General features: G+C 42.1%; 1 protein-coding gene across 1 annotated transcript; it reads left to right on the top strand.

Annotated features, from left to right (window-relative positions):
- Positions 1 to 42368: 42368 nt before the first annotated feature.
- Positions 42369 to 142200, top strand: SDC2 (syndecan 2). The gene is made up of 5 exons (XM_075582673.1): positions 42369 to 43095; positions 130683 to 130794; positions 135409 to 135551; positions 136954 to 137083; positions 140185 to 142200. The coding sequence occupies exons 1-5, from the start codon at positions 43036 to 43038 to the stop codon at positions 140346 to 140348; spliced, it is 609 nt and encodes a 202-aa protein (XP_075438788.1). The 5' UTR covers positions 42369 to 43035; the 3' UTR covers positions 140349 to 142200.
- Positions 142201 to 144179: the final 1979 nt, after the last annotated feature.

Here is a 144179-nt window from a genome sequence, read left to right as displayed (position 1 = left end):
GAAGTAGGATTGGATTTGAAGATTTTTGTGGTATTGGAACACATTACATCAGAGATTACCTCCTGACTGTGGAGTGGGTCTTTAGTTACATAAAGTTATACTTATTAAAGAGGAACCAATACTCACAACAGAAGATCTTGTTATATATAGCATTTTGACTGAGGCCGGATCTCTGTTTAAATACATTACAAAACACAGCTAATTCAAGAATCTATCAAAGTGCAAGGTTTCTATCTTCAAATTTTGCAATGGGACCAAAATAAGCCCCACCCCCCTCCTTGGCGAGTCCTATTTTCCCCATTCATCCCTCTATGGTGACATTTATGGCTGGGAGAGAAAATGAATCTGAGTATGAAATATCCTAAAACCTTCTCCCTGTAACCCCTGAATAATGATACCTGCATTAATGTGTTTGTATGATTGTCCCGAAGGTGTAGATACCATTTTTCCAACGCAATTTCTACTTTTGTATGAGTAAACAGGTATCAGAGATATCCTCATAGATACCCTGTCATGTTTGGTATCAAGACAAAGTGATTGGTGAAACCTGGCGCTAATTAATTACTAGTGATCACTTAGAATACAGTGAATATATAACACACATATAGTGGTGTGAAAGAATATAGTGACTAAAAATAGTGCAATAGTGAAAAAATAATATAAGTTGTAACCCCCTGCTCTGACCCTCTGGAAGGGACTGTCTTGACTGGTCCCAGATGATCAATACGTGTTTTCTGAACCCAGGGGGAGCATGTGGGAAAAAAACAACAAAGAAAAAACACACTAAGTGCCGACAATAATGTTCAATGGTGGAATAATGTGATGCTTGGCTCCTATGTGCTGCCTACTCACAGAATGTCAGTAGGATAAATACAGTGGCGGGATATGTGGAATCTGGTGGGTCTCTCTGGACATGAACAGGAAGCAGCTAGGACTGGGATATCAGGTGCAGATGTACATGGAAAGATAAAGACAGACCTCCATGGTGCAGATCAATGGTACAAGGATAATCTTTATGTAATAATAAAAATGTGCACTCACAATGTTAAAAATCAATACAAGCGTTTTGTCACTATATAAGTGATAAGGAGTGTAAGGATGGTTGCCGCAGCTCACCGCACCGCCGACGTCCCGGAAGGGCTTTTCCACAGGCTCTCCGTGGCTCCCTCTGCACCATACAGTGTGGGGATCTCCTCCAGCTGTGTCTCCGGCGCGACACGTCACTTCCGGTGGGCACGATCAGCTCCGTCGCGTCACTTCCGGTACGGCATCAGATTGACAGCTCGCAGCACCAATCCTCTCACTTCCTGGGCGGGTCCACTCTACGCGTTTCGCCAATGAAATGGCTGGCTTCGTCAACCATCCTTACACTCCTTATCACTTATATAGTGACAAAACGCTTGTATTGATTTTTAACATTGTGAGTGCACATTTTTATTATTACATAAAGATTATCCTTGTACCATTGATCTGCACCATGGAGGTCTGTCTTTATCTTTCCATGTACATCTGCACCTGATATCCCAGTCCTAGCTGCTTCCTGTTCATGTCCAGAGAGACCCACCAGATTCCACATATCCCGCCACTGTATTTATCATACTGACATTCTGTGAGTAGGCAGCACATAGGAGCCAAGCATCACATTATTCCACCATTGAACATTATTGTCTGCACTTAGTGTGTTTTTCTTTGTTGTTTTTTTCCCACATGCTCCCCCTGGGTTGAGAAAACATGTTTGGTATTAATGCATATGCCTTTGTTTGCCCGCTATCCTTCCATATTTTTCATCCTTGTGATGTAAGGGATCGGGGGACACGCGCCTCTCAGCGGGTCCCCATCACCTCAACTCCCAGTGAGGCTGTCAGCTCGGGTTCCTCGCTCCCTCGGCTCCTTACCTCTCCTGCCCCCACGCCATGCCGCTCCTCCGCGGCGCACACCACATCCTCCCGCACGCGGCCGGGGCGCGCGCACGGCAAGCTTACAGAGTGTGCGCGCACCTGATCCTCTTACTCGTCCTCCCGTGCCGCTGGCTCCGCCCCCCATTGGCTGCAGGCGATTTCAATTACTCACCTCTTTGACTCCCTCCCTGCTCACCTGGACCTATCCCTGGGATCGCTCAGACAGGCCTCCGCTCCACCCCTTGCTACCACTGGTCCTCCTGCATTTATAACCCCAGTCTGCCCTCTCATTCCTTGCTCTGCATAGTTCTTCTGTGACTCCTGTGTGCAGCTGTCTATGCCAAGCTCTGTTCTCTGTTACAGCTCTTGTTCCTGTCCCTGCCCCTGTTGGATACCTTTGGATTTGATCTCGGCTCTTGTTTGACTACGTGTACCTCGCAACCCGTGGACTCGGCTTTGGACCTCACTACGCTGCTTTCTCCTGCCCCTGACCCACAGCTCTTGGATATTGACCCTCGGACTTCTGGAACCCCGGACTCAGCAAGTATCACGTTAACCCTTTCTCACCAGGCCCGGCAACGCCCCTTACCACACTCCAGGCACGCCCTCACTGCTGTGGGTGCGTGTTATACCCTTACCCACCTCAGTACTGGGGACTGGCCAGGTCTGCGGGCATACAGGCATTACATGTGAATTCTCTTAGATTTTGATTAGCTTACATTCTGGAAATCTGTGGGTAAATAAATATTGAACTTTTGATCATCTCTGGCTCTGGCTAAGGAGTACATAACGTTTTACGATCAGCCTTTGAAGATACATTGTCATGTGTGGACAATCTCTGACTCATCTGCACACTCTCTGCTTGTCAACTCACTATAACTATGGTAATTGTTCGGGTGTATTTTTACCCCACAAACGCCAGACCAGGCCACTGTTGATAACCTTCCCAGCAATACAGCAAAATAAGTATTTTAAAATGTCCCATTAACCTTTTTGTTGCTGTATTTATTAATTCAGCTGCATAGTAAAAGGCATTAGAGTGACAGGAGAGTGTTAAGAGGTAGTCTGTCATATCCAACACATAATAATAATAATAACAACATGTTCTTGTATAGCGCTGCTAGTTTTACGCAGCGCTTTAAGAGACATTTTGCAGGTACAGGTCCCTATCTATGTTTTTGGTGCCTGGGGTACAGGGAGATAAAGTGACTTGCCTAAGGTCACATGGAGCCGACACTGGTAATTGAACCAGGTTTCCCCTCAAACTCAGTGCCAGTCAGTGTTTTTACTCACTGAGCCGCTCCTGCTCTCTATGAATTGTGACACTTTACAATGCAACCCTTTGGGCTGTTTTTCGATGCCGGGATACGTTATTCATCGCTCACTGCCACTGATTAACTTGGGACTCACTTTACAATGGTTTCCCTATCCAACGCTACTTCCGGAACAGATTCTGTTGGATAACCGAGGACTGCCTGTTCGCAGTTTTTTAGAGCTGGTGGTGATTGTTACCCTTTTGTTATCTGTGGTTCTTTGCACAAACACCCTGTGTGTCAACATTATTAGGCAATGACTACTACTGTGTCGCTAAAAGCAATGAGTTCCCAAACCAATAACGACTAATTAATCACACATCAGTCTCCCCTCCTCCACAAAAACATACAGGCACAGTATTAGTGATCCACAGAAAAGTTTTTAAGATCTTTACTTTGAGAATGTAAATGATCATGGGTATTTTGGGATACAATGATGGAAAAAGAAAAAAGTATAAAGTAAAAAATTTAATTGTATGCTGACACGCATGCGCACAAAACTGTTAAACCAACCGTGACAAGCGCACTCTGCCAGGGCAGTACTTGCAGTACGGAAACTAGTTTCACATTTCCCTAGAACACACAGCAATTAAAGATATTCGCAGTGCCATCTGTTGGTCAGATACAGAAATTGACATAAAAAGAAAAAATACCACCTAACCGCGGGATAACATTTAATTTCCTTCCAGCAGCTTCCTGTGGCTGGACCGCGGTACACACAGCGTTCCCACGTGTGGAATCTCACATGTTGAAATCTTACCAGGAACAGTATGTCTTGCTACATCTGTAGTTCCGAGAATCATTTGTTCTCCACAGTTGCAATGGTTTCATTTTTCAATGTGTTATGTCATCCAGATGTTACTAATGATATGGATATACTTGTGACACAAATGTTATTGGGATGTTAATAATTAGAGTAATTATTTGTTGGAGGATATATGTGTTAGTTAGCATATAAAAACAAGCTATGTATCTGCCAGCATTGCCAAGAAACTGAAAAAAGGAATGTTATGGCCTTCCAAGTCCATGTACACATACAATATGAGGCATATTCATGTTGTTTCAATAAAAAGTACCAATACTGTTATGCGATCCACATTTCTTCAAGACGAGTATGGCTTTTAGAAATCTGCTGTACAGAATTTACCTACGTAACTTTGCAGCAAGCCATACAGATGCAGTACATTGTAATTAATACCGATTTTTTTTATGTAAAGATAAGATGTTCCAAGCTGCAATTTTTTTTTAACATAGGAGTTATGTAGTAACATAGTAACTTTGTTTCAAGTGCATTAGTCAGACAGATCTACGGTAGTCCCTGGTAAACGTAGAAATGTAGGAATAAGAAAAACAAATAAAATGCCATTGGGTATAGTTATTAAGCTGCTATTTCCTTTCTCAGAAATTTTATATTGTACTCGCAACTTTTCAGAAAAATGGATGACAAAAATAAACTGTAGCTGGAGGGAAACTGTGTTTTTCTAAACAAGAAAATGTGAAATATGTCTTTCATGTTTCCATCCTATAACGTAAAAAGCAATAAATTGGTTATATTGCATAACGGGTAAACATAATGTGTTAATCTCTTCCTACAGTATTTTGGGGGCCTGCAATCCAATGACTGACATGCAGCTGGCCCCTCTGTTACTGACCGGGTTGGATTCTTAAAGGTTAAGATAATTTCTTGAAGATTAGAAATAGCTTTCAATGGCAAAGGGCATTTTATTTGTATGTTGCCAATGTAGGCACCTGCTGTGACTTACCACCTCTAGTACTAAAGAGCATCTATACCACATTTTCTGCAATATCTTAGAGAAGCCATAGAGTTCTATGCAAAAAAACACATGATTATTTAACTTTTCTATGCTTGTGGGGTTTTTTTGAGGGGGTGGGGGGGGGTGTACAGTAAGTACATTGCATACTGTACATAAGCTACATTGGTGCAAGTTTTTAGACAGACTACACTTGTAAAACCTAAAATGTCAATCCGTAAAGGTATTTTTTGCAAGTAAAAAAAAATCCAATGTACTGTATCAAAAAGTATGCATTTTAAATGTAGCCGGGTTCCCCTGGTTCCCCCTTACCTAAGCTATGTTGCGGGGACCCCCGCGGCATGTTGGGGAGCTGCAGGGGCGAGCGCTTCACCGGGGGCTCCAAACGGCATCAGCTACAGGGCGCCGCCATGTTTGCTAGGCTCGCGCGTGCGCAGAAAAGCTGCGGTGGGCCATGTTGGGGTTGGTGTGACAGTTCACGCATGCGCAGGAGATCGCGCGACGTGGCGGCCATTACAAGGTTGCGCATGTGAAGAGAAGACTAGAGGCGGCCATTACAGGATCGCGCATGTGCGGTAGAGATCGCGCACACAGTCCCAATAGTAAAGAGGTCCCACAGGGACTACATTACCCAGGAGCCTCTGGGGACTGCCCTTTCACCCCTATCACCTGCTGCCTTACAGCCAATAGGGCTTACAGATTCTCCTGCTGCAAAGGAGTTACATTGTTGCGCGCTGAGTCAGGAAGTCAGTAGGAGCTGGGACACAGACAGGGGAGGGTGTAGGTGCAGGGAGGCAAGTAGCCTCTGCACTAGGCCAGAGATCTCCCCTAGGCCCCAGGTAGGCTCCTACTCATATTATGTTGTGGCTGCTTTAGGGAAGGCCCTTCAGTTAGGGACTTTGCCCCTTTAGCAGTGGGTTAGTTCAGGGACACAGCTGCAGTGCTGCGCGGCCCTGACAAGTGAGGTTTGGGATCACACCTATTTCACTACAGATTAGAGAGTATCTGAATGGTGAGATCATTCAGAGGGAGACCATCCTATTTGGAGGAGGATGCCATCGCTGATGCTTCGGCACTGGACGCAGACAGATCCTTTTCCTGTTGTTCTGCTGTACCCGGGTGCAGGAGCCCCGGGCAGGTATCAGTCACCAAATGCACCAACTTTACACTTCATCTAGTATGGCGCTGATCACGCCAAAGGGGTGGGGTTTTGGGACTCTTGGACACTTGGGTATCTGGTATGGTGTTATGGCCCTAGGAGGTCAGTGTTACAGGGTGTGTAAGGGATCGGGGGACACGCGCCTTACAGTGGGTCCCCGTCACCCCGGCTCCCAGTACTGCCGCTCGTCCCAACCCCCTCCCCTTCAGCTCCTTACCCGCTCTGGTCAGACGCCACACCGCTTCTCCGCGGCACACGTCGCTCCTCCGCGGCACACGCTGCTCCTCCGTGGCACACGCCGCCTCCGCCCACACGCTGCAGGGGCGCGCGCGCACCCGTCCTCTTCTACACTCCTCCTACAGCCTTGCTCCACCTCCCAGCAGCTGGAGGCTATTCCCACTAGGGAACACCACACCTATCCCTGGGATCGCTCAGTCAAGCCCCCGCTCCGCCTCTTGCTCCCATTGGTTCTCCGGCATTTATAGTTCCTGTCTGCCCTCTCCTTCCTCGCTCTGCATAGTTTTCCTGTGGCTCTTGTTGTACGGAGGTCTATGCCTGGCTCTCTTTTGTGTTACAGCTCTCGCTCCAGTCCCTGCCCTCGTTTGATACCCTTGGATTTGATCTCGGCTCTCGTTAGACTTCGTGTACCTCGCTACTCCCTGGACTCGGCTTTGGACCTCACTACGTTGCTCTCTCCTGCCCCTGACCTACGGCTTACGTATCTTTACCCTCGGACCTCTGCCACCTGGACGCGGCAAGTATCAGGCTAACCCTTTCTCACCAGGCCCGGCAATGCATCATACCACACTCCGGGCACGCCCTCACTGCTGTGGGTGCGTGTTATACCCCTACCCACCTCAGTATTGGGGACTGGTCAGGTCTGCGGGCAGTCAAGCGTTACATTATGCAGAGCCCACCAAATGCTGACCCCCCTGAGGTGGGCCAAGGTGTGTCCATGGATCCCTTGCAATTCCTGAGCGATCAAGTAACGGCCGTGGCACAGCAACTTTCAAACCTTTCCCTGCGGGACCGGCCAGTTGCACCGTCCCCTCCTGCCCCAGTTCCTATGGGCGTCTCGGAGCCACGTATTCCACCACCCAACCGGTATGCCGGAGATCCCCTTACTTGCCGGGGATTCTTGAACCAATGTGACGTCCAGTTCAAGATGTCCCTGTCTCGTTTCCCACAGATCGCTCTAAGGTGGCCTATATCTACGCCCTGCTGACGGGCGACACTCTCGCTTGGGCTTCGCCTCTCTGGGATCACAGATCTGAGATAACGCAGGATTACCCCAGATTTCGGCGAGAATTCCAGCAGGTCTTTGAAACGCCAGCGCATAGGGAAACTGCCGCTTCTTCCTTGTTTCATCTCTCCCAGGGTTGCAGGTCGGCTGCAAGATATGCGGTGGAGTTCCGCACAATCGCTGGGGAGACTCAGTGGAATGATGAAGTCCTTTCCACGGCATACTTGCGACGAGATCGTTCTCGGAAGGGTGTCGTATCGCTAAGCCGAATGGTATGCTGGGCACTGTGGCTGCACCCCACATCCATATCACAGATGGAGAATACTCCGCGTCTGTTTTCCAGCTTGGTCTGTAACCTTTTTTTCCAATCCGCCGTCAAGGGGGAATCTCCGAAATCAAACGCCAATTTAGGAGCAGCGGTGGAGGCGGTAGCAGCCGGCAACCTAAACTCCGTCTTCCCTTCTGGAGTAACAGGATATATTCGGCCCAGCTGCTGCCTGTGATCAATGGGCATGGGATAGGGAGAAAGGTTCCTCACGTAGACCTGTACTCTATTTGGAATTCTAAACGGCCACTCTTGCACCGAGGCCAACAGCTTGTATCCACACTGCTGGTCATCGTCTGCAGTACTCTCCAATGAGAATAATCGATCCTCCTTGCGTCTTTCTGGGTAGCAACAAGCTGCTGTCATCATCCTTCCTCCCCCTGGGGTAATCTCAGTCAATCCATGCTCAATGTTGTACAAAACCCCATGCTCTTCTTCGGCAGCTATCCTACAGCATGCCTCTTGTAACGCAGGGTATGCTGCTAGCGCCATCAACGGTAGTTCACCCGCCTCCTGCAAGTACATACGGATCACGGCTTGTACTATGTCAGTATTGGTCCCCATGATTATAGGGGCACTAGGATGATCTTGGGGTCCAGGGCACACTAACGCTTCCACTTCCATGGGATGATGCTAGCCGATATTCAACTGTGGAATGCCCAAATGTATTCTCACCACTCCATCGATAGGGTAGTCTTCATGGCTCAGTCCCCTTAATCTCATAGTGTCTGTGGACAATAGGGGTAAACGGTGAAGGTGCTGATCATAGAAGGGTCGATATGCAATGGTTACTTGAGAACCAGTATCCAGTAGAGCAGACGCATAGATGCCTTCGATAACGACCTTGACGATAGCCGGCGGCCCGATGCGGCTGCTCATCTGTGGTGGGGCCGGCACTTCATTAGCCTCCGTAGTCATACCCTCATCGGACACAAGGGCGGTTTCAGCAGTCCGGGGGGTGCACAGCATGGATTTCGCAGGCCTGGGCACCATCTTCCTCTTTATGGGACAGTAGGAAGAGATATGCCCCATCTTGCCTCAGCTGTAACACTGGATATTACTCCTTGTGGAATTGTTCCTGAAAGCAGGGGAGGATCTTCCCGAGGCGGAGTCTCCGCGGTCAACCTCATGTTCATCAGGCTCCTCCTTTTCTTGACTCACTTCACTAGTGTAAGGAATCCGCTCCACAGTTTACTGGTTGCCTTACCTTGCAGACCGGTGCAGTCCTGGAGCACCTCTCCTGATGTTTGCTGCAGCCTGGATTCACTCACCAAAGCAATACACACTCCCTCTGGTATCTATTGCAGCTGTGCAGCCTATCACTGCAACCTAGACTTGCATTCACTCATTGGAGCAGTACCTTCACACCCCCTTCCGGGGATTGGCCCGCTGGCCTTTAAGTACTGTCTTCCCATAATGCTCCCTGCCGAGCATAGTCCTTACTGGATGTCACTATCGTTCTGCCACAAGCCCTCGCTTGTTCTCCTATGCTGATACCAGGTCCTTCAGCTTCCTTCAAGCCGCTTGTTCTCCTATGCTGATACCAGGTTCCGCCCTGCGTCCTTCAGCTCCCTTCAAGCTCGCTTGTTCTCCTATGCTGATACGGAGGTTTGCCCTGCGTCCTTCAGCTTCCTTCAAGCTCCCGCTTGTTCTTCTGTGCTGAAGCGGAGGTTCCGTCCTGCGTCCTTCAGCTTCCTGTTCTCCTGTGCTGAAGCAGAGGTTTCGTCCCTGCGTCCTTCAGCCTCCTGGATTCCTGCACTGAAGCGGAGGTTTCGCCCCTGCGTCCTTCAGTCTCCTGGATTCCTGCACTGAAGCGGAGGTTTCCCTGTGTATCTACAGCTTCCTGGTTCCTGGGGCCTACTCTTTCCCTAATCTAGAGAGGCCGTGTCCTGGTTCCTGCGCTGCTACAGAGGATTCCCTAGCCCGCTCAGGACTCTTGCGTTGTAGCACTGGTTTAACCGTGCAGCTAGGCGGTGTGTAAATCTGGTCTGTCTTCCACCTCCTGAGACCAGTACCATGGGCCATGGTCGCCGCACGTGCAGAGGCCAACCCCGCGCTCCTAAGCTGAAGCGGGGCTCTCCTGACTACATATTGCCGAACTATTGCTTGAACAATGTTTATCCTGATGTCTCCTGTCCTGACCCTGGCTTGTACAACGACAACGCTGTCTTCTCCTATCCTGATCCTGCGATATATGACAACGAACTGCGCAATCCGGATCAGCCTGCGCGGTCTAAGGTCGGTGCTTTTACAACCCCACCTCAGCCTCGCGGTCCGACCCAGGTTTGTGGCGAGCCCAACCGTGACAACTAGCTGGCCTCGATCTAGCCTCTCCTTTCTTGGCTTCCTAGGGGGGAACCCCAGTTTTCTTGGTCATAGTCAAATCCCGACCCAACAGCACGGTTTCGTGAGCCTGTACTCGGTCCATAAGTTTGTCAAAAGACAAGGCTTGACCCGGAACGAGGCATCCGCTGACTCTGGCGGATACCGGGTGTAACGAGAGGAGTCCCCTCAAGAGTTGCGTGGTTCAAAGCCCATCTGCATCAGCCTTCTACACTACTTTCCTCCTCACTAGAGTCCAGAGATCCAAATGCAGATGCCTAAGAAAGTCAGATACCATTTCTCCGTCTTTCTGGGCCAGCGCATGGAATTCGGCCATCAATGCGAATGAGTCCATGGTGTCCCATAGGCTTTGGTGAGTGCATGTAGTACCCTGTGGGTGTCGGCATCCGGATGGTCATCTCTGTAGCAATGCACCATATGGGAGGCAGGCAGTCGTATGCATTCAATAATTCGCTGCCTCCTCACTGCGTCAGTGCAGGACCATTCGGGTAGTACTTGTTCAGCGTGGTCCAACCATTCTTCAAACCCCACCTCTCCCAAGGGCGTCGGCTTATCTCCGGAGAACGCCTTCAGCTTCCGGTACTGATGCGACTGGGTGGATTGATGTATGGCCTCCGCTAGCACAGGTATGGTTAGATCGTTAGGTGTAATATTTCCTACAGAAGGGCTATTTGTATCAAGTCTGGACATACTGCTCCTACTCAGGGATTTCCAGATAATGGAGGGGGCAAAAGACACTCCTAGGCCCATAGCTGCGGGCCACATGGGGGTCATACTGCTCTCGGGGGTACGGAATGGGGTATACGTTACGGCACTTGACGGACCTGGGTAATCTCTTTTGGGTGTGGACATAGCCAGTGGTTCGGCTACACCCACCTGCACCAGTGAACAATGGATTCCCGGGGCCTCAGGTAGGATTAATATAGAGGGTACTGCTTCCGGACATATATCCCGTTCTGTGGCCAGTAGTACTTTACGCCAGGTGTGATCTGCATCATACTTATGATCTATAACTCGGGCCGTGGCCAGGAAGGGAAGTTTCCTCACTTGATCGCCTACGGTGCCCAAGGATGTAGCTGCCGGGACATGCCCAACAGCAATGGCGCATTTCAGAGGTATATGGTTTTGTTGGGCCCACTTGCACACCTCGGTCTGAAAGGGCACAAACATGGCTTAACTGGATAGCACAATTTAATTACTGCTTGGGGCACCCCAGGTCTGAGCTCTCAGCAGCGCCTCCAAATGTAGCCCTCTTTCCTGCTGATATAGAGAGACTACTAGTGCTGTATGTACCTGCTGGCTCAGCGAGATCTGGGCCTCCGCTAACTGGAAGCCTGGGGTAACAATATGTTCTTGGCAGCGCTTCCCTTTACCCAGGATCCCCAATAAGTAAGATTCCCCTAAGTAAGAATAATGATAACAAGCCACAACGTTGTAACCTTTTACTATTAAGTGATTGCAAAACCTTAGCTTACAACTATCAAGAATAACACACATATATCACAGTACATGAATAGCTGATACTCAGTAGTTATACACCAGGCCACTCTCCTCGTTCGAGTAATGTCACTTCCCACCACCACGTGTACCCCACACCGTGTCCAATGTATAGACTCAGTCCCTTGGTCACTCAACCCAGTGTCCCCAAAGAACCCTCCCCCAAGGCGGGATCAGCGCCTGAAGGTACCGGTGTTGGTGCACTTATTAAATACCTTCCGGCCACTCCAGCAGCCGGTAACAGACTTCAAAAAGGATCCGCCGATCCAGCATAGTCTCTTACGAGTTTGGTAATGTCCAGCAGCTTGAGCTCAAACCACTGAACACACAGCAGCGCAAGAAGAACACTGTGTCTCTGTCTGCTATTACAGTAAGGGAAAAGGATGTCTCTCTCTAGGGCGGTTCCCTGCAGTACCACAAGCTAGTGGTGACTCAGGGTCTGCACTGGGGCCTGAGGGGAAATCTGGCCTACGCAGGTGGGTCACTGACCCCCTGCACACACACAACCTCTCCCCTTGCTCCTCCGGTGCCCTCTGCTAGCGTGGTCTCTCCCCCACGCTTCCCTGTCCTCCTGCCAGCCACATTCTTCACTCCTATTCGCTCCCTGGCATCATGTGGCTCTGCTGAGGCTCATGGGCATTGTAGTTTTACTTCAGAGCCTCCTGGTTATTGGCCAGCCGTTCGCGCGCGCTTACACTGTGCATGCGCGAACTCTCTCCGTGTCTCCTGTTGCGCATGAGTATTGCGCAATGCCAATTACAACATGGCGGCGCCCTGTGCTATCGGGCCGCCGCGGAACCTCCGGACGCTGCCTAGACAGCACCCCCCGTGATTGCGCCCTGAAGCGGAGGTACAGAGGGAAACCAGAACACCCCTACATAAGATTCTTATCCCATTTGAACGAATATGTTTTCTACAGCTTTTGCCTGCCACTTTGCACACTTTGTACAGCAAAGCCTGGATTTAAGTGCAGACTCAGCTGGAGCATGGATACTTAAATATGAAACGGGTAGTGGTTGCAAACCAGACACAATAAAGTTTAATGGTGTTTGAAACAGGTGACAAAAACGCTCCAACATACGAGATACAATAGAGATTTGGCTGTCTCCAAAACCTGCTTCAACCTATTAACATGTCATAAAACAGTTAAACTGCAGACAGGAATTTAGCGTTTAATTGCATGTAAATTGTCACAGTGTCACTTTCCAGCTCCCTATACAGTTTAAACATAGTTGTTAGAGATGTTGCCTGCAATACAGCAGCATTACACAAGAGTACACTTAAAGAAGAGACCTCTGAGGTTTTGAAAGCTCTGGTCACTATAATGTTATCAATAAAAAAAATCTCAGATTGATCAAAGGGTATCAAAGGGTATCAAGATCTGCAGTGAATCTGTTAGAAAAAGAGGTAAGAAAAAATAGAACATACTGTAGGAGAGGAAGGTGGATTTCTGATCAATACACAGTAGTTTAGGGAAGTGTAATGACTTTCAAGTTTCGTGTCGTCATGGCACAAAAGATGTTTATACTGTACTTACATTACAGTTTTTAAAACATTATTGATTACTGGATAACATTAATCCTATGAAAGATTTGGTTCATTTTGGTACTAGGTAATTGCAGCTAAATTGCAGCTTTAAAATCTCAATCCCAAATTTGACAATGAAAAAGATTTTTTTTTTTTTCTACAAATCGCCCTTCCCTTTTTAATTACAATTCAAAACGTAAATCTTGCACCCAACAGCTCTTTATTTGGAGAAAAGTCTTCTTATAAAATACGGTTTTGGGACATTAAAATTTTGAGTGCCGGATGGGACGCAAGGCCAAAGGTCAGTATTGAAGGGGAGGCGTCGCCCGCTTTCTGTTCTTGATCACTGCAGATCCCCCCTAGCAAAACAAGTATTATTATTTAATAACATAATTACTGTGTCATAGGGACATAGTAGCTACATCTCGGGGGCACTCAAAAGGGTTAAACACCATTGGGGATTTTCCATGAAATATCTTTCCCAGCCAGAATCATTGCAACCAATAAATCACTGCAACATGTCCAGTAAACAAACTATGAACAGTAACGCAATTGGATTCTGAATATAATGATTCTTGAACCCCAAATGTCACTTGGTGATGTAATGTTTGATTAGAAAGGCAAGCATCACCAAGATTTCACTCTTAAATATGTCACTAACATTGGTTCATTTTTGGATGGACACAATGTTTAGGGGGAGATGTATCAACATAAAGAATGTGTGTGTAGAGGTTTTTTGCTCGTATTTGCCTCACATGTGAGAAACGGTTTCTTACATTTAATGCAAATTGTTGGCTAAAAAGGTTTTTGCGCCACCTCTGACCTGGCAAATGTTTGGAACGCAATAAAAGTTACAAAGGCGCCGCACAAAGACGCAGACTTTGGTACATCTCATTACAATCTGTACATCGTAAAACTCTGGTCTAACTCCTACTGTCATCGTGCTAGAGTTAAAAATAAATAAATAGAATGGGTTGTTTTTAAGTGCAGGAAGTCTTTCTTCCCCACAACATGTGTTTAGCACATCAATTTTTTTTTTTTCTTGTTTTCAGTTTCCTAGTGCAATGAAATAAACACAATAAACAGAATATTTCAGGATTCCACGTGCGCTCCTCTTCTTCTCCTCCACATGCTCCCTCCTCCTCATCTTCTCCTCCACATACCTTTTCACCAGCTTCTCTGCTACATGCTCCCCTCCTCACCAATTGATCATTATATAGGTGTTATCTCTTCCCTTATGTCTGTAACATGGTTTCCCTCCCTCCCCAACCTCACTTAGGGACCAGTGTTTGGGAGTATGCGTGTTGCCACGTGTGTATGGTGCTCTACCTGTAGGTTTGCAGGAGGTCTGAGTGGTCTGCCAGATGGTAAGGAGACAGGAACAGGACTGGCTCGAACAGGTCTCTGGTTTCTTCTGGGTTGGTGTCAGCGCCTCCAGCGGTGATGGAACCCACGGGGTGTAGGTGTCAGCCCCATCACTGCACAATCATATCCGTCCTGCCCAGGAACTGACACCAGAGGCATCTTTGAATGGACTTTATTGCAGGGCATGCTGCATCAGCTCTTCTTTACTGCAAATCTCACTCTCCACTCGCCCCAACTTTCTAGACGGTACATACCCGTCAGTAGGGCTCTGATCCTGATGGTCTCTAAGCCAGCCGGCCTAAAGTGAGCATGCTTGCCCCGCCATGGGGAAGGCTTACAGCTCCATCCTGTCACGGAGGAGCAGAGGACAAGGACTTCTCTCCCTCCTCACTCCCCGCGGAGCTTAGAGGAAAACACTCCCTCACTCCCTGAGGAGCTGAGAGGAAGAACCTTCCTCACTCCCTGAGGAGCTGAGAGGAAGAACTACTAACTTTTGGCTACTCCCATAGAAAACTATGGAAGGGGTGGGCTCATGGACTGTACCCACCTACAAGGGGCTGTACACAGGCCATGAGGCACCACCTACCTTCCTTCACTTTCAAGGGAAACAGAAGGGGGGTCACTGGCCCATAGATTAACCTGCTAATGCCTGGATCTTAACAGGACTTACATAGCAGATACACTATGTGGAGAGAAACAGGTACTTATGGAACATACCCTCTTAGATGTCTTTTAGCGCTTGCCTTGTGGAATGATCACCTGGTGTATGAATATATACTGTATATTTTTATAATACACCACGCAGAGTAGGTGAATGCATTTATTACATGCATAGTGGTGAGAGTTTATACGCTGTTTAAACTTTACTTGACTTCACACCTCCCTTTTAAGACAATAACATACTTATAGTTGTGGTCAAGTAGTATCCATAGTATGGTGTTTATTAATACACCCAACTGACCAAATTATAATCTGCGCTTATACCAACTTCTTTGAGCAGCTGTCTTTAGTACTGTGACCTAGCAGTGTAAAGGTGGTCTGATTTCACCTTTCATTAGCCCTTCTAATGTCGGCACCAATTAGTGCTCAGATTTAGAGTATATTATTTAATAGTTTTTTTTAATGATTTTTGTCATTAGTTTCGTGATCACTCGTTATATGTGCTGTCCACCATGTGTTTTTGTCCAACTTTATTTTTTACCCAATCAACCATTAAAGGTTACGTTTTAATACTGTACATACAGTACATTATACATTCATTTAGGCGAGTGCTGTTACTGAAGGGGTATTTTTTGTACTTGCTTCAGCAAGTATATGTTTGTCCGGTAACCAGTAACACAGCACTCCCTATGCGAGTTAGGTCATACTTTCAACTGTGGATCTGGACATCACTCATACGGGAGATCTTTTTACTTGGTTGTGCAAATCAAACATTGAGGTGAGGGCGGGGACTCATCACACTGCGACCACGTGTCACAGAGGTTCTTGGAACTGCATGGATGTCCTCCATGAAGCCTCCGCCTCTATATTAGGTGGATCCCGTGTGGAGTGTACCACCATATGCAATATCTCTTTAGTAGCAGGCGTCTGGTCCCAGAGCACCCGAGGTCAGGATGCAGCTGAATCCTGGCTTTATCCCTACGCTTAGATACTACAAGGGCAGTGTCCCATCTATGGGCCTGTCTCTGCAGCAACCACAACTTGCACAGGGGAGCCGGGACCTAGCTGGGGCCTAAGGCTAAGGTCCCAGTGCCTCCACTGCACGCGCGCCCCCGAGGCTGGCAGCGCGTGCAGCCGATTCCCCGGTCTGCAGGGAGCTGCAGACCAAAAGACAGGGGGGGGCGTGACGGGGGAGGGACAGGGGCGCGGCCGTGACATCACCCGGCAAGTTTGCCCTCATTGGCTGAACCGCCGGGGGGCGTGGCTTCGCGCTCCGTCACGACTCCTGATCACAATTCTCTTGCGAGCAGGAGTCACTGTCGGCAGAGCGAAGCACCCCCCCCTCGCAGCGGGCCCGGTCCCATTGTGCAGCGGCTATTGTCCCTGCAGTGTCCCCAACAGCGGGCGCTGCAGTAGCCAGCGGGGACCTGGCCTAATAGGGGGTATCTGGCCTAGTGCAGGTGCCACAGACACCTGCACACATAACCGACCCCTTCCTTGTCCCAGCTCCGACTGGAGTGGCTGCAGCGCGAAATGTATTTATATTCCTCTTGCAGGAGAAGCTGCAGCCCTATTGGCTGATATGCACCATGTGACCTATCTTCTCCCAGGGCATGATGAGAATTGTAGTCCCCGCGGAGCAGCTTTCCTATTGGCCACCTCGCGCACCTATTGTACTGCGCATGTGCCAGTTTGTAATGGCCGCCGGGCTCCCTCTGCACATGTTCGAACCTCCGCGCGTGCGCACGCATGAGCAACATGGGGGCGCCCTTTACCGGGAGCCGTCGGAGCCTACGGCGAGCACATCGCCAGCACACACCTCCCCGCAATGTTGCCTGCTGTAGCAGAGGTAAGGGGGGCCAAGGGGGAACTCCGCTATAAATATAAACTGTATATTTTTATTTATGTATACAGCGCTTTCCAAAGATAATAATAGAACACAGGGGATTTTAAATAAGTGGAACAAATAAAGTCAGACAATAAGAAAAAAAATCCCTGTCCTGGAAAGCTGGAAACCTACGTGCTCTCCTCCAAACGTAACTGCTCCCCTCCTCACGAGCTTCTTACCAGCATTGCTCCCTCCTCACAGCATCTCCCCCACATGCCCCACTCCTCACAAGCTTCTCCCACACATGCTCCCCTCACCAGCTTATCTCCCACATGTCCCCCTTCTCACCACCTTCTCCCCCACATGCTCCTCTCCTCACCAGCTTCTCCCACATGCTCACCTCCTCACCAACTTCTCCCCCATATGCTCCCCTCCTCACCAGCTTCTCCCCTACATGCCCCATTTTCTCTCTCCCCTTTTCTTTGGTCCCTTCTCATTCTCTTCCTTTCTCTCACTCAACCCCCCTTCACTCTCACATGCTTTCCCCCTTTCTTACTCACCCCTCTCTCTTTTAATCTCTCCCCTCCTTCCTCTTACCACCTCCCTCCTCTTACTCTCATCCCTCCCTCCTCTTTTACTCACCCCTTTTACTCTCACCTTTTACTTTCTCCCCCCTCTTTTACTTTCTATCATGTCCACCTTCCTTCCTCTTTTACACTCTTCCCCTCCCTCCTCTTTTACTCTCTCCCCCTCCCTTCCCTCTCTCTGAGGCTGCGATTATAGTGGCCGCACGCGCAACGGAGCGCGTAACATCACGCGTATCTGTTGCTCGAGCGAAACTTGCACTGAGGTCCAAGGCGATGAGGAGGCGTGGCCGTGATGTCACGTGAGCGGTTCGTCCTCATTGGCTGAACCGTGCACGTGACCCGGCCGTCACGCAACAAACACAACAAATTGTTTGTCTTCTGGAGAATTACTTGCGCGCTCTTTGGGCAGCCTCATACAGAAGAGGTCTGTAGTTCGCTCAGCGCCGTCACTGCCACTATAATCGCGGCCTTACTCTCTCACCGCCCTCTCTCACTCTCTCCCCCTCCCTCCTCTTTCACTCTGTTCGTTCCTGCTCCACTCTATCCTCGATTGTCACACCCCAAAATCGCAAGGTGGCGCAAACTTGGAGCAAAGACCTTGATGCATTAATGTTAAGACACAAAATAAAAATGACACAATTTGTGTCAATTTTGCTCCTAATTTGCCTTGATACCCCCATTATATGCCCCTAAAAAACAGTATGCATTCAGTGGCCACATTGTGATGTAACTTTATCTTTTTTATATAGGAAAGGTGTATATTTCAGAATGGACGCCATGCTGTTTTTGTACCATAAATCTATGCTTTCTAACAAATGATGCCTAAAGAGCTTTGCTCTCTTGTTTAACAGTGACCTTTACTTTCTGCCACTGTATGTTTGGTTTAGACCATGGTATTTACGATTGTGCTGGTTGGAGCTAGGACTACATTTAAAAAGCTATAAAATGCAACATAAACAAAAAAGTATTTTCCCTCGCATGTCTGAATGTTACCACGTTATTTCAAATTCCATAAACGCTGGTAAATTGGAATGGGAGGATGGGGCTGGTCTTTAAATGTATGCTGCTGGAGATGCCTGCAAAGCACTGCAGATTAACATGCGACATGTCACACTATTAAGTGCAACCAATTGTATTCATTAATTATTAACAGTGAATAGAGTTCTATTTTTTCCAAATAGTAAGGTAAAAATACATATGTTATATTACCTACGTCAACAAAGAGAATACATTTGCGCTATAGTAGGTATCTTATGCCACAGCCAAAAGTAAAAAAAATAAAGTTCAGAAAAAAATTCAAGATAACAAAGAAGTAAAAAACAAACAAAAAACTATAAATCCCATTCACTATGGTCTTCAGCGTAGACCGTGTAGGGGAGTTCAAAAGGTAAGGGGCAGTGAGGGGAAAAGGTTTAAGGCGAGAATGAGCAGTAGATGGGGAAAGTTTAAAGGAGACTGTTTTGAGCATAGTGCCAGAGACAGGCAGGAGCATAACAAGAAATCAAGGTTGATATGTAGGGAAGAGTCAATGAGTGGAGAACATTGAAGTTAATGGAGTGCTGCTTCTGCCTTTCCCCCCTCCCCCCCCTTCCGTTCTGGGAGATTGGTTGGCTACCAGGTGTGGTTTGCATGGTGCCTGTAGCTGCAGGAGATCTGTGGGTCTGTGATGTTGTGGGGATAACAGGACAGGCTTTTGGATATCTCAGGCTTCATTCCTCTCTTAGTGCAAGAGCCTCCATCCACTGTAGGCTCCAGCGTGGCTGGAGACAGTTCCCACAGTGGAACTCATCATTCATACTCTCCCCCCAATGGACAGACCGGGAGCATATGTAAAACAGGGCCTTCTTTATTCCCATCCACTGCGAATGCATTCTTCAGTCACAGGCCCTTCTGGATGGTACCTAGGCCAGATATCAACCTTGAGGACTGGGGATTCTCTTCAGCCCCCTGAGTGGCTGAGGGCACGTCTCAATCCCAAGAGGGAGACACGCAGACTGACTATAATTTAGAACTGCCTCTTCCTTAGTGCAGAAGTGGAAGGCACAAGGTCTGCACTCAGATTGGGCAACACACAGACCCTTTCACACCTCCACTCCTGACACTCAAGGAAGCTGCAAGAGGAGGTGTAAACCCAAGATGGGAGGCCTGACACAGCCTGCATCTATTAGGACTTACGTGACAGGGAGGGCAGACTGGTAGCCACCAGGCATGGCTACATTCTCCCCCTGGTGAAAGAATCCAATGTCCTCACTGGAAACCGAATTTGTGGTACCATCCATCCGCGTGGAACCTGAAATACAATACAGATGTTAAACAACACATCACACACTACAATACAAGGCAGACATTTATAGTGCAAGTTTATCCACTGTTCACAGCGATGAGAAAAACACTTGTACCACTTCCTACGGGAAGGAGTCTATACTTTCTACTTATAAAACTTGCTCAGGCTTCTTAAGCACCCACCCATCAAAATCTTTGGTCCACACAAAGTATATATTCGTGGGCCCAGACACCTGGCGGAGTTCTACCCGATCTTTAAAGATACTCCTGCCCACACTCCACTCTCTCATAATAGTGCAGACCCTGGACTCATTAATCAACTCCAGTTGGGTAGTTTTGGACCGTAAGTACTCCAATATCACTTGTTTTAGCAATTCGGACCTATTGTTCTTGATCTCGTCCATAATGGGTTCCGGCACGTATGTGAACTCGTACCCATGGGACTGTTTTAACAGTTTAGGGGTACCAGCCTGGCCGGGCAAAACCCAAAATGTAGGCTCCTTAGGGGCCACTTCTTGGTATAATATGGCAGGTCCCTTAGGTGTAACAACCCCCAAGCGAATCTCCTCCACCCTTTTATGAAGGGCCTCTGCTGTTTCTTCTGAGGAGAATTGGCCTTCTCCCCACCAATGGTCTACAGCAGGCCTGCACAACATACGGCCCGCGGGCCGCATACGGCCCGCCTTGCCTCTCTATGCGGCCCGCGATGACTCCGGTGCCGGTCAGGCGCCAGTTAATTAATGAAATTAAAAAAAAAGTTTAAAAAATGGTGGCGATTCCCCTCCCGGTGCGCATGCGCAGGGCCCGTTCCCCCCCTGCTCCCTCCCCCCCCCCCCCCGCTCGCAACGTGGGACGGAGGTGGAAGAAACAGCCAGCTCCTCTGCGGCAGAGGATTGGATGACTGTGGTGGAGCGTGCTGTGCGCGCGCACGAGCGCTCTCAAGTGCCCCCAACTCGCAAGTCAAGTCACTACTGCAGCCAGGTACATGTCACTGCCTCTCCTGGTGCTGTCCTGTCCTCCATTGCGGTGCCACGCTGCTCACTGAGTCTCAGAGTGTGTGTGTGTGTCCTAGGAATTATACATTCTTTTGATTTGAGGTGCAGGGGAGGGTGATTGGAGTTTAAGGGGAGTGTGATTGGAGGTGCAGGGGAGGGTCATTGGAGGTGCAAGGGGGTAGAGTGATGTGAGGTGCAAGGGGGTAGAGTGATGTGAGGTGCAGGGGGGAAGAGTGATGTGAGGTGCAGGGGGGGGGGGGAGTGATGTGAGGAGCAGGGGGGGTGGGATGTGTGTGGTGTGCAGGGGGGTATTATGTGTTTGATGTGGAGGGGGAGTATTATGTGTGTGGGTGAGGGGGAGAGATGGGGGTATGAGAGATAGATGGGGAGTATCGCAAAGGTTGATAGTGAGGGGTTCTGGGGGAGATATATGAGGATGATGATGATGATGATTGGATGATGATGATGATGATAATGATTGGATGATGATGATGATGATAATGATTGGATGATGATGATGATGATAATGATTGGATGATGATGATGATGATGATAATGATTGGATGATGATGATGATGATAATGATTGGATGATGATGATGATGATGATGATGATGATGATGATGATGATAATGATTGGATGATGATGATGATGATAATGATTGGATGATGATGATGATGATGATAATGATTGGATGATGATGATGATGATGATGATGATGATGATGATGATGATAATGATAATGATATGATGATGATGATGATAATGATTGGATGATGATGATGATGATAATGATTGGATGATGATGATGATGATGATGATTGGATGATGATGATGATGATAATGATTGGATGATGATGATGATAATGATTGGATGATAATGATTGGATGATGATGATGATGATAATGATTGGATGATGATGATGATGATGATAATGATTGGATGATGATGATGATGATGATAATGATTGGATGATGATGATGATGATGATAATGATTGGATGATGATGATGATGATGATAATGATTGGATGATGATGATGATGATGATAATGATTGGATGATGATAATGATTGGATGATTGGATGATGATAATGATTGGATGATGATGATAATGATTGGATGATTGGATGATGATAATGATTGGATGATGATGATAATGATTGGATGATGATGATAATGATTGGATGATGATGATAATGATTGGATGATGATGATGATGATAATGATTGGATGATGATGATGATGATAATGATATGATGATGATGATAATGATTGGATGATGATGATGATGATAATGATTGGATGATGATGATGATGATAATGATTGGATGATGATGATGATGATAATGATTGGATGATGATGATAATGATTGGATGATGATGATAATGATTGGATGATGATGATAATGATTGGATGATGATGATGATGATAATGATTGGATGATTGGATGATGATAATGATTGGATGATGATGATAATGATTGGATGATGATGATAATGATTGGATGATGATGATAATGATTGGATGATGATGATGATGATAATGATTGGATGATGATGATGATGATAATGATATGATGATGATGATAATGATTGGATGATGATGATGATGATAATGATTGGATGATGATGATGATGATAATGATTGGATGATGATGATGATGATAATGATTGGATGATGATGATAATGATTGGATGATGATGATAATGATTGGATGATGATGATGATGATAATGATTGGATGATGATGATAATGATTGGATGATGATGATAATGATTGGATGATGATGATAATGATTGGATGATGATGATAATGATTGGATGATGATGATAATGATTGGATGATGATGATAATGATTGGATGATGATGATAATGATTGGATGATGATGATGATGATAATGATGATGATGATAATGATTGGATGATGATGATGATAATGATTGGATGATGATGATGATGATGGGATGATGATGATGATGATGATGATGATGATGATGGGATGATGATGATGATGGGATGATGATGATGATGGGATGATGATGATGATGGGATGATGATGATGATGATGATGATGATGATGATGATGATGGGATGATGATGATGATGATGATGATGATGATGATGGGATGATGATGATGATGGGATGATGGGATGATGATGATGATGATGGGATGATGATGATGGGATGATGATGATGATGATGAAAAATAAAAAAAATAAAAAGAACATGATTTTATAACAACTCAGAATCCAAGAACACGGTCTTCTATTACCTGCCAAAGATGCATAAATCTTTAACAAACCCCCCAGGAAGACCCATAATATCTGGGATCGGCTCCTTAACCCAGAACTTCTCTGCCTATATAGATACCATCCTGCAACCTGCAGTTAAAAAGTTGCCTTCACACATTAAAGATACAACACAGGTGATACAATCACTAGAGAAGATTCAATGGCAGTCTGACTATATACTTGCTACCTGTGACGTCACATCACTCTACACATGCATAGATCATGTGCAGGGGTGTGATGCCACGAGGTATTGTCTAGATAAATACTTAGAACTGGAAGATACACAGAAAAGTTTTTTATCAGAGGGGATTGGCTTCATTTTACATCATAACGTTTTTTGGTTTGAGGGGGAATACTTTTTGCAGAAACGAGGGACCGCAATGGGCACCAGGTTTGCCCCCAGCTATGCTAATTTGTTTCTTGGATGGTGGGAAGATCAAGTAATCTGGCCCAACAAGACATGGGAGGCAAACCTGGTGCTCTACAAACGCTACTGCTGCGGCCAAGTTTATTCGAGCATTTGCCCGTTTTTGGCCGCAGCAGTAGCCTGGCGCGCGCCCGAGAGTGACGGGCGCGCGCCGAAGCAGCGGAAGAGCGCCCTCCGATCGGGGCGCTCTCCCTACCGCTGCCGGGTCCGCCGGGTCCCCCGGAACCCCCTGCCGCTGTCCCGCGATCGCGGGACACCAGGGCTCCCTCGGGGAGCCCCTGGACGCGCGTCTATGACGCGCGGCATGCCGAGGGGCGGCCACTAGCAAGCCGGGAAATCTCCCGGCTTGCGGTACCGGCCACACTTTAATAAAGTGTGTCGGTAGTGTATATAGATGATATTATCATCATATGGAAAGGCGACCTCGAATCAATACAAACCTTTTTTACCACTATAAATATCAACAATTTGAATTTGATTTTTACTTATGATTCAAGCATATCCAAAGTGATATTTTTGGACTTAGAAATTTTTATAGAAGACGGAGCAATTAACACAAGAACACATTTTAAAACAGTCAACTGCAATAATTTTATCAAAGCCAATAGTTGCCATAAGCTGATGATGATGATTGGATGATGATTGGATGATGATGATAATGATTGGATGATGATAATGATTGGATGATGATTGGATGATGATGATAATGATTGAATGATGATTGGATGATGATGATGATTGGATGATGATAATGATTGAATGATGATTGGATGATGATAATGATTGAATGATGGTTGGATGATGATAATGATTGAATGATGATTGGATGATGATAATGATTGAATGATGATTGGATGATGATTGGATGATGATGATGATTGGATGATGATGGAATGATGATGGGATGATGATGATTGGATGATGATGATGGGATGATGATGATTGGATGATGATGATTGGATGATGATGATTGGATGATGATGATGATGATGATTTTATCCGTGTGGCCCAAATTTTTTTTTCCTTGGAGCAGTTCGGCCCTTCTCGCTTTACGAGTTGTGCAGGCCTGGTCTACAGTGAGACCATCCACTAAGAGGACCCAGGTCCTCTGCATGGTAGGAGCATAACCACTAAACATGGGGTCCCACCACTTAAGGGTCTCCCCGAACGTATTTTCTGGCATAGGGCTACTGACCTAGTGCCCATTTGAGATGACATCCAGACTTTTTGGATTGCTGTGACAATGAGGACTCTCTAAATTACGTAAAGGAACAAGGGGATTTAGCCACAGGTATCCTGCTAGAGGCAGGTATTTCCCCTTCAGTCATCGGACCAACCCAAATTGTCCCCAAAGTCCAAGTCTCTGAGATCAGTGGAGAACGTCGGTGAGACACTATAGCTCCTGTGTCTTGAATAGGCACTCTTTGGTTCAACAACCAGGGATGTATCTCCATCATCACGGCCTGATGATATGGATACAAGGGCAAAGTCCTGAACAGGGTATACTTTACTAGGGGCACCAATGATGGTGGCTGGTGATCGGGGCCTAATGGTGTCTTGGGCAAGCCCCAGTGGCTTGGGCCTACCCCAGTCCAGTGGTGTAACTACAGGGGCAGAGTCAATGGCTGCAGAGGTACAGCGACCACTTCCTCTGGGTCGGGACAAATATCTCAGGGTGGCAACAGGGGATGAGGAGGTACTCACAACAACTGACTTGGTGCAGCCTCCATCAGCCCCCTGAGGCGCCATGATGGTGACGTCATCACCGGTGGCTGCTCTCGCTAGATGTAGTAATAGGTGCGAGTCCCGCACCGGAAGTGACATCACATATGGTGCCACCGGATGCGCCTCATCGCTCTTTGCACCGCCCGAGGCACCGCCCAGCACCTCGTCAGCATAGGTCGCATCTGGAGCCTGGATGGGGTAAGCAGATGGTACCTCACCGCGCCTCTGGTCGTTACTGGCCGCAAGTTCCACCGGAGTCCCCGGTTGTACGTCCTTCTTCTTGTCTGAGTCCTCCGCAGGCGTGGGACTCTGCAATGGCTCTGGACACACCATGGCCTACCGAAGGGACATCTCAGGATCTGGACTCCGCCGCAGGCAGGTGATGTTCCCTCCGCAGGTGGGCTGGATCAGAAGGCAGTCGGATGGTGACCCACAGACACTTGACTGCGTGTGGCATCTTCTGAGGAGGGCAGGGACACTACCTCAGAGGAACGGCGTCGAGGCGCCCCACGTTCCCTGGCAGCAATTGGCGGGGAGCTCTCCCGCTCCCGCGCCACCAGGGGAAGCACACCCAACTCTCCCTGTGCTGTCCACTTACACTGGAGATCGGCTGGTAAGGGTTCCAGTCCTGGAACCGGCAGGGCATCGCGGCTGGCATCGGCTCTGGTACATGACCACTTGGGCCTTCCGGCATGCTGGGTAGGGCACACAGGCCCACGATATCGTCAGCGAATGGAAGGGCAGCAGAGGTTGCACCGATTGGTGTAGCGGCTTGGTCTTCCTCTTTAATAGAGGCCGCTGGTATTAGGCCGGCCAGCTGCATGTAATAGGACCCGCAGTTTGGACACATAGCGGTGGGACTGGCTTCACCTCCAGGGAGCTGGCATTGAGGACAGATGACCACCAGGTAGCCTCCTGGTAGATGGAAAGTGGATATCTCCAATTTTGACATTTTCTGCTTGCAGCACTTTGAGGTAGCGGATTCAGAGCAGCAGTATTAGAGTAGCTTCTCTCACCAGCTCAGCTCCGTGGAACGGAGGATTGAGAATCCTGTTCCTCCCAACACAGGAACAATCTCTGATTGGCTCTCAATTTGTGCCTCCTCCCTCTGGTGGAATTTGGATCATGAAAGAGCAGGGCGTGACTTAGCTCCGGCTGAGCCAGTCACAGTGGTGGGTGTGGTTTCGGTTTGGCGCCAAAAACTTGCAACTTTTTGCAGGACAAATTGCTTGCACTTTGCAGCAAGCCCATGCGGTCCAGTTTTGAGGGCGGGAACACCATTTTAGATGATCCGCTCCATGTGGTGTGCTCCCTTGTCCAGGAACCAGCATTTTGAATGAATAGACAGGTGCAGCAACGGTACACAGGGTCCCTGGTGTTACCTCAGGGGCCCGTCCCTAGTGTTAACTGAATTAAAGATTGAGGGTAACCACACTCCCTGGGCAAAGACCCAGTGTACGCCACAGCAATTGCAGCCTGGTCGCTCACCACCCCGCCTCCGTTAATCAGCCCTCTGAGGTCGAGCGTCCACCAGCTGATGGTGGCCACTGTCTCTGTCCAGTCGCGTCTCCGGGGCGATGACGTCACACTCGATCCGGCTTCTGTGTTGTACATGCGGCTCAACGCGTCTCCAGTGTGCTCGATACAGTGCTGTTGGCTCTGAAGTGAAGGGTCCTCCCACTCAACGCGTTTCACTCAATTAGATCAAAGCTTCATCAGGAGTATTTTTTGGGACCAGTGGAAACGGGCCCCACCGGAGAGTTTGAGCAGGAAGTTACAACTTTACATTTGTATTTACACTTTTTATATATATTTTATATTCTTTTTTTATCACTGTATTTCACAGAAACTTTTATTCGCTTTAAGAATAGTGATCACCTTTTGTTTTGTTTGCGCCTCATTTAATCACCTTTATCTGTCAATGGAGAAAGAAGTTACATGAAGCTACTCCTGATGAATTCGCTATAGTGACAAAGCGCGCTGGGTTAAGCGCTGACGTCATCACGTAATGGGAAGCAGAACGACAAGGAACATTATGGGAAAAACTCGGCTATAGATCCAGGCCATGAGACTGACATCAGTCTCTACCCCCAGTATATATAGACAGACAAGCGTGTTTTTTATGAACCATTCGTGAGTGAGATTCTTCTTTTTATTCCTGTACATTAAATGAAAGACTGTCTCTGTACGTTCTCCCTACCTACCAATTAGACTGTAAGCTCCTTGGGGCAGGGACTCCTCTTCCGAAATGTTACTTTTATGTCTAAAGCACTTATTCCCATGATCTGTTATTTATATTATCTGTTATTTATTTGATTACCACATGTATTACTACTGTGAAGCGCTATGTACACTAATGGCGCTATATAAATAAAGACATACAATACAATACTATGGAGCCCCACGCGCCTCTTTTTCTTTTAAGTTTAAGCCATGGTATGAATGTGAATGGAGAAGGAGGAGTCAAATGTCACACCTTGGCAATGCGCTTTGGCGTGACATTTGACTCCTGACTCTCTATTTCCATTCACATTCATGTTCTGTGATGTAAACATAATTTAGAACAACATGAGAACTTGCTAGTGATGAGGAACTAAAGAAAGTTCATTGAAAGATACACTCATAACGTATCTGCTCTGTTTTCCAAAGCTTCCAAGCATAAGCAAGAGATGGCAGTCTGTATGTTACCAGTTAAGCAATATGTGGTGTTCTGGAATATAAGTATTCAAATATTTCTCATTGCTGCCTGGAATGGAAAATAAAACTTCAGGACTTCTCCAATAGGAGTTGGAGATTTTCTTTACCATCATCACTCTCACAGGACCCCAAGTAGAAAGGAGATGTTGGAGGGTTGAATAAGTTGTAAGGACCTGCAGATGTTGATTTACCTGAAGGGGATGAGAGAGAAGCAGGGAAAATGTTGCTCCTCTGTACCTTTTCTTTCAGATACTTCTGACAATTTGCTTGTGGGTTAAAGAGAGAGATAATAAAATACTTCTCAAGAAACGACTGGTCCCTCAGCATTTATGTAAGACAGCATTAAGTGACAGCAGATGTTTGGCTGATTTCCATGTTTCGTGCTGAACTCTAGACGAATAAAGAAATAATAATAGTAGGAGATATTAAATAATCAAGTAAAATGCAAATGGTCTAAAATGGTGGGCTACAACAATGTTCAAACCATAATACAGGTTCATCAGTTCAGGCAGAAAAGTTTGCAGAGCCATATTATACAGCTACAATATAATATAACCTTATAGCTTCTCCTGACAGGGGATGCCAGTCTTAAGCTGAGATTTGGGACCTAGACGCCCTGATTGTTCTGGCTTCCTGTAACTCGCCTCTTGCTGCTGTAACTAATTTCAAGATGACCTGCCAACTCAATGGGTAGCTGTTCTAGGAGCTCAGGAAACCTCATGTTATCTTTGCTCATTTTCTAGGATAAGATGACATTCATATTGTAGTGGATTCCCCTCCACTTGCATTCAAATCTTCAGGGGCCTGCCCGCAACAACATCATCATACGCACAAGTGATCGCGAGTCTGGAATATCGGTAGCACTTGGGTTCTGCAGGCTTTCCAGCAGCGACAGGGTTACACGTCATGCTATTTCACAACGCAATTTTTACTACACCTTCTACATATACTCACTGTAATATAACTATTTCCACTTTTAGAGCAATTTACACTGCTCTAGCAAGGGACTTTCTTGTGGAAAGGATTTACATTTCCAGTAAGCCTAAAAAGGATGAAAAATACAAGATAGATAGATAGATCGATCATAAAACACATAAGTTGTTTGGAGTTCTTTTCCTCTCCTCTGAACTTTGTGTCCTTTGTCCTTTAGAGCACGGTATCTATTCATCTTAGCATGGGCTTACATTGTCAATATCACTTGGGACAGGGTGTCCAATATTGTTAAGACAAAAATTGGCCAGGTTTCAGTGCAAAACATACCTCAGCAAATTACATTAGTCATAATTAGATCTAAGTTAGGGGGGGTAGTTACAGAAATTGTAAAAAACGGGCCTCTTGGTCAACTACGGTCAAACTTGGGCAACCCTCACTTGAGAGATTCTGCAATCCCAATCGAATACTGATCACTGCTGCAAAAATATTAACCTTTTTTTGGAACTGTTGCACAACGTGATTCTCTTTTCTTTCCTTGAAACATGATTTGCTGTGGATTTAATTTGTTTGAACTTTGGAAATACTTTTTTCTTCTTCTGTCCATCTGTGGAGATTTTATATATTTTACTTGAAGAGGAGCAGTTTCTCTGAAGCAGAGCTGTTGCTTTCTTATCACCTGGTTCAGTAAATATTTAGCATCACATTTCCAGTGAACAGGGAAATCAAAATATCCACCAGCAATGTCATTGCCATCAGGTCAGAGAATGTAGGAATGTCAAAATGATGTGTAAGATACCACTCATTAATTGAAGCTCATTTTTTTCACCAGAATTTTTGTAGATGTGTATGATGTCTACATAACGTTGCAGTATCTTGTGTCCCATATTAAGACAAACGCTGTACTTCTTTAAACAGGGTTTATTTACAGGGGTTAAATAATACAATAACAGGCCCACCACCCCTTGAGTGCAAAACAAATCATAAAGGAAACACCTACTCCTATTCAGGAGTCTCTGGAGCAGCTCCAGTCCTCTCTAACTGGTAGCCACCAGCTGGTTATCAGACTAAAACGTATACTACTATATGTAAACCATATGAACAGTCTTAAGCTAAGGCCCCTCTCCCAGAGTCAGCGCGCCCGCACTGCAGACAGGCGGGGCGCTGACATACACAGACCGCGATATGCGGTCTGTAGGGAGCGGGAGCCGGAGCGGGAGGTGGGCGGGAGTGGGAGGTTTGAGCGGGAGGGGGGGCGTGGCTTGAGCAGAGGGACCCGCTACTCTCCCCCCCCCTCCCTCCACGGCTCGGGTAAGTAAATCAACACACACACACACACACACACACATGCAGGCACTCATACACAGACAGAGGCAGGCACTCACGCACTCAGGCACACACATACACACACAGGCACGCACGCACTCAGACACACACACAGACAGGCACTCAAACACACACATACACAAACACAGATAGGCACTCAGACACACACAGGCACTCACGCTGCTTTCATTCCACACTCCTCCCCGCTCCCCAAAGCCTCTCCTCCCCTCCCCTCCCCATTGGCTCACAGCCACACCACGTGACGCGTCAACGCTAGGGAACACCATTCTCTTGTATCCCATAGCGGCTGACGCGCCACAGCGTGTAGTAAGCTGTGCAGCCAGGGGGGACCGGGACCGGTTCCGCAGGATTCCCCTGCTGGTGGGGAACTAGCGTGTGGCCGCCCACGCCACCGAGCGCAGCGGGACCGAGGCCTTATATATTACTTAGCTCTTATCTGTTGATGGGGCTCGGCCCCATGAGAGTTCAGATAATCCCTCTTCTCTGTAGTTCCAATGTACTGTAACGTTCATTCTTCTTCCTGAGGTTAAAACCCAGGTAGTCCCAGCAGGCTCCACGAGCACCATCCAGTGAGACTAGGGGACTGTGCCAGCCTCTTCCTGGATGGGCAGAAATCTCTCCCCCCTTCTCTGGGGAAAAGCAGTCTCTCAGAAGGCAGCTCTCTGTGTCTGCCTTTTACACTGCCAGTTCAATTAGGAGTGCTGCAGATGCAACAAGTCTCTCCAAGGGAGGTTAACTGCTTGCATGCTGGAAAGCATACTTGCTGCATCAAGCCTATACAGAGACAGTGATTGTAAATAATAATAATAATAATAATAATAATAATAAAAAGATATAGATAGATAAAACAAAAGACAGGGGAGCCCAATGCTACATCCAATTGACAAAACATATATGGTAATATGTATAAAGTTTAAATACTTCAATAATAATATTTTTTTGGTTATTTAGTTAAACCCTTTGGCCAAAGTGTCATAAGCCTGCATACCGACGCCAAGGTATAACCAAATTTGCAGGTCCGAACACTACACTGTGAACCTTTCCTTTTACCTCTGAGGGGAAATAATAATAGTAGATGCTGTTCATACAACAAAATGAGAAATCCTCCCAAGTTAAAAAGGTGGGGAGGGGTGAGCTCTGGGAGGAGAGGCCACCTACCTCCAAACAACTGTTACCAGTCAGAAATTGATTAACACACACATTCCCAGTAAGCTCATACCCCGATACCCACCATGTGATGACGTTTGGAGTAGTCAGCATATATGTGTGTTTATATGTATTCATACTTACGCACATAATGCATGCTGATATATTATCAGCATGTTCATCATCTGTCTTATGTTTATGTTCTTTGCACTGTTTACCATTTGCTATATATTTAATAAAACATACATATCTAGTCACATCATAGATTGGTTTCAGCTGTATACATCTAATTAAGTTACTTAGTACATGCTATATATACCAGCCTCCTCAGTGCAACCCTCTATCCTTGAGAAAGTCACTGTGACGAAACGCGTAGGACGTCATCACGTTGTGACGCGCGGACGACAGGTGGGGCTAGCCCAGGACTGAGGTCTGAGACGCAAGCACTAGGAAATACCACACTTCCCTGCTACCCTTTCTCCCTCGTGGCGCCACCATTACCTGCGGCTGGCTGGTTTCAGTACATGCTGTTTGGATACCTTGTGGAGAGCCTGACCGAAGAGGAAACCTTGCAGCAGGGGCATACCGCTAAGTGCACCACACAGCTATTAGGAGCAGCGCTGCGGTACAGCTGGGATTGGTTCTATTGAAAGGTATTTTGGTGACTGTGAGAGGCTGATCCATGACCTTATATCATCCCTAATACCTGATGCAATTGATCTCTTACCTTGGGCTACCTGTTCATCTGTCATATGGCGTCTACCTGCAATTACAGATTGTCTCAACTGATTGTGTTTTTTATCCACCATGTGAGTATAGGTCCTGATGACTACTCCATGTTTGAATAAAGTTTCCTGATTTTACAGTATTATGCTATGGAGCTGGCGCTTCTCTTCTTTTGTAGGTATCTGTGATCAGGCAGGATCACGAATAGAAGCCAGACCTCCTCCATACAGACTCTGAAGTGGACTATTCATCTGTTTTATTACATATTGGTTTGATTTTTAAGTATTATTGTTGTTTTTATATTGCGCGCGTCTCTGTCATATATACACATACACATATATATGCAGCGGCTGTTATTTTAACATCACGCAGTGTATACCTCGGAATACCCATGTCATGGCGCGGGATTTCTTCCAACCGTACCGCCTGAAGACGCGAGTGCAGAAAATTGCATTTTAGTGTTCTGGCTTTTAAACACCTGAAATTGACACAGTAGCACAGTACTGTACACATTACAATTCATTAATTTCATTGCATTTATATGCACACAATCCATGAAATTCAAACAAAGCAACCGCGATAAACACGCGTGCCTGGGGCGATTGGCCGCGTTCATGCCGCGTGGAGTACAGCCGCGCACACGAAAACGGCACCGTGATTTGTTAAAATAATGGCCGCTGCATCTGTATATATACACACACTAATCATCTGACAATAGAGAAAAATCATATAATACATGAACATATACAAAAAGATCTACAAATAGAACATCTCAAAAAGTAATATACAAAGACAGTAAAAAAAACAATATAGAAATATACCAGGCTGACACCAAGGCAAAAGAGACTTGATGTTTCGGGCTAAAAATGGTCCTTTATCAAGAGTCTGTTGCACAGGGTAAAACATTTATTGTTTCCTTGTTTAGATTTGATAACATGTAACTTTGTTTGACAGTGAACGCAAAAGGAAAAATCAGAATAAATAAAACAATTTGTTGAGGCTACTTGAATTACATGGGGTCTAGTTACATGCATGCTTAGAGTCTCACCCACCACTGTTTGCTGCACTGTCCACTGTAATTGTATTCCCAGCAACATTTATCAAACTTCCAATGTTTACTAGAGGTTAATATGAAAATGTAATCAAATATTGTCCTCTAACGTAAGGCCTGAAAGTCTAGGGTAGCTTGATGTTGCAAGGTGCTGTGGGTATTTATTTATCCTTATATACCGCTGGCATAGTACACAGCGCTGTAGCTAAAATGGAGTAGCCATTATCAGCTAACAATTTAATTTGAGTGTATCAGAGAGAGATAAAGTGACTGACCCAAGGACACAAGGAGAGGTGACACCAGAATTTGAATAAAGTTTACCTGGTTCAAATGCAGTGACATTACCACTTGACTTCTCCTTAAATCCTGGTATGGTTTTAGAGCATACAAGAAATCAAAGGTGGCGCTCAAAAGAAAGTGCAATATTACTAATTATGTGATGATACTTATTAACAGGACCCACATGCAAAACAAATATCGTTTTTCTCCAATGAGTGACAGAGCCTTGCATGAAACACAATGTGTATAGAGTGAATAGTGATATCTAGTGATACAAGAAGTGTAAATGATATGTATGTAACACTGTTCCCCCCCCCCCACTCTCCCTCCCCAATCTCATATAGGGACCATTACTGGGAACTCTACCTGTGTTACGTGTGTGTGTGTGTGTGTGTGTGTGTGTGTGTGTGTGTGTGTGTGTGTATGGTGCTGAGGCATACCTGCTGGTTCAGGAGAGCTGAGTATAGCCGCGATGGTAAGGGGCAACAGGACAGACTTTTGTGGTTCTCTGGTTCTTTTGATTGTCAGTGCTTCAGCGCCTCCGGCTGTGATGGGCTCCTGGGATGCAGGATGTCAGCTCCCACCACAACACTCCTTACCCCTCCTGCCCAGGGACTGACACCCAGGCAGAGGTATAGTGAACAGATAGCTTTATTGTGCATCATTGCAGCTTAGGTGTTGATGTCCATGTCCCAGGCCTTCTGGATGGTGCTTACCCCGGTAGTATGGGGCCTTGAGTCTTGATGGCATGCTTTCCCCCGATGGGGAAGACTGACAGCCCCTGTGCTCTCTTCTCCTCCCAGCACAAAACTGACTAATTTTGTTACTCTCACTTGGAAGTCTCTGGAAGGGGCAGGCACATGGACTGTACCCATCTCCGATGTGTCACCACAGGCCATGTGTCACCACCTTACTATCTTCACTTACAAGTGAAGCTCAAGGGGGTTCACTGGCCCATAGATTAACCTGTTACTGCCTGGAGTTAACAGGACTTACATAACAGATACACTATGTAGGGAAAGAAGGTTATTATGGGACATACCCTGTTACATTTACAACAGTAAACACAATACAATAGTGAATAAAAAATAAATTCCTCCACTCAGACCCTGAACCAGATATGTTCCAATATCCAAATCATCTCGAATCCACAAACCAGGGGAGCGGGGGACATGTACCGAGAAAAGAAGAAGTAGAAATTCACATAGGGTAGTATATCACAGTAAAATGGCCAATAAGGACTGAAAAAAAACACCAATGGTTATACTCACAAACCAGCAGAGTAAGAAGGCATTTCCAAAACTGTGGCAGATGTCACTCATACCAGAGATCCAAAAAAGAAAGGGCAATAATAGTGCAGATGGTACTTAAAGATTTTATGAACGTTACATAGCCAACAAATAACCCTCCAGATTTGAGGCTTACATCAATAAAAAAAAAACATAAAAACAATAATGGTGATCAATTAGTGAGTCCCGCAAGCAAGGTGAGTAGCGTTCTCACCACCCTCTGTGGCGCTCCGTCTGTCGATGACTTCACTTCCTGGATACGGTACGGTTACGGTCGCTCGGTAACCAGGATGATGCTCTCCTCTGCTTCTCCTGAGTCTCCGATGGAGCCGTTGCAAACTCGTAAACTCAACGCGTTTCTCTGTCAAGCAAGGGAGACTCCTGACGAAGCTGCTTGATAGAAAAACGCGTTAAGTTTGCGAGTGTACAATGCCATGATGTAAGCCTCGAATCTAGAGGGTTATTTGATGGCTACGTGCTGTTCATAAAATCTTTTAGTACCATCTGCACTATCATTGCCCTTTCTTTTCTGGGTCTCCAGTACGAGTGATTTTACAGTAAATCTACATATGTCACAGTTTTGGAAATGCCTTCTTACTCTGCTGGTTTGGGAGTATAACCATTGGAGTTTTTTCAGTCCTTATTGGTCATTTTACTGTGATATACTACCCTATGTGAATGTCGCTTTCTTTCCTCGGTACATGTCCCCCGCTCCCCTGGTTTGTGGATTTCGAGATGGTTTTAGAGCAACCAGACTTTATTTCTCCACATGCTGGTTGATACCAGAGTAGAGTTAGGCAGCTCCACACCAATGTGGATAAACACTCAGGACACTTTTCATATATAAAAAGTAGAACATATTCTATATTTTAGTATGGGAATAACAACTGGAATAAGTTCACAAAAATTTCTCATGGTGGGATGGACAATTTCTTCCATACGAGGAGTAGATGTCTTTGCGGGTTATTCATTAAACGATTAAACTGGCGATCGGGGTACTATCTCACAGAAACTCCTACTGAACTCAATGTGAGCTTCCGTGCGATAGTGGCCTGATTGCCACTATTGCAATGTAATATACTGTATAACCCCCTATGAATCTTGGCTCAAGAATATGCTAGTTAAAGTACTGTAGTTGCAAGACAATAAAGGCACATAACTTGCTGGTCTTTGCTACCAACTAACCTGTGCAATAGTGCAAAACCCGCCTTTCTTTTAACATTGATCAATTCCTTTATCCCCAGTGATACTAAAACACAGCCCATAATATCTTATTTATTACAATCCACCTCTACCTATCAGACCTGCATTCCAACCATATCTAAATCAATTACAATACCATTAAACAGAAATTAAGATGTGGAGCCATTAAAAATACTTTCAATCAGCATATTAAATAGGTTAACTGTCACTATATCCCTTTTAATTTTAATCTAGATGATATAGTCCAGGTTAGTCATCTAGCTTCACTGTATATAATACATCATCATCACAGTTATTGTCTGCTCAACCCTTGATGGCTTTACCTTGTAGGGAAAGTGGTAATTAATCCTAAAATAATATATTAGAGGCCCCCCATTTCTTAACCATGCTGTAGTAAAAACAAAATTCCAGCAAGCTCTAACACCAGAACCCACTACATACATACGTGCATGGCCAAATGTATACAAAAAAAGACAAAGATACCCAATGTGACAAAATAGATAGTTAAATTCTTCAATGTTGTATTCTCATGAATAAGGCCTTGCCCCCGCTGCCTGCTGCAGCGTCCGCTGTGGCGGACGCTGCGCTCACGAGAGCCCTCCCCGCAATGGCGCCGGGCTCGCTGCGAGGGGGGGCCGCAGCGCTCGCGCGAGAGCTACTCCTGCTCTCAATAGAATTGAGAGCAGGAACTCGCGTCGAGCGGCTAGGCACGCCCCCCGGCGGTTCAGCCAATGAGGGCGAACCTGCCGGGTGACATCATGGCCGCGCCCCCGTCTCTCCTCCGCCACGCTTCCCCCCCCCCGGTCTCTGCTCCTGCAGTGAGCTGCAGACCGGGGAATCGCAGGAAGGTGCAGCCAAAAGCGCGGGCGCGCATTACAGCGCCGTGACCGGGGCCTTAGCCTAAGGGTCATTTAATTAAACCCTTTGGGCAAAGCGTTATAAGCCTGCAGCCACTTCACGGCATGACCATTTTCACAGGTATTGTTAGGACCGGCATACTGGTCATGCCGTGAAGTGGCTGCAGGCTTATAATGCTTTGACACACATACATACACATGTATGTATGTATGTATGTATGTATGTATGTATGTATGTATGTGTGTGTGTGTGTGATGGGTTCTGGTGTTAGAGCATGCTGGAATTGTTTATTAATTTTCAACTAGTATCAGTTCTTTGGAGGTTAGTGGCCCCTCCTCCCAGGGTTTAAGCTCACTCCATCCCACTTTTTAAGTAGCAGGTTTTTCCATGTACCTGTGCAGGACAGGTCCACTGAGACCATTCTCACTCCACTGCAGAGGTAAATGAGAATTTTCACAGGTAGTGTTAAGGACCTGCATACTGGTCATGCCGTGACATGGCATCAGGCTTATAATGCGTTGGCCAAAGTATTTAACTAAATTACCCTTATTCATGAGAATACTAACATTGAAGCATTTAACTAGATATTTTGTCACATTGAATATCTTTGTCTTTTGTTGTATGCTGTAGCAAAGACACAAGTTAAATATGTATTGCAGCTTTGTTTCATGAGGCCAACAGGAAAATCAGAAAAGAAAAAAAATTGAGGCTACTTTTGGCCTCAATGAGACACAATCAGCAATAGAATTTCTGGTGATAAGAATTCAGTTCTGAAAGTCTAATCCAATGCAATAATAAAGTAAATGTATAGGTGTATGGTTTGTTGTTAGGAGGCAGGGGGCAGAAATGTCAGCTCTTTTAAAAATACAAATCTTCAACTTTCTAATGATACATATTATTTCTAGCTCCCAACTATCATAACAGTTTCTGCTTGGAGACAATATAATATACTGTATGAAATTGAAATGTTACTGCCATTGAACCAAGTGAGTGCTACAAGGCTGAAGTTAGCTTCTTATTTGTGAAAAAGTTATTTCTTGTGTGAGTGCTGTACAAATCCTAGTGACAGCTTCTTCTGTCCTTAGGCAAATCGCATTATCTCTCTGTGCCTCAGGCACAAAAGTTAGACTGTCAGCTCTGCAGTGCCTAAAAACTTTGATGTACATTAAATTGTACAATATGTCTCACAGATATTATTGTAACATAGCTGCAACATAATGACCGCTGCCAGTTCTGCCACAAGGGATGCAGGGGAGGAGTTCAATTTAGCAGTATCTCCAGTTTTATTTATATATTCCCTCAAAATTCCCTCCATATAAACTAAGGGAGGGCATGTGCTCAAAAAGGAGCACACCTGATGTACCCTGGGAGATATGCTAATGGCTATACATAGTATATTTAAATGAGTCACATCCCACACTTCCTTAAAGGCTGTCTATAACAACTGTACTGAGTTGACAAGCCTAAGGGCTGGGACCCACTGCGCCCGGTGGCGCGGGCGGCCGCAACTCACTATTGCTGTTTAGCCTCACGATCCGGTCCCAGTCCCTCCTCACTGCCAACTGACTACGTACTGTGACGCATCAGCCAGCAGGGGATACCAGAGAATTGTGTTCCCGTGCGGCGACGCGTCACATGGTACGCGAGTCAGCCAATGGGGAGGAGGGGAGGGAAGGAGCTAGATGGGAGGCGCCTTGGGCGGGGAGCAGGGAAGGAGCTGCAGGTTAAAGTGTGTGTGTGTGTGTGTGTGTGTATGTGTGTGTGTGTGTATGTGTGTGTGTGTATGTGTGTGGGGGGGGGTGGGGGGCCCCACGATCAGATCCCGCCCCCCTCCCTCCCACTCTCGCCCACTTTCTCCCTCCCACTCTCGCCCCCCTCCCACTCTCGCCCCCCTCCCTCCCACTCTCGCCCCCCTCCCGGCTCCCTACAGACCGCATATCGCAGTCTGTGTCTGTCAGCGCCCCGTCCGTCTGCAGTGCGGGCGCGCTGACTGAGGGAGCGGGGCCTTAGCCTTAGGCACCTGGTGACTGGAATGGTGTACTGGTGTCAGGCCCAACTGGATTAGAATCCACAACTTCTGTACTGTGGACACCAGCTCTAGTAATGTAAGATAAACCAGTTGATGGGCAGCAGGATCACTTGCACATCATACTTTTGAGCTGCTCACTGCTCACACATGTACAGTAGCTAATCCAGCTATTAGCAAATCTCACAGGTATCTCAGGGATGCTCCACAATGAACATTAAACTGTCAGCCAGGAAATGGGACTGGTCTGCTTTTAAAGGAAGCCATGGGAAGGGAGCTACCACAGGTATGAGCACTAGAGCTCAAAACTTTAGTTTGTGATGAGTGACAGTGGTGCTACGGATATGAACAAAGGTGGCTACAGTGTAACAGAATTGTAATTTATCTTAAGAAAAGTTGCATGATGTTACAGTTAACCCTATGACAGACAAACAACATGACAAAAATGTGTGTGTAAAAACATTATTTGTACTGTTAAGTTCTTGAGCCTTTTAATAGCCACACCATGTCCACGGACAACAATCTTCACAGTGCCATCTGTCAGAGTGCCCGACACATATTAAAGTGAAGTTGAAATAGATAAAACTAAACAAACCACGGGAAGTTATTCTGCTGGCTTCCCGCAGCACACAAAGTGTTATTGGGTTGACAAATCCAAGGCAATTTATACGGAACAGGGTATGGTGTCAGATCCAACAGGTTCAGAACGCACACAACCTCTATTATTCAGGACAAGAACTCTAGCAGTGTTAGCTAAACCAGCTGATGGCTAACACATTTGCCCCACAGCATATTGTTGAGCTTTACTTCTCACTGGGTGCCAATAACTGTACAAAGCACCTCACTTTCTTCTTTGATAGACAACCATATCTAATAAGCAGTCTTCTACCAGGAGACACCTTCTGACATGGCTGTAATGTATTCCAGCATCGAAGGTGCCTTATGGCAGAACATTGCTTAGTAAATATGTCCCAGTTTTAATCCTTTATAAGATTAGAAATACTAACTCAAGTCACCAGGTCACATTGTTATATTACTTTCTCTCTGCAGCTGCTTTCTTTCCTGTGCTTCACCTTGTTTTTATTTCTGTGTCAGAAAACCTGTATTTTATTTAATCTCAGATAAACCAAAAAGGGGTCTGCCGCTCACCTAATAGTGTATAGATGTCATCTATGATAGTGAAGGAAGTAGGTGGTACATCAGGGAATGTACTGAACTCCAATGTAAATAAAATCCCCTTGGTTAAAAAGTCCAAGCAATGTCCAAAGGGTTCCAGAAATCAGCGTAATAAAGTTCAAAGCAAGGGTCAAATCTAGGGAAGTCAGCAAAGGTTCTAGGGACAGGAGCAGCACTGAAACGACAAGCGAGCCCAGGCAACAGCAGACAGCACCAAGGTACAGAAGCTATGCAGAGCAAAGAGGAAATGGAGAAGAGGGATTATATAGGGGTCTTGGACCAATCAGAGAAAGGGGAGTGACGGAGAAGCGGCCCAAAGAGGAACCTAATAGGAGAGCAGAGTGAGGAAGTTTGAGACCAATGGGAGTGAGGGGAGGAACAAGTGAGGAGTGAGCAAGATAAGGCCCAGATAGAGGAGAGTTACTAGAGGCAAAGGGAGTGGTCAGAGTAAGGGGAGGAACAGAGGGACAGACAAGGGAAGGGACAGGAAGGGAAGGAGGACCTGAGAGGCAAGACAGATGGGGTGGGGGCGTGCCGAGCATGTGCGTGACGTCCGAGGAGGCGGAGCATGGGGAAGGTGCACTGGAGGATCCAGGAGCAGAGAGAAGAAGGGGAGGAGCAGAGGGATGGACAGGGGAAGGGTCAGGCAAGGAGGGAGAAGCGGGGAGGCGGAGTTGACGGGACCCGAGCGGCGACACGCAAGGAGCGTGTGCCGCATCAGCGGAGTCAGGTGCCTGGCGCCAACCAATGGCGGCTTGGGTGCGCACCCGTAGGGCTGACGCGCATGGGCAGGGAAAGCAGCCAGCAGCGGGGAATGCCGCCGGGGAGCCCGAATGGCCCGAGAAAAAGGTAAGGATGTGCTGGACGCGGGTATACCCGTAGCGCGGATCCTTACATACTACCCCACGCTATTATTATATAGCCACGTGTACTCTTATTGTTTCGGATGTTGTAAGGATATCACTTTGAGTCCCAATATCACGGTCATTTATGTGAGGTTTATATCACTTTGACTGCCCAATTCGGAGCATCTCCTAGTGTAGTGATTGCATAGACCTCATCCCCATTACATCCTTACACACCAACCACTCAGCAGGACTGGTTTAACCAAGGGGATTTTATTTACATTGCATTTTATCACTATTGTGTTTGTCATTTAGTATATGTGTTAATAAAATGTTATTTTTACATTTTTGTATACATTAGTGGGATCTTTTGGGACCACTTCAGTTTTCAGCTGCTATTGATGTTCCAAATATTTACCTTACAGTAATTTGCAGCCAAATATACTGTTATACACAGGTAGAGTGCGTACATATAGGCACCTCTAGCTATTTGTCAATGTAATTACCGGAATGCTTGTGTAAAGTCTTTTGTGACTCTACTGTATATTATATGAAGGACAAACTTAAGGTAGCTCAAGCATGTAGTCTGTTTCATATTGCCTTATGATAATAATGCATGTTTATTTCTAGGATGGTGTGTAATGCTTTTTAAAAACATTTACTGGAAGGTAAAATGGATGAAGAAAAATTGTTTTGACTACTGGAAAAGGCCGCAGACTCTGATAGAAAACACAAAAAGTACAGATGAATTTGTATTTAATATCTGTGTTTGTTATTGTTCCAGTAGGAAGGTTTTCAATGGCATTGCCACTGGTTTCATGTACAGAAGTTCTCAGCAAAGCGAATCTTCACAGAAACTATTCCTGGAAATCTCAGATCTCTTAATTCGTTTTAAGTGAAGCCAACTTTTTTCCCCCTCCAACGGAACTTCAGTAACTACTTCTACGAATAAATATAGATAAAAGAAAAGTCTTAATAGCAAATCACAAATCATGTGGAAGAAAGGAAACGAATAAACCGTCACACGTCTTTAATAAAACAAGCTGATGCTCTTATTCGGTCTGGTTACATGTTCTAGTTTTTAACAAGGCAGCAAAAAAAGAAAAAAAATACCGTGATCTGAATTGTAAACTCTAGCAACTTCTAATTACATATGATACATGCTGCACCTTACATCATTATAAATGTGCCACAGTGTGAAGTACACAGGGCAATACAGAGACAGTACAGTGATACAAGCTTAAGCATAAAAACATTGGGATAATTATGGTGGGAAATGCATATTGTTATTGGTCATTCTCAATCATTTTACACGTTTGACTTATCAGTAAAGAGTATGTTGTCATTTCTTCTCATGATAAGAAATAAACGCAAAAGTTTGCTTTACATTTCTGAAAAAAAAAAAAAAAAACAGGGGTGCTATCACTACACCTAAACTGGGAAGGACACTGTTAATATTGATCAAAGCAACATGCTTCAAGGAGGGTCTTAGAGAGAACAGCTTTTGGTTTGAAGAAACAGAAATATTCGCCTCCTCTGAAAAAGGAGAGTAGTCTGACTTCCTGCACTGCCAATCTGCAGGGTGTACTTTCTCCAGGGTTTTAACTAGGAGTCGCACTAGTCCATCTGTACATATTGTTCAGGAGATTGAGGGAGGAACAGACGTGTTCACACAAGCAGCCTGCAGGGGAGAACACAGAGCTGCAGCCTGGCTGCCACATTCACACAGCACATTCACTCCTGCTCAGCAACACACATTACTCCACCAGGAAAAGGGGTATTCTATCAGGTACAGAGGGAAACAAGGGGGAGCAGGATCCATCCCGTCTGCGCAGAGACACGTGCCAAGGAGCAGGAACCAAAGCTGCCACATTAAAACAACCAGAGGAAGAAAAGAATAGTGACGTTGACCATCAAAAACCAAGGCAGCCCTGTCCAAACCCCTCAGCAACAAAAAGAACCCAACAACTTTGTATCTGCTGGCAGTTTGTAGCAGTCGCTTGGTTGTTGGAGGAGGAGGGGGAGAAATCGCCTTAGGATAAACAAGTGTGTAAAGGGAGAGGAGGGGGCAAAAGACCGCACGTATCCGGTGGGAATTCCTCAAGCAACAAGTGAGGAGGGAAGCGGCAGCAGCAGAGCTGTGTTTGCGGGGATCACTGTGACTGCTGCGCCTCTCACTACTTTTATACTCTTTTTGGGAAAGCTTTGTTGAGGGAAATAATGAGGAACGTTTGGATACTTCTTACCTTTGGCTTGATCGGCTGCGTGTCCGGGCACACGGTGAGTGTACCATGTTGTTCCCATTGCTGGGCAAGTCACAGTGTTGCATTTCTCCCCCCCCCCCCCCCCTGTATTTGAGTAGCGTGCCTGCACTATGAATATACAAGGAGGAATATGAGGTCCCCTGAATACAGCCGGTGATTGGCGTTTTTATTCATGGAGTTAGCAGCAGTTAAGATCCTGAAGCTAAAATGGAAAATCTCGGGGGATAACATGAATTGTTGGAATAAGATGAGTTATAATGCCCCAAACGACATAGAGCCGCACTATAAATGGTATAAATGTGGGTGAGCTAATTTCTGGGGGGAGGGGTTGGATTAGTGTGGCATTAAAGACAATCGGCAAAGGCTTTGCCTGAAATCCCAATTGCATAAAATCAAATAAAGTTGTCCTATTTGCATTTGTAACTCCAATCATTGTTGTGAATACATACACATATCCAGCAATTAAGCAACTTGAATGTATATTTTCCCCCTCTTACACTACAGTAAATCCACTTTTTTTTTTTTAATAACACTGACTAATTAGTTTCAATGTTATGTACCTAGATGTTTTGTTTGTTACATCTGTATTTGTTTATTAACCACTGCCGCTGACATACTGCAATATAAGGCAATCACGGGAATAGCTGTACAAACCGACCCTCTCCAGAAAGCAGCCGCTGCCTGAGCTTTGATCACAAGGACATGCATTTCACTTTTCTTTGGGGTGTGTGTGTGTGTGTGTGTGTGTGTGTGTGTGTGTGTTCCTAAGCGCGTGTGGGAATCAGGTGGGGTCTGTAATGCACCGGTGTGTTTCTATGCTTGATGTGATTGCCAAACGTGCAGCAATTGAACAGGAGCTCACTACCGAAGTAAAGTTTTTGAGTGCACCTTCCTTCCCACAAGGTTTTGTTTTTTTGGGGGTAAGGGGGGGCAGACCTTTATTCAAAGCACAGTGTGTTTCGGGTTATATCTCCTGGTTGATCTGTTTAACGCCATACTGTCACATTTTGCCAGCACCTGTGGAACTGTTTGCCTGTTTCCAAAGTTAGTTACCCTAACTTTGCAGTCTCGGCTAATAGCAAAAAAGGCAGGGTAGGTGGGATCGGCTTGTTGGTCCTTTCTACCATGTGGTAAAATAACAGAGTAGGTGGCATACTTTTTTTTTTTTTTTTTATTGGACCAACAAATAGTTGATATGTTACAAGATTTCATAACTTGTAGGGTTCTTCATCAGGCATCAACTGGATCCACCCATCCCAGAGAGCACAATATATCGCCCTGGAATGCAGAGTGCATCCTGTTTTCTCTTCTGGAACTCGAACCTAAATGAGGAGAGAACTCTTCTGGGATTCCAAAGTAACGGTGTGAAGGTGATACAAACCCAAAAGGAAATTTACAGCTGATGCCATTTTGAGGAGCTTATATACGTTTTTCAGTCATTAATTATCATTACTTTAATTTTGTAGTCTCCCTCACTTCAGCTGCTTTTATGATGTTTTAATGCTCCCCTCCCCCCCCCTCTTACTCCCCTGCCAAGCCTCATCAACTCCAGATTCTCCTTTGTTGACAGAGAGAACCAGCAGAGCAGTACAGATTGAAAAGTTGCCTTGAGGCTGACATTATTATTATGTATTATCCTGTATTTCTAGGGCTCAAACATTTTTCGCAGTGCTGTACAATGTGGGGCTCTAAACAAAATACTTAAAACATAATTAAACAATTGGCAATGAGGATCCTGCTCAGAAAAGCTTTCAATCTAAAATAATTGGGAAAGTAATAACACAGGGATAGACGGGAGTGGATTTCCACCTAGCATGGTCTTAACCGTAAACTTGTCAGAATGGTACTGGGTAGGCCTCTTTAAAGGCGTTTTTGAGGGAACATCTGAAAGTGTGAAGGGTAAGGAGGGGTGCAAGCCCTTGAGGTGGAAATTAGCAGAAGATATGAGGAGGAGGAGAGCATTAGATGTCATTTGTGATCCACAGCAATTCACAATTTATCCTTCTTATTGTTGCTCTGTTTCTACATTTTTTTTTCTTTTAACAACTGCTACATTAGCAACATAAAGTTGGGTGGGTTTTATTTGGATTGGTGATTTGGAGAGTAAACACATCCTTTTTAGACTGTACTGATGCAATTGCAGCATCCATGTTGAACATCCTCCCCCAAGAAGCTACAAGTAGCTATTGGGATCTTTCCTCCCAGTAGCTGGTAATCTCCACGGAGGCCTCCTCTTTACTCCTTCATTCTCAGTTGAGTAACAATTTCTGGACATTGAACAATCTGCTATAATTACAGTAAGAAACTATTGATATACCATATGGTACGGCGACCTGACCCCTGCACTACATGAGATCAAGGCTCTGGAGTTAAATGAGAAGTGCCACATAACTGCTGCAGAAGAATCATGTCATTGGATCAGTTACTTGCCACATGTTCAGTAGTAGTAGTCAAATACTCCAATATATATTTTCCTTACACTGTTATCAATAGCCAGAACTGGAAATATTATTATTTTATGGCATGGTAAACTGTTTTAATTGGTTGCTTTTCCACCTACTATACATCCCTTTTCTTGCAATTGTCATATTCTCAGACACCAATAGGAGGCTCCTCCCCAAACTTGACAACAGCAAGACGTCTGTTTTAAAAGTGTTATATATATTTTTTAATATACTTGTTTTCTTGTTTGTTTTGTATGCTTTATCATTAACAAATTCTTGTCTGGTTTTATTTTTTATTTTTATTTTTTTTATGGGGGGGTTATACTATGCCAGCCATGGTCTCCCAAAGAAGTAATGACTTTAATGTCTATAGATGAAGTTAATATTGGATCTTTAAAAAACAAAATAGTATTTTTCTTTAATTTCCTAGGGCTTATGCAAATATATATATTTTTTTTCCCCGTCTATGCTCCAACTTCAGAATTTTGCATTATTCATATGGTTTAACACGTTTCCAACACCATACAATAAGTTAAATAGAGACAGGGTTATTTTGACATGCAGTACAATAAGTTAAACATGAATGTGTTTGGATTGCCCACTTCAACATCCAAAATCGAAGCATTCGGTTTGCAAAAAAAAGTATTTATTTTCACACTTGCAGAAGAGGTTTTGAAGAAACAAATTTGTCAGAATATTCTTGGCAGCATGAAAAGAACATTGCACCTTCCAACAACTGTGAGCGCTCCATCCATTCCACAATGTGATCATGATGCAACTCTTTCACAAGAAAGTGTTATTCAGAACTCATGGCTGAAATCTGCTCATAACAAAGAAAAGAAGGCACTCAGCTGACAACTTGCATGCATACGACTAAGCCTGATTTAATATTCCACCTCTTACCAATACCAAATTGAGCACATACTGACTCATAACTGAAAACAGACTTCACAAACTTAAAAAATACAAAAAAAAAACCTGATACAATCTGTACTTTCCAATGGGGGGTGGGGGGGGAGGAATGCCCTCCCCATTGCAGTGACTCAGAAACACTTCTTCCTTTTTTTTTTTAACAGAAGTTCTGGAAGCAATTGAACAAAAATGGTGCCCCTAACCGCAAACCAGCTGCATTCCCATTACTTGGGGCATTCGTCTATTTACAACAAATGGGCTGGTCAGGTTGTTTTCAGATGAAAATCCGCACACTTCTATAGTGATTTGTTGCTGTTTCGGTGTTTATAAAATTACTGCCTCTTGCCCGTGTGTGTGTGTGTGTGTGTGTGTGTGTGTGTGTGTGTGTGTGTGTGTGTGTGTGTGTTCGTGTGTGTGTGTACACACATGCTCCAAGAGTATCTGGCTCCCAAATAATTGTGGTTAATTCTGCAATACAGCAGACTATAGATTGGTTCTGTATATAAATTAAAAACGCACACTTTTAAAATAGATATGTTGCTTCAGTAAAACATATCAGAATCTGCAATATAAGTGTTCAAAAATACTGTGATGCAGCCAGACCTAAGCCATAAGCGTAAAAGTCTTGAGATGGTCTGAAATATTATTTTGTTTGTTTTTATGCACTATTGCAACATTTTTAGTTTCTGCTGTTTTTTCTGGGCCAAAACTACTGCATATGATGCAGTGTAAGTCAGCGGTTCTGAAAGAAAGGACAATTTAGCTTTTAGTCACATTTTAACCTTAAAATTCCAAAGAGCTAAGTGTGTTTTTATATCATCTGAACCCCACCATGTTATAAGTGTAATGTAAACATCCTTTCCAAATGGGGAGGCCCAGGGGGCTGATTCTGTGAATCAAGAGTTTAGAGCTGTTACACTCTGCACTGCATTACTGTACATCGGGATGTCGCCACACTTCATTTTTACAGATTGGTCACTGTTTGCATTATTTAAAGAGGAAAAAAACATTAAAAAATGGGAATTCTGCTTCATGTCTCACATCTATCAGAGGCAGAGATTGAAAATCCATGTACGTTTCATGTGACCATTCCTTTAAGACATATCCATACAAAATCATTCATTGGTATGTGTCTCATAGTACCCATTGCTTTCAACTTCTGCTCCTGTCTGTTTCACACAACTCCTAGACTAAATCATTTAAGCAATCACCATTTGTCAATCCCTGATCCTGTTCTGCCCCCTACTTCAAAGTTTTACTCGCCCAATCTCGCATGTAATTCAGATGTCAGTGATATTGTTGGGGAGGGGCGTTCCTGGCACCCTATGACGTGTAGAGAGAGCATAGATAAACTAGTGAGGCCAGAGAGATCATGTTCTAGTATTTATCTAGGTGTCCGAATAGAAGGGGGTGGGGAATTTCAGTTATACATGTTAAAATTGACATGAAGCAAAAGGTGACGCTGTGTGCTCTCTTGCATATCATTTCCCAGAATCCCTGGCTGCAGTTTGAAGCATGCTATGCAAAGAGATAATTGGGAAAGACAGGGTTGCAGACCTGTCTGAGACATGTGAATGAATGTGCTCACAAGGGATATTTTTATTTACTGTAGTTAATTAAACAAAAGGTGATAATTTAAGGCCCTAATGGCTATGTGGTTTAGGGAGCCTTGTTCATCTCTGTTATATAGTCCCCTATATTTTTCAGCTTTTTATACATTTGGTTAATGGAATGTTAAAAACCCTAAAGCCATTACAAAGTTAGTTAGAAAAGTGAGGGATTAAAAGTACACATTTTCATTGATATGTTGAGCTATGACTTTATTTTTTTTTACACTTTAATTCTCTGTTTATATGACATCCTAGTTAGACTTTTTTTAAGTTGCAAACGAGGAGGAGCAGTTTTTTTTTTTTAATAATATATGAACGAGAAGCACGTTCTGAAAAGGTTTGCAAAAGAAACTTTTGTGATGAAGAATTAGGTCAGCTTTGATAAACATTCCATGAAACTTCTGTCTGTAAACACATTCTTTGAGTACAAGAGCGCCTCTATTTGAGAAACACACATGAGATGCCCAATCTGAACAGATGTTTTACAATTCCTTTTTCAACAGTGCTGCCTGGAATAATATTTTCAGCATGTTTTCAGGTTTTTTTGCCCCTCTGTATTCCAGTTTCATCAGATAACAAACTCCAAGTATAGCATTTTTATATTTTAAAGTACTAGTTACTCAAAAATCAGTCACATTAAACTACAATCTCTTTAAAGTAGTTGTTCTCAATCTTTTAAAACGGACCCTTCCCTAAAAGCATTTGTTTTGCCTTTGGGACTTTTGGTAATCGGTGTGCAAAGAAAGATAACTAAGATTTTGATCCCCTTACTTGGAATTCCACAAAGAGGATTATGTTAATTGTGTTATTTATACATGAAAACATTATTCTTTCACTTTTTGGTCCCCCTCTTTCTCTATTTGCCACTTGTGTGGTTTTTTTTTTACATTTTTATTATATCCCTCCTATTACTCTGAGCCCCTTGTAAGGGCTGGGACCCGCGTCGCGGGCGGCCGCACGAGCGTTCCCCACCATCAGGGGAATCCTCCTGCGCCGGTCCCAGTCCCCCCTCACTGCACAGCTCCCTACACGCTGTGACGCGTCAGCCGCCAGGGGATTCAAGAGAATTGTAATCCCAAGCGGCGACGCACCACGTGGTGTGGCTGTGAGCCAATGAGGAGAGGAGGCTGCGGGGAGGAGAGTGTGGAGGGAAAGCAGCGATTTAAAATAAATTCTGCAGCACCAAGGAAGTCCCCCTGCTCCCTCCCACAGACTCTCTCCTCTTTGGGGTGGGGGGAGAAACTTCCAATTCCCCCCCTGCTCCGATTCCCCCGGACTCCGATTCACCCCCCCCCACCCCGTGTGTATTTGTGAGTGCCTGTCTGTGTGTGTGTGTCTGTGTGTGTGAGGAGTTGAGGGGCTGAGGATTTGAGGGGCTCAGCGATTGAGGGGCTGAGGAGTTTAGGGGCTGAACGGCTGACGGGCGGTCCCGCCCCCTTACGTCATGGCCGTGGCCCCCCCCCCACGTCATGGCCGCGCCCCCCCCACCTGTTTTGGCCACGCCCCCCCCCCCCGCTCGCAAAAATGGTCCCTTTGGACCGGAAAAAGCCCCTAGTGCCTCTCCACGCGCCGCCTGTCTGCAGTGCGGGCGCGTGGTCTGAGGCAGCCTTAGACTTATGAGTCGCTCAGTTTGGGAAGCACTATCTTTGTCTGACTTGTGCATTTCCGGAGCTACGTTGCTGTTGCTTTGTGTATAAAGTTTGGTAGTAGGCATGCTTGTCGTCATCACGCAAGGTTCCTCCAATGCCTGCATTAAGAACCCTGTAATTGTCTGTCTGAGCCTCTCCTTCACCATGCTACTGTATGTAAACATTTTAAATAGTTCTTAGGACTTTCATTTTTCAGCATATATAATTGCTTGGCTTATGGGCGTGGATCTATGATATTTTTTAAATGAGATTTCACCCATCAACGCTTTGTAAGCACTTTTTGTTTAGTGGTGTATTTTGAAGTCCATTTAAAGAAGCAACTTAAAAAATAAACTTTTGTTTTTAATATACAGTACGCAGCATTTGATTACCTTTGTTGAAAAATTATTTCCTAATCTTCTGATCGATTTGGTTCTTTTGTGATCGATCAGCACAATTCTGTTTTCCCAGGGTTCACTAAATGCCTGCCTTTCAGTTTCAAATCAATCCTTCAGTCAGTGTAATTTAGCACATTCTGTTACCTTAGTAAATAAGGATACATTGTATCTATTATAACCGTTTGCAGCTCAAACTGCTGGGAATATTGGCAACAAATTATCACAAACGGGAAAGTGTTACAAGGATCTTGCACGGCTGGGGAGGTGCTAAACCCTGCTATAGAAATCAAAGGATGCTCAGTATATTAAAACTCATAAAAATTGCATTAAGAGCTGAATAAAAAAAAGAGTAAGTTTTATCTAATACTACAGAAATGGTTTATTTAAAAAACAAAACAAAAACGCACAGAATATTGCTTAGACCCCTTTAACCCCTTCATTGCTAAAGGCATACATGTCCAGTCTCCCTTTGGTTTCAGTCTCACTGATTTTTTTTTTTTACATCCGGGTTCTTATAGAGTTGCATGCAAGCTAACTCATAGAAGTCAATTTAATTCTTATTTTTCATTTATGGGTTAAAAAAATTGGATCTGGCTGCAACAGCCTTAAGGATAAATGTTTTCTTTATGACATTTTGGTAATTACTAGAGCTGGGCAGACTTGTATGAAACACTTTCCTAGATTTTTTTTAAGACCAAATTCAATTTCCCCACCCCCATCAAAATCCATCTGCGGATTGGGTACTTAAAAATCCAAGCGGATCCGAATCGGCCATTAAATGCATTTCGCCTTGAATTTAATATCACTGAAAATCAAAGAGGACTTCCACTTTAGGTGTGTGTGTGTGTATATCTATCTGTGCTAAAGTGCTCACCCAGTGATAAATGTGAATATTGTGACATGTATTACTAAAATAAGTATCTCGTTCCCAGGTAATAAATCTATTATCAATCTAGAAATAACAATAATGCTCCCAAACATGAGCATTATAAAATATTTTGGTAGCCAGTGGTTATAATGTGTAGCCAGCTTAAAAAGTATATATATTCCAGACAATATAAATATATATTTTAATTTTAGATTTAGTAAATAGATTTATATTCTGGAGATCGCACTTTTTACACACCCATTTTCTACATATCCCCTCAAACCTCCCTCCAAATAAATTAGGGGGAAAGGCCTGTGCTGAAAGAGGAGCAATGTAATGGGCAGAATTTCAGTGATTGGGGAGGCGTGGGGGGGAGGAGGAGAACCTGGCGGATTTGACTTTGTGAGACTGATCCGTGGCTGGAAGAAACTGACTTATCCGTGTCTGTTTCAGATTTGAGAAAATAAATGTGCCGATCTCTAATAATTGCAGCACGGCGGTGGTGGCGCTCGCTCCCTGCTTCTCCTTTACATGCTGTGAAGGTGCCAGTAAATAGAGCGATTAGAGAGAGTGTGTGTGTGTGTGTGTGTGTGTGTGTGTGTGTGTGTGTGTGTGTCTATCTCTCCTATCTATCCTATCCTACTTTTGGATATGTTCTGACTCTGATTGCTAAGATTGAGGCTCCATCCAATGGGTGAGATTTTCGCCAGAAAGAGTATGGAGTGTCGTACATTTTACAATACAATGTTCTGTGCCCAAAGCAAAGTGACTTAGCACTATTTGTACTATATCTGTCATTCTAAGCTGCAGCCCGTCTGAATGGGGCTTCAAATGTTTTAAGGCTTAGCACCGTTTAGCAAGTCTGAGCCCAAATGACTTTCTGCACGAGGTTACTAGGAACTGACACGGTGGTGCTTCAGTGATTTTCTTGTTTTATAAATGTAATTTAATCTCCTAGATTGCATTTCTGTCTGAAACTGATGTTAAGTTGGTTATTTGCTAGATCTTAACTTGCCTCATTGCATATTCCGAGATGGAATAAATAGTGTTTGTTACAACAGGAAACTGTTGGTGTTTTACACCTTCTTCTTTTTTTTTATTATGGCATGTTTCGGTTCAGCTACATATTTACAATGTCGGATCAAGTTGGCAGGTAAACTTGATAATGAAAGAGTCCAAATGATTTTGTAAATCCAAGCATATCATCAATTCATATAAATTATGGAATTGGATTGGATAACCTCCAGGGAGAACAATATACTGTCTGCATTTATAAATGTTTTATTGGGTTGGAAATGAAAGTTCTTTTTCACTGTTGGCAGAGTGTAAATACAAGTTTATTTCCACAGAAAGGCAGAATAATGCTAATTAAAGTTTTATTGCATATAAACACAATTATTGTGGCGGCCAGAAGGGATTTGCCATCATAAATATTGCATTACTGAAGTCCTGTTTTATATTTGCTGTTGGGTAAGAGGGATGTTAATGAATATAGTCATCCCTTTTTTTTTATCTCCAAAGGGAACTTTTTTATGCATGTTTTCATTGCCTTCATGTCCCCTGATTCTTAATAGAATTGGAACTTTTGGTAGGGGAAAAAAAATGTATCCAAATATGAACGAGAAATTACCCCTCTCAGAACTGAATAGCCACTATGACCTACTAGCTACGTCCTGCCCGCAGAGTGTACCCTAAATAACTACCTCTGTGTTTTTTATTATATAATATATATATTATTATTATTATTTTTTTAACGCATACTGGTGACGTTACAGGTATTGCTTCCTGGTTTTTAAAGTGGATTTAAAAGGTTATCTGTAACGCCTGTATGCCCGCAGACCTGGCCAGTCCCCAGTACTGAGGTGGTTAAGGGTATAACAGGCACCCACAGCAGTGTGGGCGTGCCCGGAGTGTGATAAGATGCGTTTCCGGGCCTGGTGAGAAAAGCGTTAACGATGTACTTGCTGAGTCCGGGGTGCCAGAAGTCGGAGGGTTAATGTCCAAGAGTCTAGGGTCAGGGGCAGGAGAAAGCAGCGTAGTGAGGTTACAAAGCAGAGTCCAGGGGTTGTGAGGTACACGTAGTCAAACCGAGCCGAGATCAATCCAAGGGTATCCAAACAGGGGCAGGAACAAGAGCTGCAACAGAGAACAGAGCTTGGCATAGACACTGCACACAGGAGCCACAGAGAAGCTATGCTGAGCGACGACAGAGAGGGCAGACTGGGGTTATAATAGAAGGAGGGCCAATGGTAGCAAGGGGTGGAGCGGAGGCCTGTCTGGGTGATCGCAGGGATAGGTCCAGGTGAGCAGGGAGGGAGACGGGTGTGATTCCTGGTAATGGCCTGCAGCCGATGGGGGGCGGTGCGGGAGGGCTGGTAAGAGGATCGGGTGCGCGCGCTCTCTGTAAGGCTGCCGTGCGCGCGCCCCGGTCACGTGCGTGCGGATGCGGCATGCGCCGCGGAAGAACGGCTCGGCGTGGGACAGGTAAGAGGCTGAGGGCACGGGGAACCGGGGCAGAGAGACGCCGTGGGGCCAGAGGTGACGGGAACCCGCTGAGGCACGTGTCCCCTGATCAAGCCACAATCGATGAAGTTGCAGGTTACTATTGGCTAGAGATTTGGTAGCCATTTTTCTTTTAAACCCAGTAACGTCACCGGTAAGTATCTTGGGAACCGGAGGTTCCCCAGAGCTAAAAATGGCGGATAGGGGAGGAACTGCTCCTTTAACCTCCAATACTTTTCAATCCGCAATCTCCTGGTTCCTGAGAGATTTTCCTTTTTTAAGTGTCGGTAAAATGAAAGTAAATTAAAACAATGGCTGCCATGGTAGTTCAATATGTAGCTACAGTATGTAATGGTCTGATGATATTGCAGCTTCTTCATGGCTTATGTGAGGTGAGACTGGGATGACTTCCCAAAGGGGACCAGAAAAACAGGCACATAAATTGGTAAATAGCTCAGAAGGTTCCATTTTAGTTTTTTTGAAGAATAAAAAATGCAAAAAAAGGTAGTAAAAATGTGACCATGTAGAGGGGACAGAAGGAAAACATCTTGTTCGGTAACTGTTTTGTTATGTATCTCAGAAACAAATCGTGCACCATCTCCATAACTTCCTTGGGTAGATGTAGAAGCCCATTTGACCTCTTCATTGCTCTTCAGTGTGCTGCCCTGGAAACATGATCATTACAGGTCCAGCGACACCCGCGTGTCACTAACCTTTTGACATTTGCAGACGTGATCGCTTTGGAAGGGATCACATGGACATCCGGCTGAAGTAAACAGAAGTGGTGGGACTCGGCTTGGTCATCCCCCTAGAAAACAAGCCTTTTTACAGTCACATACTTAGTGTGTTAATGGGTTTTCTGGTGAGAAAGAGAAGCCTGATGTTTACAAGAATAAAACTGGAACGTTGAGAATTCTCTGCATGTTTGTGGCAAAATGATTATCCCTCAATGCTGCAGAGGGGGGTTCATTTTTTGTAATCCTCATTTACATAAACAAAAAAAATCTTCTTCAAAAAATAAAATGAAGTTTGATTCCATAGCTGGCAAATAATTAAGGCATTTCATTCAAATCCTGATGCCATGCATTTTGTTAGTAAGTCTCCACTGAATCTTTGTACAGGCACAGTCTTAGGAACTGGTATTATGCATACAGCATACAGCACACAGATGGTTAGCAACGACCAATTGTAACGATGAGACTGGTATTTATGTTGTACTCCTTTCTTCATTTAAAAACATTCGATTTCAACTTTTATTTGATCTAATTCTGCAGTGTAGAATGGGAAACTCGAACATTATATTTGAAAATGGATTTAATAATTAAAAAAAAATCAAAAAAGCTTAGGATGACCAACTTAAGTTAGGACAATCAAATACCTTATTTTTTTTGTGTTACATGTCCAGATAATAACAATGAATTAAAAATGACTGCACAATACTGAACATAATTGTATGAATGAATCAAAAGTTAAGACTTTTCTATAAATTAACGGATGTCTCCTTACTCTTTGTTCACCCTTTCAGTAATGAAGGTGGTTGCTATTTGTGCGGCCAAAGACAGGTTGAGAATGTTGCTGTCATTTTTGGACCTCACTGACCGCGATTTTTATTTTTGGTGCCTGACCAAGGCGACGGAATCCCCTCTCCTTGTGTTTCCGCTGCTCTGTATGTAACTACAGAGACGTGTATGCAGTGTGCAATGATGAGAAAATCATATGGGATCCGATCTCTTGTGTTCAGTGATAATTACAGGGGTGCCCAAGCAGTTTAACTATGTTATACCAAAACACAATACTATTTTCTTAATGTTGGTAATGTTTGTTTTGAATTGGAAGTAATGGGCCTTCATTCGGAATGCAGAGTACTGTACTAATTATAATTATTATTTTAATTGAGTGTCAGTAATTCAACATCATACAAGATCAACTACAGTAAGTAAAGTGAAACATCAGCCAGTGTATTCAACATGGCACACTCTAATTAACAGATGCGACAAACCCAAAATGTGTTTGGATTTTATTTATTTTTTTACAGATTACTTTTAGCACGGAAAGCCAAGGTCTAGTGACAGTGAGATGTCAGAACATAGGATCTCACTACCTTAGTCCCCTTGCCAAGTAGTGTCTGTAGAATGTTTAGTATTAAGTCAGAAATGCTATAACAATTATCTGATTGCACAGCTGCTCTCTAATACCTTTTAATATTTGTACACCCCAGTCTATGTGCAAAGCCTGTAACTACCAGGTAACAATTCCCGACTAAAAATTTTCTTTTGTCACATTCACGGTGAAAATAAAGGCTCTTGTGATCTTGACTGCCGGATGGGCGTGCTGAGCATAGGAATGCTGCACAGGCTCTTTCAGCTATGAAGGGGATAATAAGGCATTGTCAGTTTTTTCTTCCATTCAAACAATCCAAATCACTGAACCTGATGCAAGAAAATCTTGTTTTTCTTGGTAAGAGATGTACTTCATTTCTGTAAAAAAAAAAAAAAAAGTAAAGTAATCTAATATAGAAATGTACAAGTGTAATACAGACTTGTAAACATACGAGCGTTACACTGCATGGCTGTACAATCTTGACTTCTGACATGGAAAGCCTCATGGCTTTGTTGTACAAATTGGAAAGGGTCTGTCCTTCTCTTGCTTCACTGATTGATGATGTACAGTATGAATGTATTTATGGGTATGATTTTTTATTTCCTAGTGCTGAGCATGTATTCAACACTTTACACAGTATCAATGATGCACAATACATAATAATAGAACACCATGCAGAAGAGGGATATGTGTATCAAATAACAAGTAGTCCCAGCTCCCAGAAAGCTTGCGTTGTAATGGTTTTGGGGGAAGGACGTATGGTCTCCCCACTGGTCAAGTTGTGAGACTTTAGGTGTACATGTAAGCTCATTGATTTTAAAAGCATGTCTTTGACAAGCAAATACATTTGGAGTAATATTAAGAAACTACTGGATGCTCTATTTTTAAAAAGGAATTTACAGGGTCTTGAAGAGAAAAATGGTGGCAAATAGAGAGTATCAAGCTCCTAGCATCCCTCTATCATACACTTCCAATTTGTTTGACAATTTTATTTTATTTTTTTTATTTGTGCTGCAGGTGCTGTGAATCTGCCACTTATAATTACTTGATAATCATACTGGATCTAATATTGTGATGCAATGATGCATAGTATTCAATGCTCTGCACACACAGTCCCTGCCCTGATCTGCCTTCAATCTAATTTGTGACTTTTACTTTTGGCACAGGGAGATAAAGTGGTTTAGTCCAGATCATAAGGGTTTTGGTCTTACACTCCATGGCCAATGCAAGTGGGCCCCTCGTACTGATCCCGGATGATGCTTGATCTATTATAGAAAAGATTGAATTCTCCTCCTGTATTTTAAAATGTTTCAATTTGCACAGATGTAAAGGATGTTTTACAGGTTCAATATAATAATGATCTCATAAAATAATAAGGCAAAGTTAACAAAAATAATATAGGTATACATTTTCAACAAGACTTACAAAAGGATAAGATGTGATTTAAACGTACTGCATAGAAATATGTTGTGGTATGATTTATACATTGTGCTTACCAGTGTGCTCTGGATTATCTTCAGATCCTTCACTTCCTAAATCTTCTTTCTCCTTCCCAAAGCCACAATTTGGTGACCGCAAAATCTAAACTGTACAATGTACAGTAATGTGTGCGTGTGTCCACAAATCCATACACACAATAAAACAACCAATGCACGTAATGAAATGCCTTTTCTATTTATGGGTTTCTCAAAAGATGGGTCGGGTAGTTTACATATTTTTGATAATGAAATGGAAGACTTGCCTCCACATCACGGTACACACTTAGCTTGGCACAACACACTGACCTGTGTCTAAGAATCTCTCTCCTTACCATAATATGTACAAATATCAGCAGTAAAAGTAGGCACTAAAACTGCCAACAGCACATCAGTTTTTCGCCAATCCATTCACACTTCCGTCCTTGCATAACTTGTATTGGTATTTTTTTATGGCTTGCTGTTGAACCGTGTGGTTTTTTTTTTATGGGACTGAGTCTTTTTTCCTTTAAACCAGGAAAGGAAATGGCTACATTCTTTTAGCAGCATCTCCTTAGTTCAGGTTGCTCCCAGGTGTCTTGCAAGAGTGATATCTTGGAATAGCCCCAATGTTTTTGCTAGAAGATCTTGAGACCTCTTCTTGTTTGGAGCTCCGCTAGACATCCCATCTGTGTATAAGATGACAGATCTCAATTTGTAAAGCAGAGGGGATCAGAACTATGTTTTTTCCATTACTACCTCTCCTGAGAACTGTCCTGTGACCTATTCACGTGTTTTGGTTTGTTTTTTTTCCACCAACGCTACATGTGTCTCTGATTTTTATCTCTCTAACGCTCTCGTAAAATTTTAGCCAACAGTTGTTTTAATCAATACACTGTGTAAAACAGTTTGTAGATTATTCTAAATGCACAAATCAATGCTAAATTAGACTTGAACAACTTTCCCAGAACCTTTTCTCTATCGCAACACATTTGTCATTTACTCTTACTTGGCTCCCTGGTGAAGAAACAACTCAAGGTAATAAAAGAAAAGTGTTTTCGAGTATTGACATATAAAATTCTTGCAAGTATTAAGTACCTGTGAGTACTGGCACCATAAAGCACTTTCATGAAATCAGCCATTCAGAAATGCATTCCACTGCTGATTTACAGATATAACCCTGCGGCTGTTTTCTATACTTTTTCTTATTTTGTGTTCACTTCCATTGACTTGCTCTTTGTCCCCCCCTGAATAAGGATCTGTCCTACCTTTGCCTTAGTAGGGAGTAAGAGGAAAGATTATAATTTTCAAATCTTATTTACAAAACAATACTCCATGGTCTTACGTTTGTAATTGTATGTATGCATATTCACTCACTCTCTACTAGCTGGCTGTATTCCTTGTAAATTGGATTGCTGCTTTATATTTTTTAATATAATTTAAGAAGTACTTTAGTTATGATTATGTTCTTGTCTATTTCAGAAAACTGCCTCTATATTTCTATGGCAAAACAGAGGACCCCAAGAGATAGCACCCCCGAAATATGCACTCAATGCCTAGTGGATAGTATACGGCATAAATAGCCAAAACTAATAATTCTGCTATGTGGTATATCATAGTCCGAAGGAAGTAGGCTAAAATAAAAATATAAAATTGTATTACATCAAATATGTCTGCAGCTTTAGAGGACCCTATACCTATTAAGGAATAAATAATAGTTATCTGAACTAAATTAGGGTTCCTTGGACTCCACTACGAGGATTCTATATGGTTTAATATTTGAGTGTTTAATGAATTTGATGTAATAAAATGTTATTATTTTTATTTTAACTATGATATACCACATAGCAGAATTATTAGTTTTGGCTATTTATGCCGTATAGTATCCACTAGGCATTGAGTGCATATTTCGGGGGTGCTATCTGACCCTATCTCTTGGGGTCCTCTGTTCTGCTATTTAAACGTTTACCCTTTTGTCACCTGCATCCTTTAGGACCTTTTACTTAGTTGAGCAGTCTGATTCATCAGGTTTTGTCTATATTTCTATGCCAATAAAGTAAACCTACGATTTCCATACCTGTGATTTTTAAAATCAAGGAATTCTTCCGAACGTACTATGTCTCTACATCAGCCAGAAATACTTTTACCAAGTTTATTTATGTTTTATGTACATGGCTTAAACTGCGGGAATGTTCCAAAAGTTTTAACCTACTTTTATAAGCTTATAGTCCACAGTATGCATTTAAATAGTACATCAACTTAGAGCACAACTTTAAAAACCTATGAAGAAAAATAATGTTCTGTATGAAGCCATTGTATGTGCCAAACATTGAGCCTCTGCAAGATACTATTGTTGCTATAGTTTGAATGTGTTGCTACCATTTCAACAACTTAACAATTCTATCTGCTCCTCACTCCTCGCCTCATGCAATGAACATTCCTGCCATATCACTACTTGTGTACAAACTTCGCTTTCGTGTTCCGAGAAGTTACTTGAGTGATCTGGAAAACTCCATGTACTGTTCCTATGTAAAATTACTTAATGGGTTCAATTAAATGCAACATGACCCTTTTTTTATAATTCCATCTTGTCTGTGACCTTCATACACAACAGGGGTCCCAAAGGCAAACCTAACCACTAGTATACGAGATGTACAACACACAGAGATTTCCAAGGGTTTAGAACCAAGAATCCTATTTAAAAGAATGAAGTATTTCAAGTAGTGCAATGTATTTTTGGGTTATTGATGCAGGAAAAGATCCAATCTTTCAATCCTTACTCTTTCTAAACTCCTCTGTCTGTTACTCCATGTCCTTTCTTCGTTTTGTCATTTTCTGTATCTCCCCGTGTCTCTGAGCCCCCTTGTACGTCTCCTGGTCCTCCCTATGCAGGGCAGCCCCCTCTCAGAAGAAGTATGAGATACTGAAAATGCATCGATACAAATCTTTGTGTATTCTTCTGAACATCAACATGCCTTGTAACCTAGTTTTGTGAATTCATTTTGCTCTGTCAATAATTACCTTTTCTTTTTTAAAAAGGGAACTACATTAGTAAAGCTTATTTTTTTTCTTCTTAGAAATGTACGGTGTTTAACTTCTAGACAGAAACGTCCGTTAAGCTTGGGATAATTTTAAAGGTGTGGCTTAACTGTATAATGGCATTCATCAGGCGTCTGTTTGCGGAGCTCAAGGAACACAACTTTAGGTAAACAACTGCAACAATGTAGAATGTGTACTTTTTGGACTTACCATTGCACACGAGACACTTCACGGTTACGATGGTTAAATCTGGTGACCTCCACAATTTAGAGATGTGCAAAATCTTTGAATAAGGTGACAAAACGGGCAACTACATTGGATTTGTGTTCCTCCTGAAAAAATTGTAATACATTTACGTTGACTATTGAGGTTTTTTTGGGGGGGGCAGGGGCGGGAGCGAATGTATGAAATTATACACTTGCAATTGCACATTTCCAAAAACCAAAAAAGTTTTTCTTTTAGCGCTAACTGTTTACGCAGCGCTGGTCATAGAAGAATAACATTTTTGCGACTTGAACTATTACACATTCGCACAACTCTAATTATAATAAATGCATGAGGTTTGAGAAATGATCGCAGGATTTAGATAAAGCCAGGGATCTAAATAATTGCATGTTCTTGACTGCTAAAGTGTATCGAATGCAATAATTGAGGTGAGAATATGAAAAAATAGGTAATGTGTTTAGCACTGAGTGAATGTTTAATGGCAGCAACTATTTTTACTCTCTGGCATGATTTGGCTGGTGCAGTTACCCTCTCTGCTTGTGCTGGAAGCTGCAAAAGTGGACTGTGTCCTAAACTAGGGTCTTCAAGAACCAAGACTAGGGGGAGCTGCATTATGGCTTGGGTGCCATAATAACATGCTCAAAACTAGGATCTCAGTACAGTAATGCTCTGGCTTTAACCCCAAGATCTCCACTTCTAGAGATACTTACAATTAAAAGATTTACAACCCAATATCCAACGTCCTTGCCATGAAACCAGTCAGTAATGGAGTACGCATTGCATATTTTTGTTGCGGAGCGTGCAAATCCACTTGCTACTATTATTATTTTCTGAACATATTGGGAAGTTGTTACAACAACTGACTTCAATGGGAGTGCATGTAACACTTGTTTAAACGACTTCCCATGTTCAATAGGGACTTATGTCACAAGAAAACAAAACAAAAAAAAGCTTTTAGGTTGGGGTTACAGCTTTAACAGCGAACTCAACAATGTAATATTTATCTTGCTGCCTTTCAAAATGTGAGCGTACCTGGCAAAAGTAGACTGTGTGGTTTTTTTTTGTGAGCTATTGTTATGTACTATAAATAAATAAGGGACGTGGTGCTTTTCAATATTCTAGCATTGTTCTCATATTTCTATGTTTAGTTCTTTTCAGGTTTCCCTTTGCATCTGTTGGTATGAAATTGACATACTTATGTTTGGAAAATTGTATAATTGTAGTTATTTCTTAGGTTTAGATTTGGTAGGCCACACATTTGCCTGATTCTCTAGGAGTCTATTCTTAAGACTTCCTGACTTTGGTTCAACACTATTTATGATCAGTTTCAAAAGGAGTAGAGGAAAACTAATTGTCTGCATTGCTCTCTTGGGGGCTTGTTCAACTTTGACTACTGTGATTGGCTGCTTTGGGGCTTATTGAATAAGACTCTGAAGGCAGTCAACCTAGATGACTGCCTCAAATGAAGAACTGGAGATATGTTCGTAACATTAAACAATCTTATACAGGAAAATGCAAATATTCTGCCCAATTCCTACAGGAAAAGAGTTCATCAATTAAACCAGTAGATATAACAAGAATGAAATGGACAGAAAAGTTCCTGTGAGCATCCACACTAGTCTAACACATTCCCTATTAGTTGTATATATGGGCTGGTTTTCCAGACAGACATAGATAAGATAATCGCGTTTTGCTTTTGCTATACTGTGTAGGCAGGTGCGGGAGAGGAAAGCAGCCGAAACCATAGGAGGTTCCTCGTGATTGAAAAATAGGCCTAGCAGTGAGCAATATGTGAAACACAAAAGGTACTGTTTGAGGGTATTGTTCACAAATTCACATACATAATGTATCATCTGTCACACCAGGGGAATATCTTATATTCTTCCTCTTTCAACAATGATTGATCATAACTTGCTTGTTGCTTATTTCATCTCTTCCCACTTGAGAGTTGACATAGTAACTCATGGATAAGTAATGAATCTTGGATTTCCGTGTTAAGCCTGTGTCAGGTTACAGCTTCCTGTTGGAGCAAAATGTAATAAATGTCAACAATTTCGGTTTTAAGTGTGAAGTTGCCTCTGCATTGGGACAGAAAGCATATGAGGACTCGTATTATTATTCACTGTCATGTTAGAAGGCTTTTGTTTAAAGCACTGAAAATGAACATCCTGCAATGCAAATCTGTAGTGGTTTTTGGCCACATACTCTTAACCCTTTTTTACTACCAGAGTTTTCTGCAGTATATTGGTTTACAATGTCACAGAGATGAAGGTAACATTCAGATAATGAAATGTCTCCTCCATAGACATGTTAAAGGGGAGATTCACCGAAGTCTATTGTGAGTTGACACAATCGATCCAACTTTAACGCCCGATCAAGTACGTTAACTTGTAAAATCCCTTACTAAATTGGCCCACTAGCGAGGGGAACCTTTTTGTTATTGGTGAAGCCTTTACTATTGGTTAATACTGTGAGGTGTAGGGCAGCAGGTGCAAGGCATGCATGGTGAACTTGAAAAGCCTGTCTACTTTGCTTTATTGTATTTCCGGATACATACATGAAGAGACATGCGAGGCTGAAAGCACATATACATACAAAGTATAATTCAACAAAGCAATGTGTTCATTTTCAGCAGGAGGAAGATGACTATTTACAGCTGTCACACCCCCCTCCCCCCACCATATGCACAATATGCTGCTTTTATTACTCAAAAATGTCCACTAGCGTTACCTTTCTTTACCCTTTTCTGTGCCGATGATCCGCTGGCACCAGAGTACCGCTTCCAGCACTTGTGTTCATGTCCTTACGTTCTCCTGGCTGACGGAAACTGCAATGGATGGGGCTCTACCTATATTTTCATCAAGCCGACCACCTACAAAATAAGCATTTGCCATTGCATCCCTGGGACGTCAATAGGACACTCTAAAGTTGGCCTCGTGTTCAATGTAATTATTCAGGCTGCTGGTACATGCTGTAGTATCTATGCTAATATTAGGTGACTGAAACCGTGCTTTATCCTACTCTTATTAATAAAAAGTATAATTTGTTTCGAAAGGAGTACTAGCCTGAGAGTGATAATAATCTCATTTAGCAAGTAGAAGCAAAGTTAAATTGCACTGTTTTTGAAGGGTGTAACCCACCGGAGGCATTTCATTATTTATTTATTTTTTGTTTTTGATCTCTATTCTTTTTGACAAGCATCAAGGTGCCACCTAAAAATATTTTTTATGCTTCATTACTACAGTGGTTTTTTGTAATAAATATATCTATGAAACAACTGGGGGGAAAAAATAAAGTAAATGCTTTAAAAAAAATTTTTATTCATTTTTTGTATAGCTTCTTAATGACAGTTTTTGATCCATTTCAGACATGAGTATGTTGAGGGACCAATGTAATTGAATTCAGATATTAGCGTCTGATCTACACTTTGTAATGGAATTTCTTTAGGCGATATTCTGTGTGAGAGGGCGCCTATTCATGGATTGTAGAGCATCAATGGGACGTACCCCCACCTCCTCCCCACCTGCTGCTTTTGCTCAAGGTTTCACTACGTGTCACTTTGAGCCTGGACAGAGATGAGCAAATCCCAGCTTGCTCCACAAAATCAAATTCCCCTTGGATATGTAAATTCGGTAGCTTTATGATAGTGATGCTTTGGTGGCTTTAACTGGGCACAAAGGCATCAGGTTTTCATACTTTTTGTGCAATTTTGACAGCCCTTTTACACTGAAAATATGAGAAAGCTCTGTATCCTGTATGTACTGTACATGCCAGACTTGGAGGTATCCAGGTCACTTTCATGTGCTTACAGTACATTTTATTTGCTAAAAATAAACCTGCTATTTAAAGATGCAGAACTATTTAGACACATTGGTTGCAACAGTTCTGTTCATATTGGTTGCATATTATAAAAGGCTTTTAAAATGTAGACATTTATAGCCCAACCCCAAACATCACATTAATAATTATCACGTGATATGTAATCGTCTTTTATTTGGGATTTCTCCCAAAACAAAGATTAATTGATATTTGCAAAATTCCAAATCCTCACTGATCTGTCTGTAAAAAAAGACACATTCGGACATGTATCCTTCTCTGCTATTTGTAGAATGTTTAATAAACAAATTGCTTAAAAGCGTATGTCGGTGTCCAAAAGCTACACTCTGGAAAGCACATCCATAACTGCCATGTCAATTTTTACCATGTCTATGTAGATGTGTATATATCTATATCTATCCTATATTTATGATGTATAAAAACGAGCAGGATAGTATTGTCTTTAACACACACCCGTCTACATATGTAGCAGAAGTTATTGCTATTGTTTACACGATGCAGTGTGCCAACGCTGGTGCAATATTTAACGCAGATCCATTGAACCAAATGGTAATAATCACCTTATTTTCTTATTGTTAATATTTAAAGTGTCGCGTGAAAAGTCGATGAAAATTATTTGTGAGATGATGGATGCCAGCAGTAGCCCATTTTGATCGGCCTTTACTGATTTGGTTCGTGTGAGTGGAAAAACAAAAAGGAAAAATAGAAAATGCACTCGCCAGTTATAGAATTTGGAGGATATAGACAAAGTCCTCACCTGGGTCTGGATGGTGCTAGGATCTTATGCCCTCACCGCTAGGCATAAATCAGTACAATAGTGAAGCAAAAATGGATAAGCTCTCAATCAGGAATAATCAATAAAATGCCATGTAGACAAAGCAAATTGGCAAAAATCAATTTGGATGTGTGATCCTCACAAGCTATAAAGTAATAAGTATACAATAACTCTGGAGTCCCATAGGGTAACACAGTTTGGACCCACATGCTCCCACAAAGTGCAATGTTTCCGAGCCTGTTAAATAACATGAAACATGCAATTAAATAAGGCCGCTGAGGGTAAAACAATCCAGATGGGGGGACGCTGATGCCCACTAGAAGGCCAATTCTGAGACCATCCCAGCTGACTCGGCGTATGTGCGTGCCCGGATCGGGAGCTCACCAGCGTCCGGAACTTGTCCCCGTTGTTCATTGGGACCTCCCTTTCCAAGCACTGCTTCCTGGTCTTATAAATGGCTAGCTTTGCCAATGCTAGAACCAGCTCGTGCGTAACACATAAGCACCAGGAAGCCACACACAGAAGACCTTTACAAATATGATCCCTTCTTCTCATGTGTTAACTTTACCCTTCAAAGAGGATTTGCATGTGATCTATGATGACAGCACTGGGCTATAATAAGCTGCTCAGGTTTGTCAGCTGATTAAAGTGTCAGCAAAGCACCACTAGGGTTTGGTGACCATCATGTACGTATGTCTTTATTTATATAGCGCCATTAGTGTACATAGCGCTTCACATTAGTAATACACGTGACAATCGTATAAATAACAAATACAAATAACAGATCATGGGAATAAGTGCTTCAAACATAAAAGTAACATTTCGAAAGAGGAGTCTCTGCTCCGAGGAGCTTACAATCTAATTGGCGGGGAGAACATACAAAGACAGTAGGAGGGCAATCGGATAAGTGCGTTTGCAGGAGGCCAAGCTTATGTATCGTGTATAGTATTAGCCACGCTGCAACACGTATGCTTCCTTAAGCAAGTGTGTCTTAAGGTGGGAAATGTAAAAATTTTCTCATGAGCCCTATGGGCTTCTGAGGGTGTGATAAATCCATGATCACCAGTCTTTTTAACAGTGTGCAAAATCAAAAGGATTTACAGTGAATAATTCAATTCTAAACATCACTTATGTCTGTTTTCAAACAACGTGTCATCTCATGCAGTTTGGGTCACACAGGCCTCTGCAAAAGTGTTTACACAGATCTTTTAAACAGTTGTTTCAATTTGTTTCCATGTAAAACCATTTTAAAGGAAATCCATTCGCATATAATTTTGGGGGTTTTGATTGTGTTGGCTGTGTGTCTTTTCACCCGCTTCTAAAGGGGGTATATATGAAGAGCTTTGTAGTGCTTTTACATGTGTCGTAGTGGAAGACTGCTCTCTGATTTGTTTTTGCAGCCTCTGGTTAGATTCTAAAATTAATGATCTGAGTGGGGGAAAATGAGACGACCTCCCCACCGCAGACTTTTAAGCGCTTGTACGGTACATCCGCATACCATTTTCGTGGCGCTTTCTATTATATTAAGTTCTAGACCTGGCCAACCTTTTAATTGGGGGTTATAAAGGTGTACATTTTCATGGGGTTCATACACCGAACAAATCTGAAGTTTTTGCTCACAGAAGCAGATGAAAATGCACGTTTAATGCTTTTGTAAATTATATAATTTGGACCATAACTAATGGACTACGATCTACATTTTTCTTTGTTCTGTTTCATGTCATTCAGGCACCAAAGGGTGTTAGGAAGGGGAACCAAGAAAATATTTGCTTCCTAACAATGTTTGCACCTGCTAATCTCTCTTGCCCACGTCTGATGCCCTCAAAACATCATAGAGTATATTTAACTGAACTCTGACATTAGTGTATATAGTGTAAAGTGCTGGATAACTTTTATTAGTTATCTTTTCATTCATTTTTGAATAACAATATAAATAGCCGTCTTTTATCCAAAAAGCACGCTGGTCTATTAAAATCAATTGGCTTTCAGACGTCTATGTGCCAGGAGGTGTTTTATGGCATAATACTGCTTGGTAAATATATCTCTACTTCGCCTCTTGTCCATTTTGACCATGTTGGTCTGTCTTGCTCTGGACAAGACAAACATTGTATTCATAATTTTGAGATTGTTTTTCCCCTCTCAGGCTTTAACATATAAATAACAATGAGACGAAGGTCCTAGACATCAACCTTTCAGCTAAGGATCTGAAATGACGACATCATATTCAGACTTCAACTGGCAGAGGCACATTATTAACCAAAACAATTGGATACAATTTAACTCCTTTTATTAGGTTGGCGGAATATCTAAATAAAGATGAATCTATTGTCCTGCAGCCTACAACTATCAATTTATTTGGAAGGGGAAAAAAATAGGGTCTAAAAAGGCAATTTTTCGGAGACGCAGCATAGGAGGTGGTTTAGGTGTTTCTGTTTTGAAATGATACATTAGAACAGGGGAGCGCAAACTTTTTTCACTGCGCCCCCCCTGCCGGCAGTTCCCCTCTATCTGCGCCCCCTCTCCCCTCTCTTACCTCGGCTCCGGCGTCATGACGTCACTTTGCCATGGCAAACTGCCATGGCGACACGTCTAAGGAGCCGCCGGAGCCAAGGTAAGTGCAGTTTACAGAGGCCTTCGCCGCTTCCCGACACTTAATTTAAGTGCCTTCGGGAAGAGCGCGGGGCCTCTGTAAACCCCGCGTCCCACGCAGACAGTTTGCGGACCGCTGCATTAGAGCATGCGAGTCAATTATAAAGTAGCATGCCCTATTTGACACTAAGTGGTGGGTCGATATTGAAAGTAGTACCCGTACTCATGAGACCACTAAACAGATTTGGCTTCAAAACAAGTTACGTTCGTCGGATCTTTCACAGCACCACGTCATGGTTTTTATTGGCAGAATCAGGAAAGTTTTTCTTCATCTCTTCTCTCCTTATCTCCTTCCTTTCTCATTTATTTCAGAATCAGTTTTACACCAGGAATCAACACAAAACTTGTTGGTGAAGAAAAAAAAAATTAAGTTTTGCTGAAGAAGTTAAACTGACTTGGGGACATGACACGAGAATTCACTCATCCTGGGATTCATTCCACTTTCCAGAAATGTCTTTGCTGTCTCTTAACATAGTACTGTAATTATCGGAAGGGGTTACTCAGAGCCATGATTCTCGAAGCCCTGAGGCAGACAAAGTTTCTGGGGCAATAGTAACGCAAAAATGGATCGGTACTCAACAATAAATCGGGACGAATCAATAAAATGCCAAAGCTGATGCAAAAGGTGAAGCAAGGTGTCATTTAATGTGTGACCCTCCCATGGTATAAAGTAAATAGTATACAGTAACTCGAGTCCCATAGGATAACACAGTTTGGACACATACTCACATAATGTAATGTTTCTGGGCTCCGTGGCCCTTTTCCGAGGCTTGGCTCAGGTTTTTGGGGCAACCACCCAACATTCCTTTCGTATGAAAATTAGATCTATTAATCTGTGTGTAAATGTGGTGCTTATTTATAAAACCTGGTGTGGCTGGAGGTCCCAGAGGAACGGTTTGAGAACCGCTGCTTTAAAGCACTTGAAGTAATCTGCTTTTAGAACAGTTGACCTTCTCTTATTGTGTTGCCTTGAGCCTTTGCTTTCTTGTTGGGCCGCCTCTTACTATATCTTCTGTCTTGCTTTTATTATAACTTTTGCAGAATACTGTTTTTTTTTTTTTTTTTTTTTTTTTTTAAGACTATAGTTATACATGTATATTTATACTTTAAAACGCACCAAAAACAACAATAGTTGATCAGAGGCAGCATCGGCCGCTACAATGTAAAGGTAATATTTTTGGCATTGTTACGCTCTGCAGTTTAAAGGACTTGTACAAGTCACAGAGAGTGAGTATATATAATGACTGAGGCTTGAAATGCACCCACACAATTGTGTATCCAAGAACCACACCTGAACTATTATGTCATGTCTCCGCCTACTCCATGTATTTGGCCCATGTAGCCTAAATTTACATGGCATTAATGTGAATGATCTTTCACCTGTAAGATAATAAGACTAACATTACTCGTTTTAGTGGGTTCTGACAGATTATGGGCCACAATAATTGGCTACTTATTAATGTTTGAATCACAAAACCAAACTTTCACCTGGAAGACATTTTTCTCTAAAACCTTCATGCTTTATGGTGAAATTATTACAGCCATGGAAATGGGGCAGGGGAGAGTGACCATTGAAACCTAAATGTAAAATATGCTTTGGTAGCTAATTTATAAATCTATAATTACATTTGGTACTGTAAACTGCATTCCAGTATCTGGAACTCGTTTTTCTTTCTTTCACTACAGATTTTACAAGAAGTATCCAGATTAGTAGATCTTAAAGAGCAACATGAAGTGTAGTGTCTCGTCTCAAATTATGTTGGGGATTTTCTTAGGGGCTTCTGCAGAAAGACGTTCCACTAGGATTTAGTGAAGCTCTGAATCTGGATTCTGGCAGTGATATAAATTTATCCTGGATCTCGTGTTCCCATGTGTGATACAGTGAGCCAGATATTGGACCATCAGTGCTGGTTAAACTGTTGTAGGATTTTCTTTCATGGCTGTGCGCTTTATGGCACATGCATCCCTTTTTTTCTCCCTCTGTTTTATTATACAAAATATAATCTCCAATGCGCATTCAAACACTGTATACATCATATTACTCCCAGTCTCCAGTGCCAGGATATAACCATGTGGAATAGTGAAGAATTAAGGTGTTCTGGGCATGGATGTGGGTATAAGAATAAGTAGTCCCTTCTAGCTATCTATATACTTTCTACTGTAATTTTCATGTCTATAAAAATTATAATTTCAATACAGGCTGTGATGCCTTCTTGATACTACTTTGTATATAGCCTATTTGCATTTGGTCATCTAATTGAGTCATAAAGTTAACCAAGTGTAATGTATCATAAAAACATGACTTTCTTTCCCCCCATGTTTTTATGTGGCTTTTAAACTATTTCGTACAGGGGTTTGCATTTTAAATGTTTCCTTTCTCTAATTATCCTTAATCTACATATTAAATGAATCCTGCCAACAGTGACTGTCCTAGAAATACAGTATGGGTTATTCAGTTCATATTTCTGTGAATCTTTCTCTTACACAATAATAGAATCTGTTCTCTGTAGTAAACCAGTTTGGAAAGGTTTATCAGTATAGGTCAGGGGTGCGCAAACTGGGGGATTTTCTAGGGGGGCGTGGCAGTTAGAGGCTCCGCGCTCTTTCCCCAGGCATGTAAATTAAATGCCGGGTGGAGAAGTGAGTGCTCTGCAACGTCCCTTACCTGCTCTCAGCTGGCTCTTAGGCGATGCGTCGCCATGACAACACAGCGCCACATGACATCGTATGACGCGCGTAGCCTGAGAGCAGGTAAGGAGGGGGAGGGTTTGGGCGGGCGCGAACTAAAGTGTTTGCGCACCCCTTGTATAGATGACTGCAGCAAATTAGAGTATGTATATAGAAAATACAGGACACAGATTTCCGTGTTTTCAATTATAAACATTGGTACAAATGTATTTACCATTGGCTGAGATTGTTGCCTTAATCTCGCCAACCCCCACCCCCAACTTCAAATATATATATATATATCTGATCAGAACTTGTGGGTCTTTTGGAGCTGAACCATACTACTTTTGTCTACGGGGATCCCCTAGTTCCTGAGATATTTAGTTTTATTTTTATTTGCCAATGTTTCACTCTTGTATTGTATGTCTTTATTTATATAGCACCATTAATGTACATAGCGCTTCACAGCAGTAATAGTGACAATCGTATAAATAGAGCTTACAATCTCTTGGGAAATCGATAAGACTGCCATCCAAGTCTCACTCCCACATGCCAATGGTAAGCCAAAATGTTATAAGAGGAAGACCTAGCATCAATAATAATAACTTTATATCACGCATTTCTCCGAATGGGACACAAAGCACTAAACCCTTACAAAAAGGGAAAAAGAACACATTTAAAGAATATAAAAAAGACCAAACACAAAGAAAGATACAATATAGGATTGGACGGTACTGTAGCTATTAAATGCCGGACAGGTTGTGGGTCGTTAATTAAATGCCTGGGTAAAGAGGTAGGTCTTAAGCTGGGGTCCCAATTTTTTACAGGGGCGCCAAATTTTTAGTCTCCTTGTGTGCCTCACTGCTCTGGTCTCCCCAGCCGCAGGACACCTCGCTCCAACTCGGTTTGTAAGCTAGCCCGCGCACTGCCTTTCTGGTGCCGATTGAGAGTGCAGCAGGGCGCACTCACGTCCGTAGTGTATTTCCTGCGCACTGCGGCAGGGGAGGGTGGGGGCAGGAGAACACAGGGCTTGCTGTCCTAGCTGCTGGTGTTCTCTGCGTGTGGGAGGCGTCAGAGCGGCAGCGCCCTGTGGCTTAGGAGATCGAGTGGTAGGGGTTGTTGAGGATAGAGCCCAGCACCCCTTTTATGTTGGTGTTCTGGTCATCTCGCCTCTTAATTCGGCCCTGCTGCTGCATTCTGCAACAGCTACAGGCGGCGCAACTCTTTTTTTTTCCATTTGACCCAGGTAGAGTTCATTGCAGTAGTCCAGGCGTGACGACACAAAGGCATAGACTGGAGGTGGAAGAATGAAGATTTGATCCTGGCTGACACCTGATGTTTAAGGGTCAAGTCACAGTCCGGGACAACACCAATATTCCGCACACAGACGGAGTTTAGCAACTGGGTGCCACCAAGCTTAAGGCCAGTGGGTTGACATAGCTGCAGTCTTTTTGTCTATTGCAGGGGTGTGTAAACTTGGGGATGCGTTTACTGAGGCCCCGCTCTCTTCCTGAAAAGATTTAAATTCAGTGCCGGAGCGGCGAAGGCCTCTGTAAGGTGTCTTAACCTTGGCTTGGATGGCTTCGGTGACGCCATGGCAATTCAGCGTCAAAAGAACACCGGAGCCAAGGTAAGGGGGCGGTGGGGTGCCGGCAGGGGGGCACAGGGGAGAAAGATTGTTCATCCATGGTCCTTTGGACGTCATCGGTGCATGAAATTACAGCTATTGGACCCCAGCAGCCATCTTTTCGTTTTTACTTTCAATTCTTCAGCACATAAAAAGGTAAATATATCTGGAGCTGGGGGTGGGGTGGGGGGCGGTGTAGAGCAAGTAACAGCACGGTTCAGCTCCAGGGGACACCCAATTTCAATTCTTCTTAATAAATAAATTCAGAGGGGATTGTGCTTTTTAAAGCAGCAGATTTTTTTTTCTGCTATGTGGGAAGCAAGAGATCTGGAGCTGAACAGTGTTAATTTCCGCTCTGGGGCCCCTTGCTCCCCAAGATACTTGCCTCCGTTGGGGGTGTTGGTAGCACATCAGCAGGTTTTAAAGGTCCTGGTCATGCCGGCAAATAAGAAGCAGTACGGAATGCGGTCATGACTTCATGACACGGGACATTAAAGCCGCCATTAAGTTACAAACAGCCCAGCCGGTGCTTCTACTGTTATCCCCTACAGAGGTAAGTATCTCGGAAAGAAGAGGGCCCCCAGAGCTGAAATCAACGCAATTCATGTCTGGTAACCCCGTTTCAATCCTATTTAGAAAAAAAAAAAAAGAAACGCAGAATTGCGGCTTTAAATACTGCAGTGTATTTTAAAGTGTCACCTATATTGGTTCATTGGGTTTGTCATAACTATTTTAATCTTCACTCATTTATTTGCAAACAGAGGAAAAGTGTCAACACGCCATAGATCCACTTAAATATCCCCGTAGACAGCTTGTCACCCTTTGCGTAGCCCCCAATTTTCATTTGAAAACACCTGCTGACTTCAAAGAGATTTAAACTCGTACAAGAGTTTGAAATACCCGTGCTCAAAACCAATTACAATATGGAATTCATCCCTGTCATGGAATAATACTTATCACATGCTTTATCTCAAAGCTTATTTCATACCTCCTATAGAATGCTATTCATGGCTGCAAAACTGGGCTACGTAGGGATGCGACATAAAACTAGATTGACAGGCCCAGCTGATCCTGTCCATGTGAGCTTATACAGTAAGTGGCAGAAACGTAAAATGAAACTTTATCACATAAACATGTTCTATCTCTTCAGTCTTTTTTCCCCACCTACTTTGCTATCAACCATGCTTATCTTCCATCGTCTTTCCACAGCAGTTTCATAATCTATTTCAGGATCCAATTCGTATTGCACTTCAGAAATTGTGGCTTTTAAATCAACACATATTTGCCGTTAAATTGTTAAACTTGAGAAAAGGTAGGCATGAAGTGGGTCTGTGATTCTCCAGATAATGGCGTTCGTGGTCAGTTCTGTCCTTTGCCAAAGCAATACATTGAAATTACCCAGTCCCTTGCTACTATACTCCTAATAGAATGGCAACCTTACTCCCTTACCTGGCTTTCCAGCTTGTGTGATTTATTGAAGATTCGGCTCAGGGATTCACGAAATGTCTGTCAGTGCAGCAGAAGAGGACCAAAGATGCCAAGTTCTGTGGGGAAGGTCATGTGACCAGGTAGGCACTAGATACAATTGGTGCACTGCTAGAGAGGGCAGGGTTCAAAAAGGGGTGTGCTAGAGCCTGTTTCAGAAGAGGAAGTGGACTTAGTAAATTGTTGCTATAGAAACAAAAAATGCTTGCTAAAAATGTAATTCAGTTTAAAAGAAAATGCTACATGTATTTTCTCATGGTACAGAACTGATTTATTAAAAAAAACACGCGTAGGATATTGCTTGGTCTGCAGCTTTAATACTGAGGCAGTCCTTTATTTTTTTTGTCTAGATTTATATACAAATGTCTTCCGACTGTATTCTGGTAATTGTTGGTTAACACAATGTAACGCTCTTGTTCTAAGTGCCTACTTTCTGAAATATTTTATTTGATGTTAAAGCTTCTTACCTGGTTAAATAAACCTGCTTCTGATTCACTGTAAAGGAGGAAATTGGGTGCATTTGCAAGATACTATTAGCCATTAGGGAGAGGACTGCGGCATTGTTCTGTTGGATTAATAATCGTCGTCATAAACATTGCACTGATATGCTGTCAACTTTTATTCAGCTGCTGATTCAGATCACTGGTGCCCAACTCCAGTCCTCAAGCCTCCCCCAACAAGTCAGATTTTCAGGATATCCCTGCTTCAGCACAGGGGAGGTTATTGAGCCACCTGTGTTGTAGCTGGGATATCCTGAAAACCTGACTTGTTTGGGGAGGCGTAAGGACTGGAGTTGAAAAGTCCTGATTTAGATTGGAATTTCTTATTTCACCTAAGTACTTCTGTATTAGGTGATACCTTTTTTTTATTTGGACTAACAAGAGCGATTTCAACTGGGCTAACACTGCTATTTCTACTTATTTTGCCTGTGGATTTTCTATGTAGTTTGATCTATAATCGTATGCAAGATGAATAGAGGTCAGACTTCTCAAATCTCTTTTCCTGCGGTTGATGGTATATAAAGCAATAATGTGCAGCGAAGTGGCAGAAGAGAGGTGACCACATTTACAATGGTATTTGACCAGCTTTAAACAAAATGGGCCAAGGCCGATCAGCAATGATAAGAAAGAGCTTGAAGGAGGCTAGTAGCAAAAGCATGTAATGTGCCAGCCAGTGCTAGCTCTTTGTAATCTTGGCCAAAACAAAATCACATTCATCTCTGTGCCACAGGCATCAATAATATTTAATTGTACAGCAGGGCCCCGCTTCTCGGCGCTCTGTTTTTTGGCGATCCACCAATACGGCGGTGCTGAGAAGGGGGCCGCCATGTCCGCGCATGCGCAGAACTGGCCGGCCCGGGGTCGCGCATGCACGGAATGGAGGGGTTTCCTTCTGTCGTGCATGCGCAGAACGGCGCATTACCGGTCTGCACATGCGCACCTAACGAAAATCACCGGTTCCACTTTCCGGCGATTTTCGCTTTACGGCGGGTCCTCAGAACAGAACCTGCCGTATTAGTGGGGCCCTCCTGTAATGTAATCCTTGGTCAAGTGTGTGTGTTCGCATGTTCGCGGCACCTTTGGAAATTGTTTTTTGCTTTGTGGCATACTAAAATTTTAATTGAATTTGGTTTGTGTGGATTTTTCAGAATTATCATACTCTATTTAACTCCTCTCCCACCCTCCCCACATGGAATTATCCCCCGTCCCACCCTCCACATACGGAATTATCCCCCCTTCCACCTCCCCTCACTAAATGATCCCCCCAACTAAATGATCCCCCTCCCTATAATAGGATATACGTTCTAGTAGGGGAATCTGCACATTCAAGGTTTCCTAATGCACCCAGTGACTGCAACAGGTCTCGCACCCATAAAGTTTATATAACGTTTTTCACAGGTAGAAATGACCACTGCTCTGTATTTAATCAGCAGTGGTCCTCTGGGTTTTAAATAAGCACTCAATTACCCCTCACAGAATTCCCACACACTCCCTGACAATCCCGAGAGGCGCTGTCGGAGCTCCTCGTGGGTGTAGTAGATGAGTGAGACGACAGAGTAGTTCAGCAGGCAGATGGGGGCTGGCACACTCCTTGTTGAAGTGCTCATAGCAGAAGAGGGTGAGAGGCCTCTGGTCCCCCGTCTTGATGAGATAATTTCTGGTCGGCGGCGCAGAGCACGAACAAGAAGAGGGGGCGTTGGAGGAGAATTTAAAAAAATTCACAGCACACTGCCGTCGACTTTGCAGCCCACCGGTTGAGAAACGTGTGTGGGTGTGTGTGTGTGGGTTTATTTTTGTTTGTGTATACAGTACGTACATACATACATACATACGTCTGCACAAATACACATACGTGTGTGTATGTGTGTGTGTGTATGTATGTATATATATATATATCTCTTCCTCAACTTGCCTTAGGCGTGGAGAGATCTTGTTCTTAACATTGCTAGTTGTTGTTTTAAATTGATGACTGGGGAAAGCTGGTTCTAATCTTTGGTGGGATTGACTAACACAAAGAAGAGATCTTTGTTTCTCTAGAAGGGTATTGGATACCACTTCTTGTTTTACTGATACAGGGGTAGGGTAAAGCCACCTGATTTCGGTTGAAATTCTGGAAAGTTAGGCTAAGCATGGGTTAGAGCAGAGATGGGCAACCTATTTTTCAATGTAGCCACAGGTGTGGTGAATTAGAAGTGATAATCGCCACACCATGTAAAAATTGAGAAATTAGGTTGCTCAATCAAACATTTAAAACACACACTGTTAGTCTACTTCACTCACCTCAGCACTATCGCCTGCTGCTGCGTCACTCACTTCAGCACTATCGCCTGCTGCTGCGTCACTCACCTCAGCACTATCACCTGCTGCTGCGTCACTCACCTCAGCACTATCACCTGTTGCTGCGTCACTCACTTCAGCACTATCACCTGCTGCTGCGTCACTCACCTCAGCACTATCACCTGCTGCTGCGTCACTCACCTCAGCACTATCACCTGCTGCTGCGTCACTCACCTCAGCACTATCACCTGCTGCCGCTTCACTCACCTCAGCACTATCACCTGCTGCTGCGTCACTCACTTCAGCACTATCACCTGCTGCTGCGTCACTCACCTCAGCACTATCACCTGCTGCTGCGTCACTCACTTCAGCACTATCACCTGCTGCTGTGTCACTCACCTCAGCACTATCAACTGCTGCCGCTTCACTCACCTCAGCACTATCACCTGCTGCTGCGTCACTCACCTCAGCACTATCACCTGCTGCCGCTTCACTCACCTCAGCACTATCACCTGCTGCTGCGTCACTCACCTCAGCACTATCACCTGCTGCTTAACTTCGTTGACTCTGAAAGCGGAAACCAGACCACGCCATCAGGAAAAAAATAATTTTACTGAGGGAGCTGGCAAAATCAAACTCGCCACACTTTCATGGCCAATTCGCCACTTGTGGCGATTGGCGACAGAGTTGCCCACCTCAGGGTTAGAGTCCCCTATTCATTGCTCCCCTGTTGGACAATGGTGAGTGTGTTTAGCATTTCCCTATAGAGAAATATTATTTCATTTCCCCTGTCTTCATTGTCTTACATTGATTAAAAAATACTTAGTGGAGTGTTAAAATTGCATAAATTGTCCTAACTTTTTAGTTGATTTTTATTTCTCTAATAGTGTGCATTTGAGAACACACTTTGTATCTCCTTACTTCAAAAACACTGAGGAACCAACCCTGTTATGTACAGACTGCAGCACAGTCTGGATAGACTATTTATTGTTCCACATTATGACACCATTGTCTTTAAATTACAAAATTGTAGTGCTCAGTAAGGTCCAGTTTTTATTTCGGGACATATCTGAAGTCAAAGATATATAAAATGTAATTGAACTTTTGTAAAATCCCTACGCCATTTGGTACTGTGAATCGTTTTGTCAAGTGATTAAATGTCTGATTGGAACTGAAAGGATCCTTGTGTGGACTTTTACTTTGTTCGTAATGATTTGTGGATCTCGAGGTAAACTGTTTATCTTCGTCTGCTATGAACAGATTGAGACACTAAGCTGGACAAGGATGAGTTCAATAATCTGGGCCGCTGTTGTGTACTATACAAATAATCTAAATGTACAACAATTTAGTGATATTGCCATTCTGCAGATTTGACTCCCTTCTCTCTGGAATAAATAATAGCCATTGTTTACTTACAGAAGTAATACATATGCAGAGCATTTCATTAATGAACTTTATTGTATTGCTTTTAAAAAGAAATTAAAAGAATAGCAGCATTTTTTACTAGTATTTTAAATATTGTCCAATGTAAATATGTTTTAATTCCTCCCTCTGACAATTTACATGTATTATATAGTGATGTTTATCCGTGCAGTGCAATAAAACATCTTGAACAAGGGAGCAGTTCTATGCATTAGTAGGGTTTCTTATATAAATATACACACATAGGAGGTAGGATTGTAGAAAATCCTATCCCCACAAGAATCCCTCACAATTGCACTCATGTGATGTAATTATTGCTAGGATAACAGTGATGCAGGATAGTATCCTATATAACCAGTCATAGTGAGTAGAAAAAAACAAAAAATAATTTATTAATATCTGCAAAATAACACACTGGGTGTGGAATATATACAAGGGAATTAAAATATTGGCAGTGGAGTGAGTGTGACTAAAAATAGGGGAGTACTCATATATGTGAGGAGATAATCTTATTCCCTACATAGGGGTTAATACTCCCAGAGTAAAGAAACTCCACAATTAATCACAGTACAGGGAGCTAGACTGTGCAAGTTTATCTGCTGGATGATAAGGGAGGGGTAATACCCTCTAAATGTAGATAATTGAGAGAGACAGTAGTACTCTATATGATATATTGGGGAGATGTAAATATCAAAAGTGTAACCCTATATATTCCTCCAATATGTCTTAGATATGCAGTCCTGAGAGAGGTAGTGAAACAGCAAATCTGTCACTATATCCCTTCAGTAAGGACACAATGAGAGACTGAACTAGTGTCTCCCAGTATGAAACTTGCCAACACAATTGAATGACAACACTGGATATTAGTCACAAAAGGTTTGAAGTGAATGATATATTATGGAGATACAGCTATTCAGTATTGAATCCCCATAAGTTAACACATAATGTCTTATTGGGATAGTTCTTGACAAGGTTACAAAATAACACATGAGCATATTGCTAAATCCCTATGCAAAAAGACAGTGTGGAAGTCTAATTAAATCTTTCAAATTGTGACTACAAAGTACAGAAATTGCAGCACTGCACTCCGGACAGAATAGATGGCATATAAGAGCCTGGTTACTGCAGATATAAAAGTGGAATATAGCCATTGCAATATAGATGTAGCATATAGTAGCAATCTTTACATCCTACAGCTATTCCCTAATACTAATACCTGACAATACCTATAGGTGTATTCGACCGGTTCCAAGCAAAATGAACCTATAATAAGTAAATAGTCACCGTTGAACCAATGAACTGCACACACATAATAACAGGAATATGTATGAAATAAAGCAGTATACAACCAGATATCCAAATGTGTAGCGTTTTATTCCCCTCACTACAACTCCACTGCCGACGCCAGGATGACGTCACTAAAATCCATTAGGATCCACACTGTGTGTATATAGTATTCAATCATTCCCTTGTGCACCTGTGATATCTTTTATTTACTAAGTTGTTACAATAGGAGAGCGGTGGGTCTTGTTATATTTTCTTATATAAATGCCATGAACCAGTCTCGGCATTAATTAAGATGCAGTCAGCACCTTGTATTATTTATGAGACTTTAAACTAGAAAAAGTGTGTAATTAAAGGAGCAATCCATGCTGGCGATTTTTTGGTGGTGTTTTATTTTTTATGTATAGAATTGAAATGGGGTCTTAGGTGCTGAACCCTGTTGATTTCAGCTCTGAGGACCCTCTGCTTCTGGAGATACTTGCCTCCAAAGTAGGTGCCGGTAGATGCTCCAACTAAGCAAGCAGGGCTTTAAAGTTTAACGCTCCAATGTTACATAGGCCAATAGGAAGCCGCACCGATGACGTTGCAGCTTCCTATTGGTTCGCAGGGCGCAAAATCTTTGAACAGCAGACATATTGTGAACCATGGTAACCAAGGGGGGAGCGGTTTCCAGCACCTAAGGAGGGATGTATCTCCGGAAGCAAGGGGTCCTAGGAGTTGAAATTAACAGGGTTCAGCTCTAGAGACCCCCTGCTTTAAATAAAATAACTGTCCTGGAACAGGATTTCATGTTTTTCTGTCTCCTTTTGCAGCTCACTGACTATTGCTGGCTCCCTAGTTCAGCTGCCCGTAATTCCCTCTGTCTCAGCAGCTGGCTGCTTTTGTGAAGGCAACATTGTTTCATATGTACCTTTCTCAGCCCTAGCTGGTTGCCTTGGCAACCCTCCATTCTTCATAGCTGGAAGATTGGTTCATTCCTGCCCCCCTGTCTCTGCTGACAAGATAGTTCAGTCCCTTTACTTTCCTGTGTGGCATTTCTCCCCTTCCTTTTCAAGCCAAAGTACCCTTCCATGCTACATTCCTCTTGGCAAGGCCATTTCCTTTTTACCTGCCTCTGATTATAAAGCATTCACAGATAAGCACGCTCTCACCACACCATATCATCCACAAGTGCCTGCATATACTGATGCTTTCAGAATAAAGTGAAGAAAATATAACAGGACTTGGTGTGCTTTGGAAAGGGGGCTGAGTTAAGCTAACTGGAGCTATTCACACATCACACGTGACCCTGGTTCCAGGATAATAACAATAAGCAATACAATCTGCTTACGTGGATTGCTGGTTTTAAGGACAAGTTCTATTTCTAAAAATCAAAAAAAGAATTGATAATGCTACTGAAAGAGACACGCGGATAGTGTGCTTGCCAACGTATCAAAATACATTTCTGGATGATTTTGTGCCACAAAGGATTTACATTGCATGTAAAGATGCTGGTAAGACCACTGTAGCCCAGGTTGTGGTGGTGCACCCTGGGGAAGCAGGAGAAGATGAGGGTGGTCGTATTTGACATGCATCATGGTGCAGCAATCCACTGCATCACATTGCAGGAACAGGTAGCAGCAGGGAGGCGGGCACAAGTGTAGGAGAAGTCGCTGTGGTACTTGGCGGCTCTGCAGCCCAGGGGATCTTTCCTGGAAATTGCAGGAGAGTTTGTAAATATGAAGTCTGGTTTGCAGAGTTTGTTTTCTAAACAGTTCCTTTTTATTGTGAACATTTAATCCCAGGTGTTGTGAGCCTTTTCCAAACTGTCAGGACCTATTTTGCCCATATGGCAATATGAGAAACATTTCCACAGGAAAATATAATACTGAGGGAGAATGGCAATTCCATGCCTTGTTTTAATACTAGCGATACAAGATGGATGAAAGTGGTTTGTTTGATTTAGAACCACTAAAGATATAAAATGCTCGTCTGGAAAGTTTAATTGTAGAAGGAATGTATACAGTGGCAGCAAGGAAACTGGATTTAGTATTTTATTGATGTTTTCATTATGATTACAATAAGACAAACATGTACCAGACTAAGGTTTTAAGCAAACCGGAATATTATTTTAGTTTACTGCTCATGTAAATATCTGGTTGTAACTACTTGGGGTTTTGAGTTAATAAACGTATTACCCTTTTCTCTTGTGTAGCAGTAAACATTGAAACTGCTACAGTGTGTCTTGTTTAATCAAATGGAGTATTGAAATTACCAGATTTTTCATAACAAAATGAGAAAGCTGGGCAGTGTTATCCTCCTGGAAGTAGTTGCTGGAACTTTAGTCACATAAATATGCATACAATAGTTTGGAGCTGAATACAGTAGGGCCCCGCTCATATGGCGGGTTCCGTTCCAGGCCGCCGCCGTAAAGCGGCAAGCGCCATAAAGCGGGGCCCTACTGTACTCTACCTTTTTGAAAACAGATGCAGAGCTGTGAACCGACTGTTTCGCTGACAAATGGCATGTGACAAGGAGTTGTGCACGCACTAAAACTGTTGTTTAGTGACAGCCGGATACTTTGCTGCTGAGCGCGTCATGCCGAAAATCGCCAGAAAAACGGAACAAGCGCCGAACCGAATGAATATGGGTATACATTGGGAAAAGCTGTATGAGTGGAACGCCGTAAAGCGGAGCGCTGTAAAGTGGGGCCTACTGTAGATGGATTTATAACACATCCACCCACTTTCCTTAGTTATCTAAAGATTTGATAGAACTGAAAAATTGCAATTGGTAGCAGATTCTCAAAATAAAATTGATGACAAAAGATTTTGAATGACTTATTTTGTCTTGTGAGTTCTTTTTCTTTCTTGTGACTGATTTAACACTTTTGCGTCCAGATGGACGAGTGTAGCATTCATCAGCGATGCAATATACATGAGGTATGAAGTAGCGTGTTGTACTTCCCATATGACACACGACATGGATATCACTGTTTCTGCTTCTGTTTGCAGTGCCATGTGTGTGCACCTATTTGTATGATCCAGATTTCAGCCCATCTCTATTGTTCACCATTTACTGAATCACATGAGACTTGGCAGTGAGAGAGCCAGACACACCGGTACTATTTTTAAAGAGTTTGTATAGCTTTTAGCAAATACAAATATCACGTGTGAGCACATTCACATGTCTGAAAGGTCTGCAACCCTGCTTTTCCCCATTTTTTTCTCTTGGCATATAGTGCTTCCACTGCAGCAAGGAATTTTGGGAAATGGCATGCAAATGAGCACACAGTGTCACCTTTTTGCTTCTAATCCATGTCATCATGGAGCCATATGAGCTTATGCCTGCTGTATTACATAGATTTTCAGCATACCTTGGGTTAAAGAATTGCATAGCCAGTAAACCTACTCGCAGACAGCTGTTTCAACCATTTGGGTCTGTGAGGATGATTATACTGGCTTTGCAATATGACGCTGGGATAGATTTTAACTGTATATTAAATAAGTTATAGTCGGTAAAGTGAAGGGGTGGGGGGGAGGGAAACCTCCCGTACAGTAACTACAAATACAGGCAGTCCTCGTTTTACAACACTTCGCTTTACAACGAATGGCTTATCCAATGTTAATTTTTACAACGCCAAAATGGCTTATCCAACGCTCTTACAACGCTTTGCAAAGTTGTTTGTGTACATAATATATATATTATACTATATAATATATTATATTATATTTTGTTATATTATATATATATATATAATACAGTATCTATACTATATAATTCGTGTGTGCTGCGTATCATATTGCCTGCATAAAATATTTTGTGTATTTTAGCATTAAAAATGCCTTCAGGAACGGAACCTTTAATTTAAACAGTGTTCCTATGGGAAAACGTGTTTCGCTTTGACGTTTCGCTATCCAACGCCATTTTGAGTAACGCATTGTGTCGGATAACCGAGGACTGCCTGTATCACTTGTGAGCACATTACCATATCTCAGACAGATCTGCAACCCTGCTTTTCACCATTCTTTTAGCATACAGTGCTTCCACGGCAGCTAGGGATTCTGGGAAATTACCTGCAAATGAGCACAGAGCTCATTAGCTTTTAGAGAATGCCAGCCAGCAAAGGGACGGGAAAATATGCTCATTGGCACAGAGCGTATTTCTGACGTTTATAGTTTAAGGATGAAAGGTAGAGGAGACGTCCGGTGATGTCACCAGGAATGGTTGGTTAGCGAGGGTGCTCCAGGGACCCTCATAGAATAACGTGATTAAAAAGACGATTTCCCCTCCCAGACTCAAACTTTTTGGACGGATCTGAAACCAACCACCATGGCCAATAAGCTCAAAAAGCTGCCTGCTCCGGGTGTAACCCGATTTTTCACAGTCCTGCAATGCAGTTTGTGCTTTTTTTATTTCACATTTAATATACATTTTTCAATATTGGAACATGTTTCTTGCGCTGGTATTTTCTCTTTAAATGTATACCCCTGTTTATACTGCTAAACGATATGCACTTTGAATAATACACCGACTTACTTTCATAGGTTGTCATTTAACATCATATACTAACAGTATTATTTAGAGACTTTAATAAGGTTTCACTATACTTGGAGAAGCCTATTTAAGTGCACAGTATTGTTTAGAGACTTCAATTAAGGTTTCACTGTACTCTGAGTAGCTTATCTAAATGCACTAATTTGAGTATGAATGATATTAGATGCCAAGTACTAACAGACTCCAAAGTAGAGATATTGCTACTATCCGTGAATTGTTTCCTCTCAAATAGGAACATTGTGAGTGATGCATTCAACATATATATGGATACATTTGTTTTGTGCATCTTACGTGACTCCATACTCCCTGTACTGTGATTAACTGTGGAAGGGATGTTTTTACTCAGGGAGTATTAACAACCCCTTGTGGGGTAGGCAATTCAATATATACCTATTTTTGGATAGCACAATACAGACATTCGGCTTGAATGGGCCCCTCCTAGAAGGTGTACGAGCTCTATATTGGAATCCAATGGCGATCCTCAAACTCCCAGGGAATAATATGGTCCCGATTTAAAAATAAGACATGGAAAAGATAGGGTTGCCCACTATCCCCTCTCCCCTTCGCCTTGTCAATAGAACCATGGGCCTCAAATATTAGAACAACTTTAAACATCCAGTGAATTACAATAAGGAAAATAAACTACAAGATTGCGTTATTCGCAGACGATATTATCTTAACATTAACCAACCCACAAACGTCATTACCCAATCTCCAAAATGTATTTACAGAATTCAGGAAAATCTCAGGCTACAAAATCAATCATGACAAATCCGAGGCCTTAAATTTGAACCTCCCGACACCCGAAATGAAACTTCTTCAACTGAATTTCAATTATAGATGGAGTTCCTCTCACATTAAATATCTCGGAGTAAATGTGACTAGGCACTATAATTCCCTCTTTCAATGTAACTACCCACCCCTATTCGATAAGATATTAAAATAAAGATTTAATGGACTGGGATAGATTCCGGATATCGGGAGAATAATTTCAGTCAAAGTAAATATACCCCCTCCGTTATATATTTTTTTCCAGACCCTCCCGGTCCATATACCCAGAAACAAAATAAAATCCCCACAAAACAGAATATTTCAAATTATCTGGCAAGGTTAAAGGCCCAGGACGGCAAGGTCAGTTATGCTGGCCTGGAGCGAGAGGTGAGGCATAGGAGTACCAGACATACTGAAGTACTACCAAGCCGCTCAACTGCAGCAGGTCTGGCGCGCGTGCAGCAGCCTCCCTCGGGGACTTGGCCATAGCCCCTTATTGTTGAATATTGAGTAGATCTACATTGCCATTTCCTGCTGAACCCAAAACACGGGGGATTACATTCCTTATGCGGTCTAGTAAATGAAACCACTAGTAAAATGGTCGAGTGGTACAGTGCTGGGTGGCGCTCAAGTGTGCCTTCATCAATGCCACTAATCCACATCATAAGACCGTAACATAAAGATATTGTTTTATTTTGTTGACCTTCCTCTGGATCAAAATACTGTAAATACAAATGTAACATGTGCTCCCTCACCCGACGTGAGATCTATGTTGTTACCTTCTATTGGTGCTAACTGCTTGGCTTACAGGAAGGCCCTGAGCATCCACCGGTGGTGTTTGGGGATAAGCAGGACAGGCTTTCAGTGCTGGGTGGTTCTTTCTCGCTAGTACAGCACCTCCATTCTCACAGGGTCTATCATAGATAGCTGCAGTCCCCTGTGGAAAACACACTCGCCTCCCCCTGAAGAACTGCAGTCTCAGGCAGGAGTACAAAACAGTAAGTGGGGTCTTTATTCTTGTACATCCGTACACCGCATAAATCAGCATACTTTTCTTAGCAAGAGAGCCTCACTCCCACTGGACCTACATAACCCAGCAGAAGATCACCTCACAGCTTGCTGCTCACTTTGTCCCTGGACTCAACCCCCAGGGCTTGAGGCCCCAAAAGGTCTATCCCTGACTCCCATATCCCCTGGTGGAATATGGGGTAGCTATTCACACTCCCCCGAGGGGAGGGAATTCTCTCCCATCTCCCTGAGGAAGGGGATCGTTCTAAATTTGGATCTGCTGCCCCTTTTGTACCCAGGAGAGTTGTTTACTGCTGCAGCAGCAAGAGCATAGATTTGACCCTAACACTGCCTGCGCTGGTACCAGGGCTTAGATGTTGGGTAGGGCAGATTAGTAGCATGGGGATACCTGGCTACACAAATATAGGATGACTGTCATCTAAATTTAGCATACTGTAGGTTGAACTTGATGGACACATGTCTTTTTCCAACCTCATCAACTCTGTAATTCTGTGAAACCTAGTCCATCTTTTTTATTGTCTTCGAAATCAGAAATGCTGAAAGCCCTGAAATCAAGGGGAATTCTAAAAGTTTGTAAAAGCGTGTCCTAATGGGACAATCCCATCTCGGACCAAAGTGAACTAATGATGCCAGTGACATGTTTAGAAGTTACACCTTTTGTGGTGGAAGGAGGAGTGGCGGTGGGGGGGATGTGGATTGGGTGTTGAAGCCTTTGCACCCAAATCTGACATAAGTATATTAGTATATTTAAATAATTTTTTTAAATACATTTGTTGATATGATGAACAGAGATTTGGGATGGGTTTGGTTTTGCACTGGACACTCCCTATTGTGGATGTCACCAAGTGCCGTATTATCTTTACTTGCTCTCTGATAAAGATAAAGAAACCCCATGATTGAGAAACACTTCCCCATTCAAATGCCCCTAACAATCAACTTTGAATTCATTTCCTAAAAATTGAAAGCAGGCAAACTTGTGTCGTTAGTATGGTTAGATAAGGAAATGCGAATTAGACTGTTACATTCTTTACTAAAATGTTATCTTTTGGCAGGTTACTGTATATGGGATTGCACCTTTTTAAGTCGTAAAAATGTTGTATTGAGCGTGCTGTCCCTCCAAACGACCGCACCCTTGGTTAACCGATTTCACCCCGCAGCTCCTAATCTCCCGTGATCAGCAGGGCAAACTCATTTTATATATTTCTGCTATATGTATGTTTGTATGATGAACTATTTTTTATGATATAAAATATATGTATTAATTTTGGCTTCTCTTGGTTTCATTTTCATGCACTCCTATTTTTGTTTTTTACCTTTTTAAGTCCTCATCATTTACAGCATCGTTTACAGCAGTAACGCAAACTGACCTCAATAGCTGGTCAATGCCCGTAGCACATTCCCTTGTAAAAAACTAGCACCAGATCTAGTAACCTTTACAATGCCGAATGTCCGGCAGCACCCGAGTACTACGACCTCCCGGCACTTGCAGCCATGTGATTGTTTTAGTGTAGATCACGTGGCCACTGCAGATATAAAGGGGTGTCTTCAGGGCTCCACTTCTGTTCCTATCAGATCAACCACTCCAGAGGAGCAATCGGCCTGATCGTCTAGAAAACATTTTTTTTTATAACTATGCTGCTGAGTGGGGCCTCTCTAGCATGTCACAACTCCAGTGTGCCTGGTACCTACATCTATAGTGCAGCAAAAAAGTTACTTTTTTTCCCTTTTTTTTTATTTTTAATAATAATATAAATCCTAGCTAGGATTTTTCTTTCTGTTGATGCATGAGGTACAGTTTTGTGCCCAGGTTTCTCAGCCTTTAATTCCTTTCTTTCATCAAGTAGTCTATACAGTATCTATTACCAATACGTCCGTCTGCTGAAAGCCACCCAACTGTAGACGTTGACGCTCCACCAGTTGGAAATGCTCATCACATGGGGTCAGCAGTGCCTTCCCAGTAAAGCTTTGCTTCCAATGGAAAAGTATGTACCTTTCTGGCTATGCATTTTGCAGAGGGTAATAGTTAAGGTGCATAAAAAAAGCAGAAGTGCAGAAGCTTTTCATCGTGGCACCCCACAGTTGTTTATTCTTTAGCGTACAGCACTTCTTTTATACTGTGGTAGCACGTTAGAGAGTATCTTGTATGTTGACTTTTTTTCTTCGAGGGACTGGAAATAATGAATACTGGCTCAATGTATAGAATGAAATATGAAAGAGAAACATAAAAAGCTAAATGTTTTCTAAAGCTGGTTTTTTTTCCCTCTTATTTTTTTTCTCATGAAAATCCGGTTTTCTGAGTATAATTGTACTTTTCAATATTTTGCTAGCGAAACCTAGTGTGCATAAATCGTTGAAAGAATGTTGACTTGTATTAACTGTGCAAATATGTGAGTTAAGCAAATGGGTGAGAAGCAGACATTTCCACATTTATGCCGTTGTAGATAGGGATGCTTTGCTTTAGTAATTTTAATGAATGCCTGTCTCTATAGAGATGTCAGTTCACTAATGGAATTTATAATCACATAGTGTATTAAATAGAAGCACCACTTTGAGATGTAAAAAAATAAATACATTACTGATTCGTTGTGCCATTTGGGTTTTTTTTATTCCTTTTTTTTTTAACTACAAATTCAAATATTCCCCCTCCCTTTACCAGACTTCCCTCCTTTATTTTAGTTTTTCAAGTGTGTGTGTATTAGGATTAAAGCATTGGGGCTCCGGAGCTGAACCCCATTAATTTCAGCTCCGGGGGCTTCCTGTGAAACTTTACACCGAAGGGAGTGCCGGTATCTTGGTGTCATTTAATGGTCCTGGTGATGCGGGCCAGTAGGAAGCCGCAAGGGATGATGTCACGAGCCGCAGAACGCAAGAGCTTTGAGGCCGCAATTACAAGAACCACAGCTAGCTCAGCCAGAGCTGCTACCCGGCACATCCTTCTGAGGTATATATCTCGGGAAGCAGAGGGTCTATCTATCTATTGGATTCCCTCTTCAACAGGATGGAAGCAGGGGGTCCCAGGAGCTGAACTGGGGACCCCTGCTTCTCATCCTGGAAATAAAGATTGCTTTAAAAAGACTGTCGGGGAACTGCTGCTTTAAGTTCAGAGCGTGCATTTCTGTATATTCTTCTAATTAGGTTCTTATATATTGGGTTCTCACACTGGAGCACAGACACCACAGGTGTTCCCTGAAGGCTATACCGGGAGTCCACAAAATCCCTCATAATTCACTTCAGGCAGCTGACTCTTACAGTTCTGCAATAATATTCGTGCTAAAGGTTATTCCATGATCCCTAAGAGACTGCTAATTATATCCACACTGTGTGTGTGTGTGTGTGTGTGTGTGTGTGTGTGTGTGTGTGTGTGTGTTATATCTATCTATTTATCCTTTTTTTTTTTTTGTGAAAAATTCAGGCACTTAAAGGACTTTAAATAAATTACAATTTTGTACATTTTTTTTCAAGTACTTTAAGTGCCTGAATTTTACACCTTTTTTTTTTTTTAATATTTAGTTTCAGTTGCCCCTAGGCAAGTTCCTCTGGCTGTGTGCGCTGCAAACTTTGTGGGTGGTGTGTGTATCTAGAACAAAAAGCGCAACACAGAGCAACCAAGCATAGTGTGTTACAGTTTTTATAAGTAATATTTTAAAAAGAAATCGTATTGCGAGCGAATAATAATTAGCATGTAAGTGTCACTTGTGTGCTTCCAGCCGCCTCATCCAGCTAACATTTGTAGTTGTCAGCTATGGCTCACATTGGCGTTGTAGTGTATGAGGCAGGTGACGTCACCGCGGGGGAGAGAATTCGAGGCGTGGTACAATGTAGGCGACACTATGATTTTCACAGGCACTGTTCCGGCTTCATCAGGGGGGGTGGGTAATAAACAATGTTGCCACCACTCCGGGTTTGACCCATAGACAACGGGTTTCAGCCACGTATCTCCGGGCTATGGGTGTATCTGAGTAATCTCCGGGCGGCGGCATCTCCCAGCATCCCCCCTGCAAATCCCGACAACAGGCTGCATGGTGCCATGTTGACATGACGAGATGCTATGTAGCATCACATGACGCCCAGTTGCCATGACAACTGGACGGTACGTGACATCACATTGTCATAACAATGGCGCCAAAAGGATTCCTGTTGTCATGGCAACTTGACTCTGGGACATCACGTTGTCATGGGAACGCGCGCCATTTGAAAAGCCTAGCGATTTATTATTTTTTTTTTAAATGTGTGTATCTTCAGCCCTTGTTGATCCACTGCTGAATGTAGGCGCCTCCAATGATCTTCCAAGTACTGCGATTGGAAGCCACTCTTCTCTACATCGCTCAAACGGATTTTCTTCTTTCATCTTCCTATCCTACTTTTGGTCACTGTCTTGATCTTTTATTTTATTGGAATCCAGTCGAGTACCACCTTGGTCCAACGACTTGAAGAAATTAGTGTATGTATATTATAGGGTTGGTCACCTACAGAATGAGGTTTAAGAACTTGGGCTGTACATTTGTGCAACACACTGTTGCCAGAACACACCCGGCTGTGTCAGTACCGTTTCTGCCACAATATTAGAAGCAGGGACGACTATTTAATGCAGGACCCTCTCGCACTTTAACCACATGATTAATTGTCAGAATTATAATGTTTACTGCATATGAGTGGAAGAGGTATTCAAATACACTTTTGATAGGTAGTATTGTTAATGGTTTCTTCACCTTGGACTTTAAGGGCAGCATACCAGAAACTTTCATGCTTGTCCTGCATTAAAACAGTTAAACACCTGGATTTGTCTGTTCTTAATACATGACTTCAGCTTTTCGACATGGCCTCTCTGTTGTCCTTGTTATGATGGGTTAAATGTTTCTTATGCTCTAAAAGAGACAGTCGAGAACATTTACTTGACTCTTTCACTGTCACAGATTGCTGGCCCATCTGGCAGTGAAGAGTTGAGTAATATTCACAGAGGACTCTGAAAATGAAAGCATGGAGCCATATAACACCTTCTCTAGAATGGTTCATGTCTTGTATAAAGCAGTGATCCTCCATCTGTGGTCCCCGATGGACTTTGGTCTTGGCGGATTCTTTAAAACGTAGGGAACTGGCTAGGAGCTTTTCTATCCTTGACAAGTCGGGAATATAGTGTGATTTGTGACCAGAGCATTTATCAGACCTTGGTCTAATATATTTGATCCCTGGTACAAAGCAGTATAGGGATGTAGCTAAAGTTATTTCAGCTGTAAGTGCTTTCCCGATTTGTAATAACTGGCTACATTTGTATGTTTTTGGTAGATTTTAAAATTTAGGCCCAATCTCTGAACAGTAGGACGGATTAAGGATGGAGATCTGAGCAATTCCACAGGTGTAGTTACAAAGCAGTTCTTAAAGCTGCAGACCAAGCAATATCCTACATGTGTTTTTTTTTAACCAATCAGTTCTGTACTATGAGAAAATACTTGTAGCATTTTTTTTTCCTTTTAAAACCACTCTGACATTTGTAATGTATTATAATGTAACAAGCATTTTCTGTTTCTCTAGCAACCCTTTACAAAGTCACATCCCCTTCCTCTTCTGGAACAGGCTCTGGTACACCCCTTTTTGAGCCCTGCCCTCTAGCAGTGCACCAATTGTATCAGGTGACTGCCTGGTCACATGATCTTCTCCACAGAACTTTGCAGCTTTGATCCTTTTCTGCTGCACTGACAGTCATTTAGTGAACCCCCGAGCCGAATCTTAACCGATCGATCACAGGAGAGCGTAACGATCGGCAATTTAGCTAATTACTTATTATTACCTGGGTTGTATTGATGCACATATTAAAGGGAAAAAAGTGTGGTGTGTGTGTGTGTGTGTGTGTGTGTGTGTGTGTGTGTGTGTGTGTGTGTTTTGAAAGGCCAGGAAAAAAAAAAAAAGGTCCATTTTAACTTGACATTAAAAAAACTATTAGAGGATACCAGACGAATGAAAAAGAAAACTTAAGGCAGCTGGGAAAAAGAACAAAAAATGTTGCATTTAAAAAAATAATAATCTTTTCTATTAAACGACAGCCAACCATCTTCCTTCTGTAATAAACATTAGTGTCAGCAGCATTTAGCTCACAGGGCAGGTTTTAAAATATTTTCGCAGCTTCATTGTAATAGAGGTGGAGATGTGAAAAGGTTGATGCGAGTGCCAATACTGGTGGCATGCTAATGATAATAATAATTCAAAAAAACAATAGTGGCTTGAGGCATCCGTTCAATTACTCCACATGGATTCGCACACACCAATTTTCATCTTTAATTTCTCTGCTCTCAAACAACTCAAACAGAGAAAAAAAATGTTCTGTTCAGGATACCTTCAGGAATGCATAAAAATTATTCTCGGCCTTGGGCTTGTTTAACACAGCCAACTTCATGCTAAGCCTGCCAAGCTCTTTCTGACCTTGCCATTGTTCTCACAGAAGAAACTACTCATTAGTTCTCTTCTTCCTTTTACGGCTTACCTCCCCCTCACACACGTGCGTGGATTAATCCACCCCTGCTCTGGTTATCACTGTCTGTGTAATGTTCTGTGTATCTCCTATCCACCAAAATCACCACTCACAGCTGGTGCGGCCATCTGTTGTATACAAAGCAGATTTCCCTCATGTTTGACAACGAAATTGCTGGAGTGTACAGTTCTTATTACATAACGTTGGATATATCAGAAAATGTGTTAGCATGTGTTAGTGGAGAAGAGGCTTGCAACCGCAGTACCTGGAAGTCATTAGGGAGGCCTTCACCCAGCAGTGGATCAACAAGGGCTGAAGATGATGGATATATCTACCATCATATAATGCATGTTTGTGTGATGAAGGTCCCATAGAGTAAGGGTGCGCAAACTTTTGCAGCTGCGCGCCCCCACTCCCCCTGCCTGCTGCCGCTGGTGCTCGCGCACCCTTACCTCTATTCCTGGCGTCAAAGGACTCAGCGGGTCATGTGACGTCACATCATTTGATGCCGCGTTGTCATAGCGACGCGTCAACACAGCCGTAAGTTGAGGTTGCAGAAGCCTCTAGCGATTTCCCCCGGCATTTAATTTAAATGCTATGGGGAAGAACGCAGGGCCTCTGCAACTGCCGTGCCCCCTCCTATAAAAATCTTGTGTTCCTCAGTTTGCGCACCCCTGCCATAGATGACCAAAATGTGGGTGTCACATTTGGACTACAATAGATCCTTTTGTTTTTTCCTATACTCCTAATATGCTGTATCTTCCATTCTTCCATCATGTATGTGGATATAGACTTGCCTTAAGTTGACCAACTTTCACTTTGGTGCACCATCTCACTCATGTTTATCATACAGTAATTCTTTGCTTTTCTTACCTTGACCCTGGGACCTTGCTTTAGATTCTACCAGTCCTTGGCATCAGGAAAATATATTTTGTCTTGTATAACAAAACAAATGCTGTTCTTTCAGTTGGAGCCTGGGGGCTAACAATCTCTAGAGCTGTGAAAACGTTTATGTGTTGTTAAATAGCGCCGTTGTTGTTTTGGTGACCTCCCCTTTAACCCTTTCACATTGCAAAACCATTCAGTGCCGGAAATGCAGCACACATCCTGGGCAGTGATGGAGTTGTAGTCCCTCTTGGTACTACATATTAACAGGTACTAAAAATCATCCTTTTTAATAACGTTGATCATTTAATAATTTAGAAAATACCTACACTTTGTTTTTTATATGGTCATTTGGAGCGCTCACTTTCTGCAACGCCTGCCTTTTTTTTGTGAGTGTTTTTACGCTTCCCTTTTCTCATTTTCATCCTTGTGCAAGTAATTAATATGATGCATAATGATATTGTGTGGCAGGTTCATACCGATCAGGAATGGAGCTAAGCATTGATAAGTATTTTACAATCCCCATAGACCTGAAGAAAATGCTTAAGAGGAAGCGAGTGAAATGTAATCGGTTCATTTACAAAATGTGTATCAATTAAGTTGGCAAGTTATTTGTACAGGAAAAAAAAAGATACTACTTGTGGTTACTTTTGCATGTCTCCGACAAGCCTGCAACCCTGTGTTTCCCCATAATCTCTTAGGCCTCGTCCATAGTGCAAGATACGGAGCGAGCTACATAGCTGGCGCTACAAACAAACGTGTGTATTACAAAGCGCATGGCCTTAGTGAGCGCGAGCGTGAGATACAAGGATACCAAAAGCAGAGGTGACAAACTTGTTTGCTAGTGCAGCGAGACAGCCTGGTCATGTGAGCGGCTAACAGCCAATGAAAATGTAGTAAGTTATTCTGCCTGGATACTGTTCAAATGACTGTCAGTTGAGTTGTGCTTGCTGTGAGAATATGGACAACTCGACTATAGAAAATTTGATTTCTAAGGTTTACAAACGTGAACCTTTAATTCATACCATGACAGAAATATCAATGATAATTTATGGAGAGAAATTTCTGATGTCCATTACTTGTATATAATTAATTTTAAAAAAACGTTGTAGTGTACAATGCTTATTTCAATGCATCACACTTTATAATTTTTTTTTTTTTTTAACAAGGCATGTTTTCATGCATGACATACAATAGTGTATGTATGTATATATACAGTTGGCAAGAGAGAAGATCCGGCGCCACTGTGCGTGACAAACATCCAAGCTACTTCCGGATAGTTTCACAAAACTTTATTGGCACATGACACACAAGGCTACACCACGATCTCCCTCACCCCTCGACGCGTTTCACGCTATGGAACAGCGCTTCGTCTTGGAGTGGGGAGACGTGGTCTGAGCCTGAACATTTAAATTAAAAAGCCCGCGAAAAACGGATTCATTATTAACCGCTTCACATCAATGCCTTTTGAAACCCTAGCAGCAATAGTAATCCGTTAATGATACAAACTTGTTGTTTACATAGAGGATCCACAGATCCTTAGATAATGAACAACATCCCTAATGCTAAAGCTATTGCAAGGCATTGTGATAACTTGGGTATAAAAAACCTGGTTACAACATTAACAAGAGTGCTGATAACTTTAACCCATAAGAAATGTAACATAGAACCTAAGTATAGTTAAACCCTATTAAAAGGTAACTATGTCAACTCAACCTCAATAACATAACATATTAAGTATATGAGGACTAAGGAACTAGATCATAGTATATTATATCAAAGAAAGTCAGCAAGAAAAGAAAATGGACAATGGAGAAACTATGTGTGAAAAACTAAGTACACCCTTACTGATTCCACAGGAATTAAGATGCTAATTAGCAGACAGGTGCTGCTAATCAAATACCATTGATTAATTGATCATCAGCAAGTGTGACCACCTCTATAAAAGCCGACGTTTTAGCAGTTTGCTGGTCTGGAGCATTCAGATGTGTGTTAACACAATGCCAAGGAGGAAAGACATCAGCAATGATCTTAGAGAAGCAATTGTTCCTGCCAATCAATCTGGGAAGAGTTATAAGGCAATTTCCAAACAATTAAAGTCCATCATTCTAAAGTGAGAAAGATTATTCAAAAGTGGAGAACATTCAAGACAGTTGCCAATCTTCCCAGGAGTGGACGTCCCAGAAAATTCACCCCAAAGTCAGACCGTGCAATGCTCAGAGAAATTGCAAAAAACCCAAGAGTTATATCTCAGACTCTAAAGGCCTCAGTTAGCATGTTAAAATTCATGACAGTACAATTAGAAAAAGACTGAACAAGCATGGTTTGTTTGGAAGGGTTGCCAGGAGAAGCCTCTTTTCTCTAGAAAGAACATGGTAGCATGGCTTAGGTTTGCAAAGTTGCATCTGAACAAACCACAAGACTTCTGGAACAACGTCCTTCGGACAGACGAGACCAAAGTGGAGATGTTTGGCCATATGCACAGCGACACGTTTGGCGAAAACCAAACACAGCATATCAGCACAAACACTTCATACCAACTGTCAAGCACGGTGGAGGAGAGGTGATGATTTGGGCTTGTTTTGCAGCCACAGGACCTGGGAACCTTGCAGTCATTGAGTCGACCATGAACTAATCTGTATACCAAAGTATTCTAGAGTCAAATGTGAGGCCATCTGTCCGACAGCTAAAGCTTGGCCGAAATTGGGTCATGCAACAGGTCAATGATCCCAAGCACACCAGCAAATCTATAACAGAATGTCTGAAAAGGAAAAGAATCATGGTGTTGCAATGGCCCAGTCAAAGTCCAGACCTCAACCCGATTGAAATGCTGTGGCTGGACCTTAAGAGGCTGTGCATAAACAAATGCCCACAAACATCAATGATCCGAAGAAACTTTGTATAGAAGAGTGGGCCAAAATTCCTCCACAACGATGTGAGAGACTGAAAGTCATACAGAAAACGATTACTTCAAGTTATTGCTGCTAAAGGTGGTTCTACAAGCTATTAAATCATAAGGTATACTTAGTTTTTCACACATGGCTTCTCCATTTTGACTTTATTTTTGTTAAATAAATCATGACACGGTGTTAAATGTCATGTGTTGTTGTTCATCTGAGGTTGTATTTACCTCATTTTTAGACCTGCTAAGGAACAGATGATTGTTATGATGTCCAGATACTGTGGAGGCCCCCTTAAACCTCCAACATCACCGGAATTGTTCGGGGCTGTTTGCTTTTACAGCCGAACTTGGCCACGCGCCAGCCGCATCTCTTGGCCGTGCCAGCCGCATCTCCCGTTCAGCGCTAATGGCGCTGGACAATGAAAGCGCCTGCGGCGCCGAAACTAAAAAAACAAAAAACGCATCTACCCGCATATTTAAAATCCCCGCGGTGGCGGCCGCAGGAGACTAAAGGCGGCCGCCACTGTATGTAAAACCATAGAATTCAAAGAGGGTGTACTTTCTTTTTCACACGTGTGTGTGTGTGTGTATGTGTTTGCAGAATACTTCTGTAAATCGCATGGCATTATGCATTTTATTATTTACTGAAGGCATGTTCTCATCCATGACACTTCCTTGACACGCATCCACGTCATGACCGCACCCACCCCCACGCTCGCTTTCCAAAAACCTACAGTCCACACAACCCCGGAGAGGAAACTTAGCTGTAGGACTCGCTTTCACTATGGACAAAGCCTTAGGCTGCAATTATACAGCCCAACTGCAGGGTGCACGCGCACACCTGTGACATCACATTAGCGACGTCACAGAGCACAAGCACATGCTACTGCGCGCACGGCTGCAGGCTGAAATCTGTTTTTTTTTTTTTTTATTGGACCGCTGTCGCAACCAGAAAACAAGTTTGCAAAATGCTTCCACTGTCGCCCGCTTTGCAGTAGCAAGCTGCGCGACAGTTGTGCTTGGTATAAGCGCTTTCCGGGTATGTATAATGTTTGTTTTGGCAGTGCGCTGCGCCTGGGTTAAAGAATGCAGAGCCACTAAACCTACTCAGACAGGTTTGTAAAATGATTATTAGTTTTTGTGATTATAGTTATGTTGACACACGGGCATAATAGAACTTTAAAAAAAGGTCTGCACATGCATACATAGTACAACACTACAGCAGCATCTAATTCCTTCTCCAAAAAGCATACGTACAATCTCATTTGTATTTTGGTGCATCTGGAGAGGGTGGCTTGACTGGGTCTAGCGCTTTATCCACAAGGGTTCTTCTCTTCTGCAGTGTTAATATTTAACTTTAAAATGCATTTGAAAAGTAAATATTGTTGCTAGTTATGTCATCATGTCCATTGCCATATCCAAGATAAAAATGTAGTGTCCCGGTTTGTGTTCACTAAATATATCCAACTGTGTAGCCTGTCCTCAGTAAAGCCTGGATAAACCAAATGAAAATTCCTCCTGTGTCCTGATGCATCTTGCCTTTGTTAAGATATAGTGTCGCTTCAATTCATTAAGCTGCTGCGTTTCTTGGTGCTGAATAAAAAGAATTGTAGGCATTTCAGGAATCTATGAATAGCAATTTCAAACTAAAGGCTTGATCAGGAAAAAGCTTCGTTCCTCAAAGTAACGTGTTTTTTTTTTTTTTTGGTTTTAAGTACAAAATCATATTTGTTGCCTTCCTTGTGGCTGGCTAATACGTAATTATCCAGTGCTGCAAGTTTTGCTTCTGCAATGGAAGAGGCATGTGGGTTACATTTTATTTACAGGAAAGTAAGTCATTGATGCTACATCTGAGTTTAAAGGATATTGTATTAATCTGTTAAACACTGGGAGTTATTGGCGGCAGTGGCTTATGTGCTAATCCTGGAGTCAAGAGTGAGTGTCTACATTGTGCTACACAAACACACACACACCTGATGTCATAGTACAGTCCACGGTTGAGATGGTGCTCAGTCACTATATGTGCACTAAGGAATCTTTCCAAATGCTAAATCACATAATGTCCGGAATGCCTTCAATAGTCCACATAAACAGTCCAGGTTTGGTATGCTCTGGAGGATTTAGCACGCAGGGGTACTCGCCACAGCATGTGGCACAATATTTAAACCTCACCTCAGCATATATTAAGGGATAATGTATGAGGGAGGAGGGGGTGGGGTGTAACAATCAAGCTGCTGCCTGTTGCCTTCCTTGAACCCCTCTCAGTGAATCTGGCAATTCCTTATGGCGTGCAGAATCTGTTGAGAGAGACTGTCCAAACAATGTCTGTGTAAAATGGAGCACAGCTGCAGCAGGACAAAAACAGAAGATCGTCAACGGGTAACTCGCATCAAAAATATATTTTTTGAGCTTACATGGACGTGTGATAATGTGCAGGAGCGCGACACGTGTAGGTGTTTTTTTTTTTTTAAACATCTAAACTGTCCATGTGAGCTCAATAAATATATTTTTTTTTATGGGTTACCCTTTGATGATCTGTTTTTGTCCTGCTGCAGTTGTGCTCCGTTTTACACAGACATCATTTGGAAGTCAACTGATGTCAAATAAATTGATGTCACTGTGTTATGTCAACAAGTACACTGAGATAGGTCAGGTTTATTAAACAAGAAATATACGTTTTTCCCTTCATAGCTCGTAAATGTGTTGAGCTGTTGTAATCTAATTTGAAACGCTAAAATAACTATAAAGTTTTAGTTCAAAAGTGTGTGTTCAAAATGTCTTATGCTGACTTGCACGCCTGAAGATGATACGCCAATATCTGATTGCATAATCGATAACGTGTTGCACCAACTGCTCCCACACACGACTGATACAAATTCGTTTTTTCAGTCCTCCTAGCGGCCGTCCTTTACCGGGAAACATTTTATGTAGGCGGTTTGGACCATAATTCTTGCTCTGTTGCAAGCACTCTATAACGTACTTATCTTCGCTAAACACCATTTTGTAACTATGCACTGTGCGCAACCTTCTGCTCCCCCCTGCCTCCCCTCCCCCGGTGCTCGCACTCTCCCTTACCTTCCTGTCAGCATCAAATGACACCGTGATGTCACATGACCCCTTGCCATGTCAATGCGGCATCTGAAGCCGGCTGAACCTCGGTAAGTTCAGTTGCAGAGGCCTCATGCGATCCCCCAGGAATTTAATTTAAATGCCTTGGGGAAGAGCGCGGAACCTCTGCAACCGCCGCGCCCATCCCCCCTAAAAAATTTGCGCACCCATGCACTAGATGAGGTTATCATGCTGTCACCAATTCCAAAGAATATATATTAGATTGTCAAATAATTCTTAAAATCCACTGCAACAGACCTATCTATAATTGCTCACATTTTAATGAAAATGTAGTGATTTTTCTGCAAGATATGACAACATAATAGGGGTCCCGGTTTATCTGAGCACCGGGTGTACACGCACACACACAGTGTGGCGGACTGACCTTTTTGCCGCCTGTAGGCTCAGGGGCCGCCCTCATCCACAGAGTATGATGTGATGCCGTGTCGACGACACGATGCTACAGGCGGGGGCCCACTCCGGAAAAGGTAAGACACACACACACACTTCCTCCCCCAAAGTTGTCGCCCTCCAAAAAATTGCAGCTATAACCTCCGCTATATGGAGAAAAACACACGCCACACACACACACAACAAACACCACTCCCGTGCTTGAACAGGGTCTGAAGGTGTTTAGCAAAATGGAGATGCCATAAGCACTTAGGCTTACTTATATTACTTATATTACTTATGAACCAAGTCTATAATGTTTTGGAATGTGTATATGTATATAAATCCAATTAAAGGGTCAACTTGGTTCACAAAAACATTTTTTTTTAAGCAAGTTAATGGCTTTTTCGAACAAATGGCATCACTTAAAGCAAACACTCCATTGTTTTTGATGTCTTTGTCAACACTGATCCATTTTTGAATGCCAGAAAAGATATTTAACTTTTGTATATTTCTAAAAAGAAAATATGTACAGTAGAGTTCTATAACCAAATGTGTGATAAGGATAGGAAGGGAATATAAGAAATGAACTTAATGCTACAAAAATGAAATCTGTACTTTAGAAGAAGAAAAACCCCTTTGTTAGTGAGAGGTACTTTCATATGTTGTGATTTCGGAAGATTGAAATCATAGGTTATTCATTTCACTCCTGTGCAAGTGTCTTTTGTTATAACAAAATTGAAAAATGTAATCAAATTCTGTATTAACCTCTTTAGTATTGGGAGGGCCAGCAAAGCACTGTGGTCCATATGCACTGACTGGTGCTACAGCATAACCCCGTGTATTGCCTATGGGGAGTTAATCATGAAAGTCTCAATACCACCAGAATGCTACATTGTTGTTTTTTTTTTTTTTAATTTGACAGGATTGGGACCAACGGGGGTCCTGCCGGGATTAAGCAGCATTACTTTCAACTCCAGGAACCCCTAGATCCTGAGTTACTTACCAGTAAAGTTACTGGTGTTCTTGGTGTGATTTTAAATGGACTATTAAGTATCTTGGGAACCGAGGAGTCCCTAGAAATAGCAGAGCTAAAGAAAAATGCCAGGCAGAACTACTGCTTTTAAATTGCAGTTTTGCCCTGATAGGCATATTGACAGTTTAATTTTCTAGACCACTCCCTCACTGAAAGGTGCTATCCCAGATCCACTATTTTGTGAAGCATTTTTTTTGGCAATGTCACTTTTTGAGCTTTGTACAATGATCCCAACCACTCTAGGTCTTGCACTGCAGATATGTGCTTGTAATGTTTTGATTTTCTCTGATATTAAAGATTGTGTGTGTGTGTGTGTGTGTGTGTGTGTGTGTGTGTGTGTGTGTGTGTGTGTGTGTGTGTGTGTGTGTGGTCCTGGGAATGTAGGTTTATTGTTGTGATTTGTCCCTTGTGTGGCACACCTGATACATGTGAAATATGCTACATGAGTGAGCAGTGAGCAGCTCAAAAGTATGATGTGACAGTGATGCTACCCATCTACTGATTTAGCTCACACTGCTAGAACTGCGGCCTAGAAAAGCAGTTGTGGGTTCGTCTGGTTGGGTCTGACATCTTTCAAGTCATGAGGTTGGTGCCTTAGCTTTATCAGCTCTAGATAGCCGGTACCGAAATCCTTTTAGGATGTGTGGGATGAGACACATTTAAATATACTTTGCTTAGCCGTTTGCATATCTCCCAGCTGGGTACTCCAGGTGTGCTCTATTTTCAGCATGTCACGATAGTTTATTTAGAGGGACGTTTGAGTGGATACACACGCACCTAAATTGAGAGCGCCTCCCCTCCTTCTTTTGTTTTTTCTTTCCTCCTCCACTTGAGGTTGGATTTGTAACTATTCGGCAACGGATTTCAGTTTGTTCTCTTTCTTTTGTTTAAAAAATAAATTAAATAAATAAAAACACACGATCTGCTCGGATTTGTTTTCTTGACTGTTCCGCAGATCCGAGGCGAATACCAAATCCGCAAAAAAACATTTCCCCCAATAAACAGGGTGCGCCCTATTAAAAATAGGCTACTAATTAATAACGTACATCTGATCTCCTTTGTCTTGTTTCAAAATAATCAACAGTTATTTTAATATTGTGGCCTGACCTTCAGCAGAAAGTGAGGCAGAAGGGGAAGTGTAAAGGGTTAATTAATGAATATTTGTATTATTCCTTGTATTTTGACTTGTACAGTATATCGGAAATACTGCATCCATAGGGGTGCTGTAAAAAATCCAATACTGTGTGTTTTAGATGCTGTGTAAACTCTGTATTTACACATTTATTTATATATATGTATATATTGTATGTAATGTATGAAATAAATTAATTACAAGTCTATAATCACCTTACCGTGCGATTTTATAGATTTGTAATTAATTTATTTCATCCTGATACTGCTGACTGTTTAAAGATACAGGAAAGGGGGACTAAATGATATACTATACATCCCAAGAAATGCAATGTTTTCAGAGATATGGTGTGTTTTTCCTTTAAACATTTGGATATGTGATTTTAAAAGCTGTTACATTTCTTATCTTTACTAGTGAGTACCCTACGGGAACACTGTTGTTCTCCATCTCTTGGGTCAGCCAGGAAAGAGGATTTCCATCCTATTGTTCAAATTCATGTCCGCTTTGTGTAACATATTGTGTATTGCTTCCTAAATACTCCATGATTTCACCCTTAGGTGAACTCTCAATAGCTTAATGCTTGAGGGGGTTTTCCACCATGTAGAGTAGAATTAGTGAGTGTTCGGTCTTTTATTGCTTGCGGATTTGTGCACCGGTATTAACAAATTCAGAAAAGAAAAACAAGCTGGTGTGGATGTTGTATATCAGACTTTATCTTGACAGTTCTTCCTTTTAGGAAGCAATATTGCCAGTAGAATGTTGAACTAAAAACATTGGGGATCATATTAAAACCTATTGTTGGTTATACAGCTTGTACTTTTGGCAGAAATAAAATATTACATCAGGTGATTTCCTTCACTCCCCCCCCCCCCACGCCCCTTTGCTGCAAGTATCACATTCAATATAATTATTTGCTTGTATTTTGTTACAATTTGATCAGCTCTACATACATGTACACTGTTACATGTGTAACCCTGTGTAGTTTTGGGGTTATAGTTCTTTCTCCTCCTGTGCAATAATCCCTGGTAAGGGCAGGTTTGCCAGGAGTAATCATGGGGCTTTTCCCCCACACACATGGGCTGTGTAGTATTCAGTGAGGATAGTGTCTTCAGGCTCTGTGTCCAATTACAGTGACACAGGGGTGGTGCATATTGGAGCTATTTAGTGCACAGCACTTCCTGAATTTAGCTGTGCCCCACCACCTATGAGTGAGGGTAGTCTGTCCCGGCATACTGCCAGGGCTGTGGCTGGTTTTGTGGCCCTCCCTCTGGGAGACTATTCCCCTTACTCCATCAGGGAGTAAGGGAAGAGCTAGACCTGCTTTCAGCGCCCTTGCCTAGGAGTGTAAGGTCAGGGACTTCCTTTGGGTTGGCAACCTATGATGAGCGGCTGAAGACCGGCTGCAATGATGGGCAGTCTGCTACTGTTTGATGCAATAAAGTGTGCTTTTGCCAAAGAACTCTTCTCTCCTGAGCTTGGTGTCATTCAGGGAGAAGATGCACATAGAGGTTCTCTTTCAGAGACTCCTCCCTACAACAATGGGGGTCTGGAAGAGATGGAGGCGCTGTACCTAGATTGAGTATGTCTCAGCTATACCTGGAGAGCCAGTCCTGATGATATCCCCCATAACATTGCGGGAGACTCAGGAGTCCTGTAAGTCAGCAGGTGCACCATTCTACACCACATGTAACATGGGTCAGTTTCCACAGGTTAGGGCCGATATGAGATTGGGTAGGAGAAACACCGTTACACATATAAACTTTGCAAACATTTATTCCCTTTTCAGTATATTTGGTAATATTTGAAATAAAAGAGAAACCTCGGACAATGTCGGTCGACATGCCATCCATTACCTTGCATATTGCATGTATAGAGCTGGACTAGTTTTGTCTAACACTGAGCCATGTCATTCCAGTCAGTGCTAGAGTCCTCCAAAAAAAAGTGCAAAATATCTCTCTTCCACAAATACGTCTTACACACGTCAATTAAAAATAATCCTTGTAAAATAAAGGGTCTGAAGGAACAACTATATGGGTAAAAGCACGAACTGAGAGAAGAATGACAGTTTGAATCAGGGGAACCAAATTCAAATCCCAGTGTCTGCTCTGTGTGACCTTGGGCAAGTCACTTTTATCTCCCTATGCCTCGGGCACCAAAAATACAGGTTGTAAGCTCATCTGATCAGGGACTGTCTGTAAAAATCAAAGCACTTCACAATTAACATTATTATAAAGTAAAAGCAATGAACATAATATTTCAGAATTCCACATGCTCCCCTCCACCAGCTTCTCCCCGCATGTTCCCACCCTCACTAGCTTCTCCCCGCATGTTCCCCTCCTCACTAGCTTCTCCCCCCATGTTCCCCTCTCCACCAGCTTCTCCCCCCACATGCTCACCTCCTCACCTGCTTTTCTCCTACATACCCCTTTCCTCTTATTCTCCCCCCTTCTCACTTTCACTCCCTCCTCTTTTGCTCTTACACCCCTCCCCCCGTTTACTCTTGCTCCCCCTATAAAGGATACATAAGGGACGATGATTTAATAACAAGTTTGTGACCTAATGGGGGGACAAAATGTTGAGATGCAGTCGAAACTTCCAACATCCATCACAAGTGAAGCAAACATAAGACCTTTCACCTGATGTTAACAGGGTAATGACCGTCCTCCCAGGTACTACAAAGTTGTATGCTCCATGCTGTACCTGCTAGGAAGAGGGAGCAGTGATATTTAAAACAATTACAAGCTATATACAAATAAAACACACATCCTATATGGTACTGGAGTCCGATATACTTTGATCTGACAACGAAAGATACAAGTCCTATTGTGATTACTATGACATGGAGTGCGGGAGTGGGACGTCCTATAAGGTTAATGAAATGTAACATTGTAATCTAACGAAATCTCTGCATATGCCATAAAATATGCAGGGGGGGGGGGGGGGGAGGAAAGAGGAAGAGAGAGAGCAACGAGAACAAAGATGCATAGCTGAAGATGGATAGGGCTAATCCAGGGACAGATGTGACTTTTCTTCCATGGTATAATGGGTCATACTTGCTTAACATGGAAGGAAATCTCTACGTACTGTAAGAGTAGCATGGTGCATCACTGAAAGAGGCAGGTTCGAGTGAAAGGAACCGCTGGAGTGCAAAAATGAAATGAAAAAGAACAATAATCAAATGAGAAAAAATATGCAAAAACAATATACAAGATGGTTATGTCCGAGATATTAGTAGTGCACAAAAGTATGCAACCAGCAGGACAGAACATATTTTAATGACTTAATACCAATTGTATTGGACTAAATATCTGCAACATTTTTTTTTTAAAGAAGAATACTGTACTTCTATTTCTGATGTATTTATTTTTCATGAGGAAGTGTCCCTATAGCCTAGCTGTACTACTTGTGAAATTCCCTTTGAGATGGGCCCATAGAGATTGAACTGCATTAACTGAAGATTGATGATTAGATAGAAATCTGTACGATTGCATGCACAATGGATTTGCATATACCTGTTTGCCATGGTCTGACTGCTGCTTTGTGTGCGGAGAAAGAGAAAATTGATTTGTGCTGAACATTTTTTTGCTGGATGTTTTTATGTTCTGCAGCCAGTAGGTAAGTGAGATTTCTTGCAGAGCATTAAAAGGGCTGTCTCGAAAGCCACACAATAGGCTTCTTGTGATGTAACTTGGGAGCAGTGGAATGTAAACCCTCCCCAAAAATGTCTAAATTGGAGGTTGTTTTGCGCTAGCCAATAGTGTGTGTGTGTGTGTGTGTGTGTGTGTGTGTGTGTGTGTGTGTGTGTGTGTGTGTGTGTGTGTGTGTGTGTGTGTGTGTGTCTTTTCGAGGAATGAACAGTGAATACTCAATGATAACACTTGATCACATTTACAGATACAGATCTGAGGCGGAATATAACCTCTTATGAATACTCCATGTTGGTGCATGTTTTTTCAGTTTTGCAAAACCTTTACTATATACTTATACTGTGTTTGTGGGGTTATTTGTATATGTTTGCTTTGTGTTACCTTTTTTTCTGATCATACAAGCACTTTTAAGAAGGAATGGTAGTAAAATGCTGGAAATGTTCCACTGACATGAATTTGGTTCTAGAAACTTTTTTTTTTTTAAATGTAGAAAGTACACTTTTTATCGGTTAACTTTTGGGTTGTCTCTCACATATTATCACAAAGGAAAATTAAGGAGGGTTGACCTGTATGCTGCTTATGCTTTGCTTTGACTGACCAAGCTTAAACTCTGTTTCCTTCTTGTGCACCATTTCCGTATTCACAATTGTGAAGAGCACAGCTTTACAAAGTTAGATCATCGGTGAAACAAACAGATATTGCGCTCATTTGTGGTAAATAGGGATTAAGTGATATTGTGATCAAAACAAATACAACCTTGGTATAGGGAGGTTTTGTGCTGCTGCTCTTAGGGGATGGCTCAGCTATCCAGCTAATACAGAAAAAAGAAAAAGAAAACAGCGCAAAAAAACCTCATGGTGTAGTATTACAAATAAATTTTATAAAGTGAAATGGTGATTATTGCACATACATCAATAAAAGCATAATTCAGCATGACATGTTAGGGACATGTTACCACTCGCAGGAAACAGCTATGTGCAGGCTGATGTGTATCTGGATCGTCCTCTGGTCCTCTGTATACAGCTCAGCAAAGGGTTGCACGTCTCTTAGGAAATCCTCCTTGTGAGGTGTTCGCCAGTCTCCGTCAGAATGCTTAGTGAGAGGTTTGTGCCTCCTTCAGGGATCTCCCTGCAGCAGCCGTCAGCTCCGACACGATATTCTCACAGACAGTTCCGGATTGATCGCAGTGGCGTCTGACGTCATCAGACGGCGCCCGTCTATGCTCGCGTCTCTCTGCTCACAATGTTCAACGTAGTGGGAGTCCCACAGGTCATAAACTCGAATTATGCAGTGAAATAAAGCCGCAATGGGATTCAGATTAGGAAGGTATTGGAACGAGCCCTCTCCTACGCGTTTCGTAATGAATTCCCTGAAGAAGTATTCATTACGAAACGCGTAGGAGAGGGCGCGTTCCAATACCTTCCTAATCTGAATCCCATTGCGGCTTTATTTCACTGCATAATTCGAGTTTATCAATCCGGAACTGTCTGTGAGAATATCGTGTCGGAGCTGACGGCTGCTGCAGGGAGATCCCTGAAGGAGGCACAAACCTCTCACTAAGCATTCTGACGGAGACTGGCGAACACCTCACAAGGAGGATTTCCTAAGAGACGTGCAACCCTTTGCTGAGCTGTATACAGAGGACCAGAGGACGATCCAGATACACATCAGCCTGCACATAGCTGTTTCCTGCGAGTGGTAACATGTCCCTAACATGTCATGCTGAATTATGCTTTTATTGATGTACGTGCAATAATCACCATTTCACTTTATAAAATTTATTTGTAATACTACACCATGAGGTTTTTTTGCGCTGTTTTCGTTTTCTTTTTTCTGTATTAGATCATCGGTGTATCAATAAATACAAATTATATACCCCAAAATGAATGGATCTGTGTTTGGAAACCTCATGTCACAAATCAACCTTTAGAACAGATCTGACAGTGATAGAAAAAGCTATAGGGTGCATATGCGTGTTGCATGCAATGAAGTCCGAGTTTGGCAACAACCAATAAAGGCTTCAGAGTCCACAAATTCAGAACCCCTGGCTTACACCATCTTCCGAGTAGGATTCCTCAGAAGCACCTTAAAGGCACCGTAATATTCCATTGTTAGAGTAACCCTGTTGCCCAGAGCCCTGCACAGTCTAGTTAGGGTGGACCAGTCTCTCTCAAGCGTAGAGACAACTGACTAAATTCAGGAAATGCTATGCAGTAAGTAGTTCCAATAAGCACCACCCCTGTGTCACTGTGATTGGACACAGCCTGATGACACTATCTTCACTGCCTCACTGCACAGCATGGGTGTGGGGAAAACCCATGATTACTTCTGGCAAACCTGCCCTTACCAGGGATTATTGCACAGGAGGAGAAAGAGCTATAGCCCCAAAACTACCCGGGCTACATTAGTTTTAATGTAAAACCTTCTTTATTTTTTTTATTAATGCTTATGATTTATTTGTGAAGTGTCAACATATTCCTCAGTGGCGTATAGTTATGTACATTACGTAAACCGAATGGCATACCAAAAGTGCAAAGTATGGTGAACATGCACAAAGGCTGAATCATGAAACTTGTTTTAATTATTTGCCTTTTCTCTATGTTTAAAGACTAAGGTCCTGTTTGGTCATAGCAAATAAAATGGGATTTCCCTAAGATGTTTAATTGATTTTTTCTCATTTATTTATCATTGTTATAAGAACAAGGTGCAATAATGCAAGCTTAAAATAGATATCGAAGGTATTGAAAGAGTAGGGTAACCCCATACTGTCCTGCTGTATATAACATGGCTTGTGCTTATATTCTGGAGGGTCATACACAAGTAATTCATGTTCATTGATAAGTCACTTGCGGTTCTACAGCATCATTACTCTTTATGCAAAGGACTAATCTGTGGGCAACCATCAATTACAGAACACAGATCTGTTATGATGGTTCTATTTAGTGTAGCGGGAAATGCTTAGTATTTCATCTTCACATCGAAATATATTCTGATGACTCAATAATAGCATCCTCTTCCATTAATGTGTTCATCTGCCAAGAACTCGTACAAATATAAAAACTTCCTCCATATCACCCATCTCTATTGGATGAATACAATATTTTTCCTAGGTTTGTGCTGGCAGACGCTTAGTATTTATTTAATAATTTTCTCCAGTGCCTGGGCCGTGTGACAGACCTTTGGTTATACATTAGTGGTAATAGTGTGATGGTACGAGAGAGTATGCAACAAAGTTCTTTACTGGTGGTACAAGTAGGACTTTTGCACAAAAGTTCTTGCTTACATACTGTATCACACATTGCCTCACAATTAAGAACTTCGTTGGTTAGTCAACTTGAGTCTAGTTGGGCACTAGAAAAGTTACCCTATCATTTCCATACTTTTTTTATGCCCTTTGCATTGAAATTACCTCAAGCCAGAACTCTTAAATTAAGAGGCTTATATTACCAAGACTGGCATCATGCGCCTGTCAGGTTATGCAAGTATTAAACACTTTGTTTTGGAGTGGTTTATAAATGTGAATGTTTGTGTGTTACTCCTATACATGTATATACATGTTGCAGGTGTTATAATGCTTGTTTACGGTTATAAATCAGTCTTTGGATTTAAACACGGTCTGAAAATCGTATTCATGTAGCATCCAGTTAAAGAACTTGGTTTCTTGTAAAATAGGCAATTAAATATTTGTTCTCCAACACTAGGTCTGTGGAAACCTCTCCATGTGTGGCAAAAACGTTATCACATATTTTTGTTCCCAATTCATGAATTGTCAAAGGCAATTTGTGGGGTCAAATTCGCTGCATCTTGGCTAGCCATAAATGTCCAAAATTCAGCAGCTTTAGTGCAAGTGTCTCATTTGTCTCTCCCCACCACTGCGACGCCAAATAATTCTTCTCTGGGCTGAATAGCACAGACTTTTGATAAATCGCAATCCAGAAAAGCAGGGGAAATAAAAGCGGCAAGAAATAATTAGCTCTCGTCTTTCTACGCGTTAAACTGTTCTGCATAGATGAAAATATAGTGCACACGGTTTCTGAAAACGTTGTTTTCTTCTTTGCGTTCTGTGGCAGAAGAAACCTATTGGAAAGCTGCATTCACTATCATTTCACCAATGAGGAAACCTGCATTTCCCCTCGTGCAGTACGGCTACTAGAACTCTGAGCTATATTGTTGCATTAAAAAAAAATGTCAAGGTAGAATAAATGTGATCTTAGCCCTGTTTGTATCCAATTTTCAACTCGTAATACTAGAAGAAGCGAAAAGAGGAGATTCTGTATAAATGAAAGTATTTCCTTTTAATTAGGTTTAATCTCTGTTTGGAACTAAGGAGAAGTAATAATAATAATAAAAATATTTCATATAGCGTTCTTCTCCCAATGGGACTTTATACAATTACAGTATAGTGCGTGGTACACAGCACATAGGAATGTTCACAGACACCATCCCTGACCAGATGAGTTTACAATCTGTTTTTGGTGCTGTCGCCAAGGAGCGGACACCGGGATTTGAACCAGACGCCCCTGATTCATACTGTCATTGTTTTCAGTCGGTGCCTTTTACTCCTTCCTCAGTATACCCAAGATAGAAGCACTGGAGTACTAATACTCAAACATAAAACACATGTTTATTGAACTGAAGGATAAAAGCAGATATCGAACAGTAAGAAAATGGAACCATATTCTTACTTGGGATGTCACCTCACCATATGTTAGACCGAGACATTGCCACAACGCAAAGCGCAAATAGATTCCTGTGGGAAAGTGTATGGACCATACCACACACCAAAAAGTATGGGCATCCATTACCGTTGCTGTTAGATCATCGGATAAAGCTGTCAAACGCCGGATATGTTAAAATTACATAAACGACAAACCATAATTTTGCATTTGTGCTCTTACAATTGCAACAGAATAACTTGGGCTTCACAGATTTTCTTCAAATCACATGTTCGACTAAGCAAAAGCAAACAAGATAAGGTCATCCAACTCTTCCAGGAATATAATCTCGCACAACCACAGTGGGTGGGGGGGAAGTCTCCATGTCATGTATTTTTTTCCAAATCACACAGGAAAAACGAGTGTGGTGATTTATTATGCAGTCTGGCCCCTAGAGTCCACAGAGACCACACACACACAATTAAAACTCCATGTATATGTAAACAAACAAAAACAATGTTCGTTATTCTTGATTATTTATTTTAATGTTTATTAGTTTTGTCCTGGAAAATTTGTTTTGCCCCAAAGTGTGAGTAGACTGAGTAAATCCAGAATTGATTCACAAAAACTTTCTTTATAATTATAACAAAAATGTGGAGCTTTTGTTATAAAATGGTCCATGTAGAAAATAATCTGGTGCTGTGATAAATGTTTACTGTGCATGACGTTCTCGAAAGCTTTGATGTTTTGTTCATCACACATACTTGCAAACATACAAGTACATTTGTTACGGATGCAAGCTCAAAAAGTAATTATTTCTGGTTAAATCTACAGAAAATAAATGTATGACTTGTGGTGCATTTGCATGTCTTAGACAGGTCTGGAACCCACGCTTCACCAATTATCACTTGGCAAACAATGCTTCCACTGCAGCCAAGAATTCTGGGTAATGACATGCAAATGAGCACTCGCTGAGTCACTTGTTACTTCTTAGGCCTCGGTCCCGCTGCGCTCGTTGGCGCGGGCGGCCATGTCGCGAGTTCCCCACCAGCAGGGGAATCCTCGCGAGCCGGTCCCAGTCCCCCATGGCGGCACAGCTGACTACACGCTGTGGCGCGTCAGCCGCTAGGAGACACAAGAGAATGGTGTTTCCTAGCGTTGACGCGTCACGTGGTGTGGCTGTGAGCCAATGGGGAGGGGAGGCTTCGGGAGGAGGAGAGGCTTCGGGGAGCGGGGAGGAGTGTGGAGTGAAAGCAGGTGAGTGCATGTCTCTGTGTGTGTCTGAGTGCGTGCGTGCCTGTCTGTGTGTGTCTGTGTGTGTATGTGTGTGCCCGAGTGCGTGAGTGCCTGCCTCTGTCTGTGTGTGTGTGTGTGTGTGTGTGTGAGTGCCTGCGTGTGTGTGCGCGCGTGTGTGTGTATGAGTGCCTGCCTGCCTGTGTGTGTGTGTGTGAGTGCCTGCGTGTGTGTGTTTAAAGTTACCCTCAGCAGCTCCAGCTCCAGCCCGAGTCCGTGGAGGGAGGGGGGGGGGGGAAGAGTAGCGGGTCCCTCCGCTCAAGCCACGCCCCCCCTCCCTGTCAAGCCTCTCACTCCCGCCCACCTCCCGCTCCGGCTCCCGCTCCCTACAGACCGCATATCGCGGTCTGTGTATCTCAGCGCACCGCCTGTCTGCAGTGCGGGTGCGCTGACTCTGGGAGCGGGGCCTTAGCCTTATCTATTTTAACATGGACCCCCTGGTGAAATCTAATTTAACAACCGTTTCATGTTTTTTTTGTTTTTTTTAAATACTTGTCACTTGTTTCCAAATGTAACAATATTTTAAAGGAACTAATTCCAAGTAGACTTTAAAAATATAAATGTACATCTCCCTTTACTAATTATGGTGTTGATTACAATTCTTTTTGGATTCGTTTATTTTCATGCGGACGCCAATTACCCACAAAGTAAATGTAAGACCTTCTCCACTTTGCACTTCTAAAGGTTTCTGTGTAATTCCTATTTCACTGCCCAAGCACACAAACCATCCTGTGGTAAAAGGATGACCTTTTACAGGCATCTTCAATAACAAGATCGCTTCTGTCCACAGGATACATTAGCTGGTACTGAAAGATAATTGGGGTTTTAACCATTTCAGACAGTTTGCATTTTTTTTTTCTGTGCTAGCCCAATGATAAATAGTGTGACGGGAGGGGGTAACCAGGCTCTCAAATAAAGGTTAAGCCCGTTTTGTTACACATGATCCGTGTATAAGGGTCCAAGATAGTTAGCTCTTGGGCCCAGTAACATTGTGCCATGCCATGTATGCAATAAAAGTATTTTTTGTGTCTTTTTCCCTTTCCGGGCATGTCAGCGAGCAGAGATTTCTACTGTATGAGTTTCAAGGGGGGGGGGGGGGTTGCGGAGGAACTGTTGACAATGTGCCTAGGAGGTTGGGGTCCGGAGTTGTCAGTTCTCCCATAAATGTACCCGGGAATCATGCTTGATTCCCTGATACATGTAGGCACATTGTCCCGGCTATATCTCCCCTTGAAAACGCAAGCGTGACTCGCCACTAGGGTACCCTGCTTCAGCACAGCCTGGAAAGGAGAATGGGGCACAGGGACAAAACCTCTTTCTGTAGCTGAGGGAATCCCTAATTTAAGGGTGGGGGGGGAGGGGGAACCCCAGCTAGTGCCCCGGTGACCAACAACTAGTCTAGAGTTTGTGGGTACCCTAACCGTATATAAGGTTGAGTGGGGACTCTGAGTTCAGACTGAGTCTAAGAGAAAGTGTGTGGGGAATAAGGCAGATAGAGATAAAAGTACAACATGTTTCCTGTTCTGTCACCTGTTCCCCAAGACTCAGAAGTATAGTAAAATGATACTTTATTAAATTTCATTTAAAACTTGCCCAAAGAGTTACCTGCACCTAGGAAAGTCTAGTTTTCAACCCCAATCCCAAAGTAAGTGTCCTTTTGTCTGTATTTTGTGTATCATTGTGTGTAAGTGAATTTATGCGAATAAACTACAATTTATTTAATTACCTTATTTATAAAATATTTAACCAGGAAGAAATACATTGAGAGTTACCTTTCGTTTTCAAGTATGTCCTGGGATAGGAGTTAAAATGACAAATAAAACATGGTTACATAAGTCAACGGGGTATACATTATATACAAGACATTGCATACACAGTTAAATATAATATATATTATAGGCATATGTAACAGTTACAGACCAGATTAAAATGTGAGACAGCTTTGGTTTTGAAAGAACTAAACTGGTGGTGGATGTGAGAGTCCCCGGTAGGTTGTTCCAGTTTTGGGGTGCACAGTAAGAGAAGGAGAGGCTGGATACTTTGTTGAGCCTTGGGACCATGAACAGTCTTTTGGAGTCAGATCTCAGATGATAAGTGCTGCATGTAGTAGGGATGAGGAGCTTGTTCAGATAGATGGGTAGCTTGTCCAGAAAGTATTTGAAGGCAAGACAGGAAAGGTTAACTTTGTGCCTACACTCAAGTGATGACCAATCTAGTTCTTTGAGCATTTCGCAGTGATGTGTGTTGTAGTTACATTGGAGAACAAAATGGCATATTGAATTGTAGAGTGTGTCAAGATTGCTAATGTGGGTTTGTGGTGCCGAGCCATATACTATGTCTCCATAGTCGATAATTGGCATTAGCATCTGTTGTGCGATACGCTTGCTCAATGTATAATCCCAGTAAGAAGGTGGAAATTACCTGGTCTCCCGTGACAAACAGAAATATGTATTAAGTCCAGAAAGACTCCATAACATGGCCACACACCCAGTTTTGGGAATTCCAAGTTGAGTGGAGGGAGGATTGCAATGGGAAGAGGCAATGTTTTTGTGAAGGGGAGCAGGCTAAGTTTATGATCCGAGGCTGCCGGTGTCCCACGATGTTGTGCAAGGTGGAGAAGAGTGGGCTGAAGGCCGACACCGGCAGTAGGGTTTTAAGTGGGGGGGCCCTGCCATTGGTACAAACCTAAACAACTAACTGTTCTCTTTTAAAGAATACGATATCTATTTAGAAAGGCTCTGTGCATTTCTGTCTTTATACCATAAACCTTTCAAGTATAGAGTATAAAGAGTTTTGACCTATTGTACTAAAAGGATTTTCTCTCCTGCAATCAAGCACAGAACCACAAGATCTTTCAATGGCACTTCAACCAGTGCTTACCACTTGCGCAAGACAAACGCAACTGAAACATTTTTCTGTTTTCCTTATCTAGAGGGAATTGTGTGTTTTTGCTAAATTAAATGGTTTCAAATCTCTAAACAGCAATTGCATTTCATTCCTGACCCGTCATATCCTCGCCGCATCACCCTCTCCTCTTGTGATTCCATAACGTCGCCTTCATTGTGCCAATTACATGGTTTGAACAAGTGTCCACGGGAGCCAAATCTGAGACCTTCAAATTAGAAGCAGCTGTTCAACAATCTCAAATATAATTGTAGTGTACAAGAATACAAAGGATGTATATGTATAATTATGGGGTTCAACTGTTTTCATATCCTCCTTGAAATTGGTCCATGATTGGGAGATTTAGATCACAATAAATGTTCAATTGCTATATGGTTCTAATTTGTGGCTTGTTATCTGACCCTTATCGTTGCATTTTTCAGTGCACATAAGGGCAGCAGCCAGTGCTTACATTCTGCATTTATTTATCCGGTAAAACCCACTCCTTGTTCTATATTGGATGTTTCGTACAATCTTCGGCAAGTAAATGCAGATGTTCCAGGAGTGTTACAGAACAGAAAGACATGGGCAGCCATTAGAAATCAATGAAACTTCGTGTTAACTGTGTACCATTTACTGCTGCTTCACAGAACACGAAACAATGGAATGAACAATATACTGTAAGAAATTAGACTGGTAGTTGGTTTTTGGATGTCCACCGAATTATAGATTGTTGGTTCAGGTACGGAGATCTTATTAAAATTTACCACTGTAGCATGCAGGAGTAACTATAATTATTGTTATAGCTGAATTTATGTGTACATAGAATCTGAACACCTATACCGGATTTAAAACGGCAAAGACAACAGATCGCATACCGAGAGGTGCTACATACATTTACATTAAAAGAATATTTTCTTGCCAAAGCAGGGGATTTATTTTTTATTTTTCTAATCTGATTCTTCACTCAGGAGGTATAAACAGCTGAAATATTAACCTATACAACGCTGTGTGTCGTCTGCACCAGAGTGACACCAGAGTTCTGCATCTTATGGGGACTCCTGTTTCAATCAGGATTACCGCTCCATCGAGCAAGTTTCGAAAACAGATGTCACCCACAGCCTGGTGCAGTCTGTGGGGATTGCTGCGTTATCACAATCTAATCACACCAAGGCACTTGGCTTCCTTTCTCACTGGCAACCTACAGAATGTAAAGGGGCGGGCACTGTAATGTTGACTGAAATGTAAACTGGAGCACGATCCACAAATCCTGTAAAATCTGATAGCCTAAAAATGTCCTAACTAATCTAATGTACAAGGAAACTACACTTGTAGTCTATTTAAACGTGAAAATAGCCCAGTATGGCCCATACAATACACCCAAACTCTCTAAACTTTAATTTAGTAGGAGACCAATTGGGCATTAGGCTGCGTCCACGCTGGTGCTGACCGCACTCATGCTTGAGAGCGGTGACATCCCCAACTCTATAAGCATGAGCGCCGGGTGTCCTGCCTATTTTGCAAGCAGGGGAGGAGGTGAGCGCGCTTCAAAGTCACTTTTTTTGTTTTTTGTCTCGAGCGCTAAGCTTGGGAGAGCGTGCGTGCCCGTGCAACATAAAGCGTACAGGAAGTAAAAGCGGCAAGCGCCGAGCACACAGCACCAGTGGGGACGCAGCCTTAGATGTGGTGCCTTTTTCAACCACTTCTCCCCACCATCCCCCAACCCCCACCCCAATGCCTGTTTATTGCAGTGTCTTGTTCAATTCTGGACTTTTGGTTTTCTTTTTCCAAAAATGACTAAGCAGCTAGGAGAATGAATGAAAGGGGCAGGGATATCTACTTGACCACTTTAAGTAGTTCTCACAATTAAAGGACTTGATCGTTTTACTTTGTCAGGCAGCGGGGGAGCGTCGAACACAAGTACACATGAAACACTTCAAAGCAAAATTGACCTAAAATGTCTCCAAATACATACACCCATAGTACTCGAAGCCTTTTTAATCTTTATATAATTTAGACAACATGCCATTGTTTAACTACAGTACAATGTAAAAGGGTGGAAAAGCTTTGGAAATATTTGACATATTTAATTCCTTTAGAGAGTTAGCCGTGGCCTGGTCTACATCAGTAGAATATCTGAAAGTGGCAGCTGATTGTTTTCTTTTGTTTTCATTTACAAGGTACCTATTAGTCTTTTTTAATAAAGCACATACAGTATATGTCGATATGGACAAAGCTTAACGAAGAGCTTTTTCTGCTAGTGGAAAGTTGCTTTTAACACTGTAGAAGGATAAAAGAGCTCCCCATGTTAACAGTCCTGCAAATATCCTGAATGTTTTACACCGCTCCAGGAGGTTTGCAGACATGCTTGCTTTTAAAAAGCCTTATCCCATTACTTTGTTAGTATGGATGTGTTTGGCACAGTACACTATTGGTAAAAAGCTTATGCATTTCATGAAGGCATTTAACTTCCGAGGAATCAAGGGCACAACACTGCAATTATGTGATTTCTAGAAGCAAAGTAAAACCTCTAGTGGGGTGTCAAATCAAATTAATGGACATCTCATTTTTTTTCTGATATTTAAATACATTTGTTGTGGAAGAGATTTATTTCTGCTGTTGTGCTGCATTTTATTTTCTGCATTGTAAGAGGACTTCTCTACTTACAAATGTTAGTAGTGGTGCTTGTAAGTGAATTTATCTACCATTGTTTCCAATTCATTTTTGATCTTGAATTACCAGGATCTAAAATGAATTGGAAACAATGGTCGATACATTATTAAGCAGGCGATATGGTTTGAGTCAGAAACTGCATGAAGGAAGCACTTGCACATGCTACACGCCCATTGCGGGAACGTGTCGCTAAAGACGCTTCAAATAAATTCTTCCTTGTTTTATCCACACACTCTGTCTTTACTAAACTGTTAAAGCTGCAGTTCTGTACTATGAGAGAATACTTGTAGCATTTTTTTTAAACAACTCTGAATGGCATTTTTAATGTATTAAAATGTAACAAGCATTTTATGTTTCTTTAGCAACCATTTACAAAGTCACATCCCCGTACTCTTCTGAAACTAGCTCTGGCACACCCCTTTTTGAGCCCTACCCTCTCTGGCAGTGCACCAATTGTATCTAGTGACTGCCTGGTCACATGATCGTCCCCACAGAACTTTGTCATATTAATATGCATATGCATTCCGCTGACTGCAGAATACTCCCCTGCAGTCAATTAATGAACCCGAGCCGAATCTTTGCCGATCGATCACAGGAGAACAGATCCAATGGCAACTTAGCTAATTACTTATCAATGTGTGGATTTTATTGATGCACATATTAAAGGGAGGGAGGGAGGGAAATGGCAGCTTGGCCTGATGCTTTAAGAGAGCATATATCGCCACTGAACGATGCATACTTCTGGTCCTACACAGATTGCAGAATTATATAAACTGTTTTGTCTTAAAAATAAATAGAAATCTTAAAAATATTGTGCAAATGGATCCCCTTTCCGAATACAGTTCACTCAGGCCTGTTCAATTACTAGGGACTGCCATTTGAAGCCCCCTGTGTTGGCCAAGTTGAACCAACTGCAGAAGTGACACAATACAGAGCCCCTCATTCAAACATGGTCGCTCCGGGAGAAGTATACCTATTAAAGCAGCAAGACCTGTAAAATCTTATGCTTTAGAAAAAAGGGGGGAAAAAGGCAGTTCTGTAGTATTAAATAAGTTATGGTTTAAAATTTTTTTTTTTATTATTCCACTCAATGCCATTCCGAATTAGTTTTAATGTACTGAGCAGCCTTTGATTTCTATAGCCAGTTTTAGCCCACACCCAAAGCAGTGCAAGATATTTGCAACTTTTCTGTTTGTGATAATTTGTTGCCAATGTTCCCAGCAGTTGGAGCTGCAAACTATAACAATAGATACTGTTACGTTTGTAACTCAGCAGCTACAATGTATCCTTATATTACTCTGAAGGATTGATTTGAAACTGAAAGGCGACCATTTCATTAGGCACGCAAAAAGAATTTTTACAGCGGTATAGCAGGAGCATCAAACGATTGCGAGCTTGGATAAGAATGTACAGTACAGAGAACTGACTGAAGTCACATGCTATATATAAGAAAGGTGGGGGGGGGGAGTAGGAAGTAGTATTGCTGCTTTAAGATAGTACATTCAATGAATGAACAAATGAATGCACACAGATTATTGTTTGTGAAGCACCAACATATTCTGCAGTGCAGAACAATGAGGTACATACAGAGTTATGTATATTACAAAAACCTGAACGGTTGCATAGAGGTGAGGAGAAACAGAGGGCCCTGCTAGTGAGAGCTTACACTCTAGAGGGAATTAGGGGCAATGTTGAAACAAGAAGCTAAGGTGGCTGCTTATTGTAGGATAAGGTGTAGCTCAGGTTAGAATATGGCCCAGTGACAGGTGAGGCGATTAAGGGTTTTTTTTTTTGCTGGGGGAGGAATTGATACAGCTGGTCCCAATGGGGTGGGAGGAGAGTTGGATGTTAGAAGTATGACAAGTAGGCTTCCTTAAAAAGGTGAGTTTTCAAGGAGTTTTTACACATGTTAATGGTTGGGGAGAATCGCATGGTATGTGGTATGGAATTCCAGAGAGGAGGCAGCACAGGAGAAGTCTTGCAGGCGGGAGTGAGAGGAGGTAATAAGGTTGGAGGATAGGTGGGCAGAATGTAGGAGGCATGTAGGTACGTATTTGTGGATGGGGGCTGGGATGCAAGAGGTGTCACTGTTATTGAGACCGTTGTAAGTCATTACTAAGGTTTTACATTTCATTCTAGATGCTATAGGAAGCCAGTATAGGGATATGTGTAGTGGAGCGTGAGTGAGGTAGATCAGTATAGCAGTAGCATTTTGGAACGATTTGATTTGGGAGGCAGACCAGGGGAATGTCAATTAAGAGAAGGTTGAAGTTATTTGAAGTGGAACATGAGTGAGTGGATTCAAGTTTTAGTTACTTCATGAGTGAGACATGGGTGTATTTTGTCTTTGAATGTGAGGAATGAAGGAGAGATCAGTCAAAGAATGACCCTTCGACAGTGGGCTTGAGGTGTTGAGAGATTGTGCTTTTATTGACATTAAAGGAGAGTGTTGGTGTAGCGGTGGCAGTGGAAGGGGGAAAGAATATTCATTCTGTTTAAAACATGTTTAGCTTCAATTAGTGGTGAGACATCCTGGAGTAGATTGCAGAGAGACAGTTAGAGATAGGGGAAAGGTCATGGGAGTAGAGGATTTGGGTGTCATCAGCATAAATATACTGAAAGCCAAAAGATTGTATTGGTTCCACAAGAGAAGAGGACCACAAACAGAGCCTTGTGGGACTCCAACAGAAAGAGGTGTGAAGAGGAGATGCCAGAGAAGGAAATGCTGAAGGAGCTGTTGGATAGGTAGGACCTGAGCAAGGAGAAGACTGTCTCATGTAGGCCAATGGAGTGGAGAATATTTAGGGGAAGGCGGTGATCATCAGTGTCGAAGCAGAGAGATCCAAGAGAATTAGTATGGAGAAATGACCCTTGGATATAACTGTGAGTAGGTCATTGGTCACTTTTGTTAGTGCTGTCTCGCTGGAGTGTAGAAGACTGAAACCAGATTGTAAAGATCAAGCAGGGAATTGGAGGAGAGTGAGTGAGTTAGGCGGTTGTATACAAGTCGCTCAAGTAACTTGGAGGCAAAAGGGAGAAGTGTGTGTGTGTGTGTGTGTGTGTGTGTGTGTGTGTGTGTGTGTGTGTGTGTCTCCTTTTTAAGATTAGGCCCAGCACTAAACAAATGACAAAATAATTTTGGAACAAATTTATCAGCTGTCCTCACTCCGATATAATTATCACCCAAGTTTAACTCCCAAACCGTGGAGGAGACATTTGTAAGCTTTACTAAATGTATAGGCTAAATGGATTTGCAATGTGGATCCTGCTTCCCCAGACACTTAATGGAAATATTTTCTTCAATTGTTTCCTTGAGCGCAGTGGATTACAAAATTAAACCAAGGATCTTGGCCTATAGAGTTAATCTTATTGCATCTTGTTCCTTACTGCCGCTCTAAATAGGGGGTATACCATACCCAATGTGGTGATTTTTATCCGGGCCCCCAACGATAAACCTGTTACTCTGGATGGTGGAGGTATGCTTCAAATCCTCTTCAATGATGGGATCGACCCAGACATGCTGATCATCACATATGCTCTCTGACCCCATAAACCCACCTCCTAAGGTTCAGCCTAGCTTGCGACAATAAGCAATTACCTCATACAATGACAATAGGTCTGCCTTTTGCGGTATAGGCAAACCCCATATCGGTTCCCAGTGGTCTTGTATGTCTCTCTGGACGCTAGAAGCAATGCACTCTATATGTGGAATATCACTTCTGCATACTGTCTAGATCCTTTAAGGTTGTCGCAGATTTCCTTTGTTTGTTTTTTTTTAATTGAAAAGTTCACATTAATGAACATATGCTGCATTGATACACTGTAAATGAAAAATGCTTGTTTACAAGAGTGTACATGCGTGATTAATCTCTTTACCATTCACCTATTCTTTCTGGTATCGTTTTGTGAATTAGACGTACTGTTGATATATCTAAAGTAATCAGGGCATACCATTTTAATTGGGTTAAAGACTTTACCCCTAGCAGATCTTGACAACCATTTACATTTAGTTATCAACTTAAAAATTTGGTGCTCCCTAGCTCTGCCCTAATGGCGACATCTAGCCATTTTCAGGCCTCTCTGTGATAGATAGTTTTGTTACCTGATACTTCTACTACCCAGTAGGATTTTTAAACCACATATATCAATTTTTGACATTTTGGTACTTGAAATATATGATGGTTAATTTGTTAACTACCATGATGTTCTAATCCTGTATATAATCCTTGATTTTCATTTTAGTAAAGGGGAGTTCTCTATCCTGTGCTTTTCTTTTGCATGTTCTGTATGATGTTGGGTTTTTATATATAGATACGTTTTTTTTTTTTTTTCATTTACTGTTGCCGAACGCCATGACCAATGGGTTTTTTGGGGGGGGGGGTGTTTTGTGGCAATAACGGTTTCCCGCTGTTTCTCATTTAGACTGTAAGCTCCTCGGGGCAGGGACTCCTCTTCCTTAATATTACTTTTATGTCTAAAGCACTTATTCCCATGCTCTGTTATTTATTTGATTACCACATGTATTACTACCTTGAAGCGCTATGTACATTAATGGCACTATATAAATAAAGACATACAATACAATATATGTGCCTTTGGAGTTGTCAGTTTTATCCTGTACTGGGAGAGGCTTGTATGGGGCCAGAGATGGTGATATTGCATACAGTAGATACGGTACATTCTATTTTGTTTACGTTCACTCAAGTGCCTGTTTGGACTAAATCATTCTTAGAATATTTTACCAGATCTGATTTAATGACCAAGCACCCTAGGCTATTCACAAACTCCTCAGAGGCCTTTTTGTTCTGCAAGGCTAATTTTATTTCCTGCAGAGTTGTAGTTTTTGCACTTTGATTGGTCCTTGAGAACTAGATTCTATACGTGATGTAATTTAATTGCACCAACATGATGAATCTCGAGTTTAAACAATCGCTTTCAATTGATCCTAAGACTTGGGCTTGACTGTGGTCACACTTGAAGACACCCATGTTGTCTTTAAAGCTCAGGTTGGGTACCTAAGGAAAAAGGATCCAACTGCTTTTGAAAGCACATACACAAGAGTATAGATTAATTATTATTTCTTAGTTATCCAATAAAAGAAGCTGCTCAGTGGTAATGTCACTGCCTTGGAATAGGATGAACCTAGAATCCCCATGCCAGCACTTTGTAACCTTGGGCCAGTCAATTTATGCTTGTGCCTCTGGCTCCAAAATTAGATTGTGCGCTGTACAGCTCTGTGTACATTAACACTGCATAAGAAAAGAAAAAATAGAGATATAGATAGATTATATATTTATTTGTCCTGCTTACTCTGCAGTGAAGGAGAACACTACAAGTGTACTAATTAAGAAAAATTAATGAAGCTTTCGCTCCCTAAAGTAACTGGTGGTTAGAAAGAGAAGAAAAGCCAGTGGGTACTTCTAGGAGTCTGCAGGTAAATCTTCTGGTCCTTATAAATATTTGTATTTTTTACGGATCACAATGTTTTTGAGGGAGTGAGGTCCTGGTGTTGAGGATAGTCTGTTATGTATAATATATCTTTATCTTCCTGATTTGATTCAAGTAAAAAAAAAAAAAATCCTTAAGTAGTTTATATCCAATATTCTTAGCAAATTAATATTAAATAAATGTCACTTTTGGATTTGGAAGATTCAAAACAAGTTGTCTGTCCTATTATGTTAAATAATGTTTCAGCAATTAACAAAAGATTTGTCAAATTATTGTAATAGCTAATTTGTATATACTGGAAATTACCAAACGACTGAAAATAAATAACACACACTCTGGAACTGCATGTGGTATTTATATAGGCTGGATAATGTGCAAGAGATGAAGCCGTTAGAGAGACGATGTATAGAAGCTTCGATTTTAATGCAGAAAAATTCCGTGTAGGAGACTATGGTTCAAGACCTACAAACTGCATGTGACATTAGGGAAGGCACTTAAACTACTCTATGCACGGGTGTGAGCCTATATTCTATCACATGGCAGATTAACAATATTCATACTAAGGAAAGAAAGCAGCAAAGGCATCTTCAAAGCAAAAAACAAAAACAAAAGCAGCTGTAACTGACTTGGTTTGTTTAAGATGTGAAAAAGAGAGAATCTTAATTGTGTTCCTTGTTCCAGTCCTCTCCGGCAGCGACAGAATAAAGAAATGAAGTTGTTTCACACCAGATTGTATTTTTATGCAGATGTAATTGCATGAGATTTTGAAACCACTTGGGTTCATTCTTCACGTTTCCAAATGAAAGGCCATTTTCGCATCGTAATGTAATTGTCTTTAATTTGGAAACATTAATTTTCGGGACAGTATGAACGAGACATGGTGTCTTTTGTGCGAGTAGTTTGGAAGTGCTGTGCAGTTCAAATTCCTCACCTGTTTTAACAAAATCTGGCAAATTGATTCCAGCCTCTTGCACCGAGATTATTTTCCTGAAGCCCACAAAGTGGAAATGAATCAATACATGGCTTTGAGAGCAGAAGACTCTTATAGAGAACCCAGCACGATTGATTACAGCTGCTTTTGTAAAAAAAAAAACCTAAAAATTAAAAGGAACATTCTGTATTAAAAACATCAATTCTTCGGTGCGGGCTTGAGCTGTTTCAAATACGTTTCCATGGGGTTGCCCTAAAATGTGACCACTGCAAGGGATTGTAGTAATCAGTAGAGGACAGGGCGGTGATGCATAGTAAAGGCTATGAGGTGAGGAGTTATTGACATGCATACCTAAGACGTTACCCAGGCAGCTTTTAATCATTTGCCGGCAGCCTGTAGTGTACAAAGGAAAATATAATATAAAGTGTGTTTTAGTTTAGTTAGTCTTTTGAAAAGCAGCTACACATGGCACGCAGAATGCTTTATATACTGTTGCATTATTGCTTGCCATACTTTACCAATACGGTTGAAAAAGAATAGCCTGCATGTGCTTATTTGACTTGCTTTGTTCCCTCTCCCCTTAATTAACACCTCTTTCATTTTTAACATTTGTTGATATTTAAGATGTGCAATAGCTTTGCAAATAAAAAGTATGGAGGCCTACCTCCTAAAACCACTGTCTCTACTACCAAAGAAATGATGATCATTGCTGTTTATGTAGTGCGCAAACACAAATGTGAAGGCTATTCACAGTAACTGGCACCTAGCAACAGAATGCAGAAAGTGTGTCTAATCTACCGTATTATAAAAGATGTTGTTTATACGTCATTTAATATTAAGGGTGGAATTCTGATTGATCTATTTTATGTATTACGTTTTCGGATGAGGTAGAAACAAACTAAAAAAGACAAATATTGACATGTCGAACAATAAAGAACACTTTTTTGAGCATATTCATAGGTCCGAGACCAGGTCCACAATCACACAGCCATACTGTGCTTCCACTGCAGCAAAGGATTCTAGGAAATGGCGTGTCCTTTTTTTGCTTCTTATCCACTTTAACATGGATCGATTGTAAGCTTATGCCTGTCGTTTCAGGCGGCATTTATAGTGAATCCTGGGTTAAATGGGGAAGGCCAGTAAACCTACTCAGACAGAGGTTTTGATTTTTTGGGGTCTCGGGTGAGGATGGTTACTGGCCTTGCATTGTGAAGCTTATCATGACTTAAAATCGGGTACACAAGTAAGTTACGAGTAAAAAAGTGACAAGCCCTCCTCCGTACAGCAATTGAGCAATGGAGGGGTTTTGTCACACTTTTTTTTACTCTCGGAACTTACTTGTGTACCGGACATGTATAAATTATATTTACAGCTTTATTGGGGGGTGCCTGCACAGGACAATGTTTCGGCCCACTTCCGTGGGAAGGGTTGGATTGCTTTTCTTCTTGCAAGAATTTTTTTTTTCCTGCAGTCTTGTGAGTGCAGCCAAGTTTGTTTTTCTGTATTGTGACTATTGTAGCTACACTAGATTAGGAATCTGCACCCTGTATAGAGCGCTGTATCTTTGTCCTGGGATTCATTCCTGTTGCTGATTAAAGGTTTCTCGGAGTAAAAAAGGTGATTTTAGATTCTTTATTAAAAGCAAAGCTTGCCATTTTAATGCGGTAGTCCCAGCAGTGTCGTCCCCTTCCCCCCACACTTTTAGTATGTGCATGAATACAATCCACAATGATTACAATAAGTAATTAGCGAAGTTGCCGATCGATCCGTTCTCCTGTGATCGACAGGTGAAGATTCGGTTCGGGAATTGTGGGATTGCTCCTGTGGATACGAGGGTGGTTGGGTGCCCAAGGAACCTCAGTACTTTGGCGGAAACCCTACCAGTGGGTGGACAAGGTGGTTGTGGGACACTGTAGGGTTACGGCCATTTGAGGCCTACTTTGTACATATGAGTGTGTAATATGTATGTTGTTCTTAGCTGCGTTCACTAAACCTGATTGTGTGTGTGTGTGTGTGTGTGTATTGTATTGGGTCCTGTGCAAAGGATATCCAGCAGTGCTAGGATCCTTCACAGGTGGAGGTGCTGTCACCGGACGAACCAGGTACACCCCAGGCTCCCTGCAGCAGAGGATCAGGCCCCCTCCTACAGGTAAAGCGCACCACATGTAGTCACCCTAGACATTGGGGAAAGAGGGCTACAATAGAAAATGTTTTATTTCCAGGCTTTTGGGATGAGACTGCATGGAAATCATATCGTTTTGACATGTTACACGTGGTATATGGTTTGAATAAAGACTTTTGTCCTTCATTTTAAAATCTTGTTCGTTTTTTAGTCCTTGACCAGCAAGCAAATTAACATGTTTTTCTCTTGTATTGGACTTTTATTACGTGCTTTATCAATTGCAAAATGTGTTTTGAAAAATAATGTCCGTAGGAAACCGTTCTACCTTGTAATTAAAGAAGTTGGGTATTAATCATAATGGCTTTACGTGGTGTTCAAGTTATGCCATAAGTAATCAGTCATGCTCGTTGTGAGCTCACGCTGTTATGTAAAGATGCAATTTATGCCCAGCCAGAGCAATACACATTTAAGACATGCACAGAGCAAATGCATGTCATACTTTGGTTGGCCAACTTAAATACAGATATCCTGTTCTGTGTTGCGGGCCTTTCTGGCAGCAAAGGTGTTAAAGCAACATAAAACTTTATTTTCCTTGTATAATGGCCATGCAGTGAATTAGAAAAATAGACTTTTTTTTTTTTATAAAGCTAATTTCATGCATCTTATAGAGTGATGGGCAAACTTTTCACTGAAATTCAAATTCGCCGCCAATTTTGCACATTTGTAATTTTCACGAATTGGTCTTTCAGAAAAAGTTTCCTTTAATTTTTTTTATTATTAATAATGCAACCTTTTGACACATTAAAAAAAAAAAACCAATGAAGCAACTTGAATAAAATATGTGGGCAAAAAAAATGAAACGGAGAAAATCTTTAGCTCTGGAGATCCCCAGTTCCCCCCCTGTGTTTCGTGAGGGGATTTAAATTGTCATCCAATAGGAATTCATAAACTTGACGTTGAAACTTCCTATTGGTAGGGTGACAAGATTTACAAAACTAAAAACTGGGACACATGCGCCCCTCCCCTTTCTGTCTCTGCCACTCTCTGACCCCCTACACACACAGGCACGCTTTCTCCCCCCATCCCTCCATTCTTTCTCCCTCTTCCCATTCTGTGTGTCTCTCACTCCCCATTGTGTGCGTGTGTGTGTCTCCCTCCCCATTCTGTGTGTCTGTCGCTCTCCCCCCCCATTCTGGACTCTACATGTCACTGTGGGGCGGGGAAGCCATCTTGCGCCCTGGCAGTAGACACTGGAAGATCTAACTGACTTCCGGGTCTTATGGCTGGGGCTTCTCTGCAGCTAACCCCGCCCCCACCCTCTGCAGCTGCAGCCAGACGCGGCCTCCACTCTCCTCCCTGCCAGCATCCTCTGCTCTCTGCTGTCCCCCTTACACCTGCTGACTTTCAAAACCAGGACAAATAACAAAAAACGGAACATTTTTAAGAATGTCAGGACACCGAGACAGACATTTAAAAAAAGGGGACGTCAGGTTACCCTACCTATTGGATCACGTTTTGGTGCCCATCTCTGGAACGGAGGGTTTCAATCCTGTATCAAACAAAAAATATACTTTGAAAAAGTATTTAGAACGGACTTAAGTTGATTGTGCAAATATTTTTTGACCCCCCTCTTCAAAGTGATATTTATATCTGCTCTCAGAAATGCAACATTAGAATCATAACCACATAATTAACTTAAATGTAAAATGCTGGAGATAATCAGTGGTTCTGGAGTGATGAACTGTGAAGCCCTGGGACAACTGGAAGCTGCAAAATGGCTCCTCGCGGCTTTCTGTATGTGACCCTGCTGCCATTATTGTAGGCCGGCACCATGTTGGTAGTTTTTTTTAATTTTTTTTTGTAATATTGGTACAACACTATAGAAATACCTCTGCACCACGAATTTGATCCCACAGTAAGGCCCCAATCCTTTATACACAAGCTAAATAAAAATGACGTTTCTCAGATGGGATTGCCATTTTAAATATTAAACTTGAGAAATAAAGGGAAACGGTTGGAAGTTGAATATAAAATATCAAGGGGTTGATGCTGTTTAGTAAATGGTATTGCAGCAATAAATGATCTTTACAGGCAGACTTTGAAGATAGTGAGATTTACTGTACAGAGCCTGGATTACACTAGCTCCTCTAACGAGGATATAATAGGCATATAGAGTGTTGAGCGCTATCCATCCGATCTGATGTATGCACATTCACGTGATAACCACAGATTGTTGCATTATGATTAATACAGTAGCACACAATAACACTGAAATGTAGGCCACCGAATTTCAAACCAACATTTTCATCTAATCGTAGATTCTTGTCTCGTCCAATAACTCGTAACGTATGTGATGGGAAAGTCAATTTTAGACGTGCTTTATACATTAGGATATCACGTACCGGGTCAAGTATACTGGCACCATGTGTGCCCCTTCTAAAGGGCTTAGAACAAGCTGTGCCTAGACTATGCTAGATTGAATACATTTACAGGCGTGGACAGTAGGTGGTGAATATTCCATTTTTTAATTGTCTGTGGCATATATTTTAAGTACAATGTGTGCTGCTATATTGAAAGTTTTATGGAGAGTTGTATGAATATATGGAACAATGGAAAGAAACGTTTTCTTTGATGTACTGCACCTTATTCTGCTTTGCAGTTACGTTCTATTTCAGAAATGTGTTAAGAAATTTGACACCGATTTAAATAGGCAGGGAGATTGATAATTCCTAAAACCTGCAAGAACTTTTGACGCATGAAAGGGGAAAAACATGATACAGTGAGATGAAAATCTCATACATCCTGTACTATTCTGATTCTTCAATAAAAGAAAACAATTAAGCTTGCCTATTGCTAACACATGAATTCTGTAGCTCTCTTTTTTTGTTGCCTACAGAATTATTTCACCAACCACAAGTATCTGAAATTTGCCAACATATGACATATCACCGAAAAATATGAAGTATTAACCATGAGATGTCCTTTTTCTCCCCTCCACTGCCCCCAATATGCAGAGGCTCTGCACTCCTTCCCACTGATTCCCTTCTGCAGTTCCGCCCTCCTCCAGCATTGCAACGTCCTTTGCTGCTGTGATTTCACGTTGCCAGGTCAACGAGATGCCATGTTACGCCACAGCGTCATTTAATGCCATAACGCTGAAGGAGGAGGGCAGCACTGCAGGAGAAGGTCGGCCTGGTAAGTGTCTATGGGTTGCAGATTTTTAAGTCCGCCACTGACCCCAGAGCTCCGTTAAGTTGATTTGCTTTAACGTGCATCCTGAAAGCGGATTAGCGAAACATTGTCATGTTTTCGGAACGGGCATTGCATAATTATATGCAAAAGAAACATTTCCCCCCCTAACGATGCTTATCCAGAAAGGCTTGTTAAGAGTATTGTGATTTAATGTGACATCTGTTGTCATATCTAAAAGTGGTGTTACTCCCATCCAGACCCTGATATAAGGGTTTTGGAGGAGAGGAAAGTATAAGCGACTTCTATATCTCCTCAAGCATTCCTGCATACAATACGTAGGGACAAACCTGTGAATAAACTGAGATGCACCTAAAATACTTGAGGAATGTCTCTTCACTCCCCTAAGTCATTTCAAGTGGGGTAAAGGGTTTCTAACTTTATGGATACAAATAAGATTGACAAGTGGATGACAAGTAACAAAATACAGGCATACCCCGGTTTAAGGACACTCGCTTTAAGTACACTCGCGAGTAAGGACATATCGCTCAAAAGGCGAACGGCAGCTCATGCATGCGCCTGTCAGCACGTCCTGAACAGCAATACTTGCTCCCTTCCTGTACCAAAGCTGTGCGCAAGTGGGGATACTATAGAGCCTGTTACAAATGCGTTATTTACATTAGTTATGCACGTATATGACGATTGCAGTACAGTACATGCATCGATAAGTGGAAAAAAGGTAGTGCTTCACTTTAAGTACATTTTCGCTTTACATACATGCTCCAGTCTCATTGCGTATGTAAATGCGGGGTATGCCTGTAATGCAGCAAAACATGACTGCAAATACCTGTATGAGGATGTGAGATGGAAAAAAAAAAGATTAGAAAAGACTGTAAGCAAATAAAAATGCAAACTACTTTTTGCAGCCCTAGGTGCTTCGTGTTTGGCAACTCCTAGGATAATATGTAGTCCGTAGGATCTAACAAATTGTGAGCACCATAGTGCCATGTTCAGCATTGTTAACCTAACTATGCCATCATTCTAGTAATATCCAGTTTTTGTGAACCCCCGTTTCATTCATGACACCCCGCTATCCATAGGTGAAAGTGAAATCTCTGCAGGTATTTCTGTTATTTGGAACCTGGGCCTCTTAATTAAATATATTAACCTGGCACTTTTGATTTATTACTAGATATTCTATTGCTGGCTGCTGAATTCCCAGGTTTCAAAAGCAAGTAATAGGCATCTCAATGCATCGAAGATAGTCTGGGGTCATTTATTAAGCAGTTGGCACTTGAATAGAAAATGTGCAAATCCTGTATCTTCTAATTTGTTCAAAGAAGATGTGTGTGTGTGTGTGTGTGTGTGTGTGTGTGTGTGTGTGTGTGTGTGTGTGTGTGTGTGTGTGTGTGTGTACGCGCGCGCGCGCGCGCTATGGAGTGTTGGTTTTAATTAGTGTTGTACAGTACTTATTTTGTACACATAACTATTTTTGGTATTCTGAAAAAAAGACTCTTCTGAAATGATTTATTTGACTGTGCCACTAGCAAGATAATAATCACTTTTGGAAAAAGCACCAAGATGAATACAAGCATTGTACATTTCTAGTTCTCAAACTTATTTGTGCATATCCACATACTGTAGTTGAAACTTGTTGTATGTCCTCTGGGCTTAACTGGTGTCTTAGTTTTTCGTCTTGGATTAAATATTTGTATTAACCTTGAAAAGGTATATTTTAACATGTCTATTATCAAAAAAGCCTTTTTGTCCCTGTATAACTAGTAATACTAATGAGTATTGTGAGTGAACTTGGCAAAATCTATATTCTATACAAGGATCGTGTTTGTCAATACTGCTTATGTCTGAGTTGTATCTTTGTATTTGCAGCTGGGCTTTATGGCATGCACTTAAGCATTATAAGGTTTATGTACATTTAAAACTGCATCTGTATACCTGACAACTTGTTTACATTCAGGAGCAGAAAATATAGTGGTCCACTTACAGCAGTTGTGGGCATGCTATATGATCTACATAAAGTGCAATTGAGCACTCAAAAGGGCCACATATAAACATATATTTAGGATGTGAGGAGGTAGAGTGGCTAACATAAGGGCTGGGGCGAGGGCAGAGAGACATGGAAGGGGAGACTGACATTGGGGTGTAGGTTTTTCTTTCTCTTGCCGTGTTCAAGGAGCATGGTCATTGCAGCTATGGGTAGAAGAAGCTTCTCCCAGATCCCCTCTGCTTAGCTGCGTCATGTTTGCACGCTGATGAATTCTGTCCTGCTCCTTTCCACACACTGGGAACTAATGATTGGCACAGGAGAGGAGTGTGACAGTATTGGCGCATTAAACAGCTGACTGAACGGCTGCGTCGGCGAAAGTCCCCATTCCCTCTACACTGGGTGACCACCTGTTGCCAGCCAATGACTTGGAGATTTCAATAATTAGCAAATTCCTACAGCAAAAGGCTTGACAATTCCTTTTAGTGGATGTTTTGAGACTGTAATGAACAATCATCCATTGAGTAGTTGCAACTGCTTTGGAGTTGAAGGGTAATATCTCCTTTTACCCTTCTGTTGGCTTAAAATAAAGTCAAATGTAAAGAAAATACAAGCGACCTTTCAGCACATTGACTTCCAGTGCTGTAAACTGTATAATGGCAGAACACTGCTTTGTAAATATGGACCGAAATGTAATTCTACGTATCGGAATGAACATTTTTTTTTAAATAAAATGTATTATTCAAATGCAAATTTAAAGATAAGGTTGGGCAATAACCCACATCTCCTAACCTTTATTTTACAGCAAGAGGATACCACATCTGACAAAGACCTGTATATTGATAACACCTCGGTTGAAGAAGCATCAGGAGTGTATCCAATTGATGATGATGATTACTCTTCTGGATCGGGCTCTGGTAAATCTTAGAAGCACTTATTGTGAACATAAACTTTTGTATATGATTAAATTGCTTATGATATAGTTTTAATTTCACACTCCCTTTTATTGTTTCTTTTATGTTCACAACCCTAACACACTAAAAGTATGTTGTCTACCTAACTCTGACCTTGGGATTTGTGCAAAATGCTAGTTTTTAATCTTCCAAGCCAATGCATTTTGGTCGTCTTCATCCTTCAGTCCTGTTGCATGAAGCTGTATTGAACGTTAACTGTCACTGTTATGTTAACATAGAAAGGAGTGGCTCAGTGAGCATGAATCAAGTAAATCTGGTTCAATTCCAGGTGTCGGCTCCTTGTGACAAAGTCACTTTATCTCCCTGTGCCTCAGGCACCAAAAACATAGATTGTAAGCTCATCTGGGCTGGGACTGTGTTAAATTCCTATGTGCTGCTGACCGCGCACTATTCTGTAATTAAGAAACGCTTTGAGTCCCATTGGTAGAATGCGCTGTTTGAAATAGTTATTCTTATTTAACAATACTCATGTCTACCACATGGGTTTTACCGTTGCGTGTCTGAAAGAACTGTAGCATTAACAAGTAGTAAGCAACTTTTCCCTTCTTGATCTCCTGGTTGTTTTCCTCCTGCTCCAATTCCATGCATTGCTGAATTCCTATGTTACTCATCATTTCTTCGTGGAATATTTACTAAGCAACTGTAACCCTTCCAGCGACAAAATACTCTTTCCGCATTTCACCTCGGTTTACCTCAACAGCAAAAATTTATGACGACGTGTTATTCACTAGAGATAGCTTAAAAAAAAGTATACACTATAATGTAAAAAAAGAAAAGACAGCTTGTGGTGCTCATATTATTTATTATTAAAGAATTGCTTTTGATGTGTTCAACTGGAAGAGATGTAGAAATCCTGATCTTGCAGCTGCAATCTCATTGTGAGAAGCGCTCAAATTGCTGTGTGATGTCTTAACTGAATAACAAGGTTTACAAATTGGAACATATTGTCAAGATTAACAGCAAGGAGCACAACTGTAAACTCAATGCACTGTTGCCATAGAAATCTTGAGAAACTATAGAACAATTAAACAATATTTACTATTACCTTAGCTAGTTTAATACAAGAGTGGGACGGTTACTATGCAATCGTTGTATTGTTTTGTCATTTGCTTTTGGTCTGGGAATGAATGGGACCATCCTCCAATGTCTAACAGAAGGGATTCTGGGAAGGGAACTCTACTTGATTGCAGAACAATGAGGTTAATATTTTTATTTATTAAATATTTTACCAGGTAGTAATACATTGAGAGTTACCTCTCCTTTTCAAGTATGTCCTGGGCATAGAGTTCTGATGACAAATAAAACATGGTTACAAATACAGTTACATAAGTGAGCAGGTTTATACATTATATACAAGACATTGCATGCACAGTTAAAGATAATATATGTTATAAGCGTATGTAACAGTTACAGAGCCGATTTAAATGTGACGGCTTTAGTTTTGAAAGAACTTAGACTGGTGGCGGCTGTGAGTCTCCGGTAGGTTGCTCCAGTTTTGGGGTGCACAGTAAGAGGAGGAGCAGTCGGATACTTTGTTGGGCCTTGGGACCATGAACAGTCTTTTGGAGTCAGATCTCAGATGATAAGTGCTGCATGTGGTAGGGGTGAGGAGCTTGTTCAGATAGATGGGTAGCTTGCCCAGAAAGTATTTGAAGGCAAGATTAACTTTGCGCCTTGACCAGGGGTCTGCAACATCTCAAGGAAGAACCATTTTATAAAAAATGTCTTTCTCCAAAGTCACAACACATGCATGAATATTACACCCCCACAAACACATACTGTACATATACTGTACACACACTAATGGGTATATACTGTATAAGCATTAACATACGACAAAATATGTGGGGGAATAAAATGCATCTCGCAATAAGTCCCTTTATTTCGTTTTTTTTCATTGTTTGTTTTTCTGTGCAAAACAGTGTTATTTACAAATAAGCAATACATAGATACATACACTACCCCCCCCCCCAAAAAAAACCTACACGACAACCCCCAAATACACCCCCCCCCAAATGTGTGTAAGTGTGTGTATGTATATATACACATACACACATACACACACTGGGCCTTTCTCCCTCACTGTCCTGCCGGTGGCTGCAGGAGGGGCTTGCCAGCACTGGTTTGGCCTCTTGTTGCTATTGGGCCCAAAGTCTCCCCAGCTGCTTGCTTGCCGCTCTTCTGTACTGTCCCATGCCGGGCTCTGTAATATCGGCTCACGTCGGAAGGTGGGGACAATAGGCAGCAGCTGGGGATCGGCAACCTGCAGAGAGCCGCAAGTAGGAGCAGAAAGACCTGCATGCGGCTCAGGAGCCTCCGGTTGCCTAGCCCATGCCTAGACTCAAGTGATGACCAATCTAGTTCTTTGAACATTTTGCAGTGATGTGTGTTGTAGTTGCATTGGAGAACAAAACGCATATTGAATTGTAGAGGGCATCAAGTTTGCTAAGGTGGGTTTGGGGTACCGAGCCATATACTACTGTATGTCCCCATAGTCGATAATTGACATTAGCATCTGCTGTGCTTTCTGACCAGCAGACTTAGGGAGGATTTGTTCCTATAACGTACACCTAGTTTGGCATAGGTTTTGGATATCAGGGTATCAATGTGCAACCCAAATGTTAAATTGGAGTCAAACCATAAGCCCAAGTATTTAAAACTAGTAACAGGAGCTAGGGTGGTATTAGCGTTGGTTCTGATCTGGAGCACAGTCATTGGAAGCTTTAAAAATTTACCCTTGGTCCTAAATACCATTGTTACAGTCTTGTCAGTGTTTAAAAATAGTTTGTTTTGGGAAATCCAATTTTCAAGTCCTAAAAAGTCAGATTAAAGTATGTGTTCAAGGTCGGAGATGCTAGGGCTGTGTGCATATAACATTGTGTAATCTGCATACATGTGTATTGAAGCTCCCTTACAAGCTGTAGGAAGATCATTGATGAACACTGAGAAGAGTAGGGGCACCAGAACAGAGCCTTGCGGGACACCACAGGTGATATCCAAGGGGTTGAAGTTATAGCCTGAGAGACACATGTTGGGATCTACCTGATAGGTAGGAATGAAGCCAGTTTAAAGCATGCTTCCCTATTCCAGAGCACTGGAGTTGGTTAAGCAAGATAACATGATCAACAGAATCAAAAGCCTTTGCAAAATCTAGGAATATTGCACCAGTTAGTTGTCCCAATTCCATTCCACACTGGATCTCATTGCAAACATTTAGCAAGGTATTTACCGTGGAGTGTTTGGGGCGAAAGCCAGATTGGAATTGGCTAAGGAAATTTGTCTTGGTATAGTAATCGCTTAATTGAGAGTTAACACATATTTCCATGACTTTGAATAGTATTGGGAGAAGAGAGATTGGCCTGTAGTTTGAGACTTGGTGTTTTGGTCCCCACTTTGAGGATTGGGACAACTCTGGCAATTTTCCAGGTCTTAGGGATATGGCCTGCAGACAGAATAGAGTTGACTATGGAAGCAATTGGTTTGGCAATGGCTAAGGCACCAAGTCTTAGGAACTTCGATTGCAGTAAGTCAGGTCCACATTGGCTGCTTAGTTGTAATTTGAGGAGCGCTTGTGTTATCTCCTCTTCGGATACTGGGACAAATTGAAAATTGTGAGCATTGTTGGGAGAGGATGGAGCTATAAGGGTACTCTCAGAATGAGGTTAATGTTTATGGTTTGGTTTGTGTTTCGCTAATAAATTAGTAGCACACTCCACAAAGTAATCATTGAATGCATTTGCAATGTCAGTGGGGTTTGTCAGAGTAATATCCTCCTTAGTGATATTACTTGGTTGTTGTTGGCTAAAAGGCTGGAATATATTGTTGATAACCTTCCAGAAGTTAGCTGGATAATATTGTGCTTTTGCATGTCTTGTTTTCCTTGTGAAGACATATTCCGCAGGCATCAGTAGTTATTAAGATCCTTGGCAGTGACCGTTACTTTGTAGCTTTTCCACAAGGCATCCCTGAAATGGTAGAGTGCTATAAGGTCAGTAGTAATCCAATGAAGGTAGGGCCCTCATACGCTTATTCTGCGTTGTGGAGCATGGGTGTCCGAGTTTTAAGAACTCTGGAAATAGTCGAGTGCAGGGTCAGGAATTAAGTCGATTTTGTACCAAGGGCAGTTGGTAAGGGGTTAAAGTTGTGGGTTAAAGTTTCTAAATGTTCTAGTGAGGAGAACTTTAGGGTTTGATTGGGGCGGTTTAATTTTCCTTACACAGTACACTATTGCATGGTCACTGAAAATGTCAGGAAGCCAGGTAACGCACACCCAGTGCTGAACTTTTTCCCAAATCCCGGTAGTGCAGTCATGCTCAGTGAAATGGTTGGTACCATGGCTTTGAAGAATAAATCCTCGTCTATAATTGCGATTTTGAATATCTGCATTAAAACATGTCAAACTGTGCCACTTAACTTAGAATGTGTCTCTTAAGAAAAGCTTGTGTGAATACAAACTACAGTGTACCGTAGTACATATAAAACAGTGACTGCAGTTACATTGCAAGTGAAAATAAATTGTTTTATTACCTTACAAAGTAATGTTGTTTTGTTTAACAGGAGTCTTTGAAATTGATCCAAAGGAAAACAATGTAGAATTATCAACTCTTCGAATACTTCCAGACAGTCCCCCAACTAGTGATAGTCCAAATAATGAGACCACTACACTGAACATACAAACTAAGATACCTGCTGAAACGAAGGTGTGTATGTGGTTTTATTTTTCTTTTTCTTAGTTTAGCTGTTCTGTTTAAGTTTTCTGGTGGAGTTTTCGAATAATTTGAAGTAACAAATTATTATCACCTAAAGCAGGGGTGCGTAAAGTTCCTGCCCTGCGCCCCCTTGCCTGGCAGCCCCAGCGCTCGCGCCCCCTCTCTTAGGACCCGGCGTCAAATGACCCCACAGCGTTATTTCACACGCGTTGCCATGGCTGAAGAGCCGGCAAAGAGCAGGTAAGGGAAGTTTAGAGGCCTCACGCTTCCCCCGGCATTTAATTTAATTGCCGTGGGGGAAAAGCGTGGGGTCTCTGTAACCGCCACGCCCTCCAGTTTGCGCATCCCTGACCTACAGTATAAGATTATATATGGTTGTGGCACAGAAGAGGACCTGCTCCTTGAAGTTTAAAGATAGATTTCTTAAGTAACCATTTTCTGGTTCTTCTCATGGATTTCTCGTGATCGCTATATTTGGCGTTCTGATGGCAGCGGCAACGAGCTAGTATACACAAAGTTTGGGGATTCAGTGCTAGCTTTGATGACAAATCTTCGGTGTCATACCTCAATAATAATAATCATAATTTCTACATCCTCAAAAAAATGTATTTATTTATTTTTGAAATAATTGGAATAAAAACACTAGGGCAGTGTGCATTTATAGAAATATACTAACCTCTTTGCTACGAGAAGATCTAAAACTTGCCCATCAACCAAGTGTTCAAGTTGAGCAATGTATTGCAGACGCCTCTATCAAATGATCGTGTCAATTTAGATCAGTGTTATCTTAGAGAGCCTCAAAATTCAGTTACTGAAATGGCTCAATTTCATTGTGTTTACTTCTAGCGCTGAAGGGAATAATTTTTAACTGAATTTGTGACTGTGTGTACTGTGTGAATGATGTACAGTGTGCCATGCCAATAACTTTATTGCTTAAATTAAATTCTGCCTGTTAACTGAAACCTGAGTGATTACATAAGTATCCCTCATTCTCTTCTAGGGCCCACGCGGAAGGGTTTAGTTTTTAAAAGTAGCTGCATAATAGTTGATGCAGTCTGAGGTTTGTTAATAAAATATTTGCTTAATAAAAATACTGCCATACATTCCATATTATTATTTATTATCATCATTATTATCAAGTCTCTCTCTTTTCTTATTTTTTGCATCCGCGTTCCTAGGCTTTAATAAAGTCTCACTGATAGACATCTGTAGTTTTTGTTTGGTCCAGAAGCCCTACATTTCACTTATCTTGGTTCTTCGAGGTTGACATACAGTATCTGACATGGTGTAAACCTCTTACCCAAGAAACACTTTACTACTATAACATGGTGAGGTTCTATGACCCAATTACACAGTTAAGATGATATCCTGAACCTTTTTTGTGTGTGTGCAGGAGCCTGATGAAATTGTGATAGACAAGTCCGCTGATGGCGAAACGAGACAGCATAAACCTGGTGATAAAATTGAAGTGTACACAGAAAAGCGCTCAGAAAACCTTTTCCACAGAACAGAAGTACTTGCAGGTGAGTTCGGGGTACCTTATAATCATGTATGTATTTGTTTATATCCCAATTATAAAGCTATTTTGAAAGGAGCTTAAATCTCTCTCCCCAAAATAAATGAAAACATCTAAATCTCTGCGATTTTAGTTGGCTAACTGGACAAACTGCCATTATTTATAAAGCCATTGGTTTAGCATGTATGTGCAGATAATGATATAAATTATTTCCTTTTAATATAAAAATAAACAGTCTAGATTGCTACTTTTAAGATTACACCCACATGTGTCCCACAGGATCAAGAGGCTGCTCCAATCTAGTAACACAGCGATATTTTCAGTTCAGGTATTAAAATGTAGTCATAATAACTGAGCCACTGATTGACCCAACTGTGCTGATGCAAGCATATCCTGAACCTGACCTGTTGGTAGCCCTTGAGAACTGGAGTTGGCCACCCCTGGGGTAGAGTAATTGTATGTTAGCGCTGGTTACGCTGACCAGCGTTGATATGAAATATTCATCCTTGATTTGTTCAGGTAGTGTAGATCAGGGGGGCGCAACATTTTCCAAGGGGGGGGGGGCGTGGTACAGAGCGCACCCCTGGTATAGATAATAAGGAGGGGTGGTTACCCTTTATACTTTTGGAGGTCCTTCAGCACCTAAGAGGCACTTCCAGGATCACGACTAGAGATGGGCAAAAAAAAAATTAGCTGATTAGGATCCGCCTCGTATTGGGTGATTAATTTTGGTCAACAAATTTCCGCGAATCAGTCTCAAAAAGGGAGGTTCATCTTTCTTTTTTTTTTCACGGATAATCCACCCTCCGAATTCGGCAATCTGCTGGAGGACTTTTAAAAATCCTCCAACGGATTGCGAAATCCGCGGTTGGATTCTTATAATCTGTGCGGATTGTACCCAATGGCGGTTTTGGATTAATCCACATGGACTGAAAATGGAACAATCCTTCAACGGATTTTTACACTGCGGAACAAATTTGTGAATGGAAAGCTCGGGAAATTCCAGGAAACAGATTTTGACCGTTTCGCCCATCTAATCACGACTGCGTGATTGCTCTGGTAGCAATCACATGTTCGTGATCACCATCTGCCAATTAAGGAACTGGAAGTGGAGGGAACACCACTTCTATACCTATTTACTTCACTCAGATGCAGCGGTGGACGAGATCTCCACCTAGAAAACCAGCAGATATAGCATTACGTACCTTGTATAGCAGATGCGCCCCTGGGGTGCCGCCAAGTACAAATTAGAGGTATCCACAGCGCAAAGTGGGCAAAAAATGAAAGTGATGATCATAAACATGTGCAAAAATGAATGAAGACCAAACATATCGCTGATCTCACGCAGCAATTTCCTCCATGCTGGCACAGTAATGGATGACGTAATCTTGTTTGTAGCAAAACCTCACATAGAGAAAAATGACCAGTCAATTAAGACTTCTTCCTCTATTAGAGAGGTTTGGATACCTTTCGGAAATCTCGGTTATCTGGATATTCTTGCCTGGGATTATCAAATGGAGAAACAGTCCGGGAAAGTTGTGCACACATAGGGTGTGCAGCTGAGATGTGACTGGAGCGAGGTTGGAGTGCGCCTCAAGTCGCTCACTTTTATATATTTATATATATATATATATATATATAGTGGGGAAAGTGTGAGTGTTGTCCTTTCCCCTCTTGTGTTGTGTGTCATATAGTAAAACGTTAATACACTACTGCGTTTCTATATATTTTTCTCTACCTGAGGCTTTGCTACAAACAAAATTACGTCATCCATTACTATGCAAACATGGAGGAAATTGCTACGTGAGATCAGTGATATGTTTGGTCTTCATTAATCTTTGCACAGATGTATTATAATTACTTTCATTATTCGCCCAGTTTGCCAATGGATACCTAATGTTTGCACTTTGTTCTACTGCGGTTGGGAGACTGCAGGTATTTGGCAGCACCTGGTTTATGAGGGTGTTGGCTGATTCCAATGAGACGCATAGGAGAAATCTATAACGTTAACCAATCACTAGCACATTATTTACTTAATGGTATATGGGTTTGAGCTTTGTCACTATACCTGGTGTGCCACCACTTGTGCCATACCAGGTAGATTATAAAGGCAACAATATGGGTAATGTGTTCCTCCATACACAATTTTGTGGGTTCTGTTGCAGCCGCCCTCACTCTGTTATCTTGGGTAAATCATGCCATGCAAACAGGATTCACCCCTGTGGGGTGTTTTACAAATGAATCTGAATTGCAAGTGAATTCACTACAGTACATGCATTCAATTTTATTACCAACGTTGTTGTTGTTATTGAACTAAGTAGGTCAACGTAATCAACTTGATTAAGCTAACCCTTGAATCTTGAACCCTAGTTTCAAACGTGTAAAATAGGAATTGCATCCCAGTATGTGAAACACACACTCACACTCTCTAGAAAAAATAAAAAAAGACTATATAGATTATATATATATTATTTTTTCTTGCTTGGGACGCTACTAAAATAGTTTAGCCCTCCGCCTCTAAGCCCTCTCTCTCCTTCCTGAAAAACCTATCCGGTATTTCAAGGTCTGGGCAAAAGCGGATTTATTTTTAAAATCTGACAGGTGGCTCCTTCCGATTTCATGTGCTGATAGGATTTTGGTTAAAATATCTATCTTTTTATCTATCTATCTATCTATCTATCTATCTATCTATCTATCTATATATATATATATATCAAATCAGATTTTGATAGGCTCACCCATCTCAACTCGTAAGGTGGACTGTCTTTGTTCTGCCACTGGAGTGTCCTGGTTCAGCAGATATTCTTGGCATTTCAGGGAGGAAACTAAAATGACTGCTGACAATACCATTGCTGATGAATTGGTGAATAAAGGGAACATTGAAACTTCTGTACAAATGTGTACAAACCTGGACTGTCCTGAGTAATCGGGGACATGTAGTGTCTTTGGAAAGTACTAGGTTAATGGGCATTTTAATTTGATTGCAATTTAATTACACCTTACATTGCTTATGGGGTCCGCACTGTGTATAACACTGAGAGATTTTGTTTAGGGATGCCTGTGTCACACACTGTATGTATAAGAAATCTGTCTGCTCTTGTGTTTCAGCTGTTATTGCTGGTGGAGGCATTGGTTTCCTGTTTGCCGTTTTCCTAATCCTGCTGCTCGTGTATCGCATGAGGAAGAAGGACGAGGGGAGCTACGACCTCGGCGAACGCAAACCCTCCAGCGCCGTCTACCAAAAGGCACCAACTAAAGAGTTTTATGCATAAAATTCCCATTTAGTGTCTCTTTTTATGAGATCACTGAAAATTTTCTTTTAAATAAAGCTTTTGCATAGAATAATGAAGATGTCTTTTTTTTTTTTTTTTCCATTAAAGATCCTTCATGGCAACTTTATGATTAAAAAAAAAAAAAAAATCCCATTGTATTTAAAACAAAACAAAAAATTATTTCATGTATTCCTCTTAAATACAATGTAAAGTCTTCACCTTTTTGCATTGTTGAGTGAATAGCAGTGGCAGAGTATTATTTTATAAGACCATTGCTATTCACCAAAATGTCTCAAACCTTTATGCATAAACACAAAACAACAATGGAAATGATTTGTTTCAAGCTTCGGGTCTATGAAAGGTTGTTTAATATTTTTAGCATGTCTCAGATCTTTCAAATTTTAGTTTTATTTCATTAATTTATCTGTTTCCAAACAAATGCCTTTTGTAGTTGTCATCGTGCAATTGTCTTAGGGTAATTCAGATATACAGTATCCTAGTGTAAATGTAAAAAAAAAATTCTTTCTATGTAAACTTTAACTTACAAAACTTGTATAAATCTGTGTCACACTTTTACACTATTGCTCTGTTTTATCAGTGTACTGTCAGGCAGATTTAACACAACTAACGTGTAAGATTGGAATATCACTATAAATGGTTGTTACTTAGTAAGCTACTCTTATTTAAAGGTGCATTTTCTCTTTGTTGAGACTAACCCTTTCACTGCCAGAAAGGCCAGGCCCATCTGGCAGTGTAAGAGTTGAAGTTATTATTATTTTTTTAAATATAAAATCTTCCATCGGTCTTGTCCATTCCCATGGACACAAATATATGAAATGCTTAGTCGCCATTGAAAAACAAAACAAAAAACAGCACTCTGTACAGGCATACCCCGCATTAACGTACGCAGGGTCCAGAGCATGTATGAAAAGCGAAAATGTACTGAAAGTGAAGCACTACCTTTTTTCCACTTATTGATGCTTCGGTACAGGTAGGGAGCCGGTATTGCTGTTCAGGACGTGCTGACAAGCGCATGCGCGAGCTGCCGTTTGCCTATTGGGCGAGGGGAATCAGCGCGTAACTACTACGGCGGTCTGTAGGGCAGAATAAGTGTCCGTACTCGCGAAGCGAGCAAACGGACACAGGGGTATGGTGCTATTGAAAATATGTCCTTACTCGCGAGTGTACTTAAAGTGAGTGTCCTTAAACCGGGTTATGCCTGTAGTTACGACTTTCTATTGCTCTGAGTCTGTCAGTCAACAAAGGAGGAGCTTTAGAGCATAAAAGTAGGAAGGAGACCGGCAAAGGCGATCTGGGGTTTATATATCAACCAACCTGTATTCTACAGTTTTAGGGTGAGCATTAGAATGTTTTTTTGTTTTTTTTAATATCTATTTCATTTTAAGCGTGGATGCACCTTTAACAGCTTTAACACTTGCTACGGCTGCAGCTACCTCTGGCAGCAAATGTATTATGTGATATTGGATAGAAGATGGTGATGAGCCAAACCCAAAGACTATAACAGTATTCTGACAAAGTTGCAGATTTCCATGGCCACTGTATTTTAACTCCTTTCCATTTTTAAGGTACGACTAGGAGTTCCAAGAGCAATTTTGTCGTTTTTCAACATGCATTTAAGTTGTAAAAGTCTTTTTAAGCCTTTGAAGTGCCTATGATTCCATGTAAATTGTTACAGACTGTGTTACAGAGTGTATGACAGTAAACAAAAATGTTGGTATTTTATAAGCACAGACAAATATAATGGTAATTTTTTAGTCTTACACAGTCCATCATTAGACCGAAAATGTAATTTGGGAACATAAACACTACTGAATAAAATCATGTGGCCTAATAGCTGTTTCAGTGTCATTATTTCTCATCATGTTTTTCCTGTAATGAGAAGCTCACATTATATTTGCCTGTTTTTTACAACACTGAGAGATTTGTAAATGAAAGGTTGATTACTGTATAGAACAGACTCCTTGTGTTCAGGAAAAGCTACATAACTTTCTCCGTGTCTGATCCAGACTTCACAAAATGAATTGAGCCAGAAAATGTCAGAGAAACATCAACTCAAGGGGCAGAATTTCTGTACCATTGTGGGGTTTGATTTCCCATTGAAGGAGAGAGAGAATTGGAAAAGAGACAGAATCTAATAAATTAAAGCTACATTTTATTTTGTCCTAGTCTTAAAATATCATACAGAGTACTTTATACATAACCCTACCTCACAAATATAAACCATTGTAATGATAGTATAATGTGTTTGAACAGTAACTTGGGAATATATGGTTATTTCTATTATAAAATGGGATACTGCATCCTAATTGTTTTAATAAGGTTCACTTGATTAATCACAAATCTATACACATCTAACTTGTCACTAGAAATACCTTATCACTGGTAAATTACTTTATGGTATAATTTAAAGCTAAAGTGTAAATTGCTACTTCTAAACTACAAAGTTAATCGAATACCTGTAATTCATTATAGATGATTAAATGATCACAGATGTATTTTGAAAAAAAAAATGCACTTTTCAAAATAGACATAAAATGTAATTCTATGTATATTTATATAGCACGAAGAATGTATGCAGCGCTTTGTGAATTAAATTTTCAATTACCGAGAATATTACACCCTATTTCACATCAAATAACTTTAAGTGCTATCCCTATTTAAACTTTAAAGAACGTATTGTTTCTTAAGTTTCTATGCAATAGACTTGAGTATACAATGGTCTGAAAATAATGAAGAGAAATAACTTCCCTGTTGTAAGTAAGATATGAAGAACTACACAATGTTACATGATACTGATGGTAATATTTGTATGGTTGGAACCAAAATAATGATCAATTATGATTTCTTGACACAGGAACTACATAGGATGATAAATCCCCTTGTATGTACTGTAGTAGTGGACCATAATTAACTGCTATTGGAAGCAGATACCCTTGAACTCTCCTCCTTCAGTGACAGGAAATTGCCAATTACTGTATACTTTAGTATCTATTTTTCAGTCCTATGAATAAGATCCAGATGAGGTTAGTTATCCATAGATTTTTCCATTCTTTTTGTATGAATTTGGATCCTGGAGATTAATGTGCTGAAATGGGTACAAAAGGTTGATTAGTATGATGTGTCCCCATATAAAAGTACAAAATGTAGCAGCCTTTATTTACTGTGCAACTAGTTTCCAAGTAAATTGTGTGACAGCGGTAACGTAATATCGTGTGATAACGGGCGCCATTACATCTGTGTACATTAGTTTTTATTAAAGGTTTAACTAATTGTCCTAAAATGATCAACTGTGATATGGTTACAAATAGTAAGTTATGTTCATTATTTTTGTTTTTTTAACTTAATCTTAATGGAAAATAAGCATAATATTTGTATATAAGTTATCCTAGTAGAAAAACTAGTAAAGGGAAGGTAGAAGTTATACATTCAATGGCTAACTAGTTAACCACAAGTTAGCCTGTAGTTCAAAAGTAAGGTAAAGGTGATACCTTTAACATTTATACCATTTTATTAGTGTTGTTGACAAATAATAATTTGTTTGTTGCATGCTCGGTTCCTTTAGTTGCTGCTCTACTAAAGAGTGCTCTATTAATGCCTTTGGAACATAATGTAGCACTTGATTACAAATATTTTTGTTTAATAGAGGCAAAGCATGCTTCTTAAAGTATGAGAAACACGGATCCAAAACCATTACTGCTAATTTCTTCACTTTGCACTGATCACGTGTTACTACAATGCTATATATATATATATATATATATATATATATATATATATATATATATATATTACACTGTGTATATATACATA

Source organism: Ascaphus truei, chromosome 2, assembly GCF_040206685.1.
Source record: "Ascaphus truei isolate aAscTru1 chromosome 2, aAscTru1.hap1, whole genome shotgun sequence".
In the NCBI taxonomy this organism is placed as follows: Eukaryota; Metazoa; Chordata; class Amphibia; order Anura; family Ascaphidae; genus Ascaphus; species Ascaphus truei.
Note: the sequence above shows the minus strand (reverse complement) of the source record. Positions and strands in the feature narration are given on the sequence as shown.

Coding starts and splice junctions, on each gene's coding strand:
- SDC2 (XM_075582673.1), top strand. CDS start 43,036: ATGAGGAACGTTTGGATACTTCTTACCTTTGGCTTGATCGGCTGCGTG. Junction 130,795..135,408: donor CTCTTCTGGATCGGGCTCTG/GTAAATCTTAGA, acceptor TTTGTTTAACAG/GAGTCTTTGAAATTGATCCA. Junction 137,084..140,184: donor CAGAACAGAAGTACTTGCAG/GTGAGTTCGGGG, acceptor CTTGTGTTTCAG/CTGTTATTGCTGGTGGAGGC.